Source organism: Vulpes vulpes, unplaced genomic scaffold, assembly GCF_048418805.1.
Source record: "Vulpes vulpes isolate BD-2025 unplaced genomic scaffold, VulVul3 u000000899, whole genome shotgun sequence".
In the NCBI taxonomy this organism is placed as follows: domain Eukaryota; kingdom Metazoa; phylum Chordata; class Mammalia; order Carnivora; family Canidae; genus Vulpes; species Vulpes vulpes.
Window position 1 is genome coordinate 468,525 of NW_027325780.1, and position 121,896 is coordinate 590,420.

Here is a 121,896-nt window from a genome sequence, read left to right on the forward strand (position 1 = left end):
AGATGTTGATGAATCCAGTCCCCTTCCTCTGCCTACTCCCAAGAAATGCAGCCTGTGGCTGCAACATCTGTTAATTAGTAAATGAAGGTGGTCAGATTCAAGGAAAATTCTTTTAAAAAGGGACCTGGAGTTTAACACATATGAGGGCTTTGAAGCATGAAACTCTAAGTGGCTTCCATGGACAAATATCCAGTTGATAAGAATGGAGGAAGGGAAGCAAGAAAAAAAGAGAAGATAGAAAGAAACAATGGGGGATCCCTGGGTGGCTCAGCAGTTTAGCGCCTGCCTTCGGCCCAGGGTATGATCCTGGAGTCCCGGGATCGAGTCCCACATTGGGCTTCTGCATGGAGGCTGCTTCTCCCTCTGCCTATGTTTCTGCCTCTCTCTCTCTCTCTCTCTCTCTCTCTCTGTGTATGTGTCTCTCATGAATAAATAAATAAAATTTAAAAACAACAAAGAAAAAATGGGGCAAAGAAGATTTTTTCCATATGATAATCTACTTAAAAAAAAAATCACCATTTTGAGAGTCACCCAGGTGGTTCAGTTGGTTAAGTGTCTGACTTTTGATTTCTGCTCAGGTCATGATTTCAGGGTTATGAGAAGGGACACTGGACTTCCTGCTCAGCAGGAGTCTGCTTGAGATTCTCTCTTTCTTTCCTCTGCCCCTCCCCCTGTTCTCTCTCTCTCTCTCAAATAAATAAACAAATAAATAAAGTATTTTTTAAAAGAATACCACCACTTTGAGTACATTGGTGGTATGAGCCTGGCTCTATGTAGAAATAGGTATATCTAGTCTAATAGGCATGACTGGAAAAGTCAGCGCCAGCTCCTGAAGTAATCAGTTCTTTGATAGTTAAGATATTTATATATGGCTTATACCCATACATGGAGAGGAATAGGAAAAAAAGTGATGAAAAGGTCTGGGAAGAAGAGAGAGAGAAAGAGAAAGAGAGAGAGATTAGAGATTAAAATCCTACATTTTTCAAAGATAGATTTTTAGCACAAATATTTTTTAATTTCCTAACCTTCTGTTCCCCATGTCCAAGATATATAGAAAATCCATACCAGCTCAGAAAGATATCTTGATCCTGATTCATCCCATAGAAGATTACCCACAGAGCTGGGCATTCTATGGATGGGGCCATTGAGCCTCTCTATTTGTATCTCTTTCTAGCTGGGACTGTTACCCAGGATACTCCGTGGGAGGAGTTGCCAGCCTGAATTCCTCCTCCAGATGGAGTTTGTTTCTCTCTTCTACCCCGCTGTCTCTCACAAAACCACCTCCTTTCCTTACGTTATGATTTTTCCTAGATTTAGGAGCTCTCTTGGCATGAGATAAATAATGCTGGAGAGAAAAGCAGAGGAGGGGGATGGATACAATTGTTGGTAGGAAGGAGGCCAGATGGGAGAAGTCATTAAGAGGACTTTTAATCTTGGATTCACTTTTTTTTTCTGTCCTACACCCACCATATGCAATTTACCAAGGAACTCCTTTGGGTTTCATCTTCAAAATGTGTGCAGAATCCAAACATTTCTTATGACCTCCATTGCAACCACCCAGGTTTAAGCCATCATCACCTCTCATCCAGATGGCTCATCTCCCTGCTTTTGTCCTTGCCTCCCTACACTTCATTTTCAGTGTAGCATTGTAATCTTTCTAAAGATAAAAGTCAGTTTATGCCACCCGTCTTCTTATAATTACCAATCACTTCTCACTTCTCACCTAAAATAAAAGCTAAAAACCAGCCTTACCTGATCTCCAGGCCACCTCTGTTCAGACCCCATTGGCTTCTTTGCAGTTTTCCCAACTCAGCAGCCACATGCTCAGCTTAGGACTTTTACAAAGGTTACTCCCTCTGTTGGGATTGCTCTTCCGCAGCATATTTGGCTGACTGACTCCTTCAAGGCTTCCTTGTATATTTTTTCTCAAATGTCACCTGGCCAACCTGTATAAAACTACACCCTCTATGCACTCCCTAACACCCACATGCTTTTCTTTTTTTTTTTTTTTAAGATCTTATTTATTTATTCAGTGATGCTGCTTTTATTTCCCTTTGAAATTTTGCCACCCTAAGTTCCCCTTACAATTCCATCTACCCTCTCCACCCTGTATTTGGAATGGGTAGATGTGGGAGGGGATGAACATGCAAAGGAGCAGGAGGCTCACTTTTGTTCTTACACACACATACTAAACACCAGCTAACCTTTTCAACTTTGTTTCCTGTAAGAATTTTGTAGTAATGGCAACTCACAGATAGAGGGGTTTGGAAGCAGCAAATGGGGACTATGTGACAGAAATGTGGCTGGTTCTTTGTGGTACCCACACTTAACAAAACAAAGCAAACCTTATACATCCAAATTTCTTAAAATCTCAGCACCATAGAGGGGAAACCTGTGGTGCTTCAAAACCTAGTTCATATTGTAAAGACACTGGGTAGGAGTGGTGGAAAAGACACTCTAATGAGAATCAATGTCTATGAATTCTGATTCTGCAGCTCACTTCTGCATATAAACACACATACATGCAGAGTAACAGGGTAGCATTAGTTAAACCTGGGAGCCTCATTTTCATTCTCTGTAAAAATAGGGGTGATCATTTCTGTTTGATGTTCTTTGTTTTGAGAAGGAAATAAGAATACATGTGTGACTATGAATGTGAAATCATTACACAAATTTAATTTTTAAAAGATTTTATTTATTTATTTATTTATTTATTTATTTATTTATTTATGAGACACACAGAGAGAGGCAGAGACATAGGCCAGGGGAGAAGCAGGCTTCCTGCGGGGAGCCTAATGAGGGACTTGATCCCAGGACACTGGCATCATGACCTGAGCCAAAGGCCAATGCCCAACCACTGAGCCACCCAGGCATCCCTACGCAAGTTCAATTTATAATTAAAATTACATAATCATAAAAATTTCAATTGTTTATGTTAAATTTGTCAATATAATGCATTTCCTTAGTATACCAAAAAAAGTCTAATGTATGAGTATAAAAATATTTTAATCATGGGCACCTGGGTGGCTCACTAGGGTAAGCATCAGGTTGTTGATTTTGTCGCAGGTCCTAATCTCAGGATTGGAAGACTGAGCCTTCTTTCCCAGCACCAGCTCCACACTGGGTGTGAAGGCTGCTTAAGATTCTCTCTCTCCCTCTGCTCTTCCCCTTGCTTGCATGCTCTCTCTCTCTAAAATAGATAAATCTTAAAAAAAAATGTTATGAGGGGAGTCTGGGTGGCTCAGTGGGTTAAGCATCTGCTTTCGGCTCAGATCATGATCCCAGGACCCTGGGATTGTCTCCTCCTCAAGCTCCCTGCTCAGTGGGAGTCTGCTTCTCTCTCTCCCTCTGTCCCTCCCCCTCCTCATGCTCTCTCTCTCTCAAATAAATAATAAATTAAATCTTAAAAAATAAAAAAAAATTAATGAGTTCATCTTGCCTTTGAAAAATGCAGATAGTAAAATAAAATTAATGGTGCATATATCATACCTTGTGGCAGAAAAGCATGGTTTGGTCTGTGTTTACAAGGTTGGATTATGACTGCTGACAGGTATTTCAGCAGCTGAAAGGCAATTTCAGTGAACATTTGTGAATTATAGGAGGAAGGAGGTTTATCTGCTTTATCCTGAAGAACACTAAAGGTAGATATCAAAGTGCATAAGCCCATCTGCATTTTCAGCTGTCTTCCTCAAATAATAGTGATCCCTTTTATTGCTAGAATGATATGAAAGCAGCAAGAGCCCCTAGTGTGTCATCTTTTCTGACTGTGAGTCCTCCAGCCACTACAATGCAAGTTACAGGATGTAAGGATCTGTTCAAATAACTTGCCTCCCACTTAACAGGAAAGCAATTTTGCTTCAGATTTCCATATCAGAATACCTTGGTAGCAGCCACCTGTTGCCATAGTGGTCAAAGCTATGGGTTTTAAAATCAAGCAAATAATCTCACAATGACTGAATCAAATAACCTCACAGTAGCTGAGGTGCTAGAAATCACTTAGAACAAACTCCAACCCATTTTCATTTCTTTTTCTCCATTAGTAAATCTGAGATACAAACTTGTTAGCCTAAAGATGGTTTCTCATACATGATTACATTTTAAATAGGAAAAAAAAAGTATTTTATGGCTTCTTAACTCCATTAAGTTTCATCTGTAATGTGCTTTGTTTGGAGAAAGATGAGCAACAAGATTGTTTGCTTAATATAACAAAGCATTATAATCAAAGTTTTGGGAAATGTCTAAGATTAAAAATTTTAAAGGTCAATGTATCGTAAGGTAAATAAAATCATAAAAGGATCATCTATTTCAAAGGCAAATAGATGCTTTGTTGCTTTGTAACCAAAGCGAGTAAAGCATCTTGAAACATTTGAAATTGTAATTAAAATATTGGTTTTATATGAATTAGTAAGGAAGGAAACTCTTGCCACTTCCCATTGTAATTGTTTCATACCTAACCTTGTTGCTTTTTCAATGGCAACATTGAAAGCCAGAAGAGAGATTGGTAACTAATCAAAACCCTGGGGGCTCTTATAGCTGCCGCTGCTGCTGCTGCTGCTTCTTCTTCTTCTTCTTCTTCTTCTTCTTCTTCTTCTTTTACATTTTATTTATTTATTCATGATAGACACACAGAGGGGCAGAGACAAAGGCAGAGGGAGAAGCAGGCTCTCTGTGGGGAGCCTAATTCAGTACTTGATCCCAGGACCCAGGGATCATGCCCGGAGCCTGAGCTGAAGGTGGGGGCTCAAACACTGAGCCACCCAGGCACTCCCTCTTATAGCTTCTTAAAGGGAATCACAGGAAGCCACCTTCAATGTAAATGTTAGGAACCAGATCTGAAGTTTCTTTTTTCTTTTCTTTCTTTCTTTTTTTTTTAAGATTTTATTTATTTATTCATGAGAGAGAGAGAGACAGAGACAGAGACAGAGAGACAGAGAGACAGAGACACAGGCCGAGGGAGAAGCAGATTCCCTGCAGGTAGATCCTGGGTCTCCAGGATCACATCCTGGGACGAAGGCGGCGCTAAACCGCTGACCCACCCGGGCTGCCCAGATCTGAGGTTTCAATAAGAATTGAAACAAGACACAGGCATCCAACAGTAAGAAATCAGCATGACCCTAAACATGAGAATTAGAAGATGCTCTAGTGAATTACTCAGCATTATTCCTCTCCATGAGCACACTTGACCTTGGCACATAAAACACACAATCAACCTTCCACAACCAGAGCAAGGCTCAGAGCACTTCCTAGCTCTGCAACCTGGAGCAAGTTTCTAAACTTCTCAGGGCCTCACTCTCCTCATTTGTACAATAGTCATAATAACCTCTTCTGTTTTGATTATTGCTGTGAAAATCAAGAAATTACTGCATATAAAATTATCCATTCCTGGCACATTGTGTGCCTCCAGACCATTAACCATCAAAATACAATCTCCTTTTCTCCTCTTACAGAATTTGGAGAAAAATCATTTTGGAGGAGAGGTGGATTTACATTTTGGTGCTAGTCAACAAATGCATCTAAATGAACTTTTCTGAATCAGACTTCTTCAATTCTGTAAAAGGGAGAGAAAATGAGTGGTAAAAAAAATCACAAGAAGTTTCCTTTGTCATAAATATCAGAGACAATGTCATCAGATGACACATGGAGAAATGACAGGCCTCCGATTGAACAACAATGGTACAAAGTTTTGCAGACTATGAAATACGATCTTACATGTCTCCCCATTACTGGAGTGATGACATTCAGGCACCTATATCATGTGTTCTACCAGTGAGTGAAGCTGCATCTCTTCTAGATAACAAAGACACCTGTCATGTCATGCCAGAATAAAGCCTTCAAATGACACTCCATTTGTCAGATCATTATGTTACAAAACATATTTTTCTTCTAGGGATTTTTCAAAATGAAGGCCATATTAAAGAGCCCTTCTTGTGCTAGAAACAAAATATTCAGACAAAGACAAACAAAAACAAACATTCCAATCGCAAGGGGAAGATTACAATTGCCAGGAAGCACACATAATCCTGTGCACAATTGTATGTTACTTTTGCTACTCAGCATGAAACCAAAGCAATTGTACAACAGTAGTCAATGCTCTATTTAATTTGTATTTTGTTTTCATTTCTTCTTAAAAACCTACATACAGTAAAATTCATTCTTTTTGTGTACTGATCTAAGTTTTGACAAATGAACAAACATGTAACTATCACCACAGTCAAGATCTTAATTGGGTTTTAATTGGCCCTACGATAAATGCAATGTAATGTCATATACATGACAAGGTGTAAGTGATTCTGTCCTTTAAATGGAAAACACAAAGAAGGAGAGGGGGATGGTTCCTTCCACTTCCCACAATTTTCCTTGTCTAACTTCTTTTTTATTCCTTTATTTATTTTTAAAAATATCTCAGCTTCGTGTGAGCTGCTTTCTCACAAGAGCCTTCCTTCCCTGACTTATCTCCCAACCCAGATCCAAGTTAGGCCCTTCCATGATGTGTTTTCAAAGTATTCTATCCCTTTTAAAGTTTCCCTGTATGGACACAATGCTGTCCATGTAGCTTTTTTTCTGCATAGCTTTTTGTGAGTCTGATGTCTGTCTCCTAAACTGGGTAAGCTAAAAAAGTAGTTGAGTGTGTGATTGGTCCTGCTAGTCTCTCCAAAAACAGCATTCATTTCAAAAAATATTTCAGGCACTAGGTTAAAGTAAGCCTCATTCTTTCACCAAGGTCTAAACTACACTGTACAAACCTCCCTCCAGGGGTTAGGTAAAAGCCGTGAAAGTGAAGAAAGGTCAATGTGTACAACTGAAAATCAACAGTATGATTTATAAGTGCATAAGCAAAGTTAAATTTGGAAGCTTTCTTGTATGGACTTGTTTCCAATCAGCCAATGGCACAAAAGTTGCCACCTGTTTCACTTCTCCTAGGATAAGGAGTTAGCCACACTTGGGAGGAGTTTTTGCTGGACAATAAACTGTAAGCCAGGATAGTCCACAAAGGTTAATCTGGGTTCAAATACTGGCAAGAAAGCCAATATGGATGCTAACAAAGGCAGCTTTTACTTTGTTTTACTAAAAAACAAGCAATCAAGGTAAATAAAGATCATACACCATGAAAGTTTACAAGGGAGTATATGTGACTGATCATTTCTGCCGAATTCCTCATGCTAGTGTGTGCAAAGTGGTTTGGTTTATTCAGTCCCTTAAGGAACCAGTCAGGTAAGAGGACCCCAAAAGACATAAGCCTATTTCTGCCTTTTATACGTTCAGTCTGGGGGAATGGGCTACATAAGCAGCCAAGATCCTATCAACTAGGAATTCTTGCTATTCCACAATTAAATGTTCCCAAGTTCTCTTTCTTATGTCATCAACAGATATATAGCAACCCAGCTATGGACTACCATGAGCTCCATGAGGGCAGGAACTGTTTGTTTTAGTCGCTATTAGAATTTGCATGCATTTCCTAGCATGATGCCCGCAACTGAGAATACACTCAGGAAATATGTATTACACGAGCAAAGAAATGAATGAATGAATGAATGAATGAATGAATGAATAGGTTCTGGTTCTAGCCCTGCCATTTATTAACCTGTGGTTAGCCAAATTACTTACTTTATCAATGTTTCAGGCTTTCCTCAGCCATACGATGTAAAATCTGTAAAAGTGATTAGATTAGATTAGATAGTTACCAAGATTCTTATAAAAACAAGGCAAATGTCATAAACAAGATCAATAGGAAGTCACTTATCTCTACTCTTAATCTTGAGCTTTACTGACCATGAAGCTTATCTCAACTAAATTACATTAAAGGGCAGGAAGAGTATGTTTTAGTCCTGACGCTGATTATTAGACTGTGTCTCTGAACATATCACTTAAACTTCATAGACCTCTGTTTTCTTTTTTTTTTATTTTCTTATATATGTTTATATATAAGAAGGATGAGAACACTTCTGACCTTCTTTAAAATCGCCAACATTTGATTAGTTTATTTATTTTTAAATATTTTATTTATTTATTCATGAGACACACACACACAGAGAGAGAGAGAGAGAGAGAGAGAGAGGGAGGCAGAGACACAGGCAGAGGGAGAAGCAGGCTCCATGCCGGGAGCCCGACGTGGGACTCGATCCCGGGACTCCAGGATCACACCCTGGGCTGAAGGCAGGCACCAAACCACTGAGCCACCCAGGGATCCCCTGATTAGGTTATTTAATAGGTTTTGTTTAAAGTTGTTCTTTTTCGTGTGAAAATCCTTGAATTAATGTCTTTTGAATGCCTGATTTCCGATGATTTTCTTTAAACTTAAGTTAAATGAACAAGTCCTCTAAAACTCATGAAAAGGATATATATTATGGGAAAAAGTTACTTCTGAAAAAGACAATAGAAAGTAGGTATAAAACTGAGAGAAACAAAGCATAGAGGTATATGATACCCTAGGAGATACCCTGGGGATCATTGTGCCTGCAGAAGGATTAGGGGAAGGAAACATGATCATAGCATCCTTGGGACAGGAAGAGGAAGAGTGCTCTCTAACTTACAAGAGTGGATTAGTCATCATTTCATCTCCCAAACTTTCCATTTTTTGTTCTCTTTGAGACAAGGATTTTCTACTTTCAGGCTGGGGGAATTCAAGCAGATTCAATGATTCGAGTGGAACAATTTTACTTCTCCTAGGACAAATAGCTTTCATTTCTGCAAGGATTTCTTTTAGTCTTTGGAAAAGTGCTAAAGATCCAGGATTTCTCCAGATTTCAACCACATTTCTGACACTGTACATCCAATAAGATAGGGCTCATGGACATAATGGGTTCCTAAAGGTATTTTTTTAAAAAGAAAGGAAATGAAACGTCTTTGTTACAACTCTTGGAGATTGACAAAACCAGGCAGGATCAAACTATCTTTTATTGTATATCTTTCACACTTTTTTTTAAAGAATGTTATTTTGTATTTGATGAAAGAAAGACACAGAGAAGGTAAAGGAACATGCCCTTACTCAGTGCAATTAGATTGGGAAAAAGATTAGATGTGGTCTTAAGGCTAGAAACTCAAGAGGGACAGAGATTCTCTGAAAAGAAGCTAGACCTGTATATAGTTACATATAATCCATTTGAGGAAGAAAAAAGTGAAGCATTTTAAACAACCTTCCTCTTCCATGAACTCAGGCTCTAAAAAAAATAGTAAAATAGGAAAAGGGGCATAGAACAAAACAAAAAGTAAATGAGTGACAGAAAGAACAATTTTTGGAAGGATAAAAAGCTAAGTAGATCAAGACAATGGAAGTTATTTATGAAATGACACTAATTTCTAGCTTTCTGGGGCACCTGGGTGGCTCAGTGGTTGAGTGTCTGCCTTTGGCTCAGGTCATGATCCCACAGTCCCGGGATGGAGTCCCCCATCGGGCTCCCTGCATGGACCCTGCTACTCCCTCTGCCTCTGTCTCTGCCTCTCTCTGTGTGTCTCTCATGAATAAATAAATAAAATCCTAAACAATTTCTAGCTTTCTAAGGGACATCTTCAACCAACCTTTTCAAGAATTCTAAAGTTTTACATGTCCTAGATATCATTCAATATCTTTTTTATTTTTATTTTTTTAGAGTGAGGGAAGAGGAGAGAAAGAGAATTTTAAACAGCTCCATGCCCAGCATGGAGCCAGGTATGGGCTAGATCTCACAACCCTGAGATCATGACCTGAGCCTAAATCAAGAGTTGGCCACTTAACTGACTGAGCCACCCAGGTGCCTCTGATTCATTATCTTTATCTTAGATTTGATCAGAGCATGAGACAAGGATTGGGTCTAGATAGTTTAATTGAAAGATGATCCTAGAAAGCAGAAAAGAGTCAAGAGAATGAAACCAGAAATGGAGAAAAGGCCAAAGAAAGGGGGGGGGGTGGATTATTAAACTGGTTACCAGCATCAGTGGCTGGGGTTCAGACCCACTGGGGACATGATGAGCTTCCTTTGGAACCTACAACAAAATTGTCTCACACAAGTATGGGTAAGACAGAGCAATCATTCACTGATTCCACTTCCTCTTCCTTCCAGGCTGCATCTGTGTGCTGTGTGCTGCCCATGCCTTAGAAGAAAGACCTGAGATAGAAACACAGACAGGTATAATAGTTCCTATTTGGGATAGGACCCTGGCAATACACAAGAACTGCTTCTTCCAGCAGTGCTGAAATCATCTGGGCAAAGAAAAGATGGTGCAAAGTATCTTTTCTATTAGTATCTTCACTCCAAATTACTCCACCTCATATTCACTTTTTCCACTAAATTCAATCACCTTGTACTGAGTTATCCAAAGCAGAATGCTTTGCATAATATCATACATCTCCCATACTTAGTTTTGAGAAGTTTTGTTCTTTCCATACTTAAAAAAAATTATGCTAAAACACACATAAAACTTACCGTCTTAACCATGTTAAAGTAATATTAGTTCAGTAGTGTTGAATATAGTTACATTGCTGTGAAATAGACTTCCCAAAATTTTTAATCTTGCAAAACTGAAACTTTATCCCCATAAAACAACAACATTTGCCTTTTATACCAAAGATGGGGGAACAGGCCATATCAGTAGCCAAGATCCTCTCAGCTAGGAATTCTTGCCATTCCACAATTAGTTTCTTTTTTTTTTTTTAAGATTGTATTTTTTTAAAGATTTATTTATTTATTTATTTATTTATTTATGAGAGAGAGAGAGAGAGAGAGAGAGAGAGGCAGAGACACAGGAGAAGGGAGAAGCAGGCTCCATGCCGGGAGCCCGACGTGGGACTGGATCCCAGGTCTCCAGCATCATGCCCTGGGCTGAAGGCAGACGCTCAACTGCTGAGCCGCCCAAGCGTCCCTGCAATAACTATTTCTAAGTTATCTTTCTTATATCATCATTGAATACATAACAATTTGTTTAAAAAAAAGATGAAGGTCATTTTAATATTTTTCCAGTTTTATTAGAGAAATAATTTACACACCTCATTGCAGAAGTTCAATGCATACATTATGATGATTTGATCTACATATATTATGAAATGATTACTACCATAGGTGCAGCTGCCACCCATCTTTTCATATAGATATGAAATGAAGAAAGAAAAATAATTTTCTCCTTGTGATGAGAGCACTTAGAATTTATTTTCTAACAACTTTGCTGTATATAATACAGCAGTGTTAGAGTTGTACAATAGATACATCCCTAGTACTTATTTGTAAGTGGAAGCTTGTACCTTTTGAACACCTTCCTCCAATTCCTCCTCCCCCAACTCACCCCATCCCATCCTCCACCTCTGATACCACTTTGATTTTTTTTCTGTGAATTTAATTTTCTTTTTTTAAAGATTCCACACAGAAGTGAGATAATACAGTATTTGTTTTTCTCTGTTAGACTTATTTTACTAGCATAATGCTTTCAAGATACATGTCACAAAGAGCAGGATTTCATTGATTATGGCTGAATAATATTCCATTGTATATGTATACCACTACTTCTTTATCCTTTCATCCATTGATGGACACTTAGATTGTTTCCATGTCTTGGCTATTGTGAACAATGCTGCTAGGAGGATGGAAGTACAGATATTTTTTTTGAGTTAGTGTTTTTCCTACCTTTGAATACATTTCCAGAAGTAAAATTTCTGGATTGTATGGTAGTTCTATTTCCATATTGTTTTCCATAGCGTCTGTATCGATTTAGAAATTCAAGGATAAATTTCACTTGATCACCATGAATGATACTTTCAGTGTGCTGCTGAATTTGGTTTGCTGGTATTTTATTGAGAATTTTTGCATCTATTCATCCATGATATTGGCCTATGATTTTCTTTTGTAGTAGTGCATTTTTCTAGTTTTGTTATCAAGATAATGCTAGCTTCATAAATTAAGTGTGGGAGTGTTTTCTTTCTCTGATTTTTTGGAAGAATTTGGAAAGGATTGATGTTAATCCTTTAGATGTTCAGTAAAATTCACCAGTGAAGCTATCTGATACTGGGCTTTTCTTTGTTGGGAGATTTTTTATTACTGATTCAATCTCCTTATTAGTAGTTGGTCTGTTTTCAGATTTTCTATTTCTTCCTGATTTAGTCTTGGTAAGTTGTGTGTTTCTGAGAGATTTTCCCATTTCTTCTAAGTTGTTCAACTTGTTGGCAATATAGTTGTTCATAGTAGCCCTTATGATCTTTTGAATTTCTATGGTGTCAGTTTCAATGTCTCCTTTTTAATTGATAATTTTGTTGATTGGGTCCTTTCTCTGTTTTCCCTGATGGGCTAGCTAAGAGTTTGTCAATTTTGTTTATCTTTTCAACGAACCAACTCTAATGTTGGTTAATCTTTTCTATGGTTTTTCTGTTCTCTATGGCATTTACTTCTGTTCTAACCTTTATTTGTTTCTTTTGTTCCACTAACTTTGATCTCAGTTTATTCTTCTTTTTCTAAGTCCTGATGGCGTAAAGTTAGGTTGTTTATTTGGGATCCATTTTACTTCTTAATGTAGACATTTATTGCCATGAACTTCCCTCTTAGAACTGCCTTTGCTGCATCCCACAAGTTCTGGTATATTGTGCTTTCATTTTTATATGTCTCAGAAAACATTTTTACTTCTCCTTTACTTCTCCTTTACTTCATTGATTGTTCAGGAGAGTGTTTTTTAATTTCCACGTGTTTATGAATTTTCCAGTTTTCTTCTTGTTATTGACTTCTAGTTTTGTACCACTGTGGTCAGAAAAGATATTAGATTTCAATTATTTCAATATTCTTAAATTTGCTAAGATTTGTTTTGTAGCCTAATGTGTGATCTATCCTAGAAAATGTTCCATGTGCATTTGAGAAGAATGTGTGTTCTGCTTTTGTTGGATAGAATGTTCCATTCATGTCTGTTAGATCCATTTGGTCTGTAGAGTTGTTCAAATTCACCGTTTCCTTATTGATCCTTTGTCTAGATAATCTACCCATTGTTGAAGTATTAAAGGTATTACTGGGATATTGAAGTCCCCAACTATTGCTATTGCTGTTTATTTCTCCTTTTAGCTCTGTTAGTTTTTGCTTTATAGATTTAGGTGCTCTAATCTTGAGTGCATAAGTTTTTACAATTATTATAGTTTCTTGATGTATTGACCACTTTATGACTATATAATAACTTTTTTTTGTCTCTTTTTGCCATTTTTAGTTTAAAGTCTATCTTTGATGAAAGTATAGCTACTCTTGCTTGTTTGGGGTTACCATTTGTTTGAAAGGGCTGTTTTCATCCCTTCATTCTCAGTCTATGTGTATCTTTAAGGCTAAAATGAGTCTTCAGTAGACAGCATATTGTTGAATCTTTTTTTTTTTAACTCATTCAGTCTTTTTATGTCTTTTGATTGGTGAATTTAATCTGTTTAAGTTTAAAGTAATTATTAATAGATAACAACTTACTATGGCCATTTTGTTGTTGGTGTTTTGTTTTGGTTTTTTTTGTTTGTTTGTTTGTTTTCTTTTTTGGTTGTTTGGTAGGTCCATTGTCCCTTCTTTGTTATTCTGCTGTCTTTTTTGTGTGTATTTTGGTGTCTTTTGATATCAGTATGTTTCCACTTCTTTATCATGTCCTTTTGTGTAATTACTGCAAGATTTATCCTTGTGGTTACCATTAAGCTTACATAAAATATCTTAAGCTTATAGAATTAATATACTTTACACTTTTACTTCTTCTCCCCCCGTGTTTTAGGTTATTGCTATTGCATGTTTTTATTTTTTTATTTTAAAGTGTTTTTTAAACAGGTTCCAAGCCCAATGCAGGACTTAAACTCACAACCCTGAGATCAAGGCCTGCACTGAGATCAAGAGTTGACACTCAACTGAGCCACCCAGGTACCCCTACATGTTTTTATATTGTGTAATTAATAACAGATTTTTGGGGTCACCTGAGTGGCTCAGTGGTTGAGTATCTGCCTTTGGCTCCGGGCATGATCCTGGGGTCCTGGGATAAGTCCCACATCGGGCTCTCTGTGGGGAGCCTGCTTTTCCCTCTGCCTATGTCTCTGCCTCTCCCTCTGTGTCTCTCATGAAAAAATAAATTAAATCTTTTAAAAAATAACAGATTATAGTAGTTTTGCATATTTTTGCTATATTCTTTTTAACTTTTGAAATAGAGTTATGAATTAGGTACCACTGTTACCATATTACAGAGTCTATAGCTATATATTTACAATTACTAGTGAGATTTAAACTATTTTTTGTATTTTTACAATATCATTTAGCATTATTTTACTTCCATTCAAAGAAATGCATTTAGCATTTCTTGTAAGGTGGATCTGGTGGTAATGAACTCCCTCAGCTTTTGTTTCTTTGGAGAAGCCTTTATTCCTCCTTTGTTTCTGAAGAACAGCTTCACTGGATATAGAGTTCTTGGTTGACAGTTATTTTATTTATTTCAATATTTTGAGTATGTCATTTCATTCTCTCCTGTCCTGAAAAGTTTCTGTTGAGGAATCTACTGCTAGCTTTCCAGGGGTTCTCTTGTTTATAACTTCTCTCTGTTCTCTTGCTGCTCTTAAAATTCTTTGTCTTTGACTTTTAACAATTTAATTAAAATGTTTCTCAGTGTAGCTCTATTAGGGTTCAAGTTGAGAGCCTTTGGGCCTCCTGGATGTGGATATCCATTTCTCTCCCTGCATTCAAAAAGTTTCATCCATTATTGTGTTTAATATACTTTCTGTCTCATTCTCTCTCTCTTCTTCTGGAATTCCCATAATGTGAATATTACTTCATTTTGTTGTGTTTCATAACTCCTATAAGCTTTCCCAAAGCTTTATTCCCTCTCTCAATCTTCTTTCTTTTTACTCTTCTGACTGGGTAATTTTCAATATCTTATCCTCCATGTCACTGATTCTTTCATCTGCATGGTCTAGTCTACTTGGAATAGACATAGTTTAGTCTACTTGGAAAACTTTCTGTTGGACTCTTCGGTACAGTTATTGTATTTTATAAGTATAGGAATGGTTGCATTTCCTTGTCAAACATCTTGTTTTGTCCATGCATTGCTTTCCTATTTTCACTTAGTTCTTGGTCTGTTTTCTTGTAGTTTACTAAAGTTCCTTAAGAGCATTATTCTGAATTTTTTGTCTAATAGTTCATAGATCTTCATTTCTTTAGGGTCAGTTATTGGAGCTTTGTTAAGCACCAGTACCATGGGTCACACAACTTCCAGGAGTTTTTGCCAGCCCCTCTGGTCAAAGGGGGCCAGAAAACACTGTCCACAGCAGGTGGGGCTATGACTCAGTACCTTGGCTACACATGGGCAAACGGGGGTCTTGGGCAAGCAAAACCCCTTGTTTGAAAATTCAAATCAGGAAGGTCTGTACCCCACTGAATTCCCTAGTCAGAGTGTGCCCCCAACCTGGTTCTACAAATAAGAAAAGCCATAGGTGGAGATTACTATGTGGGCACTATCGGTATGAACTCAGTCTGCCAAGATCCACATACAGGTTGTTTCCAGCCTCTCCCCTCTCTCTGTCCCAGTCACATTTGCAGTGGTTGAGCCCTGCAGATTCCTCCACTCCCTATAGTGTGGGATCAGAGGAGGGGCTCCTGCGAAGTGACCCACGGTACTGGGGGAGACTGGTTGATTTTTTCCCCACTGCAGGAACTGGTGGCTCAGGGAGACTTCTCTGAGTGGTGCTACGTTGGCCTGGGGGAGAGGCAATGGGGTCATTGTATAGCACTGCACTCCTAATACAGTCTGTCTGGTCTCTGAGGTATGGGGCATGAGGGGTCACTTCAACCTCATAGTGTCTTATTCTTTAATAGTCGTTAGTTGTTCTTCTTGTGAGAAGGAGCAAAGTCAGGGACAATCTCTTTCACCATCTCGGTGATGTCACTATCTCCCCCTTTTAATTTTTTACTTAATATAAATTTTCATTTGAATATAATTAAAGAATTTGTCAAAAAGCAGAGGAGGTCCAATCACTTATGATTCTAACACTTAACCATACCAAAGTCAATAAGTTTGGTCTGTTCATTTTCTTTTTTATTTATTTTAATAAGGAAGTGTATTTTTCACATAATGACAACAATATTGTATGTACAATATAGTTCCTTTTTATTTTAACATGGCAAACACAAATTGAAAATAGATAAAATGCGATAAAGCACTTAGGTAAAAAAAAAAAAAAAAGATCAAGTGCTCAAGTACAAGATAGACATTAGAGGACCTACAGAGTTTCTACTAAAACACTCACAAACATGAGGCACCTAGGTGGCTCAGTCTGTTAAGTGGCTGCCTTCAGCTCAAGTTCTCAGGGTTCTGGGATCAAGCCCCATGTCTGGCTTCCTGCTCATCAGGGAATCTGCTTCTTCCCCTCTCTCTGCCCCTGCCCCCTGCTCATTCTCTCTCTCTCTCTCTCTCTCTCTCTCTCTCTCTCTCTCTTTCTCCCTCTCTCTCTCTCTCTCTCTCATAAATAAATAAAATCTAAAAAATAAAGCGAAAACTAAAACCTCACAAATGCAATACACAAGTAAGAGATTTGGGGCCATTAATTTGCCACAACCTCAATATAAATCTTTACTGAAATAAGCCTTCTAATCTCAATTGCAATATTGGGATACTTTAAGAAATATATAGATAAATATTTCCAAGGCAGGATAACATATTTTAAAATAGAAACAGAGAGTTACAACCAATATGGTGTAAAAGATCTGAGAATATTATCATTTGATCGAAAGATCAGGGGATGTCTGGCATAGAAAATAGAATTGGAGGACTATATCTTTTTTTTGGAATTAAAACTTTTCGACAGCATTTATTTGGATGTATTTCTGATTTCAACCCAAATATAAAAGTAAGTACTTAAAAAATAAGTGGACTTATTGCCATAATTTTGTTAGAGTTGAACAATTCATCATGATCTTTTAATGATTCATGTATGAAAACCTGGAGTTCCTTCGGTATGTTTGTCACTGTGATTGGGAAAATCAGCCCATAATTTCCAAACCAAATAAAATCCTAGAAGCACGTACAATTACAGAACTGCATAGATTGAACTTTACAAAAAAAAAAATATGTTTTGTGTTTTTAAATATCAGATCATTTAAGTTAAAAGAGGAGTGCAAACTTATTCAAGCAAAAGAGATGGATATATTTTTAAATATATAATTACTGTTGATATGTGGTACATTCTACCATGCTTTTTAAATGCTATCTCAAACATTGATCTTCAAACATATATTTGGGTTGGTTCTTGTTTGTTTTAAGAAATGAGATATTAGGGGTCCCTGGGTGGTACAGTTGGCTAAGCATCTGACTCTTGGTTTCGGCTCAGGATCATGAGATAGAGCCCCATGTCTGGCTCTGAGCTCAGCACTGAACCTATTTAAGACTCTCTCCTTTGAAATATCAGAAAGGGAGACAGAACATAAAGACTCCTAACTCTGGGAAATGAACTAGGGGTGGTGGAAGGGGAGGAATGTGGGGGGTGGGGGTGAATGGGTGACGGGCACTGAGGGGGGCACTTGATGGGATGAGCACTGGGTGTTATTCTGTATGTTGGTAAATTGAACACCAATAAAAATAAATTTATTATAAAAAAAAAGACTCTCCCCTTTCCCTCTGTCCTTCCCTCCACCCCCCCTGTGACAGGCTCTCTCGCTCTCTCTCAAATAGATAAATAAATCTTAAGAAAAATGAGACCTTATAATACATATGGTTGTGCTTCCCTCACATAAAAATATACCAAGAGTAGCTCCCTCTGACTACATATAGATCAACATGTGTAGATCTAATTAACTCCCTCAAATATTTGCCTTATGTCCACGGAATAATATTTAATTAATATATATTTTAAGGTTATTTAATTTTTCTAGTATTTTTTTTTACCATAACTACTCACAATGCAAAACATTCAAGTGTACCGCTTATTACATTTCTGTGAGATAGATTCCCCAAACTGGAATAGCTTTAGATCAAATGTTATGTGCAATTTTTATGTGAATAAGTATTTTTCTAAAGATTTTATCTATTTATTCATGAGAGACACAGAGAGAGAGAGAGAGGCAGAGGCACAGGCAGAGGGAGAAGCAGGCTCCATGCAGGGAGCCCAACACAGGACTCAATCCCAGGTCTCCAGGTTCATGCCCTGGGCTGAAGGCAGCGCTAAACCTGTGAGCCACCAGAGCTGCCCCTATTTGAATAAATATTGATTACTTTTCAAAAAGTAGTATAGCTCTCCACAGACCGCTCTAATAATGGATGAAACTTCTGACTCTCTAATTCTACAGAAGCATGGATATTCTGAATTTTACATTTTTGTAAAGCTGTCTTCAATTATTTAAAGGGATTTGCTAATAAAATAGAACTATTTTGTATAATTCTAGAGCATAGAACTAGTATAAATGAAATTAGCTTTTAGCTTGGTATAATTTTCTAGCGATTAGAGCTGTTCATAAATGAAATAGATTGCCTTATTAAGAAATCAGTTTATTGTTTCTGGAAACTGTGCTTTGGAAATAACCTGGTTAAAAATAATCCTTACATTTGCATAGTAGTTTGTAGTTTACATAGCACATTCATATATTTTGATTTCCATTCATCTTTGGATCTCCATTAATCCATTCTATGTATACACAATTTTTTTAAAAAAAAATCTTGTTTCCTGAAAATTTTTATTTATTCCCAAATATATTGTTTCATTTACTGTCTCTATCTCTCATCCCCAATTTTTCACCTTGGCATTTTGGAAAAACAGAATATTATGGGGCACATCATTCATCCAGAAGTATGTGGTATTTCATCAATAACTTTATATTTTTACAGATTACATACCAAATTAATATTCATTGTAAAATCTAAAAATTTAGGGATGCCTGAGTGGCTTAGCAGTTGGGCGTCTGCCTAGGCCCAGGGCGTGATCCTGGAGTCCCAGAATGCAGTGCCGCATCGGGCTTCCTGCATGGAGCGTCCTTCTCCCTCTGCCTGCATCTCTGCCTCGCTCTCTGTGTGTCTCATGAATAAATAAATTCAATCTAAATAAATAAATAAATAAATAAATAAATAAATAAATAAAATCTAAAAATTTAATTGAGACTTACCCATAAACATAATAGGGCTCTTTGATTTAGACGTATTTCTATGCCCTAGCTAATGTCAGTGATACTGAAACCAAACTTTTACAATATATCTCTCCCTTCCTCTCCCCATAACTAAATTTTGATATGAAAATCAAGGAGAAGTCTTTAAAATCAAGCTAGAGTAGTTTCAATTAACAGCTTTTATTTTGGTAGAGGATGCAGTTCTTAGAAAGCCAAGGAAAGACAGCATTCGTAGAATAGTAAACACCACAGACCTCAGAATTTAGTGGTTAAATATCTTGGCAGCAATGAGACTAGTACACCATCTCAAGGACAGGTGACATGATATTTCCCAGATGTCACTGTTTAGTTGTGTCACTGTCCAGTAGCAGCCACTGATTCGAAAAACAAAAACAAAAAATCCTTCCTGCCCCTGAAGGAGCATGGCCAGCACTGAAGGCAGTAGGGGAGGTGTTGGCAAAGTACCGGAACAGGTGGCAGCAGCAGGTGTGATAGGCGAGAGCTGACAAGGGCACCGAGTGTGCTGTTGGCAAGCTGTCGGGAACCGGAGTTCAGGAACTACTGAGAGCAGAGAAAGAGCAGAGATGGTGGCATGGGGATAGAGGAGCAGGGCAGAACAGACTGTCATAGCAGGATGACAGGTACCCCCTGAACAAGCACAAATAGGGAATGTGATGAGAGTGGAAGTGGTGGCCCACAGCCCCAGACCGGCTTGGGAGGATCACACGGCGATGACAGCGAGGCCTGCAGTCCTCCAGCCGATGTGCGAGTCACCCAGAGCTCACACGGCAGAAGGCAGCCCGCACACGGCAGCCACCACAGAGAAAAGAAAACAAAGAGAAAGGAAACTTGGTGATATTTTATTTTTCAATTACTGCTGATACTGCTTTTGTTTTTCCATCCAAGGAACAATGATGTGAGAGGAGCATCACATCACATTTGAGATGTCCCCAAATACTCTAAGAACCCAGAGTCCTTAGCTTCAGAACCAGAGATTGAATATCTTGTTATGGCCTCAATTCTATTTGCTCTATAGCCCTTTGAGACCAGATATCATGATGGCCAACGATACGTGATGGTAAAATGCTTTTCTCATATGATTCAATTGAATAAATATTACTGATGCCAGGTTACTGCATAAAAATTCTGCAAAACAGGGAGCCACTGAGGACTGCTGCTCTGCTGGATTTGGATACTGCCTTGACACTATGTAACTATACAGTGTGAAGACATTTAATTCAATGTGATAGAACTCCATCAATATTTTACTATGTCTGCTTTGACAAATTGTCTCACAAAAGAAGACATTCCTGGAGGAGGATAGTATTCCAAAGCATTAATCCTGCTCAAGGGAGAGTGGAGTTGCAAAGCAAAGTTTAGTTTCAGTAGCTTACAATGTATTATTTTTCTTGATATACTTAATGATAATTTTAAATATAGTGGCTTTAAATTTGCCAAGTGGTAGCAATGAAAATATTGGTTTATTCATTCAGAAAAAAATTTCCTTAGTGCTTACTTTGTGCCAGGTGTTATTCTGGTTGTTGGAGATGTCATAATAAAAACAAAACAGCCATAACCTTTACTGAACTTTCATTGCAGTGAAAGGAGGCAAATGATAAGTAAATAAACCACTAAAAATATTACATATGGTAAACAGGATGGAGATAGTAGGTTGGAAGATAGAATGTTGCTATTTTATACAGAGTGGTCAAGAGCAGTAGCATTTTTTGACAAATTGCCTTTGGACAAGACAGAAAAATGAAGAAGCAAGCTGTACAGATACAAAGAGGAAAAATATTCTGGAAAAGACAGGCTTGGTGTAATTCGGGAAGAGCAAAGAGGTCAATGTGATGGAAGCAGTGGGAATGAGAGTGGTAGGAGAAAAGGTCCAAGGGGGATGCTTATCCTGTGTGGCCTTATAGCTGATGGTAAGGATTGTGAATTTTATTCTTTTGTTTGTTTGTTTGTTTGTTTGTTTGTTTTTATTTTTTTTTTTTTGTGAATTTTATTCTGAGAGAAGGGAAACTGTCAAAGGATTCTAAGCAAAATAGTGTGATCTAAATTAATTTTCCAAAGGATCACTCTGGTTGTTGAATACAGGATAGGTTGTAAGGGACACAAAGGTTGGAGCTGGAAGTTCCAGTAGGAGGCTACTGAAATAATCCAGTGCTGGAATATGTGTCTGATGATGTGTCTTTGACTAACGTATTTTCAGCGGAGGGAATCGAAGTGCAACCACTGGATGCAACCACTGGATGCTGGATACATTTTGAAGATTAGACAACAAGAGAAACTGATGGATAGAATGTGTGGATTATATGGAAAACAGAGGGAGCCAGAAAGCATGCCAGGATATTTGAACTAAGCAACTTAACAAAATGGATTTGCTATTAACAGAGATAGAGAAGACTGCTGGAAGAGTAGATTTGGAAGAGAAAATTAGGGGATCCATTTTGGTTACCTATTGGGTAACCATGTGTTGATAATAAAAACCTGGAGTTAGGGAGAAATCAGCTCTAGAGATATAAATTCAAAAGCCATGTGTATATAGATGGAATTTAAAGCCCTGGAACCAAATGAGATCACTCAGGAAACTAATGTGGAGAAAAAAGAGGTGTAAATACTTCAAAATGAAACTGTGAATAAAAAGAAAAAAAAAAGAGAGATGCCAACCTCTGGCCAGTGAGCTGAAAGAAACACTGAGATAGGGCCAAGAAACCCAGGAAAGAAATTATTTCAAGAAGGTGAAAGTGATCAGTCATTTTAAATGTCAATAGTTAAGTCAGATGAGAAGTGAGAATTGACCGTTAAATTTGATGACACGATACTCATCAGCGAAGGAAAAGAAAGCAAGCTTGATTGCAATGGGATCAGGAAAGAGTGAGAAAAGGATTGAGGGAACTTGTACTCATTTATGAATTTTGTTTCTCAGGTGACCAGAGATATGGGGAGGTAGCTGGAGGGGAATGCAAGAATGAGAGAATTTTTTTTTTTTAAGATGGAAGATATTGGAGCACCTGGGTGCCTCACTTGGTTAAGCATCTGCCTTCAGCTCAGGTCATGATCTCAGGTCCTAGGATCAAGCCCCACGTCAGGCTCCGGGCTCGGCTGGGACCCTGCTTCTCCCTCTCCCTCTGCCTGCTGCTCCCCCTGCTTCTGTGCTCTCTCTGTGTCAAATAAGTAAAATCTTTTTTTTCTTTTCATTTGTTTTTATTGAAGTTCGATTTGCCAACATATAGTATAACACCCAGTGCTCATCCCATCAATGCCCTCCTCAGTGCCCGTCACCCACTCACTCCATCCTGCTGCCCACCTCCCCTTCCACTACCCCTTGTTTGTTTCCCAGAGTTAGGAGTCTTTCATGGTTTGTCTCCCTCTCTAATTTTTCCCACTCAGCTCCCTTCCTTTCCCCTATAATCCCTTTCACTATTTCTTATATTCCCTGTTATAAGTGAAACCAAAAATCTTAGGGTGGGAGATACTAATGGTATATGTGTATGAAGGTGGGAATGGTCAAATAAGAGGGAAAACTCGTTGATATGAAAGAGGGAGGGGAGACATTAATATTCATAGTAGGAAGATATGTGTTGGGGAGGCAGAAATAGTAGTGGGGAAGCAACAGCAGGAAAGAAGCCCAAAGTTATAGGATACGAATGTGCTCACTCTTTCTCCTTTTTGGGAACTGGCAACTCCCAGCCAAGCTATACCCACTGAATGGAGTGACGAGGGAAGGTATAGAAAGACCTTCGAGTAGGGAAATTGAACACCTAAGAAAGAAAAGGAAGGAAAGTGAAACTACTGAGAGAGGAAGTGTGAATGTGGAAAGGTATTCCAAGCATTGGTGCATCTCCAGTGAAGGAATGGAAAGTGAGCAGAAGGAAAAGAAAGTAGATTTAAAATAGATAATGGTCATCAGAATAAAATTTAAAGAAGGAAGCAAGGAGTGAGACCTTTGTTAAAACTTACCCAAGATAGCTAGCTTAGAGGCTCTATCAAAATCTTACAATTATAGAGATATATTTATATATTAGATATCATATAATTATAAATATTACAGTACATATATAATCTCCCAGAGAGTTGAATAGGTAACATGGTCAAAACTGGAGTATGTTGAGCATTCTACTAACTGTGCTGCTATGTGAACAGGGAATGTTGATTCGTTTGGCCAGCAGTTAAACTTAAACGGTTTTCCAGATTCTTATATGTTGCCATGGCAAGAAAGAATATTTGGCAGCCATTCTGATTTCAAGAATGAATATGTATAATTTAAATTTTGAGGAAGAAAATTTATTCAGTATTTTCAAGGAAATTGGGGGCTTGGGTTTGGTTTTATGATATGTTTGTACCCGTGTTTTGTAACAACAAAATGCTGAGTTTTGCTTGACAACAGAGGCCACTACAAAAGGGTCAGGCCTGGTTACTTATCCTCCTTTTTTACTACACTCTACATTTGACCAAGAAAGCAAGCACCTGGCAAATTTAAAATGAATAGGAATAAAGAATCATTTATTTTAAAGTCATTTTTTTAAAAAAAGATTCTATTTATTTATTCAAGAGAGACACAGTGAGAGAGGAGAGACACAGGCAGCGGGAGAAGCAGGCTCCCTGTGGGGAGCCTGACATGGGACTCGATCTGGGACTTTAGGATCACCTGGGCCAAAGGCAGGTGCCAAACCGCTGAGCCACCCAGGGATCCCTAAAGTCACTCTAACAGTGATTTAGACTAACTATAATAGACTACAAATGCAACTGACTATAATGACCCCCTAAATGGCTATTTTATTTGTTTGCAATGAAGGCCTGATATTCCCTCAATTAGAGACTTGGCAGTGGCAGGGAAGGGAGGGGCTAATGCATAATTTCCAAAGAAATTCTTTTAAAAGAGTCACTTGGGTGGCTCAGCAGTTGAGCATCTGCCTTCGGCTCAGGTCCTGATCCCAGGGTCCAGGATCAAGTCTCACATCAGGCTCCCCAGAGGGAGCCTGCTTCTCCCTCTACCTATGTCTCTGCCCTTCTCTGTGTGTCTCTCATGAATAAATAAATTAAACTAAAAAAATAAATAAATTCTTATAAAAGTTTAAACCTAACAATAGGGGAATAGTATGCTAATATGCTATCTAATGTATTATATTGTTAACTTTTAAGAATAAAAATACATTTGTAGATCATTCTCAGGGTTGCCATGAGGATCAAATGAAAAGATATTTGTATGAAAAGTATGCAAAATGCTTTGGTAAATATAAACACTACAGAGGTTTTAACACTTATTATTCATAGTGCTCCTGAAATAAGTCATTATAAATGTGCCTGACCGATGGCTCAACTAAATGAAAACACTAAACGATAAAATACATCTGAAGAAAGATAATACAGTTCCTACACATGTAGAGAGAAATGAAATTTAGAAGACATTAGAAATATTAAAAAAAAAAAAAGAACAAGGAATGTTGACCAATGATACTCTTCTAAGGAGATAATGACCAACCCAACATGTAAATTTATTATATTTACTCATGGGGAAAATTTGCATAGAAATGCCTTGTATTTGTAGGACATATTTCAGTACAATTAAGAAAACTTGGGCAGTCCGGGTGGCTCAGTGGTTTAGTGCCACCTTCAGCCTATGGCGTGATCCTGGAGACCCAGGACCAAATCCCACATCGGGTTCCCTGCGTGGAGCCTGCTTCTCCCTCTGCCTGTCTGTGCCTCTCTCTCTCTCTCTCTCTCTCTCTCTCTGTGTGTGTGTGTCTCTCAGGAATAAATAAATAAAATCTTAAAAAAAAGAATAAGAAAAATTGACACAGTATTGTTGTTATAATAAGCAATGTTAATAATGAATGGTTTTGTAAAGATGGGATAGGATGGTAAGCAGACATAGTGCCTCAAATAATTTATATGACTGGCATACAATGATGCTAAATAAAAATTAAATTAAAACAAAGAATATAAAATAAAGTAAAAGGTCAATTGGCAATGGAAACTCTGTAGAAGATGACTGTAAGCAGTGAAAGAAGAGTTTCTGAGAAAAAACTCCTTGAAAGAATGAGGGAAAGGGGAAAGAACAGAACCTATTGGTCCCACTGCATACATAAGCCGTTGTAAATAAGGTCAGTTTCATGGGTATGACCTGTATGGTTGCACAGGGCTCGAGACTCAGAAATGACCTACATGGTTTAAAGCTATGCTATTGCCGTCATGAAATTATTTTTTTTTAAAGAATTTCTAGAGTTTATCCAAGCTACCAAAGCGAGTTCCTCCCACTCCAGCCCCCTCCAGCTTTCTTGTCTCACATAATTAATTTATTTATTTATGATAGTCACAGAGAGAGAGAGAGAGGCAGAGACACAGGCAGAGGGAGAAGCAGGCTCCATGCACCGGGAGCCCGATGTGGGATTCGATCCCGGGTCTCCAGGATCCCGCCCTGGGCCAAAGGCAGGCGCCAAACCGCTGCGCCACCCAGGGATCCCATGAAATTATTTTTTGTTTAAGATTTTATGTATTTACATGAGAGACAGAGAGAGTGAGAGGCAGAGACACAGGCAGAGGGAGAAGCAGGTCGATGTGGGACTCGATCCCAGGACTCCAGGACCATGACCTGAGCCAAAGGCAGATACTCAACCACTGAGCCACCCAGGTGCCCCATTTTTGGATATTCTTTAGTAATCATTTTATGTATATATTCATATTACCTTAGAAATGGCCTTAAAATTTAGAGGTAATTAGAGTGATGAACATGGTCATTTTGAACTCATTAAACAGTATTAAAATACCATGATTTTGTTAATACTCTTTTCTAATATAAAAGAAATTCTGTAATCCTACAATTCTTTCATTAATATCTCTAAAATACATTCTTTGTAAACCAGCCTGAATTAATTCTGCTTATTTCCTAAGTTAATTTCTTTAGAACATTGGTTGATGGATCTTTTTTCTAGCCTATCCATCCTATAACCAATGCAAATATAACTGGAAAAGTTAAACTTCCATTTTATTTATTTTATTTTATTTTTTTAAGATTTTATTTATTTATTTATTCATGAAGGACACACAGAGAGAGGCAGAGACACAGGCAGAGGGAGAAGCAGGCTCCCTAAAGGGAGCCCGATGTGGGACTCAATTCCCAGACCCCGGGATCACGCCCTGAGCCAAAGGCAGCCTCTCAACCCCTGCGCCACCACGGTGTCCCTAAACTTCCGTTTTAAAAACACCCATCATTTCTTCATTTGGTCGAGTGGGGAACTGAAGACAGACAGCTCTGCATGGAGGGGGAGGAGGGCAGGTGTTGGAGGGGAATGGGTGACGGGCACTGAGGTGGACACTTGACGGGATGAGCACTGGGTGTTTTTCTGTATGTTGGTAAATTGAACACCAATAAAAATTAATTAAAAAAAAAAAAATCTCAAAGCAAGTCAGGAACACACTTCCAAGTTTTATACTTATTGTATTACACTCTAATACTTAATTCTGCTTGCTCATTTCCACCCCAACTAGTTATATAACCTGTGACCCAATCCTGGCAAGTTGATACTCAAAATATCCAGGTAAGACGAATTAGCCAAGATTATGTGATGTTGCACATGCATATCCTTTGACTCATTCATTCCTTGACCACTGCAACACAACTATGAACACTGGCAATGCAATAGTTATTTATGTCTAAGTCAAACAGCTCTACTTATGAGCAATAATTTTTTAAGACTGTGAAAGAAAAATATTTTTGGTTCCCTCATTTGTAAGATAAAGTGATGCTACTTAACTAGACTAACTCATTGTGTTGTTCTGACGTTTGAATGAGATAATATGTGAGAAAGAGCTTTGCAAACTCCAAAAGAAGCATTTACAAGCAAAATAATATTATGGAAAATAAAATCACAAAATTTATAGTTACATATGAGAATGCTGAAAATGATAAAAAAATTTTTGTATTTCATTGGTTTATAGGAGTAAAATAAGATTTGGTATTGTCAGACATTTTCAGAAAAATAAACTTGAATAAACATGTCATTGTATTATTTCCTGTGGTCACTGAATGGTCTCTATTACTCTTCAACGTTCTTTCTCTCTGTCTTACAGCTAGAAACCTCTTAGTCAAGAGATAAATTATTTTATTTTTTTAAGATTTTATTTATTTATTCATGAGACACAGAGAGAGCGAGAGGCAGAGACACAGGCAGAGGAAGAAGCAGGCTTCCTGTGGGGACCCCTATGTGGGAGACACTCAACCACTGAGCCACTCAGGCATCCCAATTATTTTATTTTTAAATCTTCAGTTAACTATTTTATCTCTTCAAGTTAGCCTCTCTGCTGCCTTTCTTTCATCTTCTGAATCCACTATCTCCAGGATAAGACAGAAAAACTTCAGCTAAGAGTTGAGGAAGGAGTGTTAGGATTAGAAGTTTCATTAAATTTTCAACATTTAAAAAAAATTTTTTTCAACATTTAATGAAATAATGGATCAAGACAATGATCATCAATAGTCATTATCATTCCTAAACAAAACAACCTGACAAGTGACTCCTGAAGCAAGTCCATAATGCCACCTATAAAGAATTCTGGTCAAGTCTCTAGATCTAATTGCCAGCTTACAGGAAGTAAAAATGACAGAGAAATATAATTGTATGACGCCACAATAAGCAATCAGAAAAATCTGGAGTCCATGAAATTTTATGGCAAATGGCCCAGTTTTTTTTTTCCACAAAAAAATTGCTAGGAAAAAAATAAAGGTTTTGTATATTTTAACGGTTTAAGAGACATATAAATCGGGTGCAGTTTAGATATTAATTCAAACAGATTGGTGGCTCAGTTGGTTAGGCATCTGCCTTTTGCTCAGGTCATGATTCCAGGAACCCTGTGTAGGACTCGGCTCAGGAGGGAGCCTGCTTTTCCCTCTTCCCTCTGCTCCAGCTTTCTCTCTCACTCCCACTCTCTCTCAAATAAATAAAAAAAAAATCTAAAAAAATCTTCAAACAGATTGTAAAATCAGTATGAGACAATTAGAGAGATTTGAACACCAATTTTGGTACTTGATGATGTCAAGAAATTATTCCTAATTTTTAAAAATGTAATATTATTTTTGTTTGTTTTTAAAAGATCCCTTATCTCTTAGGAGTACACACTGAAATATTTATGGATGAAATGGTTTTCCATCTGGAACTTGCTTCAAAATAATCTATTAAAGGAGAGAGTGGAAAGTTGTAGATGAAAAAGAATTGGTCATCATTGGTAATCATTGTTGAAGTTAGGAGATAGTTACATATGAGTTCATTATTTTGTTCTTCCTACAAATGTGTATGTTTGAAATCTCCCATATGAAAAATGTCCAGAATTTAATCATCTTCTACCACCACTAGCCCAGGTGGAGCTGCAATCACCTCTCATCTGAATGATTGCAATGTCTCCTAATTGATCGCACTGATCCCACTTTTGCCTCCCTTTACAGTCTATACTCAACCCAGCTGCTAGAGTGATTATTTTGAAATTTAAATCAGATCAAGTCACTGAAGATGGAAAAGGGTTTCCGTAAGGAGAAGCCTTGGAAGGTTATTATAAATAACCCAGGTGTAAAATCATCGTGGCTTGGACCAGGCAAGTTGGTAGCAGCAAAGATGATGAGATGTGCATTGTATTCTGATACACGTTGATGTAGAGCCAATGGGATTTGTTGATAGATTGCATGTAGAATCAAAACTAACTCCAAGGGTTTTAGCATGAGAAATAGTTGTAATTTAATAGCAAATATTTTATGAAGAATAACTACACTTTCCACCACCAAAAATAATTTAGTAGGAAGAAAAGCATTGTTTCACATTTTTAAGGATCTCCTTACTCTCTGGGTTAGAAGACAGCTGGATTCTCATATCCATATTCAGTCTGTTGAGATAGAGCCTGTCTTGTAGCCTCGGGAACACTCCACTCCAGTGTGAGAGACTGACATTATCAGGGATAGTAATGACATTGCAGACTCCTGAATAGCATCTCAGGGATCTCTGAACATCTAGAACTGCCATTGTATACCACTGTTAAATATTTAGTTCACGTGCCCATTTCTACTTCTAGAACATGAGAATGACAATTGAATCAATTCCTCAGGTTTTCAGACGCATGATTTTCCTCCAAATTTCAATATTCATTTTCTATGCCTGGTACAAAATAAGCATCCTTTAAATGTTCATTGATTAAATTTCAGAATCCTTGTATTCTCATTAGCCATAAGCATTCATTATAACAATGTCAAGAACCAATATTGGAGTTCCTATTGGTAAATCTTAAGCACCAGTGTTCCTAGGAAAGAACTGGATGAAGTATTTATTATATAATTTAATATTGTTTTGTACTTGATATTTTAATCAACACCAGTGATATATTCTTTATATCTTTGGCAACAGATTTCACCAACAAGCAACCTTAGGAAAAAAGGGTTTCTATTAAAAGAAAATCTGAAGGTTAACTGTTTTGACTGCATCTGAATATTTTTCTGGGATTAGCCACAGCCTCACTCACATTGGGTGTCTAATGGACTAATTCATACTGTACGTAATTTATTTGGAGTACTGGGCAACAAAATAACCCATTATAGCTCAACACTTTGAAAACATTAATTATTCCAAATAACAAGAATATTTTACTATGTTATATTCAAATTTAAAATTAATGCTGTGTTCCCTAACTTAATAAAGGGTGACTATTTAAGCTTTAGCAAAATCATAATGACATATTAAAATTTTTCCTGTTAAAGCCAGTTAAAGACATAGATGCCCAATATTCCTTCTAATTTTGAACATTTTCAAAATCCCAATTAATGCAATAAACCAGAAACATAAATAAGAGGTATATATCTCAAGAAGAAAAAAAAAGTCATTATTTGATGATGATATGATCATTGCAGTAAAAACCACTCAAGATGATCACCTGACAAACTCTTAGAACTAATAATTAGAATTAATCCACTGAGGTAGACAGACACAAAATCAAGCTTTAAAGTAGCTTTCAGGAAAAAAATGAAATGAGGCATATACTCCACACATGAAAATAATCCTTAGAAAATCTGAATACTTAAACAATAATTTTAACAATAAAACCATAAAAGAATGAGAAGAAAATGCAAGATATTAGATAAATCCTTAAGGTATACATTTGAGGGTAAGAGCAATCTTCTTGAGCAAGATACCAAATTTTAGTCATATGAGAAAGAATTGATAAATTGACAGCATAAAAATAAAAAGTCTGGGGTGCCTGGGTGGCTCAGATGGTTAAGCATCTGCCTTTGGCTCAGGTCATGATCCCTGGGTCCTGGGATAGAGCCCTCCATTGAGCTCCCTGCTCTGTGAGGAACCCGTTTCTCTGCTCCCTCTGCCTGCCACTCCCCCTGTTTGTGCTCTCTCTCTCTCTCTCTCTCTTTGTCAAATCAATAAAATCTTTTTTTTAAATCCTTCATGACAGATAAATCATAAAGTTAAAAACCAAGAGATGGACTTGAAAAATATTTGCATGAATGTAACCAACAAGCAGTTGATATTCAATATATAGAAAACCTCCTAGAGATTGGAAAGATGAAGCAAATGATGCAATTGTAAGGGGAGGGGGTGGAGTATAAATAAGAAATTCACAGAATATGAAACCTCAACAAATGTACAGAAAGATGATGAACCTAAATTGTGCTAATACCTAGGCAAATACAACTGCAAACACAAGAGGTCATAGAAATGACAGAAATGTAAAGTTTGATCCTGAATGCTGACCAGGGTACAGGGAGTCTACTATTCTCTGATTGTTGCTGGACGAGAGGACATTTTTGAAGACACTGGGAGAACTGGTTGATGGTGTCTATTAAAATGTTCAATTCCTCCTTTTCATGATTTCTCAATGCTCTTCACAATACCCAGTCTAGTGAAACGCTTGATCATGTGCATGACAAACACAGACAGATTGCTTCTAAGAGGGTAAAGACGGAAAGAAACTAATAGTACTTCCCAAGGAAAATGGGTAAATTATGGGTATGTCCATTCTCAAAGACACTGTGCCCTAGATCAGAAGAATGAGACAGATTCATAGAAACTGACATATAAATAACTTCAACATCTATTATTGAATAAAAATCCAACAGAAGTGACGGAACAAATTGTCCAATATCACATAATATCTATTTTAAAAACACACATGTACTTCAAACTGAATAGTATGGTAGATATTCTAGAAGTACACACATTTGAATGTAAATGCTTACCACAAGGTATGGGAAAATACACAAAAGGAGTTACCTTTGGGAAGCTCGGAGGTTAGGGCTGGTAAGCAGAAACCTGCAGCTGATCTGCAGTATTTCAGTATTTTCCATGGGGAAATGATTCACATATTACATCTGTGCATGAAAATAACTTTAATAAGTAATACTATTAAAACTAGGTATCATGTTTATAATTTAAAGTACACCTGGTGTTTAAATTTTTATTTTGTTTTCAGATATTAAATATTTTCTATGAGAAAATCTTTTTGTAAGTGGTAGAAATTATATTAAAGCATCCTCTGTTATAGTGTATTTAGACAAGTTAGTGGTACATGAATGGTATAAAGAGACAGACATTCTTTTGGAAAGCAAGAATAAATTCCTACATGACTTCTTTTTAAAGATCTCCATTTCATAGAGAAATGAGGTATTGCACTATCTCTAAGTTTTAGAACTGCCTATTTGGGGTAAATTTTAAGAATAGCTAAAAAATATTTTAAGATCAATACAGTCACAGATACAGGAGAGATGTAGTGGGCATTTTTTTCAATGGAAAGCCAGAAATCATGGTCTTATGCCAGGTGGTTTAATAGGAAATACACAGGACTGAATACACACACACACATACACACGCACACACACACATATAAAATGCATATGTTTGTCATTTTACTTCTTGTCTAGGAGTAGTGATACTAACAACATAAGAGCAGCATGTGAACATTTTTATGCTACTCAAACCCTCAAGCATAAGGAGAAAAAAATAAACCAAAGTATATTAGGCATCCAGTTAGATAAAGTATATCAGGCATCACATTTCAGAGCCATTGCTTTTCAGAAAGTCGTTCAAAACATAGCTTAAATGGATTACAAGAGAAATTAAATCAAGAAAGATAAAACTCAGAGATTTATCAACAAATATTGATGTTGGATATTTTTCATCAGTACTAGTGTTTATGGCAAGGAGAAGATATTGAATGGTTGCTTAGTCCTGAGAAGGTGTACATCTCTGGTTCTTTCACATTAATACATCTTATAAAGTCCATTAAAACTTTAGGAAATAGGTGTGCCTGGGTTGCTCGGTGGGTTAAGCGTCTGCCTTCGGCTGGAGTGATGATCCTGGAGTCCTGGAATGAGCCCCATGTCAGGCTCCCTGCTCAGTGGGGAGTCTGTTTCTCCCTCTGCCTCTGCTCCTGTCCCTCTGTTCCTCCCCACCACACACACACATGTTCACGCTGGCTCTCTTTGTCTCTCTCTCTCAAATAAATAAATAAAATATCTTTAAAAACCTAGGAAATAGACATATGTTGCTAGTGCTCAAATAGTGACATTAAAACAGAAAAAAAAAAGACTTAATTAGGTATCCAAGAAAGTCATAAAAAATATCACAATAGAAACTATATTTGATACATAAGAATGTATGAGCCCAGAATCAGAAAGATTTCAGAAAAAAAAAAAAACAACTTGAGGAATAAAAGAAATTTTCCTGGGAGAAAGCAAAATTTCCAACAGTGGAAACAAAGACATGACAAAAGATTCAATGACAGGAATCAAGGTGAATTTTTCCATTTTTAAGGGAAATAAGTTGAAAAGTGACCTCTAGTGGACTCTTAGCTTCATGTATAAAGCTGGCTTTTCATTTTGAAAAAGAATACAGGTTTCTATAATGAATGTAAGTTGCTGAGGACATGGAATATGGACAGTGTATTTAAAAACACAGTAACATTATGTATTTATTTTGATAGCATTCAAAATTTTTAAACATGATTTCAAAAGAAGTTCACAAATTCCCCTGATATATTATATATCTAAAAATAACATAAACTTTAGAAAGTACTTTTCACATATGGAACAGAATTTACTGGCCAAAAAAGCATTTCTAGTCAGCTAGGATGGACGGTTTAGATTCAGGAGATGTGAATGGTGAGAGCTCATCAGCACATGTATTTGTGGGCCTGATAGTTCTTTCTTTTACCTCCCACATTGCTGGTCAATGGCATCCCCTGCAAGACCAACCGGACAGCACATTGCTGGTTTCTCACATTCTAGAATCAGGCTAGGGGATGTGTCAGTGGCTCAAGTGGTTGAGCATCTTCCTTCGGCCCAGGGGGTGATTCCGGGGTCTTGGGATTGAGTCTCACATCGGGCTCGCTGCAGGGAGCCTGCTTGTCCCTCTATCTATGTCTCTGCCTCTCTCTGTGTGTCTCTCATTAATAAATAAATAAAATATTTTTTAAATGTAAAAATTTTAAAAAATAAAGGAAAATCAGGCTAATCCTTTGTAGGAGCCCAGATCCTCAGCTGAACAAAGTGCCTAAGCCAGTACCGGTTGTTTTCCAAGGTCAAGATCTGGAAGGAAATTTGTTAAAAAGTATATTTTGGAAACAAAACGCTATTTATAGTAGTGTGATGTAGTAAGTGTAGAAGTCCTCACCAAGTTAAAGATGAGATTTTGTTTGAAAAGCACCATAAAATATAATTTTCTTAAAAAGATATAACCATTTTTTAGAGAGTGAAAAAAATGAAAATGCAATTCATTAATAAAAAGAAAATGTATTCAGAAACCATATATCCAAGTAAACAGAAATTCTGTGCAAGTTCCAAAGAGCATAGAAAATTCCCTGAATAATCCTTTTACTCTTTCTAACCCAAGAAAATTGTCAAATCAGTAATTATCTTGAAATTAGAAGCAGAACTATAATAACTATTATAATTATAATTTTTAAATAAAATTATATTATTTTATAGGACTAATGAGATTTCAGTAACTGTTGAAAATCTGCTTATTCAACCCCACACCCATTCAGAGAAATATTAAATGGAATGAAGTGTCTAAGCTTAGTATTACTTTCACTTACTTTTCATATCCTCTTCGAACTTAATTTGGGCTGAAACTGAATTACACAAGGATTGGATTTTACCCTCTGATCTGTGCTCTGTTTTTTTTTTTTCTTTCTTTTTTTTTTGTTTTTTTCTTTTTACTCAGCTGTCTTAAAAGGGAAACCACAGAACCTTGAGTTTTCCATCCATACTGGCTAGAATTCTTCTAGCACCTAGGTAATTTAGAAACAAACAGAGCTGAAAGGCTCTTTAAAGAGATAGGATAATTCTTTTCCAAATTCAAACTTAGATATATTTTTTAAAGATTTTATTTATTTACTCATGAGAGACACACAGAGAGAGAGGCAGAGACACAGGCAGAGGGAGAAGCAGGCTCCATTCAGGGAGCCTGATGTGGGACTTGATTCCGGGTCTCCAGGATCACACCCTGGGCTGAAGGCGGCGCTAAACCGCTGGGCCACCGGTGCTGCCCCAAACTCAAACTTAGATATTTGAAAATGTCGTATATAGAATCATTTTTAGGGCTCTGATAGGATAATGTTAATAAAAATCCATGCTTTTGTTCTTTTTTTGAATACAGACTTTTTTTGAATACAGACTTTACACTAACAATGAGACTGAAGAAAGAGAAATTAAGGAGTCAATCCCATTTACAATTGCACCCAAAAGCGTAAGATACCTAGGACTACTCAGCAATTTGTCTCACCAGTGTGTAGGAGTGCTCAGAAAGCATCTTGGGTCCTTAAGTAGCCAGCTTATCAGCATCTCCCACGCTGCTCACTGCCAAGCAAGAGTGAGCACACAGGTCTGGTGCTATGCCCTACAGGTCAGCATTCCTGGGCTCCATCAGACCACCAGGGAAGGGAGCTCTCTCAAGTGGTAGTTTCTGAAAGAGTCTGGGGGAGTGGATGTTCCCCTGAGATGTTTAGGGGAGATAGGCCATCTATGCCGATGAGGGAGGAGTCTATGTTTCAGACTCCCCTTCATTTGTCTTATCTTGTCACCTGCAGTTCTCAGGAAGAGAAACAGTCTGTATCCCAGGATATCTCCTTTCCTAGTTTTCCAGCAACATCTTCTTCTTATAGAAAGAGGGGAGGAGATGTCTCCCTTTATTCACAAAAGGGAGAAAAGAATTGGCAGCCCTAAAGTTGAGAAAGCACAAGATTATGGAAAATTCAGAAAAGCCTATAAATGGGAATTATGAAAATGATCATTTTTATGTGTCTAGTGCCTACTATGTGACTTAGGCCTCCAGACTTTTATCTGCAATCTTTATAGCAACTCCATATGGCCTTCAATATTCCAGTTTACAGGAGAGAAAACAGGTTCAGAAAAGTAAGGGGACTTGCCAACAGTACACATCACAACAGCATACTACTGAGTGGTAATGCCAAGGCTTTTCTGAGCCCAATACTCCTTTTTCATGCCCCACCTCCCAATACAGCCTAGAAAAGCAAGGAAATGCAGTGGTCATTCCTTAAGTCCTCAGTAATCTCAATATCTGAATGATCATTCCTATTAAATGCATAGCCAATAATTCTGAATCCTGACTTCAGTTTTATTCCACCAATGAACTAAAAACAAAACAAAACAAAACAACAACAACAAAAAAAAAACCCAACCAATAACAGAACAAACTAAAACAGACTTTTCTCAGGCCACTTCAAAACCAAATACATCCACTTGAGTACACAGAGGTATTAAAGATATCAGATATAAACCCCAAATGAAGGCTCTGTCTCTAAGCTACATATGGAAAGCATTCAGGCGCCTGGGTTAGCCTGTCACTGAATAAACTGTTTAGAGTACAGCAATATATAGGACAAAAAAATTGTCATGATTTGAGATATTGAAAAAGAAACGAACACTTTGAATCTCTGAGGCATTTGTTTGACTCTTAGAACACTAGAATATTCTAGGCTGCTTGCCAAATGAATGTTTGGTTAAATATAAATAAGTTTATTATCATGCATATGTATAAATGTATACACTAGAATTGAGGGTTAACATGACATTTTAAACCTATACAGACCAATGTTTTATCTGAAAGAATCATTGCCGCTTTTCCTTACACTTCTGAGATAGTTTTCCGTCCTAACATTCTCTGAATTCTAAGTACCAGCCATATTTCCAAATTATTTCGTTATATTTCAACTTCTTTCATTACGAGCCATAGAAAAGTATGGAATTTAACATGTATGACGTTAGAAATCCCTTCTTGTTTATTGTACAAAAACCTTTAACTTTCTTAACTCAGCTTCCCTGGAATGTGTATCCGATGAACATGGATTTGGATAATAAAAAGAAAAAAATCAATGCAGTCAAAACCAAGTTACCCTATAAAGTTTCCTTTCATAGGCCTGTACTCAGGATTCCTCCTTTCACTGAAATGGAATGTTTTAATTTTATTACTAGAGAGAGAGAGCTTATCTAACCATTACATATGCTATTTAGTACTGTTCCACTACAATACAGGGAAAATGCTATCTTAAAGAGAATAATAGTAGTCACCAGTTGACAGATGCATGTGATCAAAAAGCAGATATATTAAATTATGCTGAAATGTAAGTGGTACATCAATCTTAAGAGTTTTTTTTTTTTCAAACCTACAGAAATTGCTTCCCTAGTGACAGATGTCATGACCCTTAATTTGTCCTTGTCACATCCAACTATTGTTTCAGCAGGCGGTACCCTCTTTCATATTTTATTGCTCAAGCTACCTACCTACCTGAAGAATAAGAAGATACATAATAGGTTGGCAACACTGATAAGAAAGTGATGTGAGGCAGCTGTATAATCTGATAGAGTAAAGAATGTCTCACATTACTAACTGAATTTTTTTTATCTATGCAACTAGGTAGATCTGGTTATTAGACTATTTGTATAAAAAAAGCAGTAGGGGAGAAATAGTTGTTCATTCTAAGAAAGCAGGTAGTTTCCAGCTTTGCATTCGATACCTAGGACATTGTTTTTCTGCTGTTTTGCTTATTTAAAAAAGAAAGTCAGTAGTAAAATGGGCAACAAACACCACAAAATGTATCTGAGAATAAATATTACTAAACAGAACATACAAAGGGTTTCTAGGAATCAAAAAATGGACCTCTAGAAGTCTCTGTTCCTCTCAGCTGTCAAAAGCAATTCTCCCAGACTTTATTCAGAATAAATATACTCTGGAGACTAACCATTTCTCTCTCTTTTGTTCCCTTTTCTTCCTTCTTTCCTTCCTTCCTTCTTTCGTTCCTTCGTTCCTTCCCTCTTTCTTTCTTTTTCTCCTCCTCCTCCTTCTCATTTTCTTCCTCCTCTTCCTTCTCCTTTCTCTTCCTCTTCTTCTTCTGTGGGGATGGGACAGAAGAAGAGAAAAGAAAAGGAATTTACTAGAAATAATATAATTAGCCTTCTTGAGTACCTTAGCCCTGGACAAAGTCTCAAACAGAAGTTTGATATCAATCTTTTTTATGTCCTCTAACCCTTTTATTAGTGCTTAAATGAATGCCGTGCCTTACAACTAATTATTTAAAAGTTGAGTGAGTATAGTGGACTACCTACCTGTAGTATTTCATGACACCTACCAATGTAGCACACTTGTATCCTATGTCCCATAGACACAATGACATTCTCACATGAAACGCATCCTATTTGAAAGGGAAAGACTTCTGTCTTAATGCTGTAGAGAAAGAAATTGTATCCAAGAATGTGATATTCAATATGTATCTAAGTCAAACAATGTGATAACTTAAGCTCCTCCAAACTACATCCTTGGAAATAGTATCTTTCCAGGGGCATACACATAGTAGTGTTAGCTCCTAAGGCTCATGACATTCTTGAGACTTACCAAGGGCTACAGAAAGGGAAGTGTCCTTAAACTCTCCTTTCCTTTCCTGGCCTATGGTAAGAAAGACTTAAAGAATTACCAAGCGGTTAATACTGTCCTTCATGCTTACTAAAGGTCAGCAACAGCCACTCAGTTAATAGCAACCTTCTAAAAAGTTTAGGACAGGAAACAATAAAGGATGCTATCACCACATAGAAGTGGCCAGGATAACTTAACTGGATAGAATGTAATTGCTGAAGTTAAAATTAGCCATGTCACCTTCCTCTTGGAGGGAAAAAAACCCTGGGAGCCTGGCAACCAAGTAAATAGATAGGAACTTCCTTTCCATTAATAAGTTTCTTTTAGTTCTATGCTGAAATGCTACTCCAAAGACATACGCCTATTAACTCACCAATGCAATGCTACTCTCTAAACTAAGTTGGGCACTCACCTAATTATTAAAAAGATCCTGGGCTTGATAGAACTATAAGTGTGTGTTATAGATATATAATCTGATCACATTAGAATTGAAAATAGCGGGACACCTCAGTGGTTCAGTGGTTGAGCGTCTGCCTTCGGATCAGGCCATGATCCTGGGGTCTTGGGGTCGGGGTCCTGGGATGGAGCCCCACATCAGGCTCCCTGCAGGGAGCCTGTTTCTCCCTCTGCCTGTATCTCTGCCTCTCTCTTGAATAAATAAGTAAAATCTTTTAAAAAATAATTGAAAATATCTAATCAGTTATGTAGTTCAACACCACTTTTTCAGATCAGGACACAGGTCAGAGCTGTAATTTGCCCAAGCTCCATTGGCTATAGTTATATCAGTTGTTTGCTATACTTCTGATTTTCTGTGGATAGTAAGCAGTCTTTATATTTGCCTGTAAATACTTTTGTCATTTTAGCTAGATGTCCTTGAGAACAATTATGTTCAACTTTATCACTCAGCATATAGCAGTAGCATATGTATATGAGTATATACTAAGAAAGAATAAAGAACACATAACTTAAAAGTAAAAAAATTGTATGTCAGCTAAACGTGGAAGACATCATTTGATTAAAGCATAGTTATTCATGACCGAAGAACATTTTTAAGCATTTCTTGTACTAACCATTTTGTGATTTAAAAACTGAATGACAACCAAATGATTCTGCCTATTTTCCACTAGGTGGCAATATATCTTTTTCTTTATAGTCTATGTTTTTCCAGGGTATGATGAAAATCCTTGGATAGTTTCTCTGAGTAGTTCCAACTGAAAATTAAGATTAAAGAAATCTTAAGAAAGAGGCATGAGAAATTAGGCATGCATTGGATAGGTAACAGGGTTGTCTTATAAAACCCAGAATTAAAATTAAAATAATAAATTCCATTTCATGTATGCTTATAATTAAAATTGACATTAAATTTACATGACCAAATCAAAAATTTGGTAGTAATTTATTGCTTAATTAAAATCAAGCTTGCTACTACTGATTGGTAGCAAAAAAAACCCTGGAAACTTTCTTAGTCCTATCAACTTAAAACATTGTCCTCAAAATTAGATCATAGTATTTTATTTTATTTTTTTTTTGATCATAGTATTTTATTTTTTTTATTTATTTATTTATTTTTTTATGATAGGCACACAGTGAGAGAGAGAGAAGCAGAGACATAGGCAGAGGGAGAAGCAGGCTCCATGCACCGGGAGCCCGACGTGGGATTCGATCCCGGGTCTCCAGGATCGCGCCCTGGGCCAAAGGCAGGCGCCAAACCGCTGCGCCACCCAGGGATCCCTGATCATAGTATTTTAAACTGCATTATTTCCGTAGTTTATCTTTAGTCAGGACTTTGAAAAAAATACTCATTAAATCATTTTTTTCTGGGGGGCACCAGGTGGCTCAGTGGTTGAGTGTCTGCTTTGGCTCAGGTGGTGTTCCCAGGGTCCTGGGATCGAGTCCTGCATCATTTCTCCCTCTGCCTGTGTCTCTGCCTCTTTCTCTGTGCCTCTCATGAATAAATAAATAAAAATCTTTTTAAAAACTCATTTTCTTTTTTAAAGTTTGTGTCCATACAAGAGATAAATTGGTTCTGAACAATAATAAGAGATACTATTTTCTTTAAAGTCAGTCAGGTTTCAGAAAACTATTCAACTAATGTCTTAGTTTTCCTAGGGCTGTCATGACAAACTATTACAAGCTGGAGACAGCAAAGATTAATTTTCTCACAATTTCAGAGGTGAAAAAGTCCAAGATCAAGATGCTGACAGAGTCAGTTTCTTTTGAAACTTTCATTTTGGGACTACAGATTGCCACCTTCTCCTTGTATCCTCACATTGTAGTCCCTCTGTGTTGTCTATGTCAAATGCAAATTCTTACACACAGGCCACTGCCCTTTCATCCCAAATCTCCAGAAATGGAGCCAAATTGATTTGTCAAGTGCCCTAGTAATTATTATAAACCCTAAAGTCTGAGAAGCTCTGACCTAGTCTAACCATCTCATTTTACAGGTGAGAAGACTGGAGCTTGAAGAAATTAGTTCATCCAAGGTCACACAGCTGGGAAATGGCAGAGTCAGAAGGAGATTATGTGTTAGGTCTCCTGAAATCTGATCTCTCTCTCTCTCTCTCTTTTTAAGTAAGATTCTCTGTGGTAATGAAGAACTGTTTGGACCTAAAATGATCTTATAGTTCTGGCCCTGGTATTAAGCTGCACCTACCTTTGGATTCAGGCATGACCTGACAAATCTAGAAGCCTACTAGGACAAGATTGTTATAGTTACCTTTACATTTTTAAAAGTGCATTCCAGGAACCCGTATCCTCTTCAGGGATAATGGGCAACATCAGAACTGATGGGTTACAGTGAATGCTGCACTACATCTGGTGCTGCCAGGCTTTTCTGGCCCTACCCCTCAGACTTAGCTCTGAGTCCCTAATGGAGATGGCAGTACCAAGTTAGCAAATTCAGTGAGATGAAGCCAGTGGAGGAGTGGTTGTTTCCATGGCACCAGTAGCTTCTGCAATCTGAGTTGGTGGCTTAGACTCACTCACCATCAGAAAGTGGCAGTCTCTGTGCAGACACTGCCATCAGAGAAACAGCAGCGGTTGATTGGTGAACCCAAACAGGGAGCAAACTGATAGCTTAAGAGATTTTCAGTTCTGTTGCTATTCTCCTTCGAAAACCCGTGGGTAAAGCGAGCTCATGGGAGGTTGGTATGTCACAGCCTGATTGGTGAAGGCTGTGAACACATAAATGCAAATAAGTTGTGACACAATTTTAGAAAACCCAAAGTATCAAAACACACACAAAAAAATAAAAAGCAAATCTCTCATGGGGTGAGGATCCACAAACATTTAAAATTTTTCCATACAGATTTAACTTAAAGATTTCTTAAACAGAGGCTCTCTTATGCATTTATGTATTTTGTTGTTGTTGTTTATACTAATGACCTGGGCCTGAATGGGAATGAAAGAGCAAAATGTTGACATGTTATGAATCACCAGAAATTAAAAATTGATCTGAAACAAAGATTGAGCACCAATAGAAGATATTTTTAAAAACTTTTACTGTATATTTGTAACACTATAATTTCAGAAATATAGCAATTTTCTAGACTGAGGTACTCATATATTTTAATTTGTTTCCATAGGGCTAATTTCTGCTCTAAGCAGAACTTAACATTTCACAATGTTTCTCAGAGTGTGGATCAAGAACTATCTGCTCTACAATCACCTAGGATGATTACTTAATTCACAAGATCCTGGGCCTATAATGAGATCCACCCAATTTCTGGAAATGCATCTCAGAATCTGCATTTTTAACAATTAGCTAGGTGATTTAGAGAGATCTCTTCCTCAAGGACCCTTATAGTGTCCAATGGATATTAATGCTTTATTGGGAAATATTACTTTTCTATTATTACTATTAGCTCTTAATATCTATCATTTTTAAAGGTTTTATTTATTTATGTGAAAGAGAGACAGCACAAGCAGGCAGAGAGATGGAGGGAGTGGGAGAAGCAGGCTCCCTACTGAGCAGGGAGCCCAACATGGGGCTCGATCCCAGGACCCTGGGATCATGACCTGATGAAGGCAGAAGCTTAACCAACTGAGCCACCCAGGCACTCCAATATCTATCATTTCTAATGAATATTTCTGAGAATGAGATTTGGGGAAAATTATCTCCTTTTGGAGTTGTTTCCTTAGAATCAATGAAATTGTGAAGTCATTATCAGAGGTCCTCACTTTTCATTATCTTTATCTGTTTTTCCAGCTGGCCATGTTCCTGGATCTCTGAGCAGACTATTGTGAAGAGCTGATATGACAGAGACAGAAACTATACATATGAAGCTTCAAATTTCTCCTCCTGCAATGTATTCAAAGGAAAGCCACCAACCCAGAGAAGAGAGAAATGTGTGCTATCTGAAATCCCAAGTCCCTCTTTCTGAGCTATAATAAAATTAACTTTTTAAAAAAAGTATTTTATTTATTTATTCATGAGAGACACAGAGAGAGGCAGAAACACAGGCGGAGGGAGAAGCAGGCTCTCTGCAGGAACTGGATCCCTGGACCCCGGGGTCACGCCCTGAGCTGAAGGCAGAGACCCAACCGCTGAGCTGCCCAGGCATCCCTAAAATTAACTTAATACTGGGGTGCCTGGCTGGTTCAGTCAGTGGAGCATAGGACTTTTATCTTGCTTGGGGTTGTGAGTTTGGGCCCCATGTTGGGTGTGGAGCTTACTTTTTAAAAAATTGGCTTAATACCAAAATAAGTGTATTTTGAATATTTAAAGGATTTAAGAAATTCAGATGTGAGCTGCTAGCAGTCATGTAACTTGATGAAACTTGTCTTACCATGCTATTATCTTTACTATGCATGGAATTCAATTTTTGAGAGGTAAGTTTTCTAAATATCTCCCTGGTTTTATGTTTAGGCATGTTTGGAAGCTTAATAAATACTTTCAAAGACTTCAGATTTGGAAGTAGTTTTAAGCATTATCACCCCAGGAGTAGAAGAACGTCTGCATACCAATGCCTCATCCTTCTTTAGACTACTCCAAAATTAGAAATGAAGCTCAAGAAAACAAATGGAGGGGAAATGTCTTCAAGTAAATTCAAATGTTTTTTCCTTGCTATTTATTTATACCAGTGGGAATTTTGTATACCACCCCTTTGCTGGAGGGGAAAGGACTAAGGGAGACTTAGGAACTAAAGGCAGAGGCAAATGAAGATGGAAGTTCTGAGATGGTATTCAGAGAGCAGATTAAATGTCCATGAGAATGAGCTTCATGGTATTTACTGTTTACCTCTAGCAGCCCAGCTAAAGCAAGTAGTTTTACCTGGACTCTCTCCAAAAGCATTCTATCATTTGGCTCCTCCACTGAACTCTGGAGCCTAGAGAAGTGTATGGATACTACTCCATCCCAGGACTCCAGGATCATGCCCTGGGGGGAAGGCAGGCACTAAACCTCTGAGCCACCCCGGGATCCTCCTGGATACTACAGTTTTTTAACTGCATGATTTGCATTGATTTTTGGGCTGGGTGTCGCTGTTTGGCTATGTTTGTCTTTCTCAAAGACCCAGTGAAATCTTGCCAGAGGGGGAAACAGATCTTAATTCATTTGTTTGTCTGTGAGAAAAGAAGCCATCAAAAGCTTTTCTAAAAAAGTTTCACACTTCAAAGAAAAGTAACTAAACACAGAAAAAAACTACTTGGAGTTCAGTAAGCGATAGTGTCACACTGGCACACCCATGCAGAGATGAATCCTCATGAAGGACTATAATCGTGTTACCTTTTTTCAGATTTCAACCTCCAAAGCAGGTGTGCTCTGGGATCCTGTTCAAGGGTGGAACTATTTTCTGGATTTCTCCCCTGGAAAAACCCTCATACTCACACTCCTGCTTTTCTTCAGAGAAGATTTAAAAAAAAAAAAAAAGATGAGAAGAATTGGAATTGGTAGCTAGCTGAACATCTGAAAAGAAGTAAAGAGATAAAGAACTGTTAATTAAGTTTGTCCCATGATTTTTCTTTCAAATCTCATTCCTTTCTTTGGTTTACAAAAAAATCTTAATATTTCTCTGAAGAATTTCCCTCAAGAATTTGGGGAAAAGAAGAAGATACTGTCTATCTTCTTCAAATCTCCTTAAAAGTCAGGAAATGTATAATAAACTAATGTAGCTTGAGGTCCATTTAAAAACACTAAAAATCTTGAGCTGGAGTCAGGGGTCCCTGGCAGATCAAAAATCAAAATCAAACCAGCTATTACTCCCACCTCTGCTTATAAATGAGTGAAAATCACTAATGGAAGTTAAGATCACATAAGATATCTTATAGAGGTAATAGAGCATCCCAACCACCTGAGAAAGGTAAGTTGAAGCTAAAAGCGTATCTCTTTCACCAGCAGGGAAGACAATCATGTATAGAAGTGGAAAGCTGGGATCCCTGGGTGGCTCAGCAGTTTGGTGCCTGCCTTTGGCCCAGGGCCTGATCCTGGAGTCCCAGGATCGAGTCCCACATCAGGATCCCTGCATGGAGCCTGCTTCTCCCTGTGTCTTTGCCCTTCTCTCTGTGTGTCTCTCATGAATAAATAAATAAAATCTTAAAAAAAAAAAAAAGTGAAAAGCTCCTACATGAATGGTTTGGTTTGCTTTTCAAGACACAGCTGTGTAGTAAGACCAGAGGTGGTATTATTCACAAGTTCCAGTAAAATAAGCTGAGACCCATGCTTGAAAAGGCCACAAATTTTGGAGCAGGCCTTCTGACTTAGAAGCCACTATTCTTTACATTACCCCATATGAGATCCATCTTTCTGTTCCAAGATGACAGCTGTGCTAACCACACAATCCTAAAACACAGAGGAGTGGGGCTCTCTGTAGGCTTCTTCTTGGGTAAGTTGTGAGAATTAAGCCAAATCAACAAATAAAAAGTACTGAGAATAGTGCCTGCCAGTTGTGTGCCTGTGTGTGTGTGTGTATGTGTGTGTACTAAAATGGATATGTACACTTGTATATGTAAATATATATAATATACACTGGTATATTATATACCAACCAATATACCATATTATATACCAACACTGGTATATTATATACCAACCAATATACAGAGGTATATATAATATACACTGTATATATCTGTATATATGCCATGTGTGCAAACATGCACACATATATATTTCAATACACACACACACACATAACTTGAAAAGGGATAAGTAAATAATAATTAGTATAACCAGGTTAGCTATTTAAGTAGGATGCTTTACCAGACTTCTAACTCTATAGATTAAAAAAGAAAGAAGAAAGAAAGAAAGAAAGAAAGAAAGAAAGAAAGAAAGAAAGAAAGAAAGAAAAGGATTTTTTATTTTATTTTATTTTTTAAAGATTTTATTTATTCATGAGAATACACAGAGAGAGAGAGAGAGAGGCAGAGACACAGGCCGAGGGAGAAGCAGGCTCCATGCAGGGAGCCCGACGAGGGACTCGATCCCCGGTCTCCAGGATCAGGCCCTGGGCCAAAGGTGACGCCACCGGGGCTGCCTGAAAAGGAGTTTTTATTTTTATTTTGTTTTTTTTTTTAATTTATAAATTTATTTTTTTATTGTTGTTCAATTTGCCAACATATAGAATAACATCCAGTGCTCATCCTGTCAAGTGCCCCCTCAGTGCCCGTCACCCAGTCACCCCCACCCCCTGCCCACCTCCCCTTCCACCACCCCTAGTTCGTTTCCCAGAGTTAGGAGTCTTTCATGTTCTGTCTCCACGAAAAGAATTTTTTAAATAGAACTTTTTCTTCATCTATTACTACGGAAGAAGAGATGCGTTTCTGAAAAGTTCGAAGTTCCAATTTAAAGTAAAAGTAAGAAAAGCAAAAGCTACTTTAGGAATGGGGTCTGTGAAGCAGAGAGGCAGAGCATCCTTTCTCCCTGCCCTGCCAGATTATAAAGCCAGGAGGCATTTGGGCCCACTAGTCTCACATACCTTTGGGGGGGGGGGGGGGGGGTGGCTCAGCGGTTTAGCGCCCCCTTCAGCCCGGGGCGTGATCCTGGAGACCGGGATCGAGTCCCCTATCAGGCAGGCTCCCTGCATGGAGCCTGCTTCTCCCTCTGCCTGTGTCTCTCTCTTTCTTTCTTTCTTTCTTTCTTTCTTTCTTTCTTTCTTTCTTTCTTTCTTTCTTTCTTCTTTCTTTCTTTCTTCTTTCTTTCTTTCTTCTCTCTTTCTTTCTTTCTCTTTTTCTTTCTTTCTTTCTTTCTTTCTTTCTTTCTTTCTTTCTTCTTTCTTTCTTTTTCTTTCTTTCTTTTCTTTCTTTCTCTTTCTTTCTTTCTTTCTTTCTTCTTTCTTTTTCTTCTCTCTCTCTCTGTCTCCTCTGTATGTGTGTCTCTCATGAATGAATAAATAAAATCTTAAAAAAAAAAAGACATACCTTTCCACCTCAACATTGTAGGCCTCATGGCCTGCCTGCCTGTCAACCAAAATGCATGTGGAAGAGAAAAAGAGGTGGCCCAGCGTCTCACTCCATTCCCAGTTCAGCTTCTGGCGCTAAAATTTTTTCACCCTGTCGAGGTGCTTTTGCACCTTCCGAAGACGACATTTCCCAGCAAGACCAAAAGCAACATCAGTTCAAACACCAGGCCAGCTGCTTCCTTTCCGAGGAGGAACTACCTCAGAGGCGACTGTGCATAAGTCTGGAGGGAACTGGCACTTCCTCATTCCTAAATCCCTGGGCCAGGTGGGGGGTAGACCTCAGCGCTCGGTACCCCGCAGTGCAGTCCTGCCGCGCGGCTGCGGCCACCAGGAGTCGGGGGACTGGGGGGCAGGCTTCTTCATTAAACCCAGCAATGGTCTCAAATCTTCAGAAGTGCTTAAGAGATGTGTTGGGGGGAGGGATTGAGGGAAGGGGAAACGGGAGAGAGCACGGAATGAGCCAACAGTGATTTCCAGTGGGATTGGACAAGGAGAGAAAAAGAAAGAAAATCTCAATCCGCCCCCCCCCCCCGCCCCGCTCAGTCTGTCCCCGCGGTCTGCTCACGGGACCCCTCCCCGGCTCTCCGCACGGTCCCGCTGGCGGAGGGGGCTCCGCGCCGAGAGCGGGTGGAGACAGAGCCCCGGGAGCCCCTGACGCCCCCCCACACCTAGCCCGGCTAGGCCGCTCCGGGGCTCCGGCCTCCCGGGATCCGAGGGGCAGGGCACGCCTCCAGGCGGGGGCTCGGGGTTTGTCTGGTCCTGGGTGTCCAAGGTTTCCCGCTCGCGGTCACGCTCCTTGGGCCGCGCGCCTACGGGAGGAGCTGCGGGAGGGGACAACGCGCGGAGGACGGGAAGCAGGCGGCGCACCGCCGCTCGGAGGTCGGTGTCGGAAGCCAGGAAACGCGGAACCGGCCTCAAGCACGCGTCTCCCCATCCTCCCTCCCCATCCTCCCTCCCCGCCCCGTGCGGCGCGGAAGGGCTGCAGCAGATCCGCGCTTGCAACCGTCCGAGGGGGGCTGCGACTGTAGATCGCGGGACTTTGGGCCTCCGAGGGCAGCAGAGCCTAGGAGTGGGCACGCAACCTTGGGAACTTTGTCCGAGCAGGCCAGGTTTCGATCTGCTCTCGACAGCTCCCGCGGATAGGTGCAGCGGTGGGAGTGTCTTCTGGGGCCCTACCGATGCGCAGCCTACGAGGGTAAACTATACCCTGAAAGCAGATCCTGGGAAATGCAGCCATCCCTCCCCCCACCCCACCCCCCGCTCCTACTCCTACACACACACACACACACACACACACACACACACACACCACCCCGCCCTTAGCCTACCCCACACTGTCAAAAGCCAAAAGAGGAGAGGGGGATTCGGAATCTGCTCGGAGAGCACGCTTGGAGACCGAAGGCGCTAGGCGCCCGGTAGGCCGAGGCGTTCTGCCCCGACTGAGACACAGCAAATGCTAGAGCGGCAACCCGTTGGTTTTCCATTTCCCCAGTCTTTACCACCGGCGGCTACCGGGCTGTGAGCTCAGGCCACCAGTCTAGACTTCACCGGACCAAGACAGCTGCAAATCTGCATAACCCTGTGACCTTGTTACCTCCGCAGGTGTGTGCAGACATCGATGGCCGCGGCCTCAGCCAGCGACCTCGGTTAGCTGGGTAGGTGGGTGGAGTTATGGAATCTTAGAGAGTCTCATCTGAGAACATCCAGACATGGAGAGAGTTAAGATACATCCGAAAGCTTGAAAAGGCAGCATTACAACAAAACATTTCAGTTTGCCTTGGCTGAAGGCAAAACTAGCTCTGGGCACCCTTACCCTACTAATTTCCACCAAAAAGGTCTTGTGGGCTGATTAATCAGCACAGGGGCCTAGCCCTAAAGTGTCTGCCACAACACACCTACCTATGGGGATTGTCTGGGCAGTAGCTGAGCCAAGATTAGTCTTTCTTCCTGATTGTGTGATTAAGTTAATGGCCATACAAAAGAAAACACAAGGGAAATCGCCTACTATCCTTCAAATTATATGATTCCAAGCTTTACAAAAAGGATCATCTGCTTACTTTTTTCTAGATCTAAGTTCATCTCTGAAACCCCAACAGGACGAAGCCACCTAATGAAGAGGAGATTCTGGACAATTGGGACGGAAACATAGGGACATTGAAGTTTTGGCGATTTTGTTTGTTTGTTTGCTTATTTTGGAAAGTTAGGCCCAAGCAACCTGTGTTGTTGGTTGGTTGACTGCTTTTAAAGACACTTTTGCTCCAGAGATTCACTAGTATCCCAGGTATGGACAATTTAGTTGGCCTCTCAAGCATTGTGATTTAAGGCTCTCTTAAGTCCATCTTTCATTTGCCCCCAAATATCTTTCTTACTTCTTGCCATCAAATTTACTTCATGACCAATCTCGGTATTTTCTCCATACATCTCATTTTAGATTTAATTGGGTCCTGAGTAGCCCATTGCAAAAAACCATTCCCCAGTGCTGGGGAGTTTAAAGATAGCAAAATCTGTCTCACTTATTGTATAGATGAGAAAACCAAAATGCAGCTAAATCAAATGATGCCAGTAATGACACAGAGTGATGTCGGTCATGAAGATCAGTTAAAACTGAAATTTTGGACCATTCTCATTCCACTTTGCTGGGGATTAGTGTTTCAGATCATTGAACTGTTGCCTAGGAAAACTGAGAGTAGGCCTCAGAGAAATGTAACAGAGAAAGCCCTTAGATGATTAAGTCAACCTACTTTTTCACCAAGCGGGGGGCACACCATGGAGACATCTCTTTGCCCTACCCTTGGTCTTGACTTGCTCCATGCCCTAATTGTAACTTGTTTTGCAGTCGCCTTAAGATAATGAAGGTTTTACAATCCTTTTAGAGGGGAAACCATTGAATGCCATCATTGAGACAGTGTGCAAGTTCCCCATTTCAGACTTTCTCACAAGTGTCCTCCTTCTGCCCTCCTTCCAGTAGAGCACTGGCAAGATGTGGAGGGGAAAAAATGGGAAAGAATAACCTCCTGTGATAGATAAATCAGGGTAGTGTCTATTAGTAAAGCATTTACAGAATGACTCTGAAGAGAATGGACTAAGTACATGCTACTGTAAGACCCAAAGGATCACATGTTTATGGTTTTGCACCTAATGGTTGCTGAACAACTTAACTAAGAATTGTTGTCAGTATATGAAGAGTACAGAAAGACTGTCCATAAGAGGAGGAACAGGAAGAGGAGGAAAATTATCAGGTTCATGCTCTAGGACAGGGGTTTTTTCCAGAGCCCGCGCAGCTGCTCAAGCCTTTAGAAGGAAGGCTGGGCCCAACAATACATAGAGTATCATGGTCATTTCACCTTGGTTTCTAAAGAAACTCCCCATTGGATCTCTTCATGGATAACGACAGAATGCTGAAGTGTTCCAGAGCATAGAATACTCCTCCATGTAGGTATCACGGTAGAATTAAAGTGGGCTTCTCATTTAGCTTTTCTGATCAAGGCCCGAAAATGGTCTCTGGCTACTTGTGAAGATGCTAACTATCCTGCTGCTGAAAAGAATGCTGACATCCCACGGACAGGTTGGCTTCACCACAGGCATCTTTGTCTAAATGATCTGCCCTATGATGAAGAAGCCCAATACTTTCCCGCTAAAGATTTTATAAACAATAATCAAACTTTGTCCTCTCACTTTTAGGTTCCATATTGGCTTAGAGACAATAAATGTATGTGGGACAAGGTTTATTACCCCTCTCTTCTTTCCAGAGATTCAGTGAAACTAGATGGTATCTACTCAAAGTGTAGCCCTTAGCTACAATATAACACTTTCCACATAATTGCTTTGAAGAAAATAGTCATTTATTGTCAAAGCATCCAACATACCTGGATAATCTATAAAGTTTAATAAATCTTTCCAGGGATAAAAGAAACACATAACTATTCAGACTCCATTTCACTGGCACAAAATTACACTTTGTATTAAAAGGAAATACATATTTACATAATGATGACATTCTTCATTGAAGTCCATAATCATTTCATGATACATGCACTTCCCCCTGGAAACTTAAATTGAATGGTGACCCCTTTTTCTTCATTTTATTTATTTTTGTAAGAACTCAAACTGTCATCAAGAAATGCAGAAAGCATCTCACCCTCCTCCTTTACTTTATATCTAAAATAAATTTTGCCCTTACATATAATTATTACATCTAAACCGTAAGTGCTTAATAATTTAAGTAGAAACGTATGACAAATGCATCAATATGTTGCAATATATGACATTTTAAAAAATGTACCTTTATTTTTGGAAAGTGAAAATGCGTGCATTCAAAAGAAAACCCCTCGAACAACCCACCCAATCAAAAATCCACCATCCTGTCTTGTGCGTGCGTGTGGTGTGGTGTGGTGTGGTGTGGTGTGGGTCCCAGGTAAACATGGAGATGCAAAGGTTGGGGTGGCGCGTGTGTGTTCCTGTCTGTCTCCGGGCGCAGTGTTTCAGGTCACGAGGAGGTGGTGGATGTCCTCGCGTGTTTTCCCCGTAGGTGGCTCGGTTGTGAGTGTACGCGCGTGGAAATCTAGGGTCCTTTCCGGGTCAATTATGCGAGGTCATGTGCCTGGAGAGGTGGTGGCGCTCCCTGAAGGACTCATTGCAAATGGGGCACTTGAGTTTCTCCTCCCGCCGCCGCTTCACTAAGGGCTCCATGGCGTACTCCTTTTTGTGATGCGACCGCATGTGGTACACCAGGTCGGAGGTCATGCGGAAGGAGGCATTGCACTTGGCGCACCAGTTCTGCGCGGGCAGACACAGCGAGGTGAAGGAGGGCGGCAGCAGCGTGAGCGCCGAGGGCAGCTGCAGCTGCAGGGGCCCCGCGGCCGCCGCCGCCGCCGCCGCCGCCGCCGAGCTCTTGGGCCAGAAGGCGGTGGCGTAGAGGAAGGGGTTCTGTTTGGGCAGGCCGCCGCCGCCGCCCGGCAGGGCCCCGCACCCTCCGTTCAGGTCCGCGGCCCCCTGGAGCTTCGCGGCCAGAGGGTCGGTGGCGGCGGGGTAGAGTCTGGCGGGGCCCACGCCGTCGCCGGGGTGGCACGGCTCGAGCGCGCTCAGCTTCTGGCCCAGCACCAGCGGGGGCAGCTGCGAGAAGGAGCGCGCCGGCTGCGAGAAGGCGCTCTTGCGCTCGTCCGAGGCGGCGCCCTGGCCGCCGCCCGCGCCGCCGCCCGCCGCCCCCGCGCCCGCGCCCGCGCCGCCCGCGCCCGCGCCCGCGCCGCCCAGCTGCGGCACCGAGGTGAAGGCGCTGCCGCGCGCCGGGCTGCCGCCCTCCAGCCGGCTGGGCAGCGCGCCCCCAGGCCGCGGGGCCAGCAGCTTGTCTGCGCCCCCCGGCGAAGCGGCCACGGGCGTGGAGGAGCCGCCGCCGCCCGCGTCCTGGTCGTCGGCGGCCGCGCCCCCGCCGTCGGCGGCCGCGTCCTCCTGCAGACCCGCCGCCCGGGCCGCCTTCTTCACCTCCACGAAGGCGCTGCGCTTCGCCTCGCCCGTCTCGGGGCTGGGCGGCGCGAAAAGGCGGCCGTTCTCTTCCAGGCTGAAGTAGCTGCCCGAGGCGCGGAACTGCTGCGGCGTGCACACCAGGTCCTCCTTGGAGGCGGGCAGGGGCCGCTCGGCGAAGCGACCCCGGCCCCCCGCCAGCCCCCCGCCGCCGCCGCCGCCGCCGCCGCCGCCGCCGCCCTCCGCCGCCTCCTCCGGGAACTTCCTCTTCCCCTTGCCGCCGCCGCTGGCGTTGCCGTCGGGACTCAGCTCCGCCTCCTGGTGGCCGCCGCCGCTGCCGAGGCTCCGGACCGGGGAGCAGCTGTTGCCTCCCCCCGAGTTTTCGAGCTCCCGGGCCAGGTTGTGAAAGTCCGTGGAGGGCTTGGCGCCGCCGCCGCCGGCCGCAGGCTGGTTACTGCCCTCGGGGGAGGGGGCCGGGTAGTGGTGGATGGGGCCGGCTTTGCCGAACTTGGGGCCGGGGCCCAAGGGTGTCTCTTGTTGCTGCTGCTGCTGCTGCGGCTGGTCCTTGCCCCCGCCCCCGCCCCCGCCCCCGTGATCCTTGGCGCCCACGCCGCCGCCTTGCTCTTCCTGGGGGCTGGCATCAGCGCTGTGAAGTCTCTTGGGGCAGCGGAAGCGCAGATGCGCCACATAGGGGAACTCAAACTGGAAACGTTGGCTGCATTCCAGGCATGTGTAAGGGGATGACCCTGCTTAGTGAGAAAACACCAAACACACGCGCACGCACACACACACACACACACACACGCGTGCGCGCGTGCACACACACGCACACCACACGATTATTAAGCATCGTCTCCATACCAGTTTGCCATCACCCTCTGTAAAAATCCACCTTCCATTTTTCAGGACCTGAGCGCCTACAAAAGTATCCTGTCCGACCTGAGCTAACTTTCCCCCCTCATTTGAGGGGAGTGCAGTAATCACGCCAAGTGTTCCCCCCCCCCCCCGGATTTATTCTCATCTATCTGTCCTGGCTTCATTCCAGACTATACCTCCCCTTCCCAGCAGATGCCCTAAGGGAGGACTGGCGCCAGTGCACCAGAGTGAGCCCCCCCCCCTCCCTATGTCTCCCCCGCTAGTCAAGGGCCCCGTCGCAGGTCTCGAGCCAACCTACCATTCATTTTGCTGTGGGATCTAGAGGGGCAGAGCAAGAGTAACTCAGTCAGTTCTTTCCCATACCAAACTAGTAACTCCTCGTCTTTGGCAATCCTGCGGAGAGAGCGGTAAAACAGCTGTCCGTTTTTTATATAGGCTTCAAGGTTCTGCTCCTCTTTATCTCTGGCTGATTGGACGAGTCGCAGCCACATTAGACCTTCTGAAGAACCATTTGCCGCTGAGGTGTCTACCTACAGTTTAGAAAAAAAAAAGGATACAAGAGGGTAGGGAGGTGGGAGGAGGTAGACTCTCGTGAGGGTATGAAGCCAGGGGAACCAGGACCATTTCCTTTTTGATATTCTTCTCCAAAGAATTATCTGAGATCAAGCTTAACCATGACTTAAGTTGGCATCCATCTTTGTGTTTGTAACCAGCAGACAAGATAGCTGTCCTTTGAAACACTGTATCAATCATATAGATTAAGCTTGGGTTTCATTTATTGGTTGAATATCAAATAAGGAAATTTCTCCTTACAATCAAATTCGTATTAACCTCTTGAGAATTCACTTCTAAGTTATCCCACATTACAAAAGTGTGAGGAATTTTGTTTGCTTCGGAAGTTAAAAAAGCAAGCTTAGATCTTAGAAATTATTCTGTGGCATCCATTCATCTTCCTAATTTTGCATTAAACAATTAATAGTTTTTCTTTGTGAAAAAAGAAGAAGAAGAGAGGGTGTCTGGGTGGCTCAGCGGCTGAGCACCTGCCTTCGGCTCAAGGGGTGATCCCGGAGTCCCGGGATCCAGTCCCTCATCCAGCTCCATGCATGAAACCTGCTTCTCCCTCTGCGGGTGTCTCTGCCTCTCTCTGTGTGTCTCTCGTGAATAAATAGACTTAAAAAAAATAAAAAGAATAGAAAGCGGGAAGGCTTATATCTGGAAACTCAAACATAGGAATTTAATGATATTTTATTGTCAAATCATTAACATTATCATTAAATACAAATTCTGGGCACTAGCTAGCTTCCTAGAAAGAGTAACATTTAGGGGAAAGGAAAGCCTTTGGAACACAAATGCACTCAATTCTTATAATAAAAGTACTTACAGAAAGTATTTAGCATGCAATTGGCTTCTACCCTAGTTGAAATCTCTCAAAGAGTTAAGGAAGTTGTGTTCATCACCAGGAAAGCCCAGAACTGAGGCAGCAATTTAGATATACCTGGCATTCAAAATCAAATTTTGTCATTTATTCCAGAAATCAGTTGACAATAATTTGAATTTAATTTTCCTTTTCTATTTTTCACGTGTGATATAGGATGTCTCACATTTTTTCACTTTCTACATTCAGAACAGTTCTCAGCTTGTCAATAGAACGATCCTTGGTCAGTTTTCAACATGGGATTACCCTCATACCCTATGCAGCACTGGCCAAGACTTACCCGGAAGATATAGGGGACTGTTCTCTTGTCCGTGGACTTGAGAGCTATGAAAGCTATGCTGTCATACAGGGAAGTATGGCTCAGGATGCAGGGACCGAATATAGCATTCTCAGGGATGTCGCAGGTGGTGTAAACACTGGTAAAAATATCTGTCAGGCATTGCTGGACAGCCTTTGCATCTCCATCCCAGATGCCTCGCTGGATGCCTGAATCCTCCATCACTGGTGACAGATACACAGGACAAGGAAACAACTTATATTACTCCTTGTTTATACTCCTTTTGCCTCTATGAATCCAAGCAGAACATTTCAGCTATTAGACATTATTTTTCTTGAATTTGCCTACTTTTTGCAAAAATAAAGCCAGTGGCAGATTAAATCTGGCATATTTTGAAAATGCCAACTGAGGAATACTCCCCCCGCCGCCCCCTGCCGCCTTTTAAAAATAATTGGAATCGTGGGAGCTCAGAGCTGACCGCTTTTGAGAAGGAAAACGGGGCTAGGAAAGACAGACCACTTTTCTGCATTACCTTAAGGGAGGATGGGCCAGGATTTGGGGAATAAGGGTAGGGGAGAACAATAGGATTTTTTTTTTTTTCTTACTAGCCTATAGACTTTCCTGACTGAAAGAAACTTCCAACCCTTGGGAGAAAGCTCCTCTCCTCTCTTCTTATGTATTGAACTGGGTGCCCAGGAGTTGATTTTTTTCTTTCTTCCAAAGAGGGGAGCAGCCTTAATAAGCAGGCAGAGACAGAGGAGCATGGAGAATGGATTTCAAGTAGAGTGTCAGGGCCACTGATTCTGTGTCGGCTAACCTTTCTCTGCAGCCTACGGACCTACGTCTGTTCATTACCATAATCCAAGACTGTCCTTCCGAGGCTTTAATTAAAAGCAGCAAGCAGAGGTAATTATTTTTTTCTCGACATGCTTATTTATGGATGAGGGTGAATCCCAGTTACCTTGTTATACAAGGGGGTGGATTGAGTTGCATGTGCCTCATGAAATGAGCAGGTACAGGGCAGGCCTGAAGTGTCCCCTGATTGAAATACTGCATGTGTAGTGACTGGTGTGTTCTCACTCCCCCACATATGACTCTGTGTGGGCAAGAGAGGGCAGCCCCACTTGGGTAGACCTCTGTGGGCTCCCTGACTATTTAATCCACAGCAATTTAGAATGTTTAATACCTTGATGGAGGGCTCTATTAAGCTGTCACAGACATTTTTTTTTCCTATACCACTGGACGCCCTTACAAACTTGTTATTTTAAAAAAAACAAAACAGGTATTTAAATTTTGAACTGGCTTTGAACAAACTGCATTGTTAACTCTGACTGATTAAAAGACTCCCCCAAGTTGGGTTTTCCCTAGTAACGGGGCGATAGGCAGTAATTTATGTATGCTTTGTATAAATTAAGTAGCAGGAAAGAGTAGACCTAATTCTTTTCTTGAGAAGCTGTTCATTATGGAATAATATTAGTAATGTCCATTTTTATCTTAATGTCTATTAACCAATTAATCTTGCAAATGTGATTACAAGGTAGAGCTCCCCCCCCCCCTTTTCCAGCTAACAGAGCATAAAACTTTGGTCAGTCTCTTTTTCCATTCACTCTGCTACATCCTCCAAATGTCAAGTATTGAGCTGTTTCTTTCTGCCAGACAGAAATAAGAGAAAATATCCATAAAGTAGAAACTTACTTTATTATATTACAGCCTCTATCTCTGGGTATTTTTACCCCCACACAAAGTAGCCTTTCTGATCTCTAATTGCAAATTTAAATACGTCAAAAGAAAAAAATAACACAACCCTTCAGAACCTCTCATCTCCTTTTCAGTGGATTCCTATTCTCTCCTTTTCAGTTTCCTCAATTCAGCATTTTATGCCTCAATTTCTCTCTTCCCTTTAAAAGTCTCTTTCACACAAGCGTTTCATTGTGCCGGGAGGTCGCCCCGTCACTTCGGGCGACAGCAGGGACGCAATCATTAAAATGCGGTTCTACCTAACAATACGGTGAAAAGATCCTCGCTACGCCGCGCGGAGAGGGGTTCGCGTCGCCGCGGCGGCCGCCACGAGCCCCGAGCGGGCCGCGATACCGCGGGCCGGGAGCCCGAGCTCGCCCACCGGCGTGCGGACGCCTCCGCCGCCCAGCCCTTCGGAGCGCCGCAGCCCGCCGCAGGCCCCGGCTCCCGCCGCCGGAGGGATCCTCCCAGAGCCCGCTGGGCTCGCCCACTGCCCGTCGCTGCCGCCGGCCGCCCGCCCTCCCCGGAGGCAGGCATTGTCTGGCGGCCGCGCGCTCCCCCGTCGCTTGCTTCTCTCGCAAAGTGATCCCCACCCGCTCCTCCCTTTGTATGATCCTATTGCCAGTAGAGAGATCCCCTCAACAATTCTGTTCCCCTCTCTCCTGGTTGATGACGAGACGGACGACAAAATTGTCCACTCTCCCTACCAAGCCTGCCTTCCTCCCCACCCCCCTCCCACGGCAAAGCACAGACTTACCGGCGATAAGGTCAGGAGCGAATCGCCCAGATAAGGCCACTGGAACCGAGAGATGCGAGCGAGTGTTTCTTTTGCCTATTGTATCAGTGCATTTCCATGTCAAGAGGTGTCGGTGTAGCGGTCTCGTAGGCTGTGCCTAGAGAGGAGAGGGAGAGGGAGAAGGAAAGGGAGAAGGAGAGAGAGAGAGAGAGAGAGAGAGAGAGAGAGAGAGAGAGAGAGATGGAGAGAGAGATGGAGAGATGGGGTTGGAGAGATGAGGGGAGAGTAAGAGCGAGACAGCGGGAGCGCGCGGAGAGAGTTGTACAGATGGACCCGATGCAGTGACTGACTGGCACGCAGACACACACTTTTTGTTTGCTGCACATAATCTGCCCAATGACGCGTGACAGCCCACGTCCCCTCCCTTTAACTCTTTGCTGGGCTGGGCGCTCCCTCCGGCGCCGCCTGCCTCGCAGCGGTCTCTCTGGCCTGCCCGCGCCCCCCAGGTCCTGAGCACCTTCCCCAAGTGGCAAAGCCTCCCTGAGCGCGGCCCGGCCCGTCTCCTCCTAAAGCTTCCGCCCTCTGGGACTGCAAGGAGGGGGAAATCCGTTTCGGGGTCGGAAAGGGAAGTACCAAAAGAACTGGAGCAGACCTTTCTCCGTTTCTCTTGGCACTTGGAGAACCTCTGGCAGAGAGCTGGCCATCCAGCGCGCCCTCGGAGCCTGTGCGCAGTTCTCGAGTCTGAGTTCAGGAAAGGGGTGGGGGTGGGGGTGGGTTGCAGATTAGCCTAGAGGGATTCCCTGGCCTGTGAGCCACCGCTGATTTGCGCAGCCAGTAGCCTGAGGGTGATAAGCCGGCGCCAGCTCTCTCTTTTAGAGCGTTCACCCTACCCAGCCCTTCCAAGCGAGATTCAGAAAGGATGCGCTTTGGTGAGAACTTGGCTCAGTCTTCCCTGGGACCCAGAGATGGGGTAAGGAGGATGGAGCAAGGATGCCGCCTGACCTCGGCAGGGGATTTACTGAGGTCATCTGGTCCCAGAACTTGAGTACCTGGGCGAGGGAAGGGTGAGAGGAGGTGGGTGGCAAGAACCCAGGTTACTAGACTCGAGATGTTCCTGCCTTTCCGCTCTCTGCCAGGTGCGTTGCTCGTAGTCCCCGAGGAGGTCCCATGTTGGGGGCAGCCGTATTCTAAGACCTCGGAGGGGGGCAAAGTAAAAATTATTACCAAGATGGGCTCCAGAGAGCAATTTACATCCAGGCGGTGGTGGAAGAGCGGAAGGCGTTGCGCGGGAGTCTCGGGAGCCTCGTTTGTGCGCTAAGCCACTTAGAGGCGCTGGCTTGCCCCTCTAGTGCAGCAGCTGATGCTAATGACTTGAAGACTTTTAACAGCCTGGAAGTTGACTCCTTCAACAGGGGCCGCAACACATTTTCGCTGGGGAATCTCTGGGTTCTTTTTCGCCTTTCAACTCCTAAGGAAAGAAAGACCTTTAAGTGTGTAGCCGGCTCCACTCTCTTAGCCCCACCCACACCACCACTTCTTTGAAGAGGACAATCTTAGCTTCAGGATAAATCGTATTGTGTACCCGCTGAAGTGGACGGAGCAGAACCATGACTTAAGGAGGAGACAGTCTCGTTTTTATCCAGTGTTGAAATAAGGTGAGTGGTTTGGGGGTTGGCAAGGAGCGGCTTAGAAGGAAAAGTTGTGCACAGTGTTGGTTTGATCCCCTCGCAACTGTGAGACGCCCCGCCCTCCGGAACCCAGTGGGGCAGCGAGGGGCGCTCTTCCTCGCCGCGCCCGCAGTCCAAGGAGGCCAAGGAAGGATTTTGCTGAGCAGAAATAAAAATGTGGGAGTAATATCCCGCTACCTGAGTTCTCTTCTTGATTTCTCTCTCTTTCTCTGTTTCTCTCTCTTTATTTTCAGCCAGTCCTGGTTAGCTCCCACGTCCCCACGTATGTTTCAAGTTTTTCTGATCAGACGGACCTGCTGCCTCGGTGTAAACCGGGCTTCCGCAAAAGAAGGGTTGCAAAATCCCCATTTATTAGGGAAGAAGAGGGCAATTTTCTCTCCATTTCCAGGTTAGCTACTAACTTTTCAAAGCTTCTTAAACTGCAATTGTCTTTCATCTTAACCTATCATTTCTCTTTATACATATATGAACACTTTTATTTGCCAAAGGGCAATTCCGACCAAAGGTCAATGCTGAGGACTCTCACATGTCTGTATATAAGAATCTTGGAGTGTTTTAGCCACTACTTGTCTGATTATTGGATGCTTCATTCATACATCCGTGCTCTCTCTCTCTCACAAGAAAGTATTCCCACCCCCCATCACTTGTTTCAAGAAAGGGTGGGAGAATTAGAAACGTCAAAAGAATTGCCTCAAACATCTGAAAAATAACCCGCAGGGATGAAAAATAGTGGTCACTTAAGTGAATTCAGAGAAGGAAAGGAAAAAGAAGGGGCAGAAGAGGCACAGGTGTAAACAACAGCAAGTGAAGATAAAGAATTAGCCATAAGAGAGTTGAGGTCCCCTAGAAACTACAGCCCGATAGAGCAACAGTGTGTGTGCAGTGCCTATAACCTTAATTCCATTAAACTGCTGAACAGAGCAATCCTCTGTTCAACAGTTTAATGGAATTAGAGATTGTGATTTAGAGAATAGAAAGTTTGCCTTTCCCAAGAAAAGTTATCTGTCCATTTAAGCCACTTAAAAAAATACTCCTACATATCATAAATATAAAAGCATCCACTCCAGAGTGTGGGCATTTAGATAACCTTAAACTTTAAATGGGACACATTTTTCTTTCCCCTGGCCTTTCTTTTCTTAAATACACAGGACACTTACATTGTCTCCTTTGAGGTTCTGAAACATAGACTCCAGATTGTATAAAATTAAAAATGCTTCTGATACCTAAGTTGGGGGTGGAGGAGTTTGACCCTTCCAAATCCCAAGCAAGAAAATAGGTAAGATCCTATACATCAGTGAGGGGAGAGATATATTGAGAGTCTGGCCATCAGATATTTACTGTTTCTCTTTTCTGCCCCCTGATTAAGATTTCCCCTACTGATTTCAGGTAAAAACACCAAATAAAAGAATTTCTAACATTCTATGAATACAAACCAACTCTTTGTCTAATGTATTGAATGACTGCTATAACAAAAAACAAGTATGGGTAAGATTAAGCTTGACATTCCTACTTTTAGGGTTTTCCAGTATTTTAGGTGATGCACATTTCCCTGGTAATATAAATGATCTTAATGACTATTATTAATAGGATGTAAAGAAAATATACAAATTACTTTTATTTCTCTAGAAATTTATGGGCTAAAATGGTACATAAACTACTTTGAAATCACTCTGCATTATTCCTTACTGGAATTCACTGATACTAAATGAAGAATTGAGGCATTTTTATTCAGTTTCAAACAGTACTATAAAAATGCATCTCAGTCAATAGTTTTATCTGGTTCACATGGAACAATGGGTTTATATTTGGAGCTCTTTTCCCTGGGATTTTATTTCCAATTAAATGATTAGGGAGATAACAATGAAGAGTGGAGTATGTTCACCTTGCTCCACTTTAGCAAGGCTTCGCGCAGTTATGGTAAAAAAAAAAATCCACATGTAGACAACTGCGGTATTGTTTGGAAAGAGAAGGCTGGAGAGAGATTGATGAATGATTCCCAAGGTGGTGCCTTTTATGAACTAAGTGAGAGGGTGGAGAAAGGGTAAGAAAAGAAATCTGATTCTTAGTGAGTATTAGAATGGGAATGCCCTTTTCCTCCCAGGGTAGAGAAGTGAGGCCTAAATACCTCAATTTCTGTGATAGGATGCTGGTGAAATCTTGAAGAATAACTTATTTAGAAGAATCATTACCCTTTAAGAATGAAAATACATTGTTTTTCTTTCTCTCTTCCTTTCCAGGTCATGGTTCATCCCCCTCTCATCCTACTTCCAAAGCTCTACACCAGCAAAGCCTCAGCTGTCCAACTGAAAATGAAAGAAAGAAAGAAAGAAAGAAAGAAAGAAAGAAAGAAAGAAAGAAAAGCAACTCATGGTGAAAGAGAGAATGCACTGGAAGACAAGAGGATGGCCAATGAAACAGTGTGTGGAGGCTTTTTCCTAAGCTTATTAATGTCACATAGGGAGTCTCTGGATGGTGCCCTGAAGGTTGGGGGAGGTAAAGAATGGAACTTCACAGAGGGTTGTTGCATTGCACCTTGGAGAAGTGAAACTTTCTTAGAGAATAAGAAACTTTCTAAGGGATAATTTGGAGACAATAAGGGACAGCCTTGCTGAGCTGGATAAAAGTTTACAGGGAAGGGAGCATGGCAATCTCAGTTTGGGTCTATTCCTTGCCTAAGTATTACAGTTGGTTCATCCAGTGATAAATAAGTGAATGTTTCTTTGGGTTGGTCCTGGGATAGCCAGACTCTCAAAGGATGGATAATTTTGGAGTCTGGGAAAAGGGACCCCAGTCTCCCAAGTTCAGGGACCATTACTCCTGATTCACATTGTTCTTGCTTCAGCTTTTCCTGTTTCTCAATAAATGCTAGCAGTTTTTAATGCTGCTGCTGTACTACAATGATTGCTTTTATGATTATAACCTACCTTTCTCAAGTTTATAACTTTCTCAATGAGGAATCTCAAGTTCCACTCACCCTTCTTTTGGGAGTTTAGCTGTGAGCTGGATCATCTTTGAAGACTGTGTAGTTCATTTCCTCTCCTGGATGGGAGCTATAGTTAACTGACTTAATGGCTTTTGAGTATGACTTCCGGCAGGCCTAGCAAACTGAGGTGATACTGAAGACAACTACCACAAATCTGATCAATGTCTCATTGTCACCTATTTAAGTGTGACCTGTGAACCACAGATCCACTATCCAGCATCCTGACCCCTTAGATTCTCCCAGCTTTTATGCTACTCTCTATACAATATCTAGAGAGCTGGCAGGGAATATCCTGGTTTTGTCAGATCTGTAGGTTAGAATGTTCTTCCCAGACTCAGACACCACAGCTCCTGAATAAGTCTCAGCCAGAGGAGTAGGGTGGACAGAAGGAAATGTAAGGGCCACAGTCAGCCACCCAGAGCTTCCTCACCCTCTGAGTCAGGCTTTCAGGGCAACTAGGGACCAAGGGCTATCCCCAGTTTCAAATAGGAGAGAGCATTAGATTTTAAGAAGACTGTCTCTAGGCCTTAGGAATGTCACCAAGTTGAGAGGTTCTACATCAAATTTCTTTACACAGCCAGGAGAAGGGACATCATCCAAACAGTACTTGAGTTCTACCTCTTTTTCTCTCCATTTTAGGCTGTGTATAATTCCTGTGTTAAAAAGATAGGTGCTGATTGACATACACTGGATTCATAATAGGAAGACTACCTAGCATCTGATCCCAGCTAGTTCACTCTGAGGTATGGACTTTGCTTTTAAATTGGGCTGCTGGAGGATGAGCAGCATAGAGCATTCCTCTCCTGGGGAGGGAGTCTAGGGAGAGTGCACACATGCCCAGGACTTTCTAGCTTGGAATTTGTCCATGGCATACTTTCCTGAAGGCTGAAGAGAGAGACAGATATCTGATTTTCCCTGAGGAAAAGAGAGGCAGAAAAGAAAAAAAAATGAAAAGGATTTGAGAGAATAGATATCAATCAGTAACCAACCACAGCACCAGTGATTCATATTGCTTTGTTAGAGACTTGAAAATATAGTTTGATTTCTTCACAAACTATGCTCTCATACCTAACCTACTCCCCTGATCATATCACATATTGGACTTTTTGATTGCAAACCATCTTTAATGATTTCAATTCAAGTGAACTGCAAGTGTCTCATGATTTAATCCAGGCATATTAATCTAGCATTCATGAGGGAATGTCTCCCCAAGCATCATATGGAAAGCCTATAACTTTTAGTGGATTTTCATAAGCACTTATAAGCTACCCATGTAAGTCTTTCTTCAATTCTAACTGAAAAAGTGGTCTCTCAGAGAATTCACAGATCAACTTGTTACAAACAATAGTAACTGCATGACTACTATAAACAATACTACTGTATATACATTATAAAATGTCAGAAATGCCCTTTCACAAAGATGGTGCAGAAGGTGAAGGAAACCCCTGCCCTCCCAAAGCCGGAGCCAAAGCAAAGGTAAGAAAGCTAAGAAAGCGGTGCTGAAAGGCGTGCACAGTCACACAAAAAAAGAAGATCCACACGTCACCTACATTCCAATGATCCAAGACTCTTCGTCTCTCCGAAGGCAGCCCAAATATCCTTGAAAGAGATCCCCCCCCCCCCAGAAACAAGCTGCATCACTATGCCATCATCAAGTTCCCCCTAACTACTGAGTCAGCCATGAAGAAAATACACACTTGTGACAACAACACACTTGTGTTCATTGTGGATGTCAAGGGCAATAAGCACCCGATCAAACAGGCTGTGAAGGTCAACACCTTGATCAGGCCTGATGGAGAGAAGAAAGCATATGTTCCACTGGCTCCTGACTATGATGCTTTGGATGTTGCCAACAAAATTGGGATCATCTAAACTGAGTCCAGCCGGCTATAAATCTAAATATAAATTTTTCACCATAAAAAAAAGTCAGAAATAACAGGCAAGAGGATTGAAAGTTACATTTGTTCTCTTGAACTCGCTGACTGGAAAGCCAGTTCCCAGATTGATTCAATAGTCTTCTGGTAATTTAATATAAAGGTAACCAAGATATAATTTATAATCTCTTCTAAAGTTCTGAGGAAAATTCAAATTTTAAAAAATAAATAATATCCAGAAATATCAAATAAATTATTCACAAAATTCCAAGAAAAATAAACATACTGAATATAGAGACCCGGATGTTGAGATTTCCTGAAGACCTAGAATTCAGTTTAGGTCTGAACAATTTTTAAACCTAACCAGGTATGGTCCTTTAATGTGTGTGTGTGTGTGTGTGTGTGTGTGTGTGCATGTGCGTGTTTAAGCAGGTTGGGAGTGAATAATGTTCAGGTAGCACTTTAAAAAAACTTTCAAGACTGTCATTTTTCTTGGCTCCATGTTTATAGAGTAGTCAGTGCTCCTTGTTGCATGTTTTCATGTAGGATGATTTTGAGAAAATAGTTTGTGTGAAGTCCTATAGAAGAGTAATTGTTCCTAGAGGAGCAAAACTGAATAGCATTCTAAAGAATATATTTCCCACATGATTTGAGTATCTACTACCTTGTATGTGTGATCAGATGCCTCAGACTGTTAATCTAAATTTTAGACTCAGTTTACCTGAGGCCCCTAGGAAGTTAATGTTTCTAGATAAGTGGGACTCATCTGAATATGTGAAAATATCTTGGGAAAAGTCAATGTACTGAGAGTATGGCTGGTTCCATTCTTATATATGCTACAAGCAATTTCTAATGTCTGGAGTCCCTGGTGTTGATGTTTCAGTAAAGAGTTCAGTGACAAAGAGTGCAGACAAGGCCAAATAACAGTGATGGGCTTCAATGTGGGTATGTGAGCTAATGAGGTCTCCCTGGGAGAGACTAAGGAGGTTTCCTCTGGGTATCACAGTATCACCAGGGGCAGATACAGCTCCCACTACGTTTGGGATGAGTCACCAAAGTGTAGAGACCCAACACTAGACAGGACCTGGGCAGAACAAGACTAGCCAACTTCAGAGAGGTTGCCTCTTTTAGAAGCAGCCAAAGCAAACCTTAAACCTGGGGGGGCGGGGGGGGGGGGGAGAAGAGGCCACGAGGTGTGCTCCCCATACTCCTCGGACTAAGCAGAGAGGAAGTGCCACGTTTCCCACGTTCTGCAGCCTCCTGCCGCCTCCCAGAATTATTACCAACTTCTGTCTCCTGCTGAGTGCTGAGCGCCACTTTCCTGAGGGCTGGGCTTCAGGGAGCAGCGATGCTTTGGTTGATTGCTTGATTGATTTTTTACCACCACCACCACCACCACCTCCATCAGCACGACCACCCTCCTCCTCCCCAGCCCCTTCACAGGTCCTCTTGCAGTAAGTCCACACCACCCCCTTCCCAGAGGTGTGGGCCTATGTTCTCATCTTTTACGTGCTGGACTGCAAGTCACCTCTCCCAGGCTTGGTTTTTCTCCTCAGCAAACTAAGGCTGGAAAGAGCTGCCTTCCGGGTCGCAGCGAGGACTGAAAACGAGGGTGAACGCGTTTAGGAAAGCCAGTTCCTGAGCAGATGGTAAGGGATTGCTTCCAAGAGCTGGGGTTAGTATTATTTCAGCCTTGTGCGTCCCAGAGAGGTCTTAATGCCTTTATGAGGGAACCTCCTTCTGACTCAGATGTCTGGAGAACTGACCCTACAAGTCAGGTTCACCCCAATTCAACCCGGGGAACTAAACTCCCTGGGTTTGAATCCTGGCCCCTGACGCCCGGGCAGGTAGTTTAACCGGTCCGTGCTTCAGGCCTTCATCCCAGAACCGAGGAGCAGGAGTGGTAAAGGAAATTCTCTTCATAGAGTCGTCGTGCGGCGTGAGGTGGTATCTAGCATGTGCAGAGAACAATGCCTGGCACCTAGTAAATACGGATCCCTACCGTTGTTGGCACTGCCTTCGCTTCTCCTTTTTAGAAAATCTGGGAATTGTATTGTGCCCTCGCTTTCGAAGCCACTCAGTGAAGGCTAAAGGATTTCTCAAAGTTTCTAGGGAAACCAGAAGGTACTGGACGACAAGGAAAGCAGGAAGAACGTGTTCAGATGTTCAGGGATCCCTTCTACTGCCAAAGGGAGCAGAATGCTCCCAGCACAGGCGGCAATCCCTACTCCTTCCTCCCCTCTTCATTTCGGGAGAGGCCGCAGTTTTGTGCCAGGAGGCCGATTAGACTTCTATTCCTCATCTCCCAGAGTCCTTCCCTTAGAATTGACAGCGGCGCCACGTCAGGAACGCCCGGAAGTCAGGGCAGTGCCACCGCGCACGCGGGGCACGGAGGTGAAGGCGGCGGCCAGAGAAACCCGGGGAACCAGGCCGCCGCCCTGACGGGGCTCAGGACCTCCGAGCGCCCCGCCCCTCCTCTACCTCGCAGGGGGCGGCTCCGCAGCGGGCGGCCGGGGGCGGAGGGGGCAGCGCAGGCCCTCGCCTACACAGGCAGTCCCAGCGCCGAGTGAGGCGGGCAGCGGCGCCCAGGCTTCGAGCAGCGAGCAGCGCAGCGCACGTTCTCACGTCGCCTACCTTTGGCCCCGCCCCCGACGCCCGCACGCGGGCTGCGCGCGGAGCATTGTGGGCCGCACGGCCGACGGAGCCCCGTCGGAGGCCCGGGCTGACGCGCGGAGCTTCCTTCCGCGCCCCCACGCGGTTTCCCGGTTTCCGCAGCCCGGAGCGGGCGTGTTACGTTTGCCCACGCCTAGGGCCTCAAGCTTTGCGAATCTCCCGCCAGACAGGTGCTCCGTAGCAGAGGTCAGTTGGGGGGCGGGGGAGGCGGTCCTTATTGCTCTTCCTTGTGAAGGATTCGAGAGGCGGTGGTTGAGAGCCCCGAATTCGGGATCCTGAATACGTAATGTTCGAACGCCCAGATGTGCAGTCGGCTGGCTGTGTGTCTTTGGGCAAATCACCGGCCTCTCTGAACTCTAGTTTCCTCATTTGTAAGACGGCAGAGGAAACATTTATCTCAGTGACCCCGTGGCTACGGGTATTGTAAGAACGACCCTGGGTTCAGATTCCAGCTGGCCTACTTGCTTGGGTGAGCTAGCCTCTCTGTGCTTCGGTTTCCTGTGAAGTAAGGGGATCGGCGAACTAGGGAATAACGTTTAACTCAAAGGGTCATAATTATATGCAGTAAGCCTGGAAGAGCTTTCGGTCTAACACACTATAGGAGCCCAAACAGTTAATTATTTAAGGCATCTCAATGTCTGCCACTTTGAAACCTAGGTAAATGTCAGTTCTAAGTCTAGGTTTTCCTGCTCCACTTTTTCTCCTCTTGAAAGAGAAACAATGCACAAAGGTGTGTGTGGCTACGTGGGGTGACAGTGCCTGCAGAATTGGAAAGAACTAGCTTGTGGCAGAAAGTTAGAGGACACTTCTGGATGCTGCATGTCTTTCCTTCTAGTCTTTCCGCTTCAGTTTCTAGGGACAAGGTAAAGGAAAAAGAATAGGAAAGGCAGGAAAAAGGAGTATACAGCATGAAAGATTCTGAACAAAAGTTTCTTGACTAGAAAATGTCATTCCAAATATTAAGGAGACAGGGAGTCTGTCTGAAGTGGAATGGGAGAACCAGGATTGGAACTGGCTTCCATGTCTCTGTGCCTGGCTGCCAGTAGGCATGTTGGGAGCATTTCTGTGTCTTTAGTTATGGCCCCTAGGAGGGGAAGCTGTAAAGGGGGAGATGGAAGAGAGGGTGGCACTGCTCTAGGGGACAGGTTTTGGGAATAGAAGGGGCAAGGGGGTGCAGACTTCTGCATATGCAGGAGGGATGCATTCCTGCAACAGATATAGGGCGTATCTGACTCTTGAGAAGTAAAACTCCGGTGAAGGTAAGAAAAAAGATGTAAGGGTCAATTATCTTGGGGTGAATTAAACCTTCAGTGCAGTGTTGGGAGTCTGTATAATCTTCTAAGCTTGAAAATTCTATTAGGAGTCCAAAAACTGACATTCACAGACATACCCTAATCATCTTTGCAGCTCAGACTCTTTCAGAGTAGAGGAGCATACCTACATCACCATATGCCTCATCAGGGCCCCACTTCTTCAATACCAGTGACCTTCTCTGATTTTTCGCATGGGAGCACTTACATTCCTTTTTGTTCTCTATAGATAATAGGATAATGGAGGATGATGTTTTACCCAGGAACTAACAGGACATCCGGGAAAACTGGCCCCAGACAACGTTCAAGACTATACCCTTCTATTTTACCCCCCCCCCCCCCCACACACACACAGGGCAGAGAATGCTCATGCAGCAATGGTCACCCAAGTTATGCCATAAACTTCTAGCTCTTAGTCTGCTCTCCCCTCAGACTCTGACTAAAAAAGTGCTATTAGTAGAAAAGAGAATAAAATAAAACCAATTCTTCAGTAGTACCACCTCCCCCCCACCCCTCACCACCAGCAAAAGAGACAACTGGTGAGAAGGAGCCACAACTTGGAAAAGATTTATTTTTCCTGGCCATAAATCTCACCCCCTTGTTCCTCTGCCCAGCGAAGCATGATAAAGTCCTTTTCCATAAAGTATTCAGTATTAGAGCCACAAAGCTCCCCCAATCAGTAGCCATCTGCTTCTACCATAACTGCTGCTCCCGAAGCAGGGAGAGCAGCAGCAGAGAAAGGGCACCACTGTGAGGCTGCTGGACAAATGAGGAGACTGAATAGCTTTGGTTTTCCTTGTGTATCTGTATCTATAGAGACAGGAGAAGAAAGGCCGCATTATATTGATACAACAATTGTAAAACAAAACACGGAAGAGGCATCTAAAGGGCAGTATCGCATGCATCAGGGGTCCCCAGATAAAAGGGGAGCTAACAGATTTATAGAAACCTTTAATTGGTTTTCAATTGAAAGCTAAAGAGGCTGGGGCGAAGCTGTGAAGAGTGGCAAAGTGCCCTACTTCAGCTGTCTGGGAAGCGTGATCGATTTCATGGAGGGAGAAAAGAATACTAAACCGTCCTGCGCCTCTGCCAGAGCAGGGAGGGACTCTGTGTTACAAGCATTTCTCTTTGGCCAGGGAGTTATGATGTGATCATAATAATAGAATCTCTAAATCTTTTTCTTTCTCTCTCCCCCTCCCTATCTTCTTCCCTTCCTCTCACTCTCCCTCAGACGAGTAGGCAAGTGGAGAGGGAAGGAAAGGATCCGAAAGTAAATCTAACGTATCAATCTCGGGAAGAAATAGACCCCAGCCTAAAAACACCCAGCTTTAAATCTGTTCATCTGCCAGGAGAGAGGCCTCTTTGACAGAAATAGGAGTCCTACTCTCACCCCACCCAAATCCTTTCCTCTCTCTTGCTCTCTCTCTTTTGGTTTTTTTTTTTTTTTTTCCCTGCACAAACAGAAAAGCTAAAAATCACGGGAGACTCTCCACTTAGTACGGTGAGAAGTCTTTGCTTGTACCCACTGGGGTTATTTCAGAGCAGACGCTCCACTCAGCCGACACCCAGCGCCTTTTCTCAACCCTTCCCTGCCCAGCTGGAGGCAGCCCCCACCAGGCTCCGTTGGCAGTACTCACCCATACAACCCCATCCGTCTGTCTGCATCTCCATCCCTGAGGCTAATTTATTGGCCCGACCCTTCACCATCTTTTTCGATTTCCTAATTAATCACAGATAAAAGGCAATGGTGCAAATTATGATTATGAAGGACTGGAAGATAGGTTTGAACAAAATGGGAGAAGGGAAATATGATTAATTGAATATGATGGTGAAATCTCAAGTGTGAGGAACAGGCCTGGGGAGGGGGAGTGTCAAACCCTGACCTCTGCGTAGCCCCTCTGCCAGCCCTAGCGCCTTCATAAGGAGGCAGCCGCCAGATTAGGTGACTTGGGTTGCAAGCCTGTGGAAGAAAGAGAACTGGGTTTCCTCTCCCAGCCTCCTTAGGTGCCTGCCTTCACCGGCCCTCACCCACCTCCTCCTCCTGCTGCTGCACCCTGGAGAATTTCAGGACCCCTGACCGGTGATTCCGCTCCCCAGTCGGTGCGCCTTTTGGCTGAAGCGCACCACAGTATTGCATTAATGCCCCTCAAGTTTCTCACAGTTTTCTTATCTTTGAGCATTCCTCTAGTGAGACCAACTCTTCGTGAAATTTCAGGAAAACAAGTCTAGTAGGTCAGAGATTGTATTTGTTCGTGGAAGGGATTAATAAAACCCCTTTCTGATGCTGCTTTCCAGAATTACATTCGGGATTAAAAAGCAGACCCGGCACGGGCACACATTTTGCATTCACTGGTGGTTGTGATTAATGTTTCCGAGGGGATTTGTGCTGGGAGCTTAGGGAACGCGCTCTGGGGCGTCTAATGCCCAAGGACCGCAGGGCAGGGGCGTGCAGAGGGTCTGTGGGCACGCGCCAGAACGCGGGGGATTAGAGTACCTCAGATGCGCGCCGACGCCGGGCGCCTGGCCTTTTCGTGCTCCCCCCCCCCCCCCCCCCCCCCCCGCAAAACTGCTTTGGAGGAGAAAGTGAGAACCTCCCGGGAGAGGGAGATAGGCTTTCGGTGTTTAGGGATATGTGTAAAGGGAAGATGCCCTCGAGTGGCCTGACTTTTGGGCGGATGAAAGGAGCCCAGTACCAAGCGTCTGCATTTCACACATGCGTCCTCCAAGAGGATTGAATTCCGAACTGCTTGCGGGGGGAAGCGCTGCCCCGAACGCGTCCCTCACCGCACGTGCCTGTACGAGAAAGACCAGAACCCCGCGGGCCGCCGAGCCGCCCGTCTCAGGGCTGCCTACGCGGGCACTCAGAGAAGCGTCTGTGGAGAGGAGCCGGAGCTTAGGCGTGAGGTGTGAGATGCATGCCCCTTCCCGTCACGCCCCAGTGGGCGGACAGACCCTTCCCGAGCCAGGGAAGGGGCGGGGGAAGGCGTGGAAAGTTCCAGAGTGTTAGGAGGGACACGGAGAGTAGGAAGGCAAGCAAGAAAAAAGAGAAGCAAATAGGAAAGGAGAGGAGGGTAGGAAGAGGCGAGCCTGGGGAAGCGGGTCACAGCTGGTGCGCATTACCGCTCTCCGGCAGAAGGGGGCACCCTTCCGGCCGAGACCGCCTCTCACTGGGCTGCGGCCGGCTCCTGGGCAGAGCCCGCCTCACAGCCCCGGCTCAGGGGCGCTGGGCGCCCCCTCCTGGCGGCTGCGCGGCCGCTCCCCGCCGGCCTGCGGTGCTCGGGTCCAGCCACTGCTCGGCCTGCGGCGCGGGGCCCCGGGAGGTGGTGCGGAAGGGAGGTCGGCGGACAGGGGGGTGGAGGGCGCTGTGAGAGTGGTCAGGCTCCGCCTTCGTTCCCGCACCCTCCGCCTCGGCTTCCTCACCTGGGCCTGCGGGGCTCGGTCCCCGCGCGCACGGCTCCGGCGCCCCCCGGCTGCGCGCGGCCGCCCCGACCCGAGCCTGCGGGGGCGCCTGCGGAGGAGCCTGCCCTGGTCGCAGAGCGCTCGGTCCCAGTCGCGGCCGCAGCAGCTGGGAGGGAGGGAGAGACCGCCGGCTGCTTCTGGGCGGCGTCTGGGGGCCCCGAGCCCGACGCGAGGAGCAGCCATCTGGAGCCTCGGCGGCGGGCGGGGTGAGGCTCGGCCCAAAGCGGCGAAGGACGGGGTCTGCGGCGCGGGAGCGGCCTGAGAGCTGGAGGGCGCGTGGCAGAGGGAGAGGGGTTGGGCTCTCGGGGAGGAGTAGCAGAGGCCTGCCCCGGTCAAGCCCGCACAGTTTCGGGGGCAGTTCCGATTGGCAGGCTAGTGAAAGAGCAGGGGACCTACTCCGCAACTCCCTCATTTCCCCTGGGATGGGAGCGTGGCGAGCCGGGCAGAGTGAGGATGGGGGGGGGGGGGGGGGAGCCAAACACTCCGAGGGCACGCCCGCTTTCCGTTAGAAGTGGTTTTCTCATTTCCCTTTCCTCCCACTTTGTACGTTTCACTTCAGGAAACGTTCCTCCCCAGCGGCATGGAGTTTTGGACACCTACACACTAAGACAACTACTGAGCCAGAGCGTGGGACAGGCACTGACAGGGTATCACTCTTGGGGATAAACACACTCTAGCTTCCAGTGGACAGTGGGAGAGGAAGAGGATGGAGTGAAGAAAGCTCTTGCACCTTTAGGGTAGGGAAGGAGAGAACGGGGTGGGGGGGTGGTAGGAAGTGTGGTTTCTTCCCACCCCTCCTTTCATTTCAGATCCTCCTGCCAGTGTTTTTATATCTTGAGCTTAAAAAAAAAAATCCCTTTCCCTGAGTTCGAATGGAAGAGTGGACCAAACTCAAGGAAGGAAAAAGATGTGGTGAATATGGAAGAGAGCCAAGGGATCTGTTCAGGGAGCTCAAGCTCTCTAGAGATGCCCTCAGCCGTAGGTTTTAGCCCACTGTAAGGGAAGCTGATTGGGTGTATGGGCGGTGGCGGGAGATCTGAATTAAAAAAAAAAAAAAAGACCCACTTCCACCCCAAGGCATTAAAACATATTCCCCTCCCCCAGCTGCCTGGTGTCCGGCAGAATGGCATTATGTAAAAGATCTGGCATGTCACCCAGTGGCACATCTGGTAGGTGTAGATGGCATTCATTAGCACAGGGCTCCTACTCTGCAGCATGCCAAAGCCCTGACAGAGATACCCGCTGCCAATCATTCATTTGCTGCCAGCGGCCGGGCGGGATGGCTCCCTTCCACCCTGGCACCAGGACTGCGGGGAAACAATGTGTTGCGATATGAAGAGATGAAAGCAGAGCTGAGGATGCAAGGCACCCAACAGATGTATCCCATGAGGAGATAACGGTGCAAAGAGTCATTTAGCAAGAAAGCATATGCAGGATATCAGGAGGGAGGCTTGGGCAGGGGTCTGCCTGCCTAGGTCTGAGCTGAGACAGGGGCAGGGAACCCCCTTGGAAACCCCAAAGTTCAAGTTTGTTCTCTAAATACAAACACCAGTCTCCCCAACTCTAACTGTAAGACCTCCTCCACATCCTGTGTGTACCTCTGTTTATATAACCAGCTCCAAAAAGATGAACTGTGGTCCTCCTCAAGTCTTTATTACCAATTTAAGAGAACTTTTAAAACTGCTGATTTTAATGTTGCACCATTCTCTTTGCCTTGTAATTTGAGAAGGAAAGGAAACTGTCAAGCTGTCTCCTGAATTCTAAAATGATAAAGTGTGTTGGGACTAAAGTGTTTCATACAAAAGCAGCATGGTTGGAGAAAAAAAAAAAAAAAAAGCTAAAGGTCTTGATTCCTAGCCTTTCAAAAGGGATAAAGATGAACAAAAGAAAGCAAAGAGGATTATTAAAACGGCAAAAGATGGATAAACATAAAATCTAGGATAAAGCTTGCCTCTGAGGTTGTCCTTTTCCTTAGGCTGCGTGGCGATTACCTAGCTGGTTAGTGCATTGTTTTTCATTATATCATGCATATATTTTATAAATATTCTTTTTATCCATCCAACATATTTAAGCAACAAGAAAATTCAGAGGTTTGAGGGTTTGCAGAATGAAATTTTTATGTTAAGTCTGCCAATTATTTATTGAATTATAATACTGTTTTTAGTATAAGTACATATTATAAAATATTTGGGGCATTCTTATACTGGTTCATGGTCACAGGATGACTGCCATAATTCTAGACATCACACCCTTGTAATAAGCATGAAGAAGGGGGCGGGGCAAAAAAAAAGTTATTTCCTTTTATCAGTAAAGGAAAAAGTCCATTTTTCATTAGCCACACCTGGGTCATGTGGCCACAGATACCCACGAAGGAGTAGCCTTCGTGGCCGCTGGGGGAACTAGCCTTGAAGGAGGAAAAAGATAGGGATAAGGGAACTGAGAATGGTTATTGAGTTGTAGCCCAGACTGTTAGCCAAAGAATTGAAGGCAAAGAAGACTTAATGTTAGCACCAGGCAAGAGCAGATTATCAAGTTTTATCATTGTTTTAAATAAGAGTCTCTTGTTCTCACTATAGTCATTAAAACTTATCAGTTAGGGATGCTGTACTTGAATTTAGCAATTTGTGAATTTCATCAAATTCTATTTCAGAATAAGGGCTCAAGCTTAATCAATATAGTCATAATAAAATAGCTGGCATAAAATCTGATTTATATTTAAATAAAGTCTTCGGAAAAAATAGAATTTATTTATTTATTTAAAGATGTATTTATGTATTTGAGAGTGTGTGAAAGCACACAAGTTGAGGGGAAGTGCCAAGGGTGAGGGAGAGAGAAACTCAAGTCGACTTTGCACTGAGCATAGAACCCAACGCAGGGCTCCATCTCAGGATCCTTAGATCAGACCCCCTCTGAACCCAAGAGTAGGATGCTTCAACTGACTGTACTACCCAGGTGCCCCTGTTTACAAATTTAAATGAAATAAGGAAAATGGCTTTTGTTAGGACTAGAGTTTTATTTGTTTTTTATTTATTTATTGTTTTTAGGACTAGAGTTTTAATCCTAACTCTGTGGTTTACTAGATGTGGGACTTTGGGCATTTTACCCATCTAAATCATGTGTCCTTACCTGTAAATGTGTAATAATGTTAATAAAGTCTTACAGGGTTATAGTGAGGTTTTTTTTTTTAAATTTTTAAAAATTTTTATTTATTTATGATAGTCACAGAGAGAGAGAGAGGCAGAGACACAGGCAGAGGGAGAAGCAGGCTCCATGCACCGGGAGCCTGATGTGGGATTCGATCCCAGGTCTCCAGGATCGCGCCCTGGGCCAAAGGCAGGCGCTAAACCGCTGCGCCACCCAGGGATCCCCTGTTATAGTGAGGTTTAGAAATAATGTCACACATAGATTTTAAAACATAGTAATTATTAAGGACCCAGAAGGAAATTGAATCCAGTCCTAATGAAGAGACTATTTACAAAGATGTGGTCATGGTTATGGGAATAAATGAGATGATGAAGCACACAGAAACAGTTTATCGAGAAGCTCTCATGAGAGAAATTAGTGTTTCTAGAGCTAAATAAGAACTGGAACCTTGGAGGGGCCAAGTGAGAATCATAGAGACACAGCTAATGCCAGAGAGGCAGCAAGGAGGAGACAGGGAAGAATACCAATCTCTCTTTTCAAACCTTCCAGTTTCATGTTGATATCTAGCATTGGCCAAACCCAACTGGAAACTAGGTGGTAACATGTTGGAACATGGTGAATGGTCAATTCTGCATGGGTCAGCTTCTGAGGACACAAAGCTGGGCATAGAAGGATGGAGAATAGATCTCAAGGAGACAAATGGAGAATAACTAGCACACAACTATTGTTATTCATAAATAAAATGAAATGCTCTGAGAATCCTCTCTGCAAATATATTTTTAATTCACATTTCCAACTGAAAGCAAAAACTTAGCAGGCTTTGTAAACTTAGGCAACCACGTTTTTAAGAATCATCTCTCAGAGTTCTTTGGCTGAAAGGGCCCAACTAGCACTCATGAGAGATTTCCAGAGGTCCTGGCAGGCTTTGCAAGCCAAGACCTGGGAGAATTTGAGATTACGCTCTGTTAACTTCCTTTGGGTATCCCCAGGTCTCTCATCATTTTGTGGCTTCCTGTGTCAAGATCAGTCTTGCTAGGTCTGGTTAGTCATTTGCTTACTGTTATTTTTAAGGAGGCCAGCAAGGCTTCAGCAAAAGGTGACTACCTCATAACAAATCAACCCCACAGCAACAGAAAGTCCTACTAACATCTTCTCTTGAGTTGAGAGTCTATGTGGACTTCATATTGAAGTAACTTTTCCTCTTTCTAACTTTGCCATCCCTATCTTTTCCTCCTAAACCTGAACTAAACCATAGATAAAATGATGAAAGAGCACAGTAGTGGAGGAACACTTTTCCTTCCTCATTTTAGATAAATTTTATAACTAGAATCAGTTTTGAGTGTTCACTCTAGATATTAACATAAAAGCTTCATTTTGGAATCTCTAGAAACTAAGAGTTTGAGAAATTGAGTGTACTGGTATAGATTTAGAAGTCACCATTTTAAGGAAAGAAGCAAGTTAACTCTAGAAAAATTAGTGACAAGCAAGGATGAATACTTTTGGACATATCATGTACAACTAAACAATACAGCTAATGGAAATTGATCAGCTTCTGTCATGATAGCATGGGGAGCTCTCCTGAATCACCCTCCCTAAAGAAATTAGTGAAAATTATATATTTACAAAAGATGGTCATTTAGAGCCTCTGGAAATAGCCCTGAAGGCAAACAGCAAATTAAGAAAGGTCTAAGCAAGAAAATTTATGAAAAATTGGTAAAATGGATGAAAGTCTGTGGTATTTGAGCCAAGACCACTTTCTTCCTACCTCTTCCTAACTCACTGGGCATTGACTCACTCAGACTGCTGCAACCAAGAACATAGGGCTCCCTTTATCCTCCAGGTCCTTACTGGAGGATTTTCTTTGCAATGGGAGCAAGAGTTCTGGTTTTCTAATCCTGCCCCTAGCTACTTGCTGCTGAGGCTAGGTCTCAGGTGAGTGTGGTTAGGAGATTCAGAGCTTCTTCCTTAAGCCTAACCCTTACTTGTGGAATAGAGGTTCTACTTTGGGTATAGCACATTGGGAATCCCTGGATCCTGAGAGCCCTTCCCTCAGTCCTTGAGGGAGAGATTCTGTACCAGGAGAAGAAGCTGAGAGGACTGCTGGCTGCTGCCCCTTTCACCCCCACAAGCACTCATCTAGGGTAGAGGTTTCACTCAGAAGCTTGTCATTGTTCCTACCCCCAGAGCCCTGGCTCAGAAATTTTGACTGTGGGTAGAGGGGGAGAACCAGGTCTTAAAGCAGATAGCTACTAATCTCTTTCTGGAAAAAAAAAAAAAAAGATTTCATTTGCAACAGAGTGGGGAAGTTTAAACCTAAGAATTACTTTCAAAGAACAGTAGAGGTTGTAGGGTGCCTCGCTGCCTCAGTTGGTAGAGCATGTGACTCTTGATCTTAGGGTTGTGAGTTCGAGCCACAGGTTAGGCAGAGAGATTACTTAAAACAAACAAACATGTAGGTTGTGATAAAAGGCAATTGGAAAGGGGATTTAGTATAGCCTAGACTGTAAGTCAGCTAGTTTGTATGAATTAACTGCAGAATAAGAGTTCAAACACTGATCTCAGAAACAATTCTTTCCAAGGAGCCACAATATGATTGGATTAGTTTGTGGAGAAATTCTGCTCCTGGGAACTGTTCATTTTTCTTTTTTTCCAGCTTTATTGAATTAAAATTGACGAATGAAATTGTATATATTTATAGCACATATGGGAATAATTTGATATGCATATACATTGTGAAATGATTATCATAATCAAGTTATTAATGCATCTATTACCTCTTAAGCTTACCTTTTATTGGTGAGAATACTTAAGACCTACTCTTTGCAAATTTCAAGTATATGATACAGTATTATTAACTGTAGTCACCATAATGTGCATTAGATCTTCAAAAGTTATTCATTTCGTAACTGTAAGTTGGTATCTTTGATGAACAATTCCCTATTTGCACTTCCTCTCTCCCCACCCCAGCCCCTTCTGTCTCTATGAGTTTGGCCTTTTTTATTTCTTTAATATTTATTTATTTATTTATTTATTTATTTATTTATTTATTTAGGAGAGAGAAAGAGAACATGTGTGAGCAGGGGGAGGGACAAAAGGATAGGGGCAAGCAGACTCCTCACTGAGCAGGGAGCCCAATATGGGCTCAATCCCAGGACCTTGAGATCATAACCTGAGTCAAAGTCAGATGCTTAGCTATCTAAGTCACCTAGGCACCCCCATTTCTTATTTTTTTAAAGATTTAATTTTTAAGTAATTTCTATACCCAATGTGGGGCTTCAACTCAAAATTCAGAGATCAAAAGTCATGTGCTCCACTGACTAAGCCAGCCAGGTGTCTTGGTGTATTTTTAAATGATCTAAGTGAAATTACACAGTATATGTTTTCCTATTCTGGTTTATTTCACTTAGTGTAATATCCTCCAGGTATATTGTACCAAAGTGGTAGGATTTCCTTCTTTTTATGGCTGAATAATATTCTGGTTTTGTGTGTGTGTCTGGTACCAAATGTTTTTATCATTTCATCCATTGACAGAGACTCTAGCTATTTCCATATCGTGGCTATTGTGAGCAGTACTGCAGTGAACATGGGAGTGCATATTATCTTTCAAGATACTGATTTTGTTTCCTTTGGATATACACCTAGAAGTGAGATTGCTGGATGTTATGATAGTTCTATTTTTAATTTTTTGAGGTACCTCTATACTATCTGCCATAATGGCTATACCAATTTATATTCCTACCAACAACATGCAAGTGTTGCCTTTTCTTCACATCCTTGTCAACACTTGTTATCTCTTCTTTTTGCATAATGGCCATCCTAACAGGTGTGAGGTGATATCTCATTGTGATTTTGATCTGCATTCTTCTGATGATTAGTGATATTGAGCATCTTTTCATGTGTTTGTGTTTTAGCATCTTTTGTGTACCTGTCTACTTAGGTGTTTTCTTCATTTTAAAATCAGATTATTATTATTTTTTTTTTGCTATTCAGTTGTAGGAGTTACTTTTTTTTTGATTATTGATCACATATCAGATAAATGGTTTGCAAATATTTTCTCCCATTCCATAAGATGCCTTTTTAATTTTTTGTTTGTTTTCTTTGTTGTGCAGAAGACTTCATTTCATATAGTTCCCCTTGTTCATTTTTGCTTTTCTTGCCATTAGACTTCAATACCTGAGTGTGGTCAGGAAAGGGTGATAGAGAATCTTACTAGCTAGCACCATTGTCATCCCAGAGTGATTTCAGGATGTGCTTCCTGATCACAGAGCATTAGAGACCTAATATCGTGTGTGTGTGTGTGTGTGTGTATGTGGAAGGGATAACAATAACAAACTTGAGTCAGGGAACTAATCCCAGAATTGCCACAATGTAGTGTGTAAGCTGTTTAGTTCCCCATAAAAAAAATTCCAAGGCATGAAAAGGAACAGGAAAGTATGACCTATATACTTGGTAAAAAGCAGGCACCTGAAAATGCTTATAAAAATGACCAGATATCTTATAAAGGGCTAGTATCCAAGATCTATAAAGAACTTACCAAACTCAACATCCAAGAAGCAAACAATCCAGTCTTCAAATGGGCAGACATTTCTCCAAAGAAGTATGTCTTCTACACATGGCCAACAAACACATGAAAAAGTGCTCCACATCACTTGTCATCAGGGAAATAAATACAGATCAAAACCACAATGAGATACCACTTTACATGGATAAGAATGGCTAAAATTAACAAGGCAGGAAATGGCGAGGTTGTGGAGAAGGGGGAACCCTCTTATACTGTTGGTTGGAATGCAAACTGGTGCAGCTACTCTGAAAAACAGTGTGGGGGTTCCTCAAGAAGTTAAAAATAGAGCTTCCCCTTGACCCAGCAATTGCACTACTGGGTATTTACCCCAAAGATACAGATGCAGTGAAACAGTAGGACACCTGCACCCCAGTATTCATAGCAGCAATGTCCACAATAGCCAAACTGTGGAAGGAACCACAATGTCATTCAATAGATGAATGGATAAAGAAGATGTGGTCTATATGTACAATGGAATATTACTCAGGCATCAGAAAGGACCAATACCCACCATTTGCTTCAACGTGGTTGGAACTGGAGGGCATTATGCTGAGTGAAATAACTCAATTGGAGAAAGACAATTATCTTACAGTTTCACTCATATTTGGAATATAAAAAATAGTGAAAAGGACCATAAGGGAAGGGAGAAAACTGAGTGGGGAAAAATTAGAGAAGAAGACAAACCATAAGAGACTCCTAACTCTGGGAAACAAGCAGAGGGTTGCAGAAGGGGAAGTGGGTGGGGGGAAACCACAACTCAATACAACTGAAAGTGTGGAACGTTTCCTGATGGGGTTTTCACTGTAGGAGAGAGTAAAGAGACACTTGTGGTAATGTATCTACATTCTGCTTGAACTGATGAAATATGCATCCTAAGAAGGCTGTGAAAAAATGACTATCTTATAATCCTTAGAGCAGTTGCTAAAAAGTTAAGTAGAAATACAGTGAAAAACATAATGGATAAATTGAATAGTCAAAATGTTTACATAACTGAAAATAAGCCAGGAAAGGGAAAATAGAGGAACAAAAGTCAGATAAATGAACAAACAAGAAATAATAAAATGGTAGACCTAAATTTAAACATATCACTAACTACATTAACTGCAAATGGTCTAAACACATCAGTAGAGGGATGCCTGGGTGGCTCAGTGGTTGAGTGTCTGCCTTTGGCTCAGGGCGTGATCCTGGGTCCGGGGATCCAGTCCCACATCGGGCTCCCTGTGAAGAGCCTGTTTCTCTCTCTGCCTATGTGTCTGCCTCTCTCTCTCTCATAAATAAATAAATAAATCTTAAAAAATAAAACACTTCAGTAGAAAATACAGAGATGGTTAGAATGGATTAAGAAAAAACAAACAAACCATAAACCAAATTTATGCTCTTACAAAAACAGTCATTGTAAATATAATGATATATATATATAGATAGATTAAAAGTAAAAAGATAAATAATGCCTGAAAACATTAATCAATAGAAAGCTATAGTGGCTATATGAATAGCTTACATAGATTTCATAGCTAAAAAAGTACCAGGGATAAAAATTATCACTTATCATAGTGAAAAAAGGGACACATTATCGATAATTCATAATAATCTTAAATCTGTGCACCTGATGATGCTTTATGTTACAGAAAACAAAACTGATAGAAGTGAAAGGACAAATAGGCAGTTACACAATTATATTGGAGACCTAAAAATTCCTCTCATAGAAATAGTAGAATGAGTAGAAAGAAAATCAACAAAGTTGTAGAATAAAGAAACATCACCATCAAACAGCTGGATTTAATTTTAACTTACGGAACACTTGACCAAACAACAGTAGAAATATTTCTTTCCACATGCACATATACACTTGCCCAAATACATCATATCCTGGAACATAAAACAAAGTTAGCAAATATAAAGTAATCAGAAAAATCTTAAGTATGTTCTCTGACCATACCAAGCAAAAATCAGATATATCAGAAAGATAGTAAGCAAGAAACAGACATCAGAAAGTTAATAGGAAAATTTCCAGACACTTAGAATTCAAATACATATCTAAACACTCTATGCATCAAATAAGAAATTTTAAGAGAAATTATAAAATATTTTGAAATGAAGGAAAAAAATATCAGAATTTGTGGAATATAGCTTAGGCAGTACTTAGATGGAAATATATAACATTAGATGTGTATATTAAAAAAGAAGAATGATCTCAAATCAATAGCCTAAGCTTCCATTTTAAACTAGAAAAGGGAAAATAAAGCCAAAAGAAGTAGAAGAAAATAATGAAGATAAGAATAGAAATAAAAGAAACTTTAAAAAGAAACAGAAAATATAATCAATGAAAACATAAGATGGTTCTTTGAAAAGATTGATAAAATGAGACACCTCTAGGAAGACTGACAAAAGACACAAATTGCTAATATCAGGCATGGAAAAGGAGATATAACTACAGACTCTGGATAATAAAAGGATACTAAGCTAATACTATAAAAAACTTGACAAATTCATGAGGTTAGATGAAATGCCAGTGCTGTGACAACCATAAACTACCAAAACTCACCCAAGATGGAATAGAATAGAACTATAATAGAATAGAACTATAATAGAATAGAACTATAATAGAATAGAACTAAAGAAGCTGAATTCATAATAACAAAAAAAATCATTTTGAAAAAGAACTCTCCATGCTTATATGGCTTAAGTGGTGAATATATCAAATGTTTAAAGAAGACATAACAGAAATTCTACACAATTTCTTCCAGAAAATAGAAGAGAGGGAAATATATCACAGTTCATTTTGTGAGACTAAGATATGAAACCGAGACAAAAGCAATACAGGAAAAAATTTCACAGATCAATATCCCTCATGAACATAGACACAAAGTCCCCAGTAAAATATTAATAAATTGAATCCAGCAATATATAAAATGAAAGTGACACTAAAGAAAAATGGATTCCTGGGACACCTGGGTGGTTCAGTGATTGAGTCTTTAGGTCAGTCATGATCCCAGGGTCCTGGGATTGAGTCCTGCAACAGGCTCCCTGCAGGGAGCCTGCTTCTCCCTCTGCCTATGTCTCTGCCTCTCTCTCTCTGTGTGTTTCTCATGAATAAATAAATAAATAAATCTTAAAAAAAAAAAAAAAAGAAAAATGGAATTAACTGGACTCAATTCACAGGTTGGGCACCAAAATGATGTAATTTGATGTGGTCCAGGAGTGAACAGTCAAGAAAGAATTCTTGAGATGTTTTTAGTGCAAAAAAGGTAGTTTTATTAAAGCACAAGGACAGGATCCAGGGGCAGAAAGAGCTTCACTTGAATATTTCCTATGATTGGAAAAAGGAAGAAATGTTCACTTTTATTGTTACTATTGAACATCATTCTGGCAGCCTTAGCCATTTCAATAAGGCAAGAAAAAGAAATTAAAGATGTATGGTGTGGAAAGAAATAAATAAACTGTCCCTGTTTATAGATGACATTATTTCCCCACATAAGTAATTTCTAGAAATTTGTTTTCAAAATTTTAGGACAAATATATATGTTAAGCAAGGTCACTGGATGCAACTTCAAAAGATCAGTACACAAAACAATTGTTCTGCAATGAACAATTAGATACCCAAAGTTTTTAAAATTAAAGAAGTTTTGGACAGAAAGGAAAATACCTACAAATAAATCTAACTGAACTGTGCAGTATCTTTATGCTGAAAACAAAATGCTGACAAAAGAAATCAAAATTTAAATAATAGATATTCCTTAATTATTAATTGAAATACTCAATATAGGAAAGTTGTCAATTTTTCCTAAATTAATATATAGATCTAACATGATGATTAAAGTTACATAAGGTATTTTGCAGACATTTTGTAAAATATTTATGGAAAGACAAAGGAAATAGAGCAGCCAAACCAATTTTGAAAAAGAAGAATAAATTTAGAGAATTTACAGTACCTGAATTCAAGACTTACTATGAAACTACAGTAATCAAGGGAGTGTCATATTGGCAAACGAACAGACAAGCAGTGACGCCTGGGTGGCTCAGCAGTTGGGCGGCTGCCTTTGGGTCAGGTTGTGATCCCAGGGATCTGGGATAGAGTCTCGCATTGGGCTCCCTGCAAAGAGCCTGCTTCTCCTTCTGCTTATGTCTCTGCCTCTGTTTCTCTCTCTCTCTCTCATTCTCTCTCTCTCGAATAAATAAATACGTCTTAAAAAAAACAGACAAGTAGATCAATGGAACAGGATAGAAAATACAGAAATAGATCCATACAAACACAACCATTTGATTTTTGGCAAAAGTACAAAAATTAGAGAAAGAACAGATTTTTTGACAAGTAATGTTGGATGATTGGATAATTCATATCCAAAAAAGACCTCCAAAAGAAAACAACTAAATTTCACACTTTATACCAATATTAATACAAAATAGATCAGCTCTAAATATAAAGCCAAAAACAATAAAACTTTTAGAAGCACATCCTAATGAACTGGTATTAAGCAAAGAGCTCTCAATCATAATGTCAAAAGCATGAGTGATAAAAGAAAAAAATAACTTGGACTTAATAAACAAACAGCCTTTATTTGGGCAACACTTTGGTGGGTTTGAGTGTGAGATGGTCCAGAGGCCACACTTTGAGGGCTACCACTCAAAAGGAAGAAGGGTAAGGGAACTTCTAAGGGCCAGGAGATAGGAGAGGTAATGTTGCTCACCATCCCAACAGGATTCTTTAGGCCAGAGAATTCTGTAAAGCAGCAACAGTTTAGTATGTTTGTCTTATCTATGGCTAATACATGTTGTGAGCAATTTTATGGGATACCAAAGCAGGCAGGCTTGATATGGCTAAAAAATCTGCTTATTTGGGGTAAGTTTAAAACAATTGTTTGTGTAAAAATTTGAGTTTGACTCTAGTGGGGTTTGGAACTAATGAGTTTCAGCCTGTTAAGAAGTAAGAACATAGAAGACAATATACGGAGGCCATCTCTGGCTCATGTATATAACAATTGGGTAAAGGGCAGTGGCTGGAAAACATCTGAGCACATACTCGAAAAAGTCTAGATTGCTTTGAGGATACTGTTGGTAGAAATATGGATGCTAAAGGCAATTCTGGTAAGGACTCAGAAGGAAAAGGGGAACAGATTATTGGAAACTGAAGGAATTTTATATATAACTGAAGGAATTGTTATATAGTGGCATAAAACTTGGCTGCGTTGTGTTCTGCTGTGGTGGAGAAAACAGAAATTGTAAACGATAAAATTGAATATGTTGCTGAAGAGATTTCCAAGCAAAGTACTGAAGATTCAGCCTGGTATTTTCTTTCTCCTTAGTAAAATGCAAAAGGAAAGAGAAATTAAGGAAGAGACTGCTAAGCAAAAAGGAGCTAGCACTTGATGATATCTGAAGTTCTTGGCCTGTCGAGATTTCAAAGGATGCTAACATTAGGAAATTTGCTACTACGGAAGCATGTTCTGGAGATGGCTGGATAAACTCTTGCTTAAAAAGTTAGGGTATTACAACCCATGGATCCACTCGATCATCTCAGTAGAAGACAGGAGAGATGGGGTTATCCAGAAAATATCTAATGCTGTAGACACCTGTGACATACATGAGAGACCCACGTGGTTTTTGAGAATGTTATATCAGCAGGAACACTGCTAACTTGGATGGAAAGGGACAGAGACAGAACATAATGAGAGAAAGCTGTTGGGCTTCCAAAATTACTCAAGCAGGAAATTACAACTGCAAACATATGCTACCCTTCAGAAAAAGTAATAATGATTCCAAGGGTAGAGCCACTGCAGGTTTACAGAAGCCTATGGAGTCTCAGTGGGCAGAGCATTAAGTCACAGTGTATTATTCACAAGTCTTAAAATTTAACAGAATTTTTCATTATGTATTTCAAACTTACCTAGGACTGGTGACCTCTTTATTTTTCCCAGTGACTCCTTGACTCCCTTTGGAAATGGGAATGTCTATCCTGTCTATGTCTAATATCTATACCTATCTCATCATTATATTTTAAAATTCAATAACTTGTTTTCTTGTTTTACATGTCCACAGAAGGAAAACTTTTGTCCCAGGTTGGATCATCTTCAGAGTCTAACCCATACTTGATGTAGATAATGAGATTTGGGACTTTTGAGCTGATGATAGTTATATGAGGTTTGGGCCTTAGAGTTGATGCTGTAAGGAATTGAGACTTTGGAAGAGGTTGTTGGGATAGAGTGAATGTATTTTACATGTGAGACGGATGTGAATTTTAGGGTGCGGAGGGTGTACTGCAGTATGTCTAACAGTGCCACTTTCCAAAATACATGTCCACATTCTAGTCCCTAGAATCTGAGAATGTGTTCTTATTTGGAAAAAGGGTTTTGTAGAAGTAATTAAGTTAAAGATTTTAAGGTGAGATCATTCTACATTACCTGAACAGACTCTAAATCCAATGACAAGTGTTCTTATAAGAGACACACAGAAGAGATACATGATACAAGACTGTGAAGGGCATGGGAAGACAGAGGGAGAGACTGGAGTTATGCAGCCACAAGTTAAAGAATGCCTGGAGCTGTCAGAAGTTGGAAGAGAGCAGGAAGTTTCCTCTCTTAGAGACTTTAGAGAGAGCAACACCTTGAATTTGGACTTCTAGCCTCCAGAACAGTGAAAGAACTCATATCTGTTGTTTTGGTACAGGTTTATAGTAATTTGTTATGGAAGTCCTAGGAAACAAATACACCTACCTTGCTATGGCTTTAGGATTAGGAGGTCTGTTAAGGGAGGATCATGCTAGCATTACAGAAGAGTCTTGATGTACATTTGGTTTCTTTGTGTAGGTGTGGGAGCCTGAGCTTCTTGGTTCTGGAATGACTAGGACATGAAAAATATAGCCCTAAGTTTACATAGATCTCTTCATAGACCTCATACAGAGCAAACTCTTAGGAAAAACTTGAGGTTCTATGTTTCATATAATTTTGCATCTTACTGGGCAATATACAATTCTTCTGGAAAGGGTATTTGGTTACCAGTCTTCCAATTTGGGGAAGGATTACTTCTAGAATAAAGTGTAATTCCAATGTATAGTTAAGACATAAGAGCAAGGAGACAATCTTTCTGAGCTTGTTTTCTCATCTGTTACATGAGAAAGCAGTGATGCCCAACTTGCAGAATTTTGTTTGTTTTGTTTTTTACAATTGTTTATTTTTAGGAGAATTAATAAAAATGTGCTTTTAAACCTGTAAAGTACTACTTGTGATGGTTAATTTTATGTGTCAATTTGACTGGGTAATGGGGTACTCAGATTAAACACAATTTCGAGGTGTGTCTGTGAGGATGTTTCTGGATGAGATGAGGTGGATTCAGTAAAGTAGACGCCTCCTGCCATACAGATGGGCAGCCTTCAATTGGTTGAACAGAACAAAAAACAGGAAGGAAGGATTTCTTCTTTTCTGCTTGCTCAGCTGGGATATCCGTCTTCTCCTGCCCTTGGATTAGAATTTATATCATTGGCTTCTCTGATTCTTTTGCCTTTAGGCTACGGCTGAAATCACACCACTGGCTCTCCTGGGTCTCCAGCTTGCAAACGGCAGATTGTGAGACTTCTCAGCTTCTGTAATCACATGAGCCAATTTCTTATAACAAATATATCTATTTTGGTTTTAGTTCTGTATTCATCCTGTTTATCCAGAAAACTCTAATATACTACACAACTCTGCTTTTAAATTATTAAAAATTATTAAAATTATTAGATAATTTTTAAGTCAAAATATTATAACTTTTATGCTTTACATTGTTGTTTTGTTTTTTTCCCCTCTCATACCTTACTCTAGTAGGCTTACTCATTCAGTCGCTGAGTCAGGTAGCCTAACCCTTGAGGTTTCCACAATTTTGGATGATGTGTCTACTCCACACCAAATTCAGACTAAGAATTTTGTGGGGTTTTTTTGGTAATACTAAAAAGAATAAGCTGTCTTTGAAAAATTGTGAATAAGCAGTTTTCTCCTGGGATTAATATATTCACCAAATCATTCCCAGTGGTCTATCACTTACCTATTACATAATAGAGCTAGTCAGTTATTTTGATGTTTTTCTTATTGGTAAAATATTGGTCTTTTAGGTTCCTGGACCCAATTCCTCTCTCTCTCTCTCTCTCTCTCTCTCTCTCTCTCTGTGTGTGTGTGTGTGTGTGTGTGTGTGTGTAGGCTTCCCATAACAAGTAATTGTCAGACACCAGCAGGATGTCTGAGAATTCAGCTTAATTCTTACACTACCTACTTGGAGATAGATACTATCAGATTCCATTGGTAAAGGGCTTTGTCCCACAAAATGCCTTCTACTTCAGATGCGAAGTGCAAGCTAAGGTTGTTACCTTTACTTCTGAACTGACTCTAAGTCAGAGGTTCCCACAGCCCCTTCCTCAATTTTCATTAATTTCTAGAACAGTTAATAGAAGTCAGAGAAACATTTTACATACTAGATTACTAATTTATTACAAAAGATATTAAAGCATATGAATCAACAATCAGATAAAGAGATCCATAGATGACTCTTCTTGAGCAAAGGAGCTTCTGTCCTTGTGGAGCTTGGGGACTGTCAATGGTGGCATGTGGAAGCATTCTGGTTCCCCAACCTGGAAGCTCTCTGAATTCCTTTCTTGGGTTTTTATGAAGCTTTGTTATGTGGGAATGATTGATTAACTCATTAGCTGTTGGTGATTGATTCAGCCTCTACCTCCCCAGAAATTAGGGGATGGAATTGAAAGTTTCAACCCTCTAGTCATGGTTGATTCCCCTAGAAACAGTCCCCATCCTGAGGTGATTTCTGCAAGTCACTTTCATTACCATAAATTGTGGTGGAAAAGGGGTTTGTATGAATAACAAGACACCAGTTTCAGCTTTGTGGCTCTGAAGCAAATTCAGGAACTGAGGCTAAAAGAACAAATATAATAAAAGATGTTCCCGTTGCTCTTACAACTGAGAAATTCTAGGGGTTTTGGGAACTGTGAGCCAGGAACTATGGATGAAGACCAAATATATATGATAAATATATTTTGGTCATCTGAATGATCAAATGTGTATATTTTTTATAAATCCCAATATCACAGTTGGCCATGAGGTTTTGTTTGTTTCTTTGTTTTGAGGGAGCTAAGTATTCAATTATGTTAACTTTAACTTTAGAGTCTTTCTGTGTCTAAGAACAAAAACAAAAAAACCTAGATGCTAGCTAAAAATCTCAGTCAAAAATCTAAATAAATATTGCAAAATAATGCCCGATATTTGAATTTTCTGTTTTAACCTAGCTTTTAGATGTCACTGACTATAGCCTTCATGTTAATTAACTTCAATCAAATGGAGACTATGATTTTAGCAAGAAATGTCAGAAAGAATAAGATAAGAAAAATATGTCAGCTCTCAGTATTCATGTTGCAGCCTTTAGCTCCAAAATAATAGAATGAAAAGCTATCTAAATTTATTCATGCAAAACAATTACTTCCCATATCTGATTCATTACCATATAGTCATGTTAACTCATGGTAGATTCATTTCCTTTATTTGCTTTCTCTGAAGGCATTTTTTTCACTTTACTGTTTACTGCTTGTCCAATATTTTGTTTTTTCTACTATTCTTTGTTCAAACTGCAAAAATCTGAAATAGAAATATAATATAGAAGTATAGGCATCAGCTAACATTTTCTATGGCATATGGTACTTCAGATGCCATATGTACCAGTGTTTAGTGATTCTGGCAAAGAGGCATAGAATGGTGAAATCCAACTGCCGGGATTGCTGAAAACAAATATGTAAATGCTCCAGGGCTTTTGTTATTCATAACATACCTCTAACACAGCACATACAATATGCTGTTCATTCTGTAACTAGTATAACTAATAAACCACATTTTCCTCTCTAATTTTTTAAGGCGTCTCCAAGTTTGTGTGGTCCTCTGCCTCTAACCTTGAATCCCATGATTGAACTCTGCATTTCATGAAGCTCATATTAATGAAAGAGGCCTACGGGAATACATCTATCCTTTTGCAAGGGCATTTATTTATTTTTCAAATTAAAATCCAAAGTCTTCTTTAGGCTTCTTCTGTGAAACAAAGAAAATGCACTGGGCATGTTCTCTAGACAGTCAGCAGCTAACACCAGGAAAGGCAAATTTGGGCAGAAGAACAGGAAAAGTGTGGTTTTTTTTTCTTTTTTTTTTTTACTGTAAGGCTGTTTCATGGTCTTCTCAACAGCAAAGCTCTATAGGATATAATGTGAGAGGAGGCCTGAAGATATAATTATTTTGAAAAAAGGGCTACAGTGATAATTTTAATAACTTTTAAGCTGCCTCATGCATTCAAGCCCATGTAAAATGATCACAATTTAGAGAGTAAAAGCTGACCTTGTTTTGTTTTGTTGGCTTATTTCTGATGATTTAGACATAGCTGATGAGAGGCACACCTAATCTCCTCCTTTCTGTTTCATAGATAGGCAATCCACACAAAGTGGAAAGAACGGCAGACTAGCAGCCAGAATCCTTAGAGGTCATTACTTTCCATTTGTCATCAGACAAGCTGTTTAACCTCTTTGAGCCTGTTTCCATATGTACAATGAGGATAATATCTTCCCTGGGGATATTAGTGTGAGGATAATATGATATAATCTTCATGGAAGTGCACTTATCTATTATTATTATTATTAAAAAGAAAACATCTGTAGATTTACTGGTAGTTTAGAGGCCTAAGGAGGCTTGTACTACTTACCACTGAGTATTTTTCTGTATACATAAAACCTAGAAGAAATTGGAAATAGAAAGTTGTGAACATGCCAATAATTTTCATTTCAGCAATGAAAATGACTTTTTCTAGGTTTAACTTTTTTAGGTTGAATTAAATGAAATTGCCATTTTTATGGGTCAAAAACAGTCTTAACATAAGAATTTTCCCTTGGTTCTCCTTAGCTGTTTTGATGGCTTCCCCATGATAACACACACACACACACACTCACACACACACACACCTGACACCCTTTCCTTTCAAGCAGTAACTAATAACTAGAAGAAGTATTTGATTTCTATTTCTGCTTAATAGCTTTTCCCCTTTCTATTACCCCCCCAGTTAGGCACCAAATTATTTTGATCATAACTCTGAAATGCCTCACCAATGTGAACCTCTCATTTCCACTGCCATGACTCAGTCCAGGTCTTCATTTCTTGTTTAGATTGTTGAACTATTCTTCCATCTAACATTCAGCCTAGCAATTCTCTGTGTTAGCAGCAATGATGATTTTAGGGCATAGGGAATGCAGGATCAGGAAACTCTCTCCAGATTTAGTCTGAGATCCAAAATATAATTATGAAGAGATGTAAAGGACATTAACAGAAGGTGGGAGGAGAAACAATACTGAGGAAGCAGATGCTATGAGCTCTACAAGAAGAAGATAAGATCAGGAATCAGGGAGCTCTAGGACAAAATAACAGAACCTGCATTAGAACAGTTATTAATGGGTTAAGCATCTGCTTCAGCTCAGGGCATGATCCTGGAGTCCCCAGATCGATTCCCACATCGGGCTCCCTACATGGATCCTGCTTCTCCCTCTGCCTGTGACTCTGCCTCTCTCTCTCTTTCTGTTTCTAATGAATAAATAAATAAATAAAATCTTTAAAAAAAACAGTTATTAATGGGATGCCTGGGTGGCTTAGCAGTTGAGCATCTGCTTTCCGCTCGGGGTGAGATCCCAGGATCGAGGATTGAGTCCCACATCAGGCTCCTCCTCAAGAGCCTGCTTCTCCCTCTTTCTGTGTCTCTGCCTTTCTTGCTGTGTCTCTCATGAATAGATTTTTTTTTTTTTTAAAGAAAAAGAACAGTTATTAAAATTGCCTGTCCTAGGGTCTCACTGTCAGCCATTGGGATTAGGGGATAAACCTCTTCTTATTTACAAGTGAAAACTGATAGGAAAGTTTTCTCAGGAAAGCTTGAGAACTTGGCCTTTCAATCAGAAGAGTAGATGGAGTTATGTTAGAGGACGCTCCATGGAAATATTCCTAAATGGGGCTCCCTGACTTCCCTGAAATGCTAACATGTAATAATAACTTTCTTTCCCATGGAACTACAGGTAAGACTGGTAAATTCTATCTTTTTCCTCTTATTTATTTACTAAAATTTTTTTTATTGGAGTTCAATTTGCCAACATATCGTATAACACCCAGTGCTCATCCCATCAAATGCCCCCCTCAGTACCCGTCACCCAGTCACCCCATCCCCCCACCCACCTCCCCTTCCACTACCCCTTGTTCATTTCCCAGAATTAGGTATTTCTCATGTTTTGTCACTCTCACTGATATTTTCACTCATTTTCTCTCCTTTCCCTTTATTCCCTTTCACTGATTTTTATATTCCCCAAATGAATGAAACCATATAATGTTTGTCCTTTTCCAATTGACTTATTTCACTCAGCATAATGTACAGTTCCATCCACGTTGAAGTAAATGGTGGGTATTTGTCGTTTCTAATGGCTGAGTAATATTCCATTGTATACACAGACCACATCTTTATCCATTCATCTGTCGATGGACACCGAGGCTCCTTCCACAGTTTGGCTATTGTGGACATTGCTGCTATAAACATTGGGGTGCAGGTGTCCCGGTGTTTCACTGCATCTGTAACTTTGGGGTAAATCCCCAGCAGTGCAGTTGCTGGGTCATAGGGCAGGTCTATTTTTAACTCTTTGAGGAACCCCCACACAGTTTTCCAGTGGCTGCACCAGTTCACATTCCCACCAACAGCACAAGAGTTTCCCCTTTCTCACACCCTCTCCAATATTTGTTGTTTCCTGTCTTGTTAATTTTCCCCATTCTCACTGGTGTGAGGTGGTATCTCATTGTGGTTTTGATTTGTATTTCCCTGATGGCAGGTTATGCGGGGCATTTTCTCATGTGCATGTTGGCCATGTCTATGTCTTCCTCTGTGAGATTTCTCTACATGTCTTTTGCCCATTTCATGATTGGATTGTTTGTTTCTTTGTTGTTGAGTTTAATAAGTTCTTTATAGATCTTGGATGCTAGCCCTTTATCTGATAGGTCATTTGCAAATATCTTTTCCCGTTCTGTAGGTTGTCTTTTAGATTTGCTGACTGTTTTGTTTGCTGTGCAGAAGCTTTTTACCTTGATTAAGTTCCAATAGTTCGTTTTTGCTTTTGTTTCCCTTGCCTTCCTAGATGTATCGTGCAAGAAGTTGCTGTGACCAAGGTCAAAAAGGGTGTTGCCTGTGTTCTCCTCTAGGATTTTGATGGATTCTTGTCTCACATTTAGATCTTTCATACATTTTGAGATTTCTTTGTGTAACGATCCAGTATCATTCTTCTGCACATGGCTCTCCGTTTTCCCAGCACCATTTATTGAAGAGACTGTCCTTTTTCCAGTGGATATTCTTCACTGCTTTGTCGAATATTAGTTGACCATAGAGTTGAGGGCCCATTTCTGGATTCTCTATTCTGTTCAATTGATCTATGTGTCTGTTTTTGTGCCAGTACCACACTGTCTTGATAATAACAGCTTTGTAGTACAACCTGAAATCTGGCATTGTGATGTCCCCGGCTCTAGTTTTCTTTTTTAATATTCCCCTGGCTATTCGGGGTCCTTTCTGATTCCACAAAAATCTTAAGATGATTTGTTTCAACTCTCTGAAGAAAGTTCATGGTATTTTGATAGGGATTGCATTAAATGTGTAAATTGCCCTGGGTAGCATTGACATTTTCACGATATTAATTCTTCCAATCCATGAGCATGCAGTGTTTTTTCCATATCTTTGTGTCTTCCTCAATTTCTTTCAGAAGTGTTCTGTAGGTTTTAGGGTATAGATTCTTTACCTCTTTGGTTAGCTTTATTCCTGGGTATCTTATGCTTTTGGGTGCAATTGTAAATGGGATTGACTCCTTAGTTTCTCTTTCTTCAGTCTCATTGTTAGCGTATAGAAATGTCACTGATTTCTGGGTATTGATTTTGTGTCCTGCCACACTGCTGAATTGCTGAATGAGTTCTAGCAATCTTGGGGTGGAATCTTTTGGGTTTTCTATGTACAGTACCATGTCATCTGCAGAGAAGGAGAGTTTGACTTCTTCTTTGTCAATTTGAATGCCTTTTATTTCTTTTTGTTTTTGATTGCTGAAGCTAGGACTTCCAGTACTATGTTGAATAGCAGTGGTGAGAGTGGACTTCCCTGTCGTGTTCCTGATCTTAGGGGAAAGGCTCCCAGTGTTTCCCTACTGAAAATGATATTTTCTGTGGGCTTTTCATAGATGGCTTTTAAGATGCTGAGGAATGTTTCCTCTATCCCTACACTCTGAAGAGTTTTGATCAGGAATGGATGCTGTCTTTTGTCAAATGCTTTCTCTGCATCTATTAAGAGGATCATATGGTTCTTGTTTTTTCTCTTGTTGATATGATCTATCACATTGATTGCTTTACGAGTGTTGAACCAGCCTTGCATCCCAGGGATAAATCCCACTTGGTCATGGTGAATAATCTTCTTAATGTACTGTTGGATCCTATTGGCTAGTATCTAGGTGAGAATTTTTGCATCTGTGCTCATCAGGGATATTGGTCTATAATTCTCCTCTTTGGTGGCGTCTTTGTCTGGTTTTGGAATTAAGGTGATGCTGGCCTCATAGAATGAGTTTGGAAGTATTCCATCCCTTTCTGTCTTTCAGAACTACTTTAGTAGAATAGGTATTGTTTCTTCTTTAAACGTTTGATGGAATTCCCCTGGGAAGTCATCTGGCCCTAGACTTTTGTGTCTTGGAAGGTTTTGATGAATGCTTCAATTTCCTCCCAGGTTATTGGCCTATTCAGGTTTTCGATTTCTTCATGTTCCAGTTTTGGTAGTATGTGGTTTTCCAGAAATGCATCCATTTCTTCTAGATTGCCTAATTCAATGGTGTACAGCTGCTCATAATATGTTTTTAAAATTGTTTGTATTTCCTTGGTATCAGTGGGGATCTCTCCGTTTTCATTTGTGACTTTACTAATTAGAGTCTTTTCTCTTTTGTTTTTAATAAGGCTGGCTAATGGTTTATCTATCTTATTCAGTCTTTCAAAGAACCAATTCATGGTTTTGTTGATCTGTTCCACAGTTCTTCTGGTCTCTATTTCATTGAGTTCTGCTCGAATCTTTATTAGCATTCTTCTTCTGCTGGGTGTAGGTTTTATTTGCTGTTCTTTCTCCAGTTCCTTTAGATGCAAGGTTTGCTTATGTATTTCAGTTTTTTTTTTCCAGTTTTTTGAGGAATGCTTGTATTGCAATGTATTTCCCTCTCAGGACTGATTTTGCTGTATTCCCAAGATTTTGAATGGTTGTATCTTCATTCTCATTAGTTTCCATGAATCTTTTTAATTCTTCTCCAATTTCCTGGTCGATGCTTTCATCTTTTAGCAGGATGCCCCCATGTGTTTTAGTTTCTTCCAAATTTCTTCTTGTGATGAGTTCCAGTTTCAAAGCATTATGGTCTGAAAATATGCAAGAGAGAATCCCAATCTTTTGGTATCTGTTAAGACCTGATTTGTGACCCAGTATGTGGTCTATTCTGGAGAAAGTTCCATGTGCACTTGAGAAGAATATGTATTCGGTTGTGTTTGGATGTAAAGTTCTGTAAATATCTGTGAAATCCATTTGGTCCAGTGTATCATTTAAAGCTCTTGTTTCTTGAGATGTTGTGCTTAGAAGATCTGTCTTTTACAGAAAGCACAGTGTTGAAGTCTCCCAGTATAAGTGTATTATTATCTAAGTATGTCTTCACTTTGGTTGTTAATTGATATACTTGGCAGCTGCCACATTAGGAGCATAAATATTCATGATTGTTAGGTCCTCTTGTTGGATAGATCCTTTAAATATGATATAGTGCCACTCTGCATCTCTTACTGCAGTCTTTGGGATAAACTTTAATTTATCTGATATGAGGATTGCTACCCCTGCCTTTTTTTTGAGGACCGATTGAATGGTAAATGGTTTTCCAACCTTTTATTTTCAGGCTGTTGGTGTCCTTAGGTCAAATTGAGTCTCTGGTAGACAGCAAATAGATGGGTCTTGCTTTTTTATCCAGTCTGGAACCCTGCGCCTTTTGATGGGGTCATTAAGCCCATTCATGTTCAGAGTTACTATTGAAAGATATGAACTTAGTGTCATCATAATACCTATTCAGTCCCTCTTTCTGTGGATTGTTTCTTTGGATTTTCTCTTTCTTTTACAGAGTCCCCGTTAATATCTCTTGCAGAGCTGGTTTGGTGTGCACATATTCTTTCAGTTTCTGCCTATCTTGGAAGCTCTTTTATCTTTCCTTCTATTCTGAATGAGAGCCTTGCAGGATAAAGTATTCTTGGCTGCATGTTTTTCTCATTTAGTACCCTGAATATATCCTGCCAGCCCTTTCTGGCCTGCCAGGTGTCTGTGGAGAGGTCTGCTGTTCATCTAGTACTTCTCCCCATGTAAGTTAGGGATCTCTTGTCTCTTCCTGCTTTAAGGATTTTCTCTTTATGTTTGGAATTTGCAAGTTTCACAATTAAATGTTGAGATGTTGAATGGTTTTTATTGATTTTTTTTTTGGTGGGGGGTCTCTCTATCTCCTGGATCTGAATGCCTGTTTCCCTTCCCAAGTTAGGCAAGTTCTCAGCTATGATTTGTTCAAATACACTTTCTGGTCCTCTGTCCCTTTCGGCACCCTCTGGAACCCCAATTAAATGTAGATTTTTTTTCTTCTGAGACTGTCATTTATTTCCTTTAACTTTTCCTCATGGTTTTTAAATTGTTTTTCTCTTTTTTCCTTAGCTTCCTTTCTTGCCATCAACTTGTCTTCTATGTCGCTCAGTCTTTCTTCTACCTCATTAACCCTCATCATTAGGACCTCCAGTTTGGATTGGATCTCATTTAATTGGTATTTAGTTTTGACCTGATTAGATCTAAAATCTGTAGTCATTTAGTCTCTTGAATCCTTTATGCTTTTTTCCAGAGCCACCAGTAGCTTTATAATTGTGCTTCTGAATTGGCTTTCTGACATCGAATTTTAATCCAATTTCTGTAACTCTGTGGGAGAGAGTACGGTTTCTGATTCTTTCTTTTGTGGCAAGTTCTTCTTTCTAGTCATTTTGCTCAGTTCAGAGTGGCTAAAAACGAGTTGTACTGGAAAAAGGAAGAAAAAAAGAGAAAAACAAACAAATAAACAAAAAACCAAACAAGGTGGTGTATCCTCTGGTTCTATATAATGTAAATCCGTTGACATCCCCTGGAGATTCCCAATGCTGCTCAGTCCAGAACTTGCTCTTCCCCTGTCTTCCAGCTGGTCTTCTGGCGGAGGGGCCTGCTGTGCTGATTCTCAGGTATGTTCACCTGGGGGAGCTGCCCCACCCCCTGCCAGGTGCACAGCTCAGTGGGAGCTGTTTATTCTGTGAGGCCTCTGTTTCCTGGGGCCCCATTCCGTCCCAGGCACAGTGACACCAGGAGGAATGACAACAGTGGCGGCGGCCAGCCTTCCAGCCCTGGAGTCAGCTCCCTCAGTAACTACCACAGTCTCCCAGTCCACCCTGGTCTGGATGATCCCGGGGTAGGGGCGCTGATCTGCACAGCTTGGGGTGCCCAGTGGCAGGAGCGTCCTCACTGTCCTGTGCCCTCCCCGCCTCCGCCTGTCCTTAGGGGAGCACAGGATCCTGGGCTGTGTCCTCTGGCACACTGGGATCCCGGGACCCTACTGCTGGAATCTGGCTCCCAGGGCTGCACAGCCCCATCTGCCCAGAGCTGCTGTCTGAGCTGCTCCCGAGGCCCCACCAGGTGCACTCCAGCCCTTTACCAAGTTCAGCCGTGGTTTGGGTGCTCTCCCCTGGGCTCACATCCTCTGTTAGTGACCCTGGGAACCTGTAGGCTCACTGCCCCTCCTGGGATCCTGCCTGAGTTCCCTGCAAGCGCCTTTCCATCCAGGAAGAATCCAGTGCGGATTTTTAAAGCTCCTGCTTCTCCAGGGTTGGGCTTTCTTGTCCTGGAGGCTTTAGCTGCCTGGCCTTAGCCCAGGTCCTCGCGGGGCCCCTCCCCAACCTGATTCTTCTTTCTTTCTTTCTTTCTTTCTTTCTTTCTTTCTTTCTTTCTTTCTTTCTTTCTTTCTTTCTTTTCTTTTTCTTTCTTTTCTTTCTTTTCTTTTTCTTTCTTCTTTCTCTTCTTTCTTTCTTTCTTTCTTTCTTTCTTTCTTTCTTTCTTTCTTTCTTTCTTTCTTCCTACCTTGTTAGAAGGGCAAGCTCTTGTCTCTGTAGCATTCCAGCTGTTCTCTCTTTAAATCTCAGGCCAAATTCGTAGGTTTTCACGATGATTTGAAAGTTATGTCGGTAAGTTGGTGGTGACAGGTGATTTGGGGACCCTATTCCTCCACCATCTTGCCCTGCCCCCCCTATTTTTCTTAAACAAAGTGACTCAAGGTTGCTGGGCTCCTTTTTGAAATGTTCCATCACTGAATTGAAAGAAAAAATGCATAAGATTCCTTTCTAAAGTTTCCTTTGGTTAGGAACTATACTTGATTAGTATTTTGATATGTATATATCCTCATATAAAAATAAGGAAAACCTTGTCTCTATCTTTGAAACAAAGCAAAAGGAAATTATAATTTTTACTGCAGGAGAAGTAGTTCCTAATTTCAGCCTGGAAAAACTATAAAAAAATCATAAATATAAGAGCACTTTTTCTCCTTCTGGGTATGGCATATTGGACAAACATGCAGAGAATCAGCAATTAGGAACAAGTAATCCCCCTATCATTGTGATATAATTACTGAGAAAATAATGTTAATTCTAGGACCATTAACAATTAAAATGTTTTATCTTCAGACAGAGATGTCTGGCTTAGAGAGGAAAGCATTCTCAAATTCAGCAGAAACTATGACAAATAGTTAATCCTGATTTTATTATTGACCTAAGACTTATTAGAGATATATGCTCTGCTAGAGAAGTCCTTTGTTAGGAAATAAAGGTACTAGTGGTGATGAAAGTTTTCAAAACAACTTGTCTCTGATTATTCAAAGCAACCAACATAATGTAAACATACTCCAGCGAATACACCATTGATGATAACAATTCTCAAGTGAGACTAGATTATGATGTCTGCTTCAATCTTAGGTAAAGAAGACAGACCTCAAAAGAAGTACAAAGTAACCTCATGAAGTTTTAATAAACACATTTTGTAAAATACAGAAAGGACAGAGATAAATGCTTCATAATAAAGTAGGGCTCCCAAGAAGAGTAAAGAACCTAGAACACATATGTTCATCAGTGGATCAATCAATTAATTAATCCAATACTCTAAAACCATCTCCTATAAGAGGCACTGAAGATGGAATATAAATATGACACAGTCTCAACTCTCAAGGAGCTTATAATCTAATAGAAGAGGAAGAAGAGAAAGATCAAAGACTATAATGGACTCATAGCTGTGGTAAGAGGTAGGGAGTGATTTTCCTTGGATGGTCGGAGGATTCACAGAAGAGAATTATCTCAGGTTGATTGTTAGAGATGAGTAGTAGTGAGTAGTAGCCTGCCAGAACAGGAGGGAAGACACTATAGTCAAAAGAAATAGCATGTAGCAGAGTTTGAAAGCTTGAAAGAGTTATATTGGAAAAAGCAAGAAAAAAAAGATTGAGATTTATATAGAATATGGATTAGAGAAAAGATAACTAGGCAGATGAAGATAAAATAGAGATTTGGTATTTTGGAAAATGCAGTAATTAGATTTGAATAGTAATTTGTAAAATAAGGAATTATTAATGGCCCAGTTATTGTGCTCACTCAGCTAGTAGGTACAAAGCATAAATTGACTTAAAATTGGAAGAAATTGGGTATGCTCTTAAGTGACAATAGAGAGTGAATATAATTCTGATTTTTCTCCCACTTCTTTAGCCCTTCACTCCCTTCATCTCTTGACCCTTACCTGACTACATATCTCTGTAGGGTACTCTGGCATGGTTAAACAGCTGGGGGTTTGGGAGCATCTAATTTTATTGCAGACTGCTGTGCATGATTCCAGGAGTTACACCAGGGACTTTTATTGGATGCCTTAAGTTGCTGATCATGCCCTTACTCCAAATTCATTTTGCCCATTATTGAAATGACCAAAGTGAGCAAATAAGCAGGTGAATTCCAGTCAAGAGAAAATACAAAGAGGAAGGGCAAAGGTATTTCTTCATCAGATGCAGAAAGAAAAGAATTGAGTAAATCTTTTGATCATCTACTGGAAAAATAGAAGCTTCTTAATATTCTTGTATTTTAAAACATCCTTTCTGTGTACACTATGACTGTACATGTTCTCATGGGTCATTTTCTTCTATGACATCCAGAATTGATGCTGGAAAGTGCATTTTAAGTGAATACTGTAGTAAGGAGGTAGTATTTTAGCATTATTCCATCAACATTATGTATTTTCTAAGTATATAATAATTATTATTTTTAAAGGTTTTATTTATTTATTCATGAGAGAAGAACAGAGGGAGAGGAAGAGACAGATGCAGAGGGAGAAGCAGGCTCCCTGCAGGGAGCCTGATATAGGACTTGATCCCGGGACCACAGGATCACTCCCTGAGCTGAAGGCAGACGCTCAACCACTGAGCCAGCCAGGTGCCCTGTAAGTATATAATTATTTAACATTATAATAACTCAGACACAAATATTATTAAATGATTAAGAAAATATTTCTATATATTCATCTATGTCTATATATTTTATAGAATATTTACATATATGTGCGCATGTGCACACATGCACACATATATGCAAATACACCCAAACATGCACAGTGTAATTTAGAGAAGAGCCAAACCCCTTTATGATAAATTTGCCAACAGAATAAACAATCTTGAATATAATGAAAAGCTTGCCAAGTCCTGTCAGAAAACTCTTGTGGTTCAGTGCAATTCTCGGATGGTGAAGAACCACTAAAATAACCCCTTCACTCAGACTCCTGTGATTCGCTGCAGGGAGCTTTCATTGCAGTTGTCACTGAAAAAGCAATCAAATTTATCATATAAATACAGGGAGTGAAAGTATGTGAGTGAATAAGTGAGTGTGTGTGTGTTCTTGTGCATGTGTGCATGTGTATGTATACAGAGGGACAGTTGAGGTATTTCCTCTAATACAATGTATATGTATATAAAATGTACATGAATAATTGGCAGAATGAGTCTGTTAGGATTTGAATATCTTTATTTCCCACTCAATAGAGTTCAAACTTTCTTAAAGCTAATGGAGGCTATCATTCAAGTTATAGTAATGGATTTTTAAGTTCACACATAAGACAAAATAGTCACAAAGAACAGTACTTTTCAAATGATGAGTTGTGATCTATTAGGAGGCTATAAATCAATTAATAGGATCGTGATCAGCATTTTATAAAATGAAGTTGAATAGAAAACTATGAGAGTGTGTGTGTGTGTGTGTGTGTATATATATATATATATAACATATTGGAAGTGTTTTTTTGTGTGTGTGAAATATGTGTGTGTGTGTGAAATATGTGTGTGTGTGTGTGTGTGTGGTCATGATCTCTACTTTATAATGTGGGTTATAATTTAAAAATTGGCATTTGATAGCTGTATTGATCTGTCCAGGATGCCCTGACAAAATACTATAGACCAGGTGGCTTAAACAATAGAAATTTGTTTCCATACAGTTCTGTAGGCTGGTAGCCCAAGATCAGGGTGCCATTATAATTGGATTCTAATGAGGGCTCTCTTCTTGGCTTGTTGTCAGTTGCTTCCTCCCACAGTGGAGAGAGAGTGCAAACTTTCTGATATCTCTTTTGAGGGTATTACCCATCATGAGGGTCCTCATGGCCTCATCTAAACCTAATTACCCTCCTACGGCCTCATCTCCAAATATCATATTCTGGAACATAAAGCTTCAACATAGGAATTTGAGGGGGCATACAATTTAGTTCATAGCATTGACATAGGGTTTATATCTCAATTTTGTGTTGAGTTGGAGTGGAAAGATGCAGAAGTCTTAATCAATTGCATTTAAAATATCTTTCTTTCTACTGGCATGAAGGAAGACATAGGCAAATGGAACAGAATAGAGATCCCACAAGTAAATTCATGGCTATACAGTAAACTAATCTTTGACAGAGATGCCAAGAATAATGTTGGGAAACACATGATGTTGGGAAAACTGTATATACAACATGTAAAAGAATGAAGTTAGATCCTTATTTTATTTTATTTTATTTTTTCAAGTTGAAAAAAAATGTTTATTGTCTAGAAATATATATAAAAAACATTCTCCACAAAAGATGCCATTCTCCCATTTCTCCATCCTCTTCCTCTTCTACAACACCCCTGATATAAAGGACATTATTACACCTTATTAAAACTTCACCCAAATGTCCAGACAACGGCTCCATCTATGTATTCTTCTGTGTTTGCAAGCTGCATATTCGTATAGCCATCTACAGATTCGAGGTAACCTTGGTACTCCATTCCCCACTTCAGTTTCACCATTACTGGCTTTCCTCTTAATCCATTCAGAAAAGGTTTCGGATTGAGAGGCAAAACAAGCCAATACGGCAGGCCGCCCGCCGCCGACCCAGCTGTAGTCCATCCCTCGTGACGGGAGTAACTCCCCACCCCCCCCCCCCACCCCCCCGGCGCGAACAGCAAAGCTTCCAGAGAAATGAGATCCTTATTTTAAACTGTAAACAAAAATCAACTCAAAGTGAATTATTTACTTAAATGTAAGACCTGAAACCATAGAACTGCTAGAAGAAAACATAGGGAAAACCTTTTTGACGTTGGCTTCAGCAATGATTTTTTTGGATATGACACCAAAAGTGCAGGTAACAAAAGCAAAAATAGACAAGCTTCTGTACAACAAAGGAAATGATCAATAGAATGAAAAGTAACATATGGAATGAGAGTAATATTTGCAAACCATATATCTGATCAGAGGTTCATATCCAAAATAAATAAGGTACTCCTACAACTCAATAGCAAAACAAAATAAAACAAAAAGCCCCAAAAACCAAATTACAAAAGGGGCCATGGATTTGAAAAGACTTTTCTCCAAAGAAGACATACCAATGGCCAAGAAATATGTGAAAAAGTGCTTAAATCACCAATCAGCAGGGAATGCAAATCCAAACCAAATGTGATACCATTTCATTAGGATACCTATTATCAAAAACAAAGAAACAAAACAAAACAAAACCCCAAAAATATAAATGTTGGTGAGAATGTGGAGAAACTGGAAAACTTACATTGTTGGTGAGGATGTAAAATGGTATAGCTTCTATGAAAATGAATATGAAGGCTCCTCAAAAAATTAAAAATAGGGGATCCCTGGGTGGCGCAGCAGTTTAGCGCCTGCCTTTGGCCCAGGGCGCGATCCTGGAGACCTGGGATCGAATCCCACGTTGGGCTCCCAGTGCATGGAGCCTGCTTCTCCCTCTGCCTATGTCTGTGCCCCTCTCTCTCTCTCTCTCTCTGTGTGTGTGTGACTATCATAAATAAATAAAAAAAATTAAAAAAATAAAAATAGAACTACTATATGACCCAGAAATCCTACTTCTAGGTATATATCCAAAATAATGGTCTTTTTTCCCCTGCCACCTCGGAGCCTATGGAGGCCTACTGGCAACAGGACTTAGGTGTTGTTGTTGTTTATTATTTCTTCCCCTTTCTTTTTCCTCTTTCTTTCTTTCTTTCTTTCTTTCTTTCTTTCTTTCTTTCTTTCTTTCTTCTTTCTTTCTTTTTTCTTTCTTCTTTCTTTCTTTCTTTCTTTCTTCTTTCTTTCCTTTCTTCTTTTCTTTTCTTCTTTCTTTCTCTTTCTTCTTTCTTTCTTTCTTTCTTTCTTTCTTTCTTTCTCTTTCTTCTTTTCTTTCTTCTTTCTTTCTTCTTTCTTTTTCTTTCTTTCTTTCTTTCTTTCTTTCTTTCTTTCTTTCTTTCTTTCTTTCTTTCTCTTTCTTCTTTCTTTCTTCTTCTTTTTCTTTTCAATTTGCCAACATATAGTACATCATTGGTTTCAGATGTATTTTTCCATAATTCATAAGTTGCATATAACACCTAGTGCTCATCATATCATAGGCCCCCCTTAATGCCCATCACCCAGTTACCCCATCCCCCCACCCACCTCCCCTTCAGCAACTCTCAGTTTCTTTCTCAGAGTGGGAACAGAACTTCTAAATGACAAATATATCGGGAAGGCAGTGGTTCAAGGCCATTTTTGCTGGCTGTAAGTGGTGTGTCCAGAACCAGAGGGAGCATAAAAGTGAAGGTGTTTATGTTAGAGATGAAACTGAATTCTATCTAGGCAAGAAGATGTACTTATGTGTACAAAGCAAAGAATAACACAGTGACTCCTGGTGGCAAACTGAACAAAATCAGAGTAATCTAGGGAAAAGTAATTCATGCTTATGGAAACAGTGGCTTGGTTTGTGCCAAATTGCAAAGCAACCTTCTTGCAAAAGCCACTGGCCACAGAATCTGTGTGATGTTGTACCCCCTCAAAGGTTTAAATTTACTGAAAAGTAGTTAGAAGTGTAGATTTGAAAAACAAAACAAAACCCCTGAAATCAAGATCTTGAAGAGATATTTGCATTCTTTTGTTCATTGTACTATTATTCACTTAGCCAAGATATGAAAACAGCCTAAGGGTCAATTGAAAGAAACTCAATAGGAAATGTGATATATGCACACAATGGAATATCATTCAGCTTTAAAAAAGAAATAAATGGGGTAACTGGGTGACAGCTACTAAGGAGGGTGCTTGATAGGATGAGCACTGGGTATTATACAATCTGTTGGCAACTTGAATTTAAATTTTAAAAAATGTAACTAAGAAAGAAAGAAAGAAAGAAAAAAGAAAGAAAGAGAAAGAAAGAAAGCCTGACTGAAATCAAGAGGACAAGAAAAAACTGTTGGCAATGATGTGTAGAAAAAGAAACCCTCATGCACTGTTGGTGGGAATGTATATTGGTGCAGCCACTGTGGAAAGCAGTATGAAGGTTCCTCAAAAAATTAAAAATAGAAATACAATATGATCCAATAATTCCACTATTGGGATTTACCCAGGAAAATGAAAACAGTAACTCAAAAAGATATATGCACCTCTATGTTTATTGCAGCATTATTCATAATAGCCAAGGCATGCAGGCCACCTAAGTATCCATCAATAGATGAATGGATAAGGAAAATGTGGTATATACATACAATGAAATGTTACGCAGCCACAAAAAATATGAGGTTATGCCATTTGAGACATTTGAGACATGGGTGGACTCAAGGGGTATTAGGCAAAGTCAAATAAGTTAGACTGAGAAAGACAAATATCATAGGATTCCATTCATAAATGGAATCTAAAAAAAAATGAATAAACAAAAAGCGAGTCAGAACTACAAAAACAGAGAACAAACTGATGGTTGCCAGAGGGGAGAGGGGCAGGAGGTGCTGGGAAAAATGGGTGAAAGAAAGTGGGAGATACAGGCCTTCCAATATAAAATGACTAAGTCATGGGAATAAAAAACAGAGCTTAAGGAGTGCAGTCAATGATATTGCAATAGCAATCTAATGGGACAGATAGTAGCTATACTTTTGGTGAACATAGCATAATATATAAACTTATCAAATCAATAGGTTGTACACCTGAAACTAATGTAGCATTGTGTGTCAACTACAGTCAAATTAAAAAAAGATGGAAATCCTGCCACATATGACAACATTGATTAACCTGCAAGACATTATGCTAAGTGTAATAATCCAGTCACAAAAGGACAAATAGCTGCATAATTCCACTATATGAGTTATCTAAAATAGTCAAAGTTAGAAAACCAGTAAATAGTGGTTGATAAGGGCTGGAGGGGGAGGGAAATGGGGAATCATTGTTCAATAGGTATGAAATTTCAGTTATTCAAGATGAACACATTCCAGAGATCTGTACAACATGGTGCCTAAAGTTAACAATTCAGTATTGTGCACTTAATAATTTTTTAAGACTGTAGATCTCATGTTATTACCACAAAACAGAAAAAAAAAGGGACGGGAGGAAACTTTTGTAGGTGATGAATAGATTTATTACCTTGATTATAGTGATGGTTTCTTAAGTATGCATATCTCCAAACTCATGAAATTGTATACATTGTGTTCCACTTCTCATATATTGATTATATCTCCATAGAGGTGTTTAAAAATTTTTTTCAAAAATTTTACAAAATATATCACCATAAAAATATATTTCTAAAGTTTCTCTCATGAGCTTGGAAGGGGTTCATGCAAGGGAGGGTCTTGAAGCTTAACATTCATTATCTTCATGGGAAATCCATCTCTGCTTTTATTAGATTTAGAAAAGGACCATTCATTCTTTTAGTATATTTGGTATAATTTGTTATGTGACTGATTGCTCAACTACATATTCTTTTCATGTTGCAGCAGGATGGAGTCTCTATTTGCTAAGGTCTACATATCATTATGTATGTAACTTTTCTCATATAAAAGTGTGGCTGAGATGACTAACTATCCACCAAAGAACCATGCTTTCTTAAGTGTGGATTATTTGCCTATTTGCTCTTGCTTGCTCTGGTCTACATTGCAGGGGCTCTATTTCTTATCAACTGAGAAATGCATACTTTACATATAACATCTCATTTTAATAATCTCAACCACTCTTTGACATAAATGTCATCATATTTTCCATTATATATATGAGGAAACCAGGTATTGGTGAGTAACTTGACTAATGTAAGAATAATTTGTCCAAGTGAATAATGAAATTGGAATTTAATCACACACAATTTGACTCTATGTCTTGTTCTCTTAATCATAATGCTCTGCACTAAACGTTAATTCTCTTATAATAAAAATTATTTTAAAATTATATGTAAATGTCAGGATTATTAAGAAACCAACAAAATGCACAAAGCAAATATTAGTTTCAAGTCTTAGCATTTCTAATTAAGCCAGTAGCAATTATCAGCTATGCATTTTCTGGAGTTGAATGCCTTACTTATGATGAGTAATCACTGAACGGAATTTTCAGGCATTCTCAGAAGATTTCTACAAATGTTCTTTCCAAATCTTATAGAACATACTTTCTCTCTGCCATGGAGGTTTTTTTCAAAATTGTTTTGTTTATTCTAGTTTCTTTGCATGACTACATACATTCTATTAGAATTAGAAATTGTCAGTTTAAACAGAGAAGACTGTTGAGATGTTGATTGGAATTCAGTTGAATATTTAGATTAATTTGAGGAAAATTGACATCTGAACAATAATTGAATCTTCCAGTCTATGAATATGGTATATCTATCTAATTGTTTAGGTCTTCTAAAATTTCTCTTAGCAGTATTTTATAGCTTCCTATATATAGGCTTTGCACATTTTTTGTCAGATTTATCCTAAAATATTTCCTATTTCTGGATACTACTGTAAGGGTATTGTTTCCCTAATTTCAATTTCCAAATGTGTCTTGATAGAATATAGAAATAAAATTGGTATATGTAGACTGGCCTTTTATCTTGTGACTTTGCTTAGCTCACTTATGGAAGCTAATAGCTTTTTTGAGATTCCTTAGGATTTTTCACATAGACCATGTGTCTTCTATTAAAAAAATGTTTTTCCCCCCTTTCCAACATGAATGACTTGTATGTATGTATGTATTTATTTTAAAGATATTATTTATTTATTCATGAGAGACAGAGAGAGAGAGAGAGAGAGAGAGAGAGAGAGAGGCAGAAGGAGAAGCAGGCTCCATTCAGGGAGCTCGACATGGGACTTGACCCCGGGACCCCAGGATCACACCTTGGGCCAAAGGCAGGTGCTAAACCACTGAGCCACCCAGGGATCCTCAACTTGTATTTATCTTTATTACCTTATTTCACTGGGTAGGATCTCCGAGGTCATGTTGAATAAAAGTGCAAATAGTGATCATTCTTTCCTCGTGTTACAGGTAAAGTAACCAGTCATTCACCACTAAGAATGAACCAGTCATTCACCACTAAAACTAAATATCTATCATCATTTAGGTAGGTTGAGGAAGTTCCTTATAACCTATAATTTGTGGAGGTTGAGGAAGTTCCTTTTTATCTATAATTTATGGAGAACTTTATCATAAATGGGTGTTCACATAGATCAATGGAACAGAATAGAGAATCCAGAAGAGAACCCTCAACTTTATGGTCAACTAATATTCGACAAAGTAGGAAAGACTATCCACTGGAAAAAAGACACTCTCTTCAATAAATGGTGCTGGGAAAATTGGACAGCCACATGAAGAAGCATGAAACTAAACCATTCTCTTACACCATACACAAAGATAAACTCAAAATGGATGAAAGATCTAAATGTGAAACAAGATTCCATCAAAATCCTAGAGGAGAACACAGGCAGCACCCTTTTTGAACTTGGTCACAGCAGCTTCTTGCAAGATACATCCATGAAGGCTAGAGAAACAAAAGCAAAAATGAATTATTGGGACTTTATCAAGATAAGAAGCTTCTGCACAGCAAAAGAAACAGTCAACAAAACTAAAAGACAACCTACAGAATGGGAGAAGATATTTGCAAATGACATATCAGATAAAGGGCTCGTATCCAAGATCTATAAAGAACTTATGAAATTCAACAGCAAAGAAACAAACAATCCAATCATGAAATGGGCAAAAGACACGAACAGAAATTTCACAGAGGAAGACATAGACATGGCCAACAAGCACATGAGAAAATGCTCCACATCACTGCCATTAGGGAAATACAAATCTAAACCAAAATGAGATACCACCTCACACCAGTGAGAATGGGGAAAATTAACAAGACAGAAAACAACAAATGTTGGAGAGGATGTGGAGAAAGGGGAAACTCTTGCATTGTTGGTGGGAATGTGAACTGGTGCAACCACTCTGAAAACTGTGTGGAGGTTCCTCAAAGAGTTAAAAATAGACCTGCCCTATGACCCAGCAATTGCACTGCTGGGGATTTACCCCAAAGATACAGATGCAGTGAAACACTGGGACACCTGTGGAAGGAGCCTCGGTATCCATCGAAAGATGAATGGATAAAGAAGATGTGGTCTATGTATACAATGGAATATTACTCAGCCATTAGAAATGACAAATACCCACCATTTGCTTCGACGTGGAGGGACCTGGAGGGTATTATGCTGAGTGAAATAAGTCAATTGGAAAAGAACAAACATTATATGGTTTCATTCATTTGGGGAATATAAAAATCAGTGAAAGGGAATAAAGGGAAAGGAGAGAAAATGAGTGAAAATATCAGTGAGGGTGACAAAACATAAGAAACACCTAATTCTGGGAAATGAACAAGGGGTAGTGGAAGGGGAGGTGGGCGGGGGGTTGGGATGACTGGGTGATGGGCACTTAAGGGGGTACTTGGCGGGATGAGTACTGGGTGTTATGTTATATGTTGGCAAATTGAACTCCAATAAAAAAAATTAAAATAAAATAAAATAAAAAAATAAAAATCCTCTGTAATAACAAAAATAAATGGGTGTTCAATTTAGTCAACCATTTCTTTTGCACATATTGAATGATCATTTCAACAACTTGATTGTTACGTTTTGGTATGTTTTTCTTCATTTGAATGTTCTGCTTGGGGTTCATTAAGCTAGATTTGTGGGATCAGTATTTTCATCACATTCAGAAATTTTTAAAAAAGATTTTATTTATTTATTCATGAGAGACACATGGAGAGAGAGGCAGAGATATAGGCAGAGGGAGAATCAGGCTCCTCACAGGAAGCTGGATGTGGGACTCGATCCCCGAACTGGGATCATGCCCTGAGCCAAAGGCAAATGCTCAACTGCTGAGCCACCCAGGCATCCCCAGATTTAGAAAATTTTTATCCACTATTTTTTCAAATATTGTTTTGTTTCCACTTCCTTCTCTCTTTCTGGGGCTTTAATCACTTGTATATTTGATCAGAGTGCAAATGCTCTTTGCATTAATTTTTTCAGTATTTTTTTCCCTTTGGTCTTTTGTTTTGGAATGTTAGTATTGTTATGTATTTAAATTCATTGATATTTTCTTTGCAGTGTCTAACCCACTGGTGATTACATTCTATCTTTTTTTTTCTTTTCAGGTATAATATTTCTACATTTCCAGCAGCATAATTTTAAATATATACCCACTATTTCTCTCCTCATCATTGTTAGTTTTCTTTACTTTCTTAAATATATGGAGCTTACTCATATTAACTGTTTCAATATTCCTGTCTGCTAGTTCCATTATTTATGTCATTTCTCTGTGTGTTTCTATAGTTTGACTTTATTCTGGTTATATGTCATATTTTCTTATTTATGTGCATTGCATTCCTTGTAATTTTTTATTAGATGCCAAACATTATGTATATATGTAGTTGGCTAGGATGCCTGGGTGGCTCAGCCATTGAGTGTCTGCCTTAGGCTCAGGGCATTATCCTGGGGTCTGGAATCCTGGATCTAGTCCCACACTGAGCTCCTTGCAGGGAGCCTGCTTCTCTCTCTGCCTGTGTCTCTGCCTCTCTCTCTCTGTGTCTCTCATAAATAAATAAATAAATAAATAAATAAATAAATAAATAAATAAATAAATAAAATCTTTAAAAAATATGTGGTTGGTTGATGGGTGTTTTTTTATTTCAAGTTTTTATTTAAATTCTAGCTACTTAACATATAGAATACTATTAGTTTCAGGAGTAGGATTTAGTTCTTTCATCACTTGCCTATAATACCCAGTGCTCATCACAAGAAGTACCCTCCTTAATACCCAGCACTCATTTAACTATCCCCCACCCATCTCCCTCCATCAACTCTGTTCTCTATAGTTAAGAGTCTCTTATGGTTTACTTCCCTGTCTTTTTTTTTTCCTTTCCATATGTTCCATATGTTTATTTGTTTTGTTTCTGAAGTTCCACATATGATTGAAGTCATGTATTTGTCTTTCTCTGACTGACTTATTTCACTTAGCTTAATGCACTCTAGCTCCTTCCATGTCATTGCAAATGGTAATATTTAATTCTTTTTGATGACTGAGTAATATTCCATTATGTATTTATTTATTTCTACATATATGTATATATGTATTTATCCATTCATCAGTCTCTGGATATTTGGGCTTTTTCCATGGTTTAACTATTGCTGATAATGCTGCTATAAACACCAGGATGCAGGTGCCCCTTCGAATCAATATTTTTGTATCCTTTGGGTAAATACCTACTAGTGTAATCGCAGGTCATAGGGTAGTTATATTTTTAACTTTTTGAGGAATCTCTATACTGTTTTCCAAGTGGCTGCACCAGTTTGTATTTCCACCAACAGTGTAAGAGGATTCCCCTTTCTTCACACCCTCACTAACATCTGTTGTTGCCTGTGTTGTTATTTTTAGCCATTCTGACAGGCGTGAAGTGGTATATTCTTGTGGTTTTGATTTATATTTCCCTGATGATGAGTGATGTTGAGCATCTTTTCATGTGTCTACTAGCCATCTGTATGTCTTCTTTGGAAAAGTGGCTATTTATGTCTTCTGTCCATTTCTTAACTGGATTATTTGTATTTTGGGTATCGAGTTTGATAGATTCTCTATAGATTTTGAATACTAACTCTTTATCAGATATGTCATTTGCAAATATCTTCTCCTATTCCATAGGTTTTTTTAGTTTCATTGCTTCCTTCACTGTGCAGAAATTTTTTATCTTGATGAAATCTCAGTAGTTCACTTTTCCTGTTGTTTCCCTTGCCTCTGGCAATGTGTTTAGTAAGAAGTTGCTATGGCAAGGTCAAAGAGGTTTCTGCCTGTGTTCTTCTCCAGAATTTTGTTGGTTTCTTGACTCACATTTAGGTATTTCATCCATTTTGAATTTATTTTTGTAATGGTGTAAGAAAGTGGTCCAGTTTCATTCTTCTGCATGTTGTTGTTCAGTTTTCCCAATGCCATTTGTTGAAGAAACTTTTTTCCATTGGATATTCTTGCCTGCTTTGTTGAAGATCAGTTGACCATATAGTTGTGGGTTCATGGATTTTTATTTATTCTTTTAAGTAATGATAGATTTTGTGCAGGTACACAGTTAATCAGTGGTATCCTGTCTAGGTTAACCTTTGTAAATATAAAGAATCCTTTAATCTGGAACTAATTCAGCTCTATTATAAGGTGATGCCCTACTGAGAATTCTATCTAGTGACCATGTATTATGAAATCTTCCATTCTGACTGCTGAGAAGATGGATTATTTCAGTCTTGTGTGAACTCCAAAATTGTTTTGCCTCTCTCTCTTTGCTATTTTTTTCCTCCTGACCTTGAATAATTTTCTTTTACATATTTGCAGATCAATACTCAAAGACTCAGTGGGATTCATCTATAGATCTATGGGGCTTTCTGTATAGAGCTTCCTTATCTTCATTACTTTGTCCAGCAAATTATTGTTGCTTTGATTTCTGTTACTGTCCTTCCTTCCTATTTTGTGGACTGGAAATGGCAGTCTGCAAGCAGTAAGCTGATGAGAATGTATATAGCTCAACATGTTTGCTTCCCATCCCTCAAGGACACAGTCCTATGCTGCTTGTTGCTATGTCTGGAAATTGTTTCTTCTATTTGCCCATGTATTTAGTCATTTAAAGTAGGAGAGTAAATTTGGTCTTTATATTTCATCTGGTCAGAATTTGAATTCTACAATATTATTTTTAATATGTTCATAGAATTCTATTTTAAGGATATACTGCAACTTAACTAGCTATCTGTTGTTGGATATTTAAATTTTTCCAATCACAAAAATTCTTATGTATAAATATTAAGAAAATAATTATGCATACATATGACTACACTTCTTTAATTTTTTTTAGATAAAAATGTATGGGTCAAATAATATAAAAACCAAGGCTCTTTGGTAAACTGAATGGATATTACTTTTCTCTCTTAAAATAGGTACTGGAATTCGGAGGGAGAGGCAAGATGGTGGAAGGGTAAGGGTCCTCAACTCACCTAGACCCACAAACTTACCTAGATGACTTTCAAAACATCCTGAAGACCTATGAATTTGACCTGAGATTTTAAGAAAGAATAGTTGGAAAGCTACAGCGACAAGTTTTCACTTTTAACAAGATAGGAAGATGGGGGGGGGGGGGGGATTAAGTGGGGGAGGGGAACCGTGACTAGCAGGCTTAAAGCAGAGCAGCGAGAGCCTCCATGGCAGGAAAGCCCCGCCCTGGAGAAGCTGGAACTTTAAAAATCAGCGCTAGAGTTTTCCCTGATGGAAAAGTGCTTAGCAAGAGGGGCAGTGAAGCCTCAAGATTGCTAGAGTCACTACAAGAGGAGGGGCACCCCGGAGACCTCAACCGAGGTCCGATTTCAGTAAAGAGCTGGAGCACCACAGCCCTCTGGGGTCATTTGGGAGAAGCCAGTCAGTTAGGCGGGCCAGTTACAGAGCTCCCTTTACCGTATATCCTGTCAGTGGAAAGAGGTAGCTGTGCCCCCCATTCCCTTTGGGAAAGGCAGTCCCTGCGAATGTGAGTCCAGCAGCACAGGGCCCTGGATCCCAGGGTGCCCAAGTGGACAAGGCCAGAGATCTTCCATGCCCTCTGGAACAGGCAAAAGTGGGATGGGCACAGGAAAGCAAGAACTCTCCTGCCACTGGGTGTCCCCAATCTGTGCAGATCAGTGTATTCACGCCTTCCCCCAGGAGTATCTGGGCCAGTGTGGACTGGGAGCTGCAGTTAGTTACTCAGAGGGAGCTGATCCCAGGGCTGGAGATCTGGCTGCCGCCATTTTGCTTTTCCTTTTTGTTTCACCGTGTGCCTGGGAGGGGCGGGGCCACCAGGGAACAGAGGACTCATGGGGTAAACAGCTCACACTGAGCCCGGCACCTGGCAGGGGGGACATCTTCCCCAGGTACACACACCTGAAAGCACGGCAGACCCACCTTCCCCAGAAGACCAGCTGGAAGAATAAGGGAAGAGCAAGGTTATCAATCAAGTAGCACTGGAAAGCTCCAGGACTGAGGGAAAATAATATATATAACCAAAGGATCTTTTTTATTTTTTCTTTTTCCATTATGACTCGTTTTTATTTCAGACTAAAATGTTCCAATATTTTTTCTCTTTTCTCACCTTAACTACAATATTTTGTAGTTATTTGTAGTTATCTTCACTTTTAAGGTTTTTCCTTCTTGACTTTCGTATTTCTACAATTACATGTTGTAGATATATTTTTGACTTCTGGATTCCCTTCAATGTATTTGATTTAATTTTGGTAGATAGGGATGCATCTGTGTCCTCTCTCTCTCTGTGTCCCTCATGAATAAATAAATAAAATCTTTAAAAATAATGCTGGTAGATATACTAGATATGGGATTTTTTTCCTGCATCATTCTGTTTTATAAGGGTGTAAGTTAGTGCCTTCTAAAACATGACCAACATACACCCAGAACCAAGTGGAATACAATATTGGTTTATTCTATGAGATTATATTCTCTCTTCCTTCCCATTCTGCCCCCCTCTTTTATCTTGTTTATGTTTTGGTGGTCAATGTTGAGGCTTTCTATAGGTATTGCTGGTTTATATAAATTTAGGATTGAGCATCTTTTAAATATAGAACAAAATAAACTCAGAACCAAGAGGATCACCCTCTAGGACACTCAGGTAGACTACATTCTCTCTCCACTACCCCTTCCTCACCACCACCATCTTCTCCTTTTTTCCCCTCTTTTTCTTTCTTTCTTTTTTTTTTTTTTTGCCTTTTCTTTTTTTCTTCTTCTTTTTTTTTTTTTTAATTTTTACTCCTTTGTTTTAAAATTTGTTTTTCATTTTAGTGGTTCTTTTATTTTTTTCTGTTAATCTTTTCCTTTTATTTTCTGGACTCTGACCTCTTTGGAATCATCTAGGGTGTATTTTATTTAGGTCATGGTTGATATTTTTGACTCAGCCTACTCATACACCCATTCTGCACTGGACAAAATAACTAGAAGGAAGAATTCACCACAGAAGAAAGAACCAGAAACAACACTCTCTGCCACAGAGTTACAGAATATGGTTTTCAATTTGATGTCAGAAATTCAATTCAGGAGTACAATTATAAAGCTACTGGTGGCTCTGGAAAAAAGCATAAAGGACACAGGAGACTTTGTTACTGCAGAATTGAGATCTAATAAGCCCAAATTACAAAAAGATTAAATGAGATGCAATCCAAACTGGATGTTCTAACTGCTAGGGTTAAAGAGATGGAAGAAAGAGTGAGTGACACAGAAGACAAGTTGATGGTAAGGAAAGAAGCTGAGGAAAAAAGAGAAAAACAATTAAGAACCCACAGGAAAGGCTTAGTGAAATAAATGATAGCTTGAGAAAGAATAGTATACATCTAATTTGGATTCCAGAAAAGACTGAGAGAGAAAGAGAGGGAGAGAGGGGACCACAAAATATATCTGAACAAGTCATAGCTGAGAACTTCTCATATCTGGGGAAGGAAACAGGCATTCAGATCGAAGAGAGAGAGAGAGGTTTCCCCCCCAAATCAATAAAAACCATTCAATACCTCAACATTTAATAGTGAAACTTCCAAATTTCAAAGATAAAGAGAAAAGTCTTAAAGAAGCACGAGACAAGAGATTCTTAACTTATATGGAGAGAAATATCAGATTAATAGCAGGTATAGGTCTCTGTGTCTCTTGCCACAGAGACCTGGCAGGCCAGAAAGGGCTGGCTGGATATATTCAGAGTCATAAATGAGAAGAACATGCAGCCAAGAATACTTTATCCAGCAAGGCTGCCATTCAGAAGAGAAGGAGAGATAAAGAGCTCACAGAATAGTTGGAAAGTGAAAGAATATGTGACCACCAAACCAGCTCTCCAAAAATATTAAGGGGGACCCTATAAAAGAAAGAAGGAGCCCAAAGAAACAATCCACAAAAACAGAGACTAAATAGGTAATACGATGACACTAAATTCATATCTTTAAATAGTTACTCTCAACATGAATGGGCTAAATGATCCCATCATAAGATGCAGGGTTTCAGACTGGATAAAAAAGCAAGACCTGGGATCCCTGGGTGGCGCAGCGGTTTGGCGCCTGCCTTTGGCCCAGGGCGCGATCCTGGAGACCCCAGATCGAATCCCACGTCGGGCTCCCAGGGCATGGAGCCTGCTTCTCCCTCTGCCTGTGTCTCTGCCTCTCTCTCTCTCTCTCTGTGACTATCATAAATAAAAATAAAAATAAAAAAAGCAAGACCTATCTATTTGCTGTCTACAACAGACTCATTTTAGACCTAAGGGCACCTAGAGCCTGAAAATGAAGGGGTGGAGAAACATTTACCATTCAAATGGTCCTCAAAAGAAAGCTGGGGTAGCAATCCTCATATCAGATAAATCAAAGTTTATCTCAAAGACTGTAGTAAGAGATGAAGAGGGACACTATATCATACATACGGGGTGTATTCAACAAGAAGATCTAACAAACATGAATATTTATGCCTCTAATGTGGGAGCTGCCAATTATATCGATCAGATAATAATCAAAGTAAAGAAATACTTAGATAACAATACAATAATAGTAGGAGACTTCAACACGGCACTTTCAGCAAATGGCAGATCTTCTAAGCAGAACATCACCAAAGAAACAGGGCCTGAAGTGATACACTGGACCAAATATATTTCACAGATATATACAGAATTTTCCATCCATGCAACTGAATACACATTCTTCTCAAGTGCATGTGGCACTTTCTCCAGAATAGAATGCATATTGCATCACAAATCGGGTCTCAACTGATACCAAAAGGTTGGGATTTTCCCTGCATATTTTCAGACCACAATACTTTGAAACTGCAACTCAATCACAAGAAGAAATTTGGAAGAAACTCAAACACATGGAGGTTAAAGAGCATCCTACTAAAAGATGAATGGGTCAACCAGGAAATTAGAGAAGAATTAGAGATTCATGGAAACTAATGAAAATGAAGATACAACCATTCAAAATCTTAGGGATGCAGCAAAAGTGGTCCTAAGAGGGAAACACATCGCAATACAAGCCTCCCTCAAAAAATTGGAAAAAATTGAAATACACAAGCTAACTTTGCACCCAAAGGAATTGGGGAAAGAAGACCAAGTAAAACCTACACTAGGCAGAATAAGGGAGATAATAAAGACTCGAGCAGAACTCAATGAAAGAGAGACTAGAAGAACTGTAGAACAGATCAACAAAGCCAGGAGTTTGTTCTTTGAAAGAATTAATAAGATAGATAAACCATTAGCCAGCCCTATTAAAAAGAAAAAAGACTCAAATAAATAAAATCATGAAAAAAAAGAGGAGTGATCACAACCAATACCAAGGAAATATAAATGATTTTACAAACATATTATGAATAGCTGTATGCCAAAAAAATTAGGCAATCTGGAAGAAATGAATGCATTTCTGGAAAACCACAAATTACCAAAACTGGAACAGGAAGGAATAGAAAACCTGAACAGGCTGATATCGATAACCAGTGAGAAAATTAAAGCAGTCATCAAAAACCTCCCAAGACACAAAAGTCCAGGGCCAGATGGCTTCCCAGAGGAATTCCATCAAACGTTTAAAGAAGAAATAATACCTATTCTACTAAAGCTGTTTCAGAAGATAGAAAGGGAGGGAATACTTCCAAACTCGTTTTATGAGGCCAGCATCACCTTAATTCCAAAACCAGACAGAGACCCCACCAAAGAGGAGAATTATAGACCAATATCCCTGATGAACACAGAGGCAAAAATTCTCACCAAGATACTAGCCAATGGGATCCAATAATACATTAAGAAGATTATTCACCATGACCAAGTGGGGTTTATCCCCGGGATGCAAGGCTGGTTCAATACTTGTAAAACAAATCAATGTGATAGATCACATCAACAAGAGAAAAAACAAGAACCCTATGATCCTCTCAATAGATGCAGAGAAAGCATTTGACAAAAGAAGCATCCATTCTTGATCAAAATGCTTCAGATTATAGGGATAGAGCAAACGTTCCTCAATATCTTAAAAGCCATTTATTAAAAGCCCACAGAAAATATCATTCTCAATGGGGAAAAACTGAGAGCCTTTCCCCTAAGATCAGAAACATGACAGGGATGTCCACTCTCACCACTGCTATTCAACATAATACTAGAAGTCCTAGCCTCAGCAATCAGACAACAAAAAGATATAAAAGGCATTTAAATTGGTAAAGAAGAGTCAAACTCTCCCTCTTCACAGATGACATGAAACTGTACATAGAAAACCCAAAAGACTCCACCCCAAGATTGCTAGAACTCATCCAGCAATTCAACAGTGTGGCAGGATACAAAATCAATGCCCAGAAATCAGTGACATTTCTATACACTAACAATGAGACTGAAGAAAGAGAAACTAAGGAGTCAATCCCATTTACAATTGCACCCAAAAGCATAAGATACCTCGGAATAAACCTAACCAAAGAGGTAAAGGATCTATACCCTAAAACCTACAGAACACTTCTGAGAGAAATTGAGGAAGACACAAAGAGATGGAAAAACACTGCATGCTCATGGACTGGAAGAATAAATATTGTGAAGATCTCTATGGTACCCAGGGCAATCTACACATTCAGTGCAATCCCTGTCAAAATACCATGGACTTTCTTCACGGAGTTGGAGCAAATAATCTTAAGATTTGTGTGAAATCAGGGCAGCCCCGGTGGCGCAGCCGTTTAGTGCCGCCCACAGCCCAGGGTGTGATCCTGGAGTCTCGGGATCCAGTGCCACATCGGGCTCCCTGCGTGGAGCCTGCTTCTCCCTCTGCCTCTCTCTCTCTCTCTCTCTCTGTCGCTCATGAATAAATAAATAAAATATTTTAAACGAATCTTTAAAAAAAACATTTGTGTGAAATCAGAGAGACCCGAATAGCCAGAGGAATATTGAAAAAGAAAACCAGAGCCGGAGGCATCAAAATGCCGGATTTGAAGCTGTATTACAAAGCTGTGATCATCAAGACAGTGGTACTGGCACAGAAACGGACACATAGATCAATGGAACAGAATAGAGAACCCAGGAATAGGCCCTCAACTCTATTTTCAGCTGATATTTGACAAAGAAGGAAAGAACATCCACTGGAGAAAGGACAGTCTCTTCAATAAATGGTGCTGGGAAAATTGGACAGCCACGTGCAGAAGAATGAAACTAGACCATTCTCTTACATCATACACAAAGATAAACTCAAAATGGATGAAAGATCTAAATGTGAGACAAGAATCCTTCAAAATCCTAGAGGAGAACACAGGCAACACCTTTTTTGAACTTGGCGACAGCAACTTCTTGCAAGATACATCTATGAAGGCAAGGGAGACAAAAGCAAAAATGTACTATTGGGACTTAGGCAGGATAAAAAGCTTCTGCACAGCAAAAGAAACAGTCAACAAAACTAAAAGACAACCTACAGAATGGGAGAAGATATTTGCAAATGACATATCAGATAAAGGGCTAGTATCCAAGAACTATAAAGAACTTATGAGGCAGTTTCTGCGCCAAAGGGTACGCACGCAGCTAACATTGTCTTCTTCTTCGCAGGACTCTTAAAGCCAGTTGTCTCATGGCACAATGGCAACTCTTACAGTAAAACTGATTGCACCAGTTGCAGAAGAAGAGGCAGCAATCCCAAACAATAAGATCACTGTAGTGTGTGTTCGAGAAGTTGGTATGGCATGTGTCATCATCATTCTGGGACAGTCTCTGGCTGATGAACTTGCCCTTGTGGATGTTTTAGAAGATAAACTCAAAGGAGAAATGATGGATCTACAGCATGGGAGCTTATTTCTCCAGACACCTAAAATTGTGGCAGATAAAGATTACTCTGTGACTGCCAATTCTAAGATTGTGGTGGTGACTGCAGGAGTCTGCCAGCAGGAGAGAGAGAGCTGCCTCAATCTGGTGCAAAGGAATGTTAATGTTTTCAAATTCATTATTTCTCAGATAGTCAAGTACAGTCCTGATTGTATCATAATTGTGGTTTCCAACCCAGTGAATATTCTTACATTTGTTACCCAGAAACTAAATGGACTACCCAAGCACCGTGTGAATAGAAGTGGGTGTAATCTGGATTCTGCTAGATTTTGCTATCTTATGAATGAAAAACTCGGCATTCATCCCAGCAGCTGCCATGGATGGATTTTGGGAGAACATGGCGACTCAAATGTGGCTGTGTGGAGTGGAGTGAATGTGGCAGATATTTCTCTTCGGGAACTGAATTCAGAAATGAGAACAGAAAACAACAATGAAAATTGGAAGGAAGTGCATAAAATGGTTGGTGAAAGTACCTAACAAGTCATCAAGCTAAAAGGATATACCAACTGAGCTATTGGATTAAGTGTGGCTAATCTCATTGAATCCATGTTGAAAAATCTCTCCAGGATTTATCCAGTGTCAACAATGGTGAATGGCATGTATGGTATCGAGAACGAAGTTTTCCTGAGTCTTCCATGTATCCTGAACACTCAGGGCTTAACCAGTGTGATCAACCAGAAGCTGAAGAATGATGAGGTTACCCAGCTCAAGAAAAGTGCAGATACCTTGAAGGACATCCAGAAAGACCTAAAAGATCTGTGACTTCTGGCTTCTAGGCTGTAGAAATGTAAAACTATGATGTGATTAACTGTGAGCCCTTAACTTTTCATCCATTATACATGGATCACAGTTTGTTTTTATTTTCCTAAATATGTGAATCCAGACTCACAGAATCAAAGCCCAAGCTTGGCTTAATACTTACAATATAAGCCTTGAACAAATAAAATTAACTATTATAGTGTGAAAAAAAAAAGAACTTATGAAACTCAACACCCAAGAAACAAACAATCCAATCATGAAATGGGCAGAAGACATGAACAGAAATTTCACCAAAGAAGACATACACATGGCCAACAAGCACATGAGAAAATGCTCCGCATCACTTGCCATCAGGGAAATACAAATCAAAACCACAATGAGATACCACCTCACCCCAGTGAGAATGGTGAAAATTAACAAGACAGGAAACAATAAATGTTGGAGAGAATGTGGAGAAAGGGGAACCTCTTACACTGTTGGTGGGAATGTGAACTGGTGCAGCCACTGTGGAAAACAGTGTGGAGTTTCCTCAAACAGTTAAAAATAGAGCTACCCTACGACCCAACAATTGCACGACTGGGTATTTACCCCAAAGATACAGATGCAGTGAAATGCCGGGACACTTGCCCCCCAATGATCATAGCAGCAATGTCCACAATAGCCAAACTGTGGAAGGAGCCTCGGTGTCCATCAAAAGAAGAAGGAAGATGTGGTCTATATATACAATGGAATATTACTCAGCCATCAGAAAGGACCAATATCCACCATTTGCTTCAACGTGGATGGAACTGGAAGGTTTTATGCTGAGTGAAGTAAATCAACCGGAGAAGGACAATCATCATATGGTTTACTCATATGGGTAATATAAGAAATAGTGAAATGAATTAAAAGGGAAAGGAGGGAAAATGAGTGGGACAAATTAGAGAGGAAGACAAACCATGCGAGACTCCTAACTCTGGAAAATGAACAAAGGGTAGTGAGTGGAAGGGGATGTGGGTTGGGAGATGGGGTAACTGGGTGACGGGCCTTGAGGAGGGCACTTGATGGGATGAGCACTCAGTGTTATACTATACATTGGCAAATCGAACTTCAATAAAGAAAATAATTAAAAAATAAAAAATAGAGGTTTCCACAATTAGGGTGGGGATAAAAGAATATCCATGATCATGATGGAAAAGAAACTAAACCATTTTAATAAGATCGTATTTGATGCCAGAGGATAACAAAGGAAAATACACAAAGAAAAAAAAAACCTCAATGTAGAGAATCTGGACTGTAAATAATGATTTCTGTTTCTGGAGCTTAAGTTGCTCATCTATCCAGAATGACTGGCTTCCAAGAGAGAGATTCTCTTCAGCACCTACCACTCAATAACCCAAACTTTCAAATTTAGTTCCCTCCCTGGAGACAGTCCTCTTTCCCTGTCAGTAGCACCATTCTAGAGGGTACCTACCTTGTGACCTATGAATCCCTGACTTAACTCTTATGAAGTAAGTCACAGCAGGACAATCACCGTCATGAAATCACGGGACAATCCCAACTTTTGTACCAGAGCTACACATATACAAAACTCAAGGAGGAGCAATTTTCTTATAAGGACCAATTTAAGTAACTGTCAATTGATGTTACTTAAAAGTCAATAAGAACACACAATTATTACTCAAGTAAATAACATTTTTAACTCGAAGTCAGTGAAACATAACGCAAGTCTTGACTAGGTCATTAGAGAGATAGAGATAGCTAGACAAAGATACAGATGTATCTGACTGCTCTGGAATGTGGAAGGACTCAAAGCTAGTTAATTTTCATTTGTGAAAAATCAAACAATTGTTTAGCCATATCAGGTCAATAGCTAAAGTGCTTATTGATGGGATTAAGGTAGTGAATGGTTGCTCTCATTCAACTATTTTCTGAACACTTGAAGCCGGCACTTTTGGAGCCCAGTGCTACATCTCCTCCCTTCATTTCGGCTTAAGCTGCTGTTGTGGCAGACAGATCTGGAACAAGATCCACATCTCCCCACCCTCCTCAAGTCCCTGCCGTATCACTCCACCTTGCCTCATTCTGCTGGTGCAGAGGAAACCCAGAAGTTGGGGGGTGGGGTTAATTCTCCCAAGGGTGACCCTCATCAATTGAGGAGAAAATTTCACATGACAAATGACCTGGCCTGGAGAAACAATTCTGAGTGCCTTCTATATGGCTCCTCAGAGGACTCACTGTAGAATGAAGCTCCAGTTACACACAACAGAAACCAAATTAATAGTATACCCTTTATAAATTTTCCTTTCCTGTCACACTTTCCTAAAGTTTAACCACACCTCCATCCTCACTCCAGCCAAAGAAACTAGCAGCACCCACAGGGCTTGTCTCAGCCTTTCTCAGGGAACCCACATTAGCATAGTATCTGTATATCAAGATGATTGTCATTAAACAGTCCATTTTAATACCTGAAAAAAGGGCAATTTGTCATAATAACAATTAGTAAAGTTAACCACAGGCAACATGACTGTTATTAACCAAGAAAAATATCTTTTGTCCATTAAGAATGGTTTTGTGAGAAAGCAAAATAATAGAAGAATGACTAAAGGTACATCACAGTTCTATCAAAGTTGTGGGGATGTATACCTGACTTGGGAAAAAAATGCAAATCTAACTGTAGATGTGATATTTGTGGAAGAGGAACTAAATTCATGAAAAAGTCCCAAAACATTTGTAGTCATTGTCATTTCTAAGTAAGTATAAACAAAAAGGAAAAGACTGCCAGGAAATTTCTGTGATTTAAAGGTAGGACAATGTCGAGTTAGGAATAATAGAGAACATCTTTCTTTTC

The 121,896-nt window shown here is 40.3% G+C and overlaps 3 protein-coding genes, 2 long non-coding RNA genes and 2 pseudogenes across 7 annotated transcripts; 4 read left to right on the forward strand and 3 right to left on the reverse strand.

Annotated features, from left to right (window-relative positions):
• Positions 1-50,167: 50,167 nt before the first annotated feature.
• Positions 50,168-57,345, reverse strand: PRDM8 (PR/SET domain 8). Of its 2 annotated transcripts, none has more exons than XM_072745512.1 (4): positions 56,887-57,345; positions 54,396-54,616; positions 52,979-53,210; positions 50,168-52,553 (listed from the first exon to the last, which is right to left on the reverse strand). In XM_072745512.1, the coding sequence occupies exons 2-4, from the start codon at positions 54,612-54,614 to the stop codon at positions 50,926-50,928; spliced, it is 2,079 nt and encodes a 692-aa protein (XP_072601613.1). In that variant the 5' UTR covers positions 54,615-54,616; positions 56,887-57,345; the 3' UTR covers positions 50,168-50,925. The 2 variants fall into 2 exon arrangements, with proteins under 2 accessions (XP_072601613.1, XP_072601614.1); XM_072745513.1 differs by having other exon boundaries at positions 50,168-52,550; positions 56,887-57,280.
• A 688-nt stretch (positions 57,346-58,033) lies between these two features.
• Positions 58,034-71,296, reverse strand: LOC112919624 (uncharacterized). 2 transcript variants are annotated; one of them, XR_003234931.2, is made up of 3 exons: positions 70,814-71,296; positions 69,031-69,113; positions 67,945-68,203 (listed from the first exon to the last, which is right to left on the reverse strand). XR_003234931.2 is itself a non-coding variant. In XM_072745514.1 (2 exons), the coding sequence occupies exons 1-2, from the start codon at positions 71,262-71,264 to the stop codon at positions 58,113-58,115; spliced, it is 672 nt and encodes a 223-aa protein (XP_072601615.1). In that variant the 5' UTR covers positions 71,265-71,296; the 3' UTR covers positions 58,034-58,112. The 2 variants fall into 2 exon arrangements, 1 of the variants encoding a protein (XP_072601615.1); XM_072745514.1 differs by lacking the exons at positions 67,945-68,203; positions 69,031-69,113 and adding an exon at positions 58,034-58,333.
• Positions 58,327-61,451, forward strand: LOC140597314 (uncharacterized). Its single transcript, XR_011999187.1, has 3 exons — positions 58,327-58,520; positions 58,787-58,941; positions 60,791-61,451. It is a non-coding gene; the product is annotated as an uncharacterized lncRNA (long non-coding RNA).
• On the forward strand, positions 66,095-107,827 carry LOC140597315 (uncharacterized). The gene is made up of 3 exons (XR_011999188.1): positions 66,095-66,269; positions 98,981-99,149; positions 106,457-107,827. It is a non-coding gene; the product is annotated as an uncharacterized lncRNA (long non-coding RNA).
• On the reverse strand, positions 100,797-101,560 carry LOC112919576 (small nuclear ribonucleoprotein F pseudogene; annotated as a pseudogene).
• Positions 102,700-103,051, forward strand: LOC112919577 (large ribosomal subunit protein eL33 pseudogene; annotated as a pseudogene).
• Positions 107,828-115,387: 7,560 nt separating the features above from the next.
• On the forward strand, positions 115,388-119,280 carry LOC140597317 (L-lactate dehydrogenase B chain-like). Its single transcript, XM_072745535.1, has one exon. It carries the CDS (start codon positions 118,065-118,067, stop codon positions 118,782-118,784), a length of 720 nt encoding a protein of 239 aa, XP_072601636.1. The 5' UTR covers positions 115,388-118,064; the 3' UTR covers positions 118,785-119,280.
• The last annotated feature ends 2,616 nt before the right edge of the window (positions 119,281-121,896 follow it).

What these genes read in the sequence shown, in the direction of transcription:
- LOC140597317 (XM_072745535.1), top strand. Translation starts at nt 118,065, where the DNA reads ATGGCAACTCTTACAGTAAAACTGATTGCACCAGTTGCAGAAGAAGAG.
- LOC112919624 (XM_072745514.1), bottom strand. Translation starts at nt 71,264, where the DNA reads ATGAGGGAGTTGCGGAGTAGGTCCCCTGCTCTTTCACTAGCCTGCCAA. An exon ending in ACCGAGCCCCGCAGGCCCAG is followed by an intron (nt 58,334 to 70,813) that starts GTGAGGAAGCCG and finishes TTCTTTCCTTAG; the next exon opens with GAGTTGAAAGGCGAAAAAGA.
- PRDM8 (XM_072745512.1), bottom strand. Translation starts at nt 54,614, where the DNA reads ATGGAGGATTCAGGCATCCAGCGAGGCATCTGGGATGGAGATGCAAAG. An exon ending in CAGTCCCCTATATCTTCCGG is followed by an intron (nt 53,211 to 54,395) that starts GTAAGTCTTGGC and finishes TCTAAACTGTAG; the next exon opens with GTAGACACCTCAGCGGCAAA. An exon ending in ATCCCACAGCAAAATGAATG is followed by an intron (nt 52,554 to 52,978) that starts GTAGGTTGGCTC and finishes TTTCTCACTAAG; the next exon opens with CAGGGTCATCCCCTTACACA.